The 142,648-nt window shown below is 40.6% G+C and overlaps 6 protein-coding genes, 2 long non-coding RNA genes, 1 other non-coding gene and 1 pseudogene across 27 annotated transcripts; 3 read left to right on the forward strand and 7 right to left on the reverse strand.

Annotated features, from left to right (window-relative positions):
- Nucleotides 1-9,041: 9,041 nt before the first annotated feature.
- Nucleotides 9,042-43,377, reverse strand: PGBD1 (piggyBac transposable element derived 1). 4 transcript variants are annotated; one of them, XM_063633259.1, is made up of 8 exons: nucleotides 43,274-43,377; nucleotides 37,701-37,848; nucleotides 29,135-29,568; nucleotides 27,668-27,824; nucleotides 25,904-25,992; nucleotides 15,772-15,901; nucleotides 14,744-14,840; nucleotides 9,042-12,010 (listed from the first exon to the last, which is right to left on the reverse strand). In XM_063633259.1, exons 2-8 carry the CDS (start codon nucleotides 37,789-37,791, stop codon nucleotides 10,450-10,452), a joined length of 2,559 nt encoding a protein of 852 aa, XP_063489329.1. In that variant the 5' UTR covers nucleotides 37,792-37,848; nucleotides 43,274-43,377; the 3' UTR covers nucleotides 9,042-10,449. The 4 variants fall into 4 exon arrangements, with proteins under 4 accessions (XP_063489329.1, XP_055119928.1, XP_055119925.1 ...); XM_055263953.2 differs by lacking the exons at nucleotides 37,701-37,848; nucleotides 43,274-43,377 and adding an exon at nucleotides 31,681-32,139 and having other exon boundaries at nucleotides 29,135-30,029; XM_055263950.2 differs by lacking the exons at nucleotides 37,701-37,848; nucleotides 43,274-43,377 and adding an exon at nucleotides 31,681-32,097 and having other exon boundaries at nucleotides 29,135-29,588.
- ZSCAN26 (zinc finger and SCAN domain containing 26) lies at nucleotides 38,127-49,098 on the reverse strand. Of its 6 annotated transcripts, none has more exons than XM_055263974.2 (4): nucleotides 48,821-49,098; nucleotides 43,725-44,207; nucleotides 43,274-43,391; nucleotides 38,127-39,943 (listed from the first exon to the last, which is right to left on the reverse strand). In XM_055263974.2, exons 2-4 carry the CDS (start codon nucleotides 44,139-44,141, stop codon nucleotides 39,042-39,044), a joined length of 1,437 nt encoding a protein of 478 aa, XP_055119949.1. In that variant the 5' UTR covers nucleotides 44,142-44,207; nucleotides 48,821-49,098; the 3' UTR covers nucleotides 38,127-39,041. The 6 variants fall into 6 exon arrangements, with proteins under 6 accessions (XP_055119949.1, XP_055119945.1, XP_055119946.1 ...); XM_055263970.2 differs by having other exon boundaries at nucleotides 43,722-44,207; XM_055263971.2 differs by having other exon boundaries at nucleotides 43,722-44,207; nucleotides 48,547-48,840.
- A 6,260-nt stretch (nucleotides 49,099-55,358) lies between these two features.
- On the reverse strand, nucleotides 55,359-56,955 carry NKAPL (NFKB activating protein like). The gene has a single exon (XM_055263984.2). It carries the CDS (start codon nucleotides 56,953-56,955, stop codon nucleotides 55,738-55,740), a length of 1,218 nt encoding a protein of 405 aa, XP_055119959.2. The 3' UTR covers nucleotides 55,359-55,737.
- ZKSCAN4 (zinc finger with KRAB and SCAN domains 4) lies at nucleotides 55,984-86,484 on the forward strand. 8 transcript variants are annotated; one of them, XM_063633274.1, is made up of 6 exons: nucleotides 55,984-56,086; nucleotides 57,574-57,697; nucleotides 81,279-81,426; nucleotides 82,959-83,041; nucleotides 84,021-84,144; nucleotides 85,129-86,484. In XM_063633274.1, the coding sequence occupies exons 3-6, from the start codon at nucleotides 81,321-81,323 to the stop codon at nucleotides 85,989-85,991; spliced, it is 1,176 nt and encodes a 391-aa protein (XP_063489344.1). In that variant the 5' UTR covers nucleotides 55,984-56,086; nucleotides 57,574-57,697; nucleotides 81,279-81,320; the 3' UTR covers nucleotides 85,992-86,484. The 8 variants fall into 8 exon arrangements, with proteins under 8 accessions (XP_063489344.1, XP_063489346.1, XP_063489343.1 ...); XM_063633273.1 differs by lacking the exon at nucleotides 55,984-56,086 and adding an exon at nucleotides 57,042-57,148; XM_063633276.1 differs by lacking the exons at nucleotides 55,984-56,086; nucleotides 57,574-57,697 and adding an exon at nucleotides 57,010-57,148.
- On the reverse strand, nucleotides 65,141-79,053 carry LOC134735797 (uncharacterized). The gene is made up of 3 exons (XR_010119302.1): nucleotides 78,918-79,053; nucleotides 77,138-77,387; nucleotides 65,141-65,238 (listed from the first exon to the last, which is right to left on the reverse strand). It is a non-coding gene; the product is annotated as an uncharacterized lncRNA (long non-coding RNA).
- An 11,141-nt stretch (nucleotides 86,485-97,625) lies between the features above and the next one.
- Nucleotides 97,626-105,942, reverse strand: ZSCAN9 (zinc finger and SCAN domain containing 9). 4 transcript variants are annotated; one of them, XM_063633279.1, is made up of 6 exons: nucleotides 105,710-105,809; nucleotides 103,576-104,064; nucleotides 103,242-103,389; nucleotides 102,957-103,066; nucleotides 100,597-100,645; nucleotides 97,626-98,539 (listed from the first exon to the last, which is right to left on the reverse strand). In XM_063633279.1, exons 2-6 carry the CDS (start codon nucleotides 103,993-103,995, stop codon nucleotides 97,923-97,925), a joined length of 1,344 nt encoding a protein of 447 aa, XP_063489349.1. In that variant the 5' UTR covers nucleotides 103,996-104,064; nucleotides 105,710-105,809; the 3' UTR covers nucleotides 97,626-97,922. The 4 variants fall into 4 exon arrangements, with proteins under 4 accessions (XP_063489349.1, XP_063489348.1, XP_063489350.1 ...); XM_063633278.1 differs by lacking the exons at nucleotides 100,597-100,645; nucleotides 102,957-103,066 and having other exon boundaries at nucleotides 103,576-104,068; nucleotides 105,808-105,942; XM_063633280.1 differs by lacking the exons at nucleotides 100,597-100,645; nucleotides 102,957-103,066 and having other exon boundaries at nucleotides 105,710-105,869.
- Nucleotides 105,943-111,781: 5,839 nt separating this feature from the next.
- On the forward strand, nucleotides 111,782-113,059 carry LOC129473467 (protein Tob2-like; annotated as a pseudogene).
- A 2,942-nt stretch (nucleotides 113,060-116,001) lies between these two features.
- Nucleotides 116,002-125,880, reverse strand: LOC129473470 (large ribosomal subunit protein eL30-like). Its single transcript, XM_055263989.2, has 2 exons — nucleotides 125,637-125,880; nucleotides 116,002-116,564 (listed from the first exon to the last, which is right to left on the reverse strand). Exon 2 carries the CDS (start codon nucleotides 116,510-116,512, stop codon nucleotides 116,165-116,167), a length of 348 nt encoding a protein of 115 aa, XP_055119964.1. The 5' UTR covers nucleotides 116,513-116,564; nucleotides 125,637-125,880; the 3' UTR covers nucleotides 116,002-116,164.
- LOC134735798 (uncharacterized) lies at nucleotides 118,814-123,135 on the forward strand. Its single transcript, XR_010119303.1, has 2 exons — nucleotides 118,814-119,165; nucleotides 119,634-123,135. It is a non-coding gene; the product is annotated as an uncharacterized lncRNA (long non-coding RNA).
- Nucleotides 125,680-125,761, reverse strand: TRNAS-GCU (transfer RNA serine (anticodon GCU)). The gene has a single exon. It is a non-coding gene; the product is annotated as a tRNA-Ser (tRNA).
- Nucleotides 125,881-142,648: the final 16,768 nt, after the last annotated feature.

Genomic DNA, 142,648 nt, shown 5'->3' on the forward strand with positions numbered 1-142,648 from the left:
GTGCCTCAGATGCTGCTGGTTCATGGAGTGCACTTTGAGTATCAAGGTCCTGGACTACCCTGAGGATTAGTATGGTCCTTTTAATATGCTACAGGCACCAAGCACATAATAGCTTCCTTTCCATCCTTCCACTTGCAACCTCTACATCAGTAGGTAGTCCCTAAACCTGTGCTCCCCTCACTGACCCACTGCCTGTCCCACCCTAAGAGGACTGAGATGCCTGTGAAGTACAATGGGCAGGTGGGTTGAGGTGAGTTTGTAGAGCAAGGCAGTGTCCTTTGCTCTGGAATAGGAAAATAGAGCTAAATGTTTACCCAGGCAGTCTAAACAGGACCCATAAATGTTTACTTTAGGAAAAAGCTACTTCTACAGAGCTTCTGCTCCTCTTGCATGAGCTCACAGGGTGAAGGGAAAGGGGCTGTTTGTTGCATGTTTACCAGCACCTTGCAGACCTGCCAGTCCACACCCCCAGTCCTCTCTTGGGCTCTCTGAACTGCTTGGGCCACAGGAACAAAGTCCCAGCTGAGGTTTCCTTATCTATGGTACTATGGCATGCCACACTTACCTTCAACACTGAAGCCTCACGTGGTCCTTCTGTGACTCCAACCCCAGTGCTCAGACAGTCCCTTTCTCTCTCACCTATTCAGAAAAGCAAAGTAAAGCTGACAGAGGAAAAAGCCACAAAATAGAAGACAAAAGGGTGAAGGAGGAACATTAAGGGAATGAGGGACATCCCAAATGAGTAAGAGAGGAGGAGGGGAGAGATGGGGACGTAAAAAAGGGCCCGAATGGGCATGCCTGTAGTAAAGAGAAAATTGAAGGGAGAATTTGGGAATGTTTCGTTTTTTTGTTGTTGTGTTTTTTTTTTTTTTTCCTGATTCTGTTTCATTTATCTGGTCCAAAGTGTTGTAGTAGTTGATACCACTACTTCCTGCATTTGGCCTCATTGACAGTAACAAGAAGGATTTTCAGTGCCCCTGTTATTAGAGGAACACCAAGAGACCTAGAGAAGAAGGGAGGCTCAGACTATGGATGGGGGCACTCTGTCAGTCAGCAAACATCCACGGGGCACTTGTTAGGCCAGTGGGTACCATTGTAGGAACTTGGGATGCATCAGTAGAGCAGGCAAAGTTTCCTGCCCTCACAAAATTTACATTCTAGCAGGAGAGAAAAATAATAGACAATAATCATAATAACTATGTAGTATATTAGAAGGTGATGAAGTGCTTTTGAAACAGAAGAAAGTGGAGCAGCATAAGGAGGAGTAAGATTTCCTTATATAGGGCGGGGGGTTGGGGTCAGGGATGCTTCACTGAGGAGGAGACATTTGAGCTAAGATGCGGAGGCGAAGAGGGAGACAGCTTGATGCTATCTAGAAGAAGCATGTTCCAGGAAGAGGGATCAGCGAGTGCAAAGGCTAAGTTATGGAATAAAAATAGTTTTCCCACTGAGGTTGTCAAGTGATCCTCACAATCATCCTAGAAGAGGAAGGCACAGGTGTTTGCCATACGTGTTTATTGTGTAAACTGAGCACAGTGAAATAAAAGTGATTGCTCAACGTCACATGCCTGTGAGGTGGCAAAGGTCTGCATTCAAGACTGACTGATTCCCATCTAGTGTTCTTTCCTATTAGGTATTGAGTAATTATTTTGAATGAGTAGCTGCACCCTGAAAGCACTGGAGGGAGGGGATGTGGGAGATAACTTGTTGGTATACAAGAGGAAGAAACGAATAGAATTCTGGTAGGTCAGCTGCATTAATGCAGGTGAGGTACAAGAGGCTGGGGAGTGATTGGGAAAGTGCAGCATCATGGGAAGGAAGGGCTGGGAAAGTGAAGACACAGTTAAGTTTGCTGCTTCGTAGCATAGCATAGCTGTAGCTTGTTACCACCTAGCTGTGTGACTTGTGCACAAGTTACTTCACCTCTCTGTGCTTTTGTGGAAAGACATGAAGGTTAGGTGGGTGAGGAGAGAGCTCTCAGGAGGTAAAGCAATAGAGGTAAAGCCTGTAAATCCATCTGTGGGGCAAGTGGTGTATAGAGGTGGGGTGGGATCCATAGTGGTTAGGAACTGGAAAAGAAGAACTAAACAGAAGGTCCCAGGATATTTGAGGAGTAAGGAAAAAGAGTCTCCTACTTGCCTCTTTGCCCTAGATGGGCCCAAAGTGAGGAAGTTAACGATATGAAATATTCTCCAAGCCACCTAAGGAGGTGCAGAAGGTGGGTCAGTGGTGCAGGGCTTGCCCGGGTGTCAAGGTCCCCAAAGGCTTTGGAAGAGTCTCTGTTAAAAGATCGGCTCAGCTCAGGGTGAGTCCCAGGGTGAGTGGGGTGATGCAGGTTGGGGATGCGCACTGGGCTCCAGCCCAGGAGTGACTGGGGGTGCACAGTGCAAGGGGTGCCAAGAACTATGGTTGGATAAATGCCAGCATTTTAGGAATAAATATAATAATGATAATAGACACTTCTGAAACACCATATGCTTGGCACTGTTCTAGTTGCTTGACATGTATTAATTCATTTAATCCCCATACATGATCTAAATGTGTAGTCAACTCCATTTTAAAGAGGTGGAAACTGAGGCACAAGGAGGTTAAGTCACTCACCCAAGGTCACACAGCTTGTAGGCAGCAGAGGCACCCTGCTGTATACGTAATGTTTCTGTAATAAACTTTTAATACATTACAAAAAACTTTTCCTTATCATCTATGTGGTTACCAAGTGGTACAGTTCCTATGGAAAAGGCAGGATAAATACTTGTTTCCCTTTATTTACCTGTTTTCAAAATACATGGCTCCCTAGCATTCTCCAATGGTGACCATTTTCTTTTTTTTTTTTTTTTTAAGAATAATTACAAACTCATGGATATAAACATACTTGAAGTGTTTCAACTCATTGCTGTCATTATCTTTACTGGTGCTCAAATTTTCCCATCTTCAAGTGGGAAGGTCTTCAACTTGGCACCTGAGTACTTCTGACTCAAGACCCTTGCTTTATGATATGACAAGATGTTTCAGGTTCATGCCATACATTTCTTGCCTCTGATTTGGATTCAGCCATTTCTCCCAAGAATCCTGATTTCTTTTTGGGGCTATGGAATTTCAAGATGACAAATTGGATGCTAGCAAAGGCTCATTGCTTGGCTGGTTATTGTTTCCAAGCCTTTTCAATAGAAAGACCTAGGAGATATATATCTGTGTATGCCTGTTTTTCTTTCTAATTCAGAACTACAGGGTTTTTACTTCTCTTTACATTTGTATCTCCCCTTGTATTATTATCATCTATTGCTGTATAATGAATTAACTAAAAACTTAGTAGTATAAAACAATGCACATTATCCTTTCCATGGGTCAGGAATCCAGGTATGGCTCAGCAGGGTCCTATGCTTCAGAGTCTCTCAAGACTGAAATCAAGGTGTTAGTCAGAGTTGGCATCTCATTTGAAGGCTTAACTGGGGAGGGATCAGCTCTAAGTTCACACAACTGTTGTCAGAAATCAACAAACCCTTTGAGGGTTTTTGGACTGAGGGCCTCAGTTACATGCTGTCGGCAATAGGCAATCCTCAGTTCCTTGTCATACAGGCTTCTTTAACATGACAACTTGCTTCGTCAAAACCCCCAAGGGAGAGCATCTGCCAGCAAGACAGAAGTCACTGTTTTCTTTGTAACCTAATCACAGAAGTAACATCCTCTCAACATTGCTGTATTCTATTAATTAGAAGCAAGTTATTTAAAAGGAGTGTGTTGGAGGTGATAAAGGGGATGCTGGTGGCTGTGGCTGCCGTGGTTTTCTCCCGGTGCCCAGCAGAAATGGTGGCCATGCAAGGTGTGATGGGGCTGACCCAGTATCCCCAGGGACCCTCCTTTCTGTGCAATAAGGGCCCTGCGCTTGCCAAGGCCGAGGGGCAGGGGTGAACGTGGCCCCTGTGGCTCTGCGGCCTGATAGGAATTTAAACCATCTCTCAGATGTCTATGGTAGAACTAAAAAAGACAGACTGCCAAGGGTCATCTGAAATTGTGATTGGGTCACTAATAATAACAGGACAAAGTTAGAGATCACTACTCAAGCATAAGCCCCGGGTTCATTCTCTTCTCTTCTCCTTTTTTTTTCTTTTCCTTTCCTTTTCTTTTCTTTCTTTCCTTTCTTTCTCTCTCTTCTTTCTTTCTTCTTTCTCTTTTTTCTTTCTTTCTTTCTCCCTCCCCTCCCCTTCCCGGACATAACAAAAAAGGAAACTATAGACCCTGATGAATATAGATGCAAAAATCCTTAACAAAATGCTAAGTAAATCCAACAGCATATCAAAAAGATAATCCACCATGATCAAGTGGGTGTTTCATACCAGGGATGCAGGGATGATTTAACATATGCAAGTCAATAAATGTGATACACCACATAAATGGAATTAAAGCAAAAATCACATGATCATCTCAATAGACATAGAAAAAGCATTTGACAAAATCCAGCATCGCTTTATCATTAAAACTCTCAGCAAAATCAGCATAGAAGGGACATACCTTAATGTAATAAAAGCCATCTATGACTAACCCACAGCCAACATAATACTGAATGGGGAAAAGTTGAAAGCATTCCCCCTGAGAACTGGAACAAGACAATGATGTCCACTCTCACCACTTCTATTCAATATAGTACTGAAAGTCCTAGCCAGAGCAATTGGACAAGATAAAGAAATAAAGGGCATCCAAATTGATAAAGAGGAAGTCAAACTGTTGCTGTTTGCTGATAAAGCCTCCTCCAAAAAGCTCCTAGAACTGATAAATGAATTCACCAAAGTTTCAGGGTATAAAATTAATGTACACAAACCAGTAGCTCTGCTATACACCAACAGACACCAAGCTGAGAATCAAATCAAGAACTCAACTCCCTTTACAATAGCTGCAAAATAAAATAAAATACTTAGGAATATATCTAGCCAAGGTGAAAGACCCGTACAAGGAAAACTACAAAACAGTGAATAAAGAAATCATAGACAACACCAACAAATGGAAAGACATCCCATGCTCGTGGATGGGTAGAATCAATACTGTGAAAATGACCATACTGCCAAAAGCAATATACAAATTCAATGCAATTCTTATGCAAATACCACCACCATTCTTCAGAGAAATAGAAAAAAATCCTAAAATTCATATGAAACCAAAAAAGAGCTCACATAGCCAATGCAAGACTAAGCAAAAAGAACAAATCTGGAGGCATCACATTATCTGTCTTCAAACTATAAGGTCATAGTCACAGAAACAGCATGGTACTGGTATAAAAATAGGCACATAGAGAAATGGAACAAAATAGAGAACCCAGAAATAAAGCCAAATACTTACAGACAATTGATCTACAACAGAGCAAACAAAAACATAAAGTGGGGAAAGGACATCTTATTCAAAAAATGGTGCCGGGATAATTGGCAAGGCACATGTGGAAGAACAAAACTGTATCTTCATCTCTAACCTTATACAAAAATCATCTCAGACGGACCAAGGACTTAAACCTAAGACCTGAAACCATAAAAACTCTAGAAGATAATATTTAAAAAGCCCTTCTAGACATTGGCTTGGGCAAAGAGTTCATGACCAAGAACCCCAAAGCAAATGCAATAGAAACAAAGATAAATAGATGGGACCTAAACCAAAAAGCTTCTGCAAAGCAAAAGAAACAATTAGCAGAGTAAACAGATAATCCAAAGCATGAGAGAAAATCTTCACAATCTATACATCTGACAAAGGACTAATATCCAGAATCTGCAAGGAACTCAAACAAATCAGCAAGAAAAAAAACAATCCCATCAAAAAATGGGCTAAGGACATCAATAGGCAATTCTCAAAAGAAGATATACAAATGGCCAACAAACACATTAAAAAAAATGCTCAACATCACTCATTATCAGGGAAATGCAAATCAAAACCACAATGCAATAACTTACTCCTGCAAGAATGGCCATAATAACAAAATAATAGATGTTGGCATGGATGTGGTGAAAAAGGAACACTTTTACACTGCTGGTGGATGAATGTAAACTAGTACAACCACTATGGAAAACAGTGTGGAGATTCCTTAAAGAACTAAAAGTAGAATTACCATTTGATCCAGCAATCCCAATACTGGGTATGTACCCGGAAGAAAATAAATCATTATATGAAAAAGATACTTACACACGTATGTTTATAGCAGCATAATACACAATTGTAAAAATATGAAATCAGCCCAAATGCCCATCAATCAACAGTGGATAAAGAAATTGTGGTATATATACAACATAGAATACTACTCGGCCATTAAAAAGGAAGAAAATGATGGCATTTGCAGCAACCTGGATGGAATTGGAGACCACTATTCTAAGTGAAGTAACTCAGGAACGGAAAACCAAACAATGTGTGTTCTCACTAATAAGTGGGAGCTAAGCTATGAGGATGCAAGGGCATAGGAATGATACAATGGACTTTGGGGACTTGCGGGGAAAAGATGGGAGCAGGGGTGAGGGATAAAAGACTATACATTGGGTACAATGTTCACTGCTCGGGTTATGGGTGCACCAAAATCTCAGAAATCACCACTAAAGACCTTATTCATGTAACCAAACACTACCTTTTCCCCAAAAACCTATTGAAATACATAAAATAAAATTTTAAAAGAATGAACTTTATAGTATCAAATAAGGAAGAAGTTTCAGTCTGAGCCTGGGGGTTAAGTCAGAATATTTAGGCACGGGGCCGGGCGCGGTGGCTCACGCTTGTAATCCCAGCACTCTGGGAGGCCGAGGCGGGCGGATCACGAGGTCAGGAGATCGAGACCATGATTAAACCCCGTCTCTACTAAAAATACAAAAAATTAGCTGGGCGTGGTGGCGGCCGCCTGTAGTCCCAGCTACTCGGAGAGGCTGAGGCAGGAGAATGGCGTGAACCCGGGAGGCGGAGCTTGCAGTGAGCCGAGATTGCGCCACTGCACTCCAGCCTGGGCGACAGAGCGAGACTCCGTCTCAAAAAAAAAAAAAAAAAAAGAATGTTTAGGCACAAATGCAAGTCAGACTGATGTTAATTTGGTATCCAGTTATTAAAAAGCGGAAAATCCCTAATTAGATACCTCAATGTAAGGACTACAGGAGAACTTAATCATGTTTGTCCTGCCTTGAAGAATTGTCCTGCCTTAAAAAGTCACTGTCCTGTGACTTAGTTGGAAACAGTTCCTTGAAGACAGCCAGATTAGTAAAGAATGCTGGGGCCTCTCCTAAGGTATAAATTTACCTAATAATGTTTTAAAGTCACCATTTATCTTCATTATCTCTCACTCCAAATTATTGTATTGTTTCCAAGGTTACTCTCATATTCCATTGTTCTATAGTACACTTTAAAGATAAAGCTATGTATTTGGATCGCTAAATTTTCCCATCAAATTGCAGTGTATTCTAAGTATGCTGAGTAATATAGCAAATTTCAGGTCTTGTTTTGGTTGCAAGGAGGGTTGCAAAAGAGATTCCCTGTAAATTTGTTGTCTAATAAAGGATATGCCCTGAACAAAAACAACTACCATGTAAGGCAGCAGTATTTAAGGAGCACCATGAACACGGTGTGTGCAGAAGTACCATAGATGTTCAGTACAATGGTGTGGTAGACAGTCATTCTCTTGGTACAGATCTCCAGGAACATTTGTAATGTCTTTTCCTAACCCTTTCACAATGACAAAGGTGTTGATCTCTCCTACAGTGTGATCTTTTTTGGGTTTTTTAAAGAGAAGACCAAAAGGAATAAAAACTAGAAGCAGAAACCATAAAACAAATTGGCACTCAATATTGGCTGCAAGGATTACACCACTTACTAGCTATATGACTTTTAAAATTCTACTTATGTTTTTCTCATCCATAGAATGGGGATATTAATAACTTAATATTTGTAAAACTCTTAGAATAGTCATATGTAGCAAATGCTAAAAGTTTTTGTTCAATTTTTTTGTGGGTGTGAATTAGGAGTCATCCAAAGTTGTTCTCCTGTATCCAACTTCATCTAACCTAGGAGACCTGATATGGATCAGTGACTGTCACTTAGAATTATGTTCAGCTGGGAATAACAAATACCCTTACCCCACCCCCAGTAATAATGAATTCACCAAGATAGAAGTTTTTTGCCCTCACATGTAAATCTCAGCCATAGGCAATTTTCAAGACTCTTTTCCAGTCTTCAGGGAACCAGGTTCCTTCCAGCTTACTTCACTTCCTGGCAGGTGCTGGTGTGTACAGCGTGGGCCAGTTCTGCTCCAGTCTTAGGGTGTCACTCCCCATTTTCCTTGGGCTCCACATTTACTTCTCAACTGTAGAGTGGTATATTGAGTGCCATGGAGAGTGTGGGTTAGGCTCAGAGAGTTAATCTGCCCAAGGTTACATGGCTGAAATTCAAAGACTTTCTGGTGCCAAGACCCACATACAGTCCACTATTTATGCTTTTTCGTAACATACTGTTTCTATCTTCTGCATAGCTGATGCTCAGATTTGCTCTTCATAACTTTCACAGTCATTGTTTGGAGACAGGTTTGGGGAGGGGGAGGGTCAAGGAAGGGTCTGGTGAGCAGTCAAGCAACATCACAGAACTGTGGTCTGAATGATGGCAAAGAGGTGGAATGGTGTGAATGGATTCAAGAGATATTAGAGGTGAGTGGTAGAAGAGGGTCACAGGTAACATTTAGGTGTCTTGTTTGATAACCTGGGTGTTCAGTGATATTATTTACATAATTATGGAACCCTGGAGAAGAGAAAAGCAGATTTAGAATATGGGAGATATAAAGTGCAGCCTCTGATAACTGCCAAGTGGGGATGGCTAGAGGGCTCTAAACATCAGGGCAGACATGAAAGTGAAATACGAAGTTATTCTGTAACTATTTCCTGCCTATATTAGCAATTACTATCTGCACCACTCATCATTGAACTAAAACCTGCATTCTATTAATACCCTTTTGTGGGTAGATACTTAGACACCAGACACTTCATCATTTAAAAGTAGAAACCAACCCACCCTGGTGATGTATTTCACAAAGAATATCAGATCAATTACAGGAAATAATGAACTTATATTTTCTTTGAACATCTTGCATAGAATAGGTGAATCTGTGACTATATTACGTGCAGCTTACACTTTCACCAGTCATCCACATAATAAACATACCTGTTGAAAGAATTCAAACCTGACCACCTGCCTTCCAGCCAGGAAAGGGACTGTAAATATTAGGATATGAAAGAAAGGCAAGGAGCTGTTGTGGCTACAACCCACAGAAATGAGGTGGAGCCTGTCTTCCTACCCTCCAGACTAATCCACCAATACTAGACTTCAACACTAAGGAGTCACAGCCTGTATCATCCACTTTTCCAAGTGTTTCTCCTTCAGTTACCTATCACTGACGACCTTAAGCCTAGACATCTCCTCAGGTGATTTCAACATGGCCTTTATGTTGACTTTATGCCTATCTTTTCCTTCACTCTCCTGGTTACTTGTTATCCTGATTTGCTTCATGTTTCCTTGGTTTTCTTTACTCTTCTGACTTCTGCTGCCAACTCACACAATCACCATAGGATACATCTATCATTTCAATATTCAAAGGCACTGCTTCACCTCTGGTTTTTCTTTTATAGCACTCTCCTTCAATATCCACGCCTGACCCTTCTCACTTACATACAATCCGATCCAGTTTTACACCAATGCTAAGGTTTTTAGTCTCTTACCACCTATGTTTTGTTTAGATCATTCTTACTTCATAGGCTGTGTCACTAGTTTGAACTATGGAGTCAGCACCATTCTATGGTTACTATGACACTGCTTGCATCTTTAAAATGGCATGCTCCAGAGAATTTTTTTTAAGAGGTAGGATTTCCTTCTTTAAATGCACAAAATAGGCGGGCATGGTGGCTCATGCCTGTAATCCCAGCACTTTGGGAGGCCGAGGCAGGCAGATCACAAGGTCAAATCGAGACCATCCTGGCCAACATGGTGAAACCCTGTCTCTACTAAAAATACAAAAATTAGCTGGGCATGGCAACACGTGCCTGTAATCCCAGCTACTTGGGAGGCTGAGGCAGAAGAATCGCTTGAACTAGGGTGTCAGAGGTTGCAGTGAGCCAAGATCGTGCCACTGCACTCCAGCCTGGCCACAGAGCGAGACTGTGTCTCAAAAAATCAATAAATAAGTGCACAAAATAGTCTATTGAACAAATACATGATTTCCCATGTCTGACACAAAACGACATAGAGAAAGGTACTACAGTTCAACATTTTCACAGATAATTTTTAACATTATTTGTTACAATAGTCTTTGAAACTCTATATAAATGTCTGATTTTTTTAAAGTATTATTTAATAACTTCATTACATATATCAGATTTACTTTGGGAGGGTACAACAGCATGTACAATTATTATTTTTCTATGTCTTATTAATGTCTGCACTATGTCCATTTTATGTGCCCTAATCTGACAGATCAGCATTGTGTTCCAAGTAGAAATGTGCAACAAATCTCCGAAAATCCAAGGGGTCTAGAAAAGCACCTGGGTTACAGGCTCTGTGTAGTTGCCATGCATTGTTCATAGCCACATCAATCATGTAGCTCACCAAAATTGAGTACCATTTCTTGCTTCTTATCCTCACCCTATATTTCGAAATAATTTGATCCATTTTAGCTACACCTTCCTTGCATTCATCATACACTTTTACTATGGATGGTTGACTTATCTGAGGGATTCCTTCATTATCAGCATCACAACAGCTTACCTCATTGACTGGTTCTATGCCCACAGCATTGGAGCACAGACTGATAATGCCACCCCCATACCAACGACACAAAATTATCTCATTGTTTTCTTCTACTCGGAAATCGAAATACCCTCTCTTCATTTTTTTCATATGTTCTACATTCAGAAGGGGACATTTTTCGGTCCTGTTCTCACGAATTGTTCCTGTGGCTCTCACCCCCTTCTTCTTCAAGGCTGACAACAATTTGACACTTGTAAAGAAGCTATCAAAACACAGGTGATAGGGATACTGACCTCTCTCTAAAAGAACATTAGCGAAGTTCATCACTAGATTTCCACCTAACCCAAGATCAGGATCCTCATCTACCTTCGTAGTTGATTCTTCTTGATAGGGTTCAAACCAAACCAGATAACCCTGTGTGGTTGTACCACACCAAATTTTATAGCCAATTTTGATAGGCTTTCCATTCAGGAATTGGTCACTATCAAAGCATTCACACATTGATTTATCAAAGCAATAGTATTCTTCCAGGGGAGCATACAAGAGGAAATTTTTATTCATTTGTTTTATGAGAGGTCTCAACTTTGTAAACTTATCTTTTTGATCTAGGTGGCCATTATCTGCAAAATGCAGGTTTGAGAAGATCAATTCAAATCTGTCCCTTCTGATTGCATCTCTAACCAGGTTTTGATCGGTGTCAGAGATTTCCCAATACATTTCCCTTCTAGGATGCCTCATAAATCCACTCAAAAGTAAGACACCAAACACACACCTCATTTCCTGAACTGTGACTTCCAAGCTGACATTTTTCTGAGAAGCATAATTATTGGTTTCACTGACAATTAAGTTGAATGTTTCATCATCAAAAAATAATTCAAAAAGCTCTACTGGGTTCAACTTTTCACTCTTGAGATTCAAAAGTCCAGAATCCAGTGCTGACCAGCTTGGAAAGTTGGGTTTAATGTCTCTTTTGGCCCAAGTCTTTTCTGGGAAACATGATACTTTTAACTTCTTTTGAGCAGGCTGGATCTCAGGCTCATTATCTTTTTCCACATCTGAGTCACCAGAGAATGAGAGGCCTTGGAGCAGTTCACTCACTCGAGCTTTGTCTTTTTTTCTCCCTTTTCGGGTAATGTCTCCTGCAGCATATTCCAAGGATGAGATGTGCATCCGGGCCCACAAATCACCTGGGTGACGGTCCTTCAGAGTGTTCAAATGTGCAACTGTCCTTTCAGTAGGGATAGGAGTACTACAAGGAATCTGGGGTGCACACTCTCTAGGAAAGAAAAAAAGAACATGTTATAAAAATCCTCAATCATATTCTCTCACACATGATAAATCTGCTGAAGCTTAAATCTTTTGGGGCTTGGGGTAGGTGTGGGGGGATACTTACTTATTTCTCTTAAGTTTCCACGGGGAGGACTTTGGCTAGATTGAACATTTCTAACCTCTCTCCACCTCTCACTCACTCCTCAGGATGGAACTAACTGTTAAGCCTGGGAGAAAGAACTGAGTATCCTTGGTACACTCCTCCCTCTGTCCTCTTTAGGAGCAGGATGCAGACACCCCATGCTCCTTGGTGCCCAAGTTGCATTGAGAAGACCTGTACAGAGGGACATCTGCTACACTCCTCCTCTGCCAGTACAAGCCTATTTAGCTCTGCCTTTAAGCCGTTTTTATCCAGTCTAACTTCTGTCAGTAAGAAACTGAGGTTTCCAGAACCATCTATTTTACTCCTGTATCCCTGTCAATTGGTTCTGAATCTGAATAAGAAAAAAAGGTTATTATTTACCAGGTCTTCTGACATCTCTCACAGAATTTCTGAACATGGAAGGACTTAGTCCCTGCTAGTTCTACATTCATCTGATGGACATACTACTCTGGGGAAAAACAAATGAAACTCAACTCATTGCACTTGGACTTATTTTTATGGAGTTTACAAGGAAGTAAGCTAAAGTTACAAAGGTGAAAAGTTTTTTTTTTTTTTTTTTTTTTTTTTTTGAGACAGAGTCTAGCTCTGTCACCCAGGCTGGAGTGCAGTGGCATGATTTCAGCTCACTGCCACCTCCGCCTCCCAGGTTCAAGCAATTCTCCTGCCTCAGCCTCCCAAGTAGCTGGGACTACAGGCACGTGCCACCATGCCTAACTAATTTTTGTATTTTCAGTAGAGACAGGGTTTCACTGTGTTGGCCAGGCTGGTCTCGAACTCCTGACCTTGTGATCCACTCACCTCGGCCTCCCAAAGTGCTGGGATTACAAGCGTGAGCCACTTCACCCAGCTGAAAAGTATTATTTTACACAAAGTTTTTAATTTTTAGATATGTGCATTTAATTTATTAGTGTTCTGTTGGTAAACTAGTCAAGTTTTCAAAGACATTTAAGAAGCATGAAGAGTATATTTTAATATAATTTACACTACATACATTTCTTTACGTAAAGTGTTTATCATCCAGGGTGTCTTCAATGTCTGCATGTATTCAACACATCCATCTTAAAGTTCCCTGACATCCATAACTTCAGTGACATTCCTTGATCACACTGAGTCTTTCTACTGTTGACATCTAAACTCTAAGAACCACAGTGCGTTAAGCCCAATATTGTGAGGGAAGGAAATGGGAGTGAGAAATGGGAAAAAAGAGCTAAGAAAGTGGGGTGGAGGTGAGGGAGGGAGACTAGAAGGAGGGCAGGGGGCTAGATCTTTGATACCATGGTTAAGCTATTGCACCAAACCTGAAATAGCCTACCTTCATACTTTTTGTTATATGAATATCTTTATTCTTATAGGCACTATGAATTACCTGTTAGTTGCCTGATACTAAATGCACCTCACAGGCACAATAGCAGATTCCTATTCTCCAGTTGCATAACTCTGCTCTAAGTTACTGAACATCATTTCTCTTCCTTTAGTGGAGCCTGGCTCAGTCTTCACTAATCTTAATGCAAAATTTCACTTCACTTCTTAAGCTTTAAGACATTTCTACTTTAGCTGAGATTTAGCTCCCAGTTTCTCTAAGTTGAACAAATGTCAATAAGGAAAATTCACACCCCCTTCTCAGCTCTTTAGCCAAGTAGCACACCTTGCTTACTCTCTCTTTTCTCAAGTCTCTGAGGACCGAATGGCCTCACCAGAAGCCAACCCTCTGCTTGTGATTTCTTCCCTCTCTTTCTGCAATCCTGAGAAGCCTCGGAATGTTGGGCATCCCTGAGACTTCTCCACCTTGTTCCATTTCTTCAGAAGTTTCTTGCTTTGCATAGGAGTATCTGTTACAAGTTCATTCATTCCCACAACCAGCACGTATGAAGAACCCACCACTGTCATTCATTTCTACTCCACCAGCTAACTTTCCTTTTGACCTATACCTTGTTCAGGTCTCCTAATGGCAGTTGAAAATACAGGTTAATTTTCCCTTATCTGAAATGCTTGGGGTCAGAAGATTTTTGAATTTTGGATTTTTTTCAGATTTTGGAATATTTGCATTATACCAGTTGGGCATCCCTAACCAAAGATCCGAAATCCAAAATGCTCCAATGAGCATTTCCTTTGAGCATCACGCTGGTGCTCAAACAGCTCAGATTTTGGAACATTTCAGATTTGGAATGCTCAACCTGTACCCTGCTTGTCCTCTTCCGCTCTGACATTTCTTTCTTAAGTGTCATGGCAGCTTCATCTGTAGCCCTCACTCTTGTTAAATTATCTGCCTTCTGGCTTCTCCGCAGCTCCATAAAAATGTAAGGGAGCCCAGGGAAGGGTAATCAAGCAGGACAGACTGGATCAGGATAGGCTTCTTGGAGGAAACTGAGTATCAACTGAAGGTTTTGTATATTTATTGCATACTGAAATTTTGAATAGGTCACTTTCTTGGCATGGACCTCCTATGATCGCAGAAGTGAGTGGCAGTCGTCATATCTTATTCCAGAGAAGCAGGATTTTGACCAATTCATTTCTCTGATTCCATTCCAATTTCTTGTATCTGCAGGATTTGATTCACTGAGGACCATGGACACTCACCTGTTGGGCTTTCCTGAGGCTTCTCCACTTTGTTCCATTTCTTCAGAAGTTTCTTGCTTTGCATTAAACAATCTATCTTTAGTTACAATTTCTTCAGCTAAAATATAACATTAATGATTTAAATGTCATCTGTTACATGAATTTTGAAAAAAAAAAAAACTTCCAGGGTAGGGAATAGATGTTCCAAATCAAACAAAAAAAAATCATATTGGTGTTTCAAGGGTGCACAGTTTCAGCAATCCTACAAAATGTGGCATGGTATGGGAAAATGATAAGAAAGGTTAATTAAGGCACCAAAGCCCAGCTGGAGAGAGGGCCCAACAGGGCAGAGCACATTTCAGGAAAATTAGGCTGGGTGCTTTGGGAGGCCAAGGTGGGAGGACTGCTTCAGGCCAGGAGTTCAAGACCAGCCTGGGCAACATAGTGAGACTCCGTGTCTACAAAAAATTACCTGGGTGTAGCCCCAGCTTTTCAGAAGGCTGAGGTGGGAGGATCAATTGAGCCCAGGAGTTTGAGGCTGCAGTGAACTATCATCGTGCCACTATGCTCCAGCATGGGCAACAAAGTGAGACCCCATCTTTAAAAAAACTAAAAAAATAAAATAAACATGAACCGTAGTGTTCTTAGAGAGTGAAGATGACCTCCTCTGAGGCAAAGACAAGATCAGACAGAGGTGTTCATGGGGCTTCCAAGTATGAAGGGATATCTGAAAGACAAGTTATATGGAATCCTTGAGAGGGAAGAAAAAAGGGGAAAAGGATACAAAGGAGTCACTGAAGGAATCCGGGAACTGGAAGGCATGATCAGAGAAGATAACCACAAGAATCAGTAAGCTGATTAGCAACAGAAGAAAATGTGATTGGGAAGGATGCAAAGTGATAAGGGCTAGAAGTCTGGAGGCAGAGGCTAGAAGAAGGGAAAGGAAGGGTGTGGGTCTGTAGGAAATGTGGCCTCCCAAGGGCCAAGCCAGGGTGAGTGACGGGAAAATGAGAGTCCAGACAGGGGTCCAGTCAGAGGCCTGGCCTTACTCATCAGACTGAGGCTCGTAACTGTCTCCTGAGCTGTGTTCCCACAGAGGTTCCTCCGAGCCAGACTCAGATGTGACCACTTCTCTGCAGCAAGGGCCTGGGCTGTTTCTTCCTCAGTCTTCACCAGTGTCTAAAAAGACAAAAGAAGAAAATAGCCTCTTTGTTTTCACATGGTAAGGAATCCAGTTGTGAAGGGTGTTGAATACCACACTGTAGACCAGTAGTTGCAGCCCCTCAGGGCATTTTGTAAATTTGTGGGAACCTTTCTGATTATAACAATGAAGTCCACCACCACCTCAAGCCAATGCCATTCAGAGGGTGAGGCCAGAGATGCTAGGCATCTTGCAATATGTGGGACAGTCCTACACTACAAAGAATTCTTCCACATCCTGCAGGACTTTTGAGTGTCCTCCTGAACCAAACCTACAATCAATATAAATTAGCTACACTGAAACATAGGAATCCTGAAGAGTTTTTACAGTTTTTACTGGAAAAAAAGTCAGTAATTCAAGAAAGTTAGAGAAGGAAGCTTACGTCGATTAAAGACATTGTCACAAAAGTTGACTCACTTGGATTGTTCTACACACTATTTTACAGCATTTTCTATGTATTTGGTTGAACAGCACTTCAATATAATATTGTAGTTGTAACAAACTCAATTAAACTGACTACAAATACATAATGGAGTTTTGAGACTTAATAGACTTGGAATCTAATGTAAATGCAGAAAGCTCACTGAATTTCATGAACAAAGATTGTTTAAAAATATTTCGGCCGGGCGCGGTGGCTCACGCTTGTAATCCCAGCACTTTGGGAGGCCGAGGCGGGCGGATCACAAGGTCAGGAGATCGAGACCACGGTGAAACCCCATCTCTACTAAAAAAAAAAAAATACAAAAATTAGCCAGGCGTGGTGGCGGGCGCCTGTAGTCCCTGCTACTCGGAGAGGCTGAGGCAGGAGAATGGCGTGAACCCGGGAGGCGGAGCCTGCAGTGAGCCGAGATCGCGCCACTGCACTCCAGCCTGGGCAACAGAGCGAGACTCTGTCTCAAAAAAAAAAAAAAAAAAAAATATTTCAAAGCTAGTAATGATATGTAGCCTGGAAAAATCATACACCGAAATTATTTATTTTGGGAACTGTCTGATTTTCTATCTCTCTGACACTGTCCCAAAAGGCTACCACATGGTTTCATTAGCCTCTTGATTTTCTCTCATTTTCCAATCTACTTTCTCTTTCTTGTTGCCTGAAAAAGGATACAGTGCCAGTCTTTTAAAGAATGAATGTCTGTTTTGACAAGGAGGGGGTTTCAAGACAGAAGATGTTTTCTCTTTAACTCATCATCACCGTATCCCAAACTACAAACAGATAATTATTTTGATAATAAAAGGCAAAGCCCACCTCATTTAAACATAGGCCTACCTCAGAGATATTGCAGGTTCAGTTCCAGACCACCACTTATAAGGCAAATATCACAATAAAGCAAGTCACAGAAATTTCTTGGCTTTTGAGTGCATGTGAAAGTTATGTTTACACTATACTATGTAGTCTATTAATTGTACATAAGCATTATGTCTAAAAAAGTATATACCTTAATTTAAAAATATTTTGTTGCTAAAACATGCTAATCATCTGAGCCTTCAGAGAGTTGTAATCTTTTTGCTAGTAGAGGGGCTTCCTGCAATGTTGAAGGCTGCTGACTAATCAGTGTGGTGGTTGCTGAAGGTTTTGGTGGCTGTGGCAATTTCTTAAAACAAGACAAGAGTAACGTTGGCCACCTTGATTGACTCGTCCTTTCACAAAAGATTTGTGTAGCATGGGATGTTGTTTGATAGCATTTTACCCAGAGTAGAACTTCTTTCAAAATTGTACTCAATCATCTCAAACCGGCTGCTGCTTTATCAACTAAGTTTATGTAATATTCTAAATCCTTTGTTGTCATTTCAACAATCCTTCACCAGGAGTAGATTCAATCTCAAACTACTTTCTTTGCTCATCCATAAGAAGTAATTTATCTGTTTAAGTTTTATCATGAGATTGTAGCAATTCAGTCACATCTTCAGGTTCCAATTCTAATACTAGTCCTTTCCAACACATCTGCAGCTACATTATCCACTGAAGTCCTAAACCTCTCAAAGACAACCATGAGTGTTGGAACCAATTTCTTCCAAACTCCTGTTAATGCCGGTATTTTTACATCCTCCCTTGAATCACAAATGTTCTTAATGGCATCTAGAATGATGAATCCTTTCCAGAAGGATTTTAATTTACTTTGCCCAGATCCATCACTATCTACGGAATCACTTTCTATGGCAGCTGTAGTCTTACAAAATGTATTTCTCAAATAATAAGACTTGAAAGTCAAAAGTACTCCTTGATCCATGGGCTACAGAATGTGTATTGTATTGGCAGGCTTGAAAACATTAATTTCCTTGTACCTCTCCTTCAGAGCTCTTGTGTGACTAGGTGCTCTGTGAATAAGCAGTAATATTTTCAAAGAAATCTTTTTTTTTTTTTGAGTACTATGTCTCAACAGTAGGCTTAAAATATTCAGTAAACCATGCTGTAAACAGATGTGCTATCATCCAGGCTTTGTTGTTCCATTTCTAGAGCACGGGCAGAGTAGGTTTAGCATAATTCTTATGGACCCTAGGATTTTCAGAATGATAAATGAGCACTGGCTTCAACTTTAAAGTCACCAACTGCATAAGCCCCTAACAAGTCAGGCTGTCCTTTGAAGCTTTGAAGCCAGGCACTGACTTCTCCTCTCTAGCAATCAAAGTCCTAGATGGCATCTTATTCCAATATAAGGTTGTTTCATCTTCATTGAAAATCTGCTGTTTAGTGTAGCCACCTTCATTAGTGATTTTAGCTAGATCTGAATAACTTGCTGCAGCATCTACATCAGCACTTGTTGCTGATGCATTTTATGGAGATGGCTTCTTCCTTACACCTCACGAACCAACCTCTGCTAGCTTCCAATTATTCTTCTGTAGCTTCCTCACCTCTCTCAGCCTTCACAGAATTGAAGAGAGTAAGAGATGTGCTCTGGATTAGCCTTTGCCTTAAGGCAATGCTGTGGTTGGTGTAATCTTCTATCCAAACCACTAAAACTTTCTCCATATCAGCAAAAAGCTATTTGCTTTCTTATCATTCGTATGTTCACCAGAGTAGCACTTTTCATTTCCTTCAAGAACATTTCTTTTGCATTCACAACTTGCCTGTTTGGCACAAGAGGCCTCCTAGCTTTTGGCCTATCTCGGCTTTCAACATGCCTTCCTTACTAAGCTTAATCACTTCTAGCTTTTGATTTAACCTGAGAGGCATGTGACTCTTCCTTTCACTTGAACACATAGAGGTCACTGTAGTAGTATTATTATAAATGGCTTCATTTCAATATTATTGTGTCTCAGGACATAGCAAGGACCAAGGAAAGGAAAAGAGATGAGGGAACAGCTGATCAATGGAACAGTTAGGACACATACAATGTTTATCGATTAGGTTTGCCATCTTAAATGGGCATGGTTTGTGGCACACCAAAACAAATTCAATAGTAACATCAAAAATAACTGATCACAGATCACCATGACAGATACAATAATAAAGTTTGAAACATTTTAAGAATTACCAAAATGTGACACAGAGACACAAAGTTAGCACATGCTGCAGAAAAATGTTGCTGACAGACTTGTTCCACACAGGGTCGTCACAAACTTTCAGTACTGCAAAGCACAATAAAGTGAAACACAATAAAGTGTATCTGTAATACCATACCTCCTTATTTTCTCCCTTCATCAGTCCATCATTTGTTTTGTAACTTATATTGCTTTCCTACGGCTCAAAGTATCACAACCTCAATAGTGGAAAACAATAGAATTGTATTCTCTCATGGCTCTGGAGGCTAGAAATCCAAAATCAAGATATCAGTAGGGCCATGTTATCTTTGAAAGCTCTATGGGAGGCCCGGCGTGCTGGCTCATGCCTGTAATCCCAGCACTTTGGGAGGCCAAGGTGGGCGCATCACTAGGTCAGGAGATCCAGGCCATCCTGGCCAACATGGTGAAACCCCGTCTCTACTAGAAATATAAAAATTAGCTGGGCATGGTGGCACATGCCTGTAATCTCAGCTACTCGGGAGGCTGAGGCAGGAGAATCACTTGAACCAGGGAGTCGGAGATTGCAGTGAGCCAAGATCACACCACTGCACTCCAGCCTGGCAACAGAGCAAGACTCTGTCTCAAAAAGAAAGAAAAAGAAATAAAAGAAAAAAGAAAAGGAAAGGAAAGGAAAGGAGAGGAGAGGAGAGGAGAGGAGAGGAGAGGAGAGGAGAGGAGAGGAGAGGAGAGGAGAGAAAAGAAAAGAAAAGAAAAGAAAAGAAAAGAAAAGAAAAAAGCTCTATGGGATAATTTTCCTTGCCTCTCTCCAAGTTTTTAGTGTTTGTCAGCAATTCTTGGTGTTTCTTGGCTTGCAGATGTGTTATACAAATCTTTGCCTCAGTCATCACATGGCATTCTCCCTGTGTGTGTTTTTACTTGGGCATTTTTCTTTCTTTTTTTTAACCCCTTGGTCAATTTGCAAATATGGACTTCTTATAAGAATATGAGTCATTAGATTTAGGGCTCACCACATGAATTTTTTTTTTCTGATTTTTGTGAGGAATGTCATTGGTGTTTTGATAGTGATTACACTGAATCTGTAAATTGTTTTGGGAAGTACTGTCATTTTAATAATATAAATTCTTCTAATCCATCAGCACGGAATATCTTTCCATTGTTCTTGTGTCCTCTTCAATTTGTTCCATGAGAGTTTTAGTTTTCCTTATACAGGTCTTTCACTTTTTAGTATTTAAATTAAATGCTAATTATAAATTACAAATACTAGAAAATATAAAATACCTAGGGAATTTAAACACTAAATTTAACTTAATTTAGTGTTTAAATTTTCAGTATTTAAATTCCCTAAGTATTTTATTTTTTGTAGCTATTGTAAATGCGATTATTTTCTTGATTTCTATTTCAGATTGTTCACCATTGAAGTATATAAATGCTACTAATTTTTGAGTATTGATTTTTTATCCTGCAACTTTACTTAGTTTGTTTATCAGCACTAACAGTTTTTTTGGTGTAGTCTTCAGGTTTTTCTAGGTATAAGATTTTATCATCTGCGAACAGACTAACCTGACTTTTTGCTATCCAGTTTGGATGCCATTTATTTCTTTCTCTTGTGTAATTGCTCTGGCCAGGACTTTGGGTATTATATGGAACAACAGTGGTGACAGTGGGCATCCTTGTCTTGTTCCAGTCCTTAGAGAAAAGGCCTTCAGTTTGATGTTAGCTGTGGGTTTGTCACATATGGCCCTTATTTTGAGGTATGTTCCTTTTATATCAATTTTGACAAGGGTTTTTATCAAAAAGCAATGAATTTTATCAAATGCTTTTCAGCATCTATTGAAATAATCATATGGTTTTTGTTCCTGATTATATTGTGATATATCACATTTATTGATTTGCATATGTTGAACCATCCTTGCATCCCTGGAGTGAATCCCACTTGATTATGGTGAATGATCTTTTTAATGTGTTGTTGAATTTAGTTTGCTAGTGTTTCACTGAGAATTTTTGCACCTATGTTCATCACTGATATTGGTCTGTAGTTTTCTTTTTATGTTGTATCCTAGTCTGGTTTTGGTATCAGGGTAATGCTGGCCTCCTAGAATGAATTTGGAAGTAGTCCCTCCTCTTCAATTTTTTTTTTTTTTGAAGAGTTTGAATAGGATTAGTATCAGTTCTTTTTTTAAATGTTTGGTAGAATTCAGCAGAGAAGCCAGTAGGTCCTAGGCTTTTCTTTGATGGAAGACTTTTTATTACAGATTCTATCTTGTTACTTGTTATTGGTTTGCTGAGGTTTTCTATTTCTTCATGGTCCAATCTTGGTAGTTGGCATGCATCTAGGAATTTATCCATTTCTTCCAGGTTTTCAAATTTATTGTCATATAGTTGTTCATAATAGTCTCTAATGGTTTCTTTGTATTTCTGAAGTCTCACGTGTTATGTCTTTTTCATTTCTGATTTTATTCATTTGGGTCTTCTCCTTTTTTGTCTAGCTAAAGGCTTGATTTTGTTTACCTTTAAAAAAAATCCAACTTCTTCTTTCATTGTTCTTCTGGGGTTTTCTTGGTCTCAATTTCAGTTATTTCTGCTCTAATCTTTATTATTTGTTTCCTTCTACTAATTTTGGTTTGGTTTGTTCTTGCTTTTCTAGTTCCTTGAGGTATATCATTAGGTTGTTCATTTGATGTCTTTTTACCTTTTTGATATAGGTGTTTATTGCTATAAATTTCCTTCTTAGTACTGCTTTTGCAGTATCCCACAAATTTTGATATGTCACATTTTCTATTTTCATTAGTTTCAAGACATTTTAAAATTTCCTTCTTAATTTCTTCCCCGACAAATTAGTTGTTTAGAAGCATGCTATTTAATTTCCATGCATTTGTGTAGTTTCCAAGGTTTTTCTTGTTTTTGCTTTCTAGTTTTATTCCACTGTGATTAAAAAAGAACTTGATATGATTTATATTTTTTAAAAATTTGTTCAGATTTGATTGTGGCCTAAGATATGGTCTATTCTTATGTTCCATGTGCTGATGAAAAGAATGTGCATTCTGTAGCAGTTGGGTGACATGTTCAGTAAATATCAGTTAGGCTTATTAGATCTAGTATGTAGTTTAATTCTACTGTTTCTTTGTTGACTTTCTGTCTGGATGATGTGTCAGTTACTGAGAGTGGGGTATTAAAATCTCCTACTATTACTGTATTGCAGTCTAGCTCTCCTTTTAGATCTATTAATATTTTCCTTATATACTTGGGAGCTCTGGTGTTGCACACGTAGGTATTTATAATTGTTATATACAGCCGGGCATGGTGTCTCACTCCTGTAATCCCAGCACTTTGGGAGGTCAAGGTGGGCAGACTGCTTGAGGACAGAAGTTCAAGGCCAGCCTGGGCAACATGGCAAAAACCCAGGTCTACAAAAAATTATCCAGGGATGGTGGCACACACCTGTGGTCCCAGCTACCTGGGAGGCTGAGGTGGGAGGATCACTTGAACTTGGGAGGCAGAGGTTGCAGTGAGCTGAGATGATACCACTGCACTTCAGCCAGGGTGAAAGAGCGAGACCCTATCTCAAACAACAACAACAACAACAAAAAACCTCTGTGGCTAAGTGATTTTCTCTTACAGTATGCCTTCATTTGTTGCTATTTTTAGTGAGTTTATTATAGGTTTTTGCATTGTGGTTATCATGAGGCTTACAAAGACCTTTAGATATAATAAGTTATTTTAAAGAGATGACAACTTATCTTAGATCCCAAAAACAAGAGTAGAAACAAAGGCAGAAACATACAGAAAAAAATTATAGGCTTTAATTCCATTTCTCTAGATTTTGACTTTTCGTTGTCTAAATTTATATCTTTATATTACCTATCTCTTAACAGGTTGCTAGCTATTATTGTTTGTTTTGTTTTGTTTTAAAGATATGGTCTCACTCTGTCTCTACTCTCCAGGTAAAGCGTCAGGGTCTTACCATATTGGCCAGGCTGGTCTCAAACTCCCTTGTCTCAAGTGATCCTCCCACTTCAGCCTCCCAAAGAACTGGGTTTACAGGCATGAGCCACTGTGTCCAGTCCTATTATTGTTTTTGATAGGTATGTCTTGGGACTTCACAGTTGTGAGTATATTATATGTCACTATTACAGTAATAAAGTATTCTGGGTTTGTCCATGTACTTAGTTTTATCAGTGACTTTTATGCCTTCAAAAGTTTTCTTTATGCACATTAGTCTTCTTTCCTTTTAGATTGAATAATTCTTTAGCATTTCTTGTAAGATGTGTCTGGTGGTGGTGTACTCTCTCAGCTTTTTTTGTCTGGGAAAGACTTTCTCCTTCATATGTAAAAGATAATTCTGATGGATACAATATTCTTGAATGTCAATTTTTTTCTTGGAGTACTTTGAAAATGTCATTCCACTTTCTCCTGGCTTGTATGATTGCCATTGAGAAGTCTATTGCCAGACGAGTTGGAGCTCCTTATTTGTTTCTTTTCTCTTGCTGCTTTTAAGATCCTCCTCTTGTTCCTTGACAGTTGAGTTTGATTATTATATGCCTTGGAGTAGTCTTATTTGGGATGATTCTGTTCAGTGTTCTCAGATCTTCCTGTACCTGGACATTTATATCTTTCACAAGTTTTGTGAAGATTTTTGTAATTATTTCTCTATTTATTAAATTTGTTTTTAATTTATTTTATTTTAATTTTTTTGAGATGGAGTCTTGCTCTTGTTGCCCAGGCTGGAGTGTAATGGCATGATCTCGGCTCACTGCAACCTCCATCTCCCAGGTTCAACTGATTCTCCTGCCTCAGCCTCCCGAGCAACTGGGATTGCAGGCACCTGCCGCCACACCTGGCTACTTTTTTTTTTGTATTTTTAGTAGAGATGGGGTTTTGCCATGTAGGCCAGGCTGGTCTCGAACTCCTGACCTCGTGATCCACCTGCCTCAGCCTCCCAAAGTGTTAGGATTACAGGCGTGAGCCACCGCACCTGGACTATTCTTTTTTTTAATAGATACAGGGTCTTGCTGTGTTGCTCAGGCTGGTCTCGAACTCCTGGCCTCAGGCAATCCTCCTGCCATGGCCTCCCAAAGTTCTGGGATTACAGGTGAGAGCCACTGCACCCGGCCTATTGTTATTTCTTTGAATAAGCTTTCTATTCTTGCTCTTGCTCAGCTCCAAAAGCAGGCTGTTTAAAGGATGGCTGCCTCTAATGTGTGGTCTCCTTGCACATACTTGATTCTCCATCATTCCACTTTCTGCCATGAGCTAAAGCAGCATGAGATTCTCACCAGGTAGGCTGATGATCTTGGACTTCCCAGGTTGCAGAACTTTGAGCTAAATAAACCTCTTTTTAAAATAAATGACCCAGTCTCAGGAATTCTGTTATTAGCAACACAAAATGGACTAAGACAGAGCCTGTTTCCAAATCAGGTCACATTCACAGGTACTTGGGGTTAGGATTTTCATATATCTTTTGGAGGGACATAATTCAATTTACAATATCTAAGCCTTACTTCCATTAAGGACTCTACTTTCTCTGTCTAGTCTTGTATTATCTGACTCAATACTAGTTTCATTCCACTGTCCACCTATACCATTGCCCTTTGATTTTCTTGGGCTTCTGATCTTCTTATTCCTCCTTAATTTGAACTTACTAACTATATTTCAGTGCAAACATCTGACTATGTTGTAATTTCCTTAGTTATAATCACATCAAGCACTTGCATTTTGAAACACTACTTTTAAAACAAATAACTTTTTGTTTCTACATTATACCATTATATTACATTTAAGGGAATTATGTTGATTTTCAGAATGTGCACGAGTAGGTTTTATTTTCTAGACACTTCTTTTCAGGAAGTATTTGTTAATAACAGGAGGCACTGGGTCTGACAGAATTAAAAATCAATTAGAAGCCATAGAAGAGGACTGAGCAAGTGTCTTGAGGAAACTGATGTGGCAGCAGTATGCAAGAGGACTTAAATGAGAGACTTACTTTTTTTTTTTTGTAAATAAATGACTAGGAAAATGAATGAACCACTGATAAGAAAAAAAACCAGAGTCCATTTTGTGAAGAAGATGTTAAGTATTACCTTGGATATATAGAATTTCCATTATTATCACCAAGCATTAATTGCATATGTGCTGAATATAAAGTAATGTGAGAAAGGGCCCTTATTCTAAGGCTGGGGAGATAAACCAGAGACTTCAAAAGAGAAAATATCAGTTACTCAACATCAAATGAGTGGAGCACTTTCTGAAACCAGGAGCCTCATTCCACCCCTCACTCCCATGCCTTGAGATTTGGATGTGCCTCCTAAACAATGAAATGAGGCAATGGCATGTAATCAATACAAGCTCCTTGAATGATGCAACACACTTTGTGATATTCTGTGACAAGGTGAAGGCAGAGGGACTATGCCACCTGAATGGCTCTCAGGATGATAAGTGTGAGCCAAGAGAAGGGCAAGGAACATGGAATGAGGGAGAAAGACCACTACTGACATTCCTAGAAGTTTGGGCATCCTACTTACCTGGGACGTGACTGGGTTAAACACAGACACTGCAGCCTTGTCTCCGGGGTTTTTTTCCTGGAGATGAGCTGATCCGTGGGGAACAGGCCCTGTAGAGAGAGAAGGCAAGAGTCCTAAACGAGACATGATGGCCTTTAGCGTACCCTTTTTGGAGACCTAGCCTTTTCCCCTAAATGTTATGTTTGTTAAACATTCAAGAACTAAGACGTAGATTTTACTGTGTGAGAAAGAGCATCATAACTGCTTTCATTCTGTCAGAAATTCTAAAATTCTACAACTTTAGGGTCTCTCACCCAAAAAATGGAGTGGGATTTATGAACTCATAAGGTGCTTTACAGGCATGCACTTTTACATAAAGAAAAAATAAAAATCACAGATAAAAATAAAGGGGAGGAAGAAGCTGGTGATAAAGGAAGGATGAAGGAGAGAACACAGAGGCAAAAGAAAGGATGTGGAGAGTAGAGAGATGAGACTGATGGGAAACAGGAAAGCAGAAGAAAGGAAGACGGAGAGAGAGACAGGAAAATAAAGATATTTTAAAAAATAGAGAAGAGATGTTAGCCATGAACTAGAAAAACTGTTAGGAGGTACTGATCCCAAAGAACCACCAATAATCAAAATGGCGATGATGACTGCACAATGCCAGCCACTGTGCTGTTACTTTAAAAGATTATTTCCAATCCTCAAAATAATCAAGAAGGTCCAAATTATTGCCTCCAAAATCCTAGGCACATTCAGAAGAATCACAGCTGAGTGAAGAGTACACACAGAGATCAAACAGACAATTGTTGACTAATTGAATAACCTATTAAATGACTTGCCTAGGTCACACAGTTGGCAGTTGGCAGATGGCAGAGTAAAAAATTATCAAATGAAGAGCACCTGTGGTAATGCTAACCCAAAAATATAAAACAGAACATCACTTTTCTTTGCTCTGTTTTTCTTTGCTTCCATAATGGATCACTATGGAATCTTTTTATTGCTGTTGTTGCATTTCTAGAAGGAATAAAGTTTGCTGGAAAAAAACAGCCTTGCCCTGACACACTTTTACTATCATACGTACTTGTCCACAACACATACATACTAAATAAACCAGCTTAAAAAGCATACTGTAAAATAAAGCAGGTCTTTAAAAGTTTGTTCAGATACAGGGTTAGACAAAAAAATAAAACTTGATGTTGGTCAAAGGGTACAAACTTGCAGTTATAAGATGAGTAAGCTCGGCCGGGCACGGTGGCTCACGCTTGTAATCCCAGCACTTTGGGAGGCCGAGGCGGGCGAATCACGAGGTCAGGAGATCGAGACCACGGTGAAACCCCGTCTCTACTAAAAATATAAAAAATTAGCTGGGCGTGGTGGCGGGCGCCTATAGTCCCAGCTACTCTGGAGAGGCTGAGGCAGGAGAATGGCGTGAACCCGGGAGGTGGAGCTTGCAGTGAGCCGAGATTGCGCCACTGAACTCCAGCCTGGGCGACAGAGCGAGACTCTGTCTCAAAAAAAAAAAAAAAAAAAAAAGATGAATAAGCTCTGAAGACCTATGTACAGAATGCTGAGTATAGTTAGTAATAATGTATTGTATATTTGAAATTTCATGAGAGTAGATTTTAGGAATTCTTACCACAGACACATAAAAGGTAACTATGAGATATGTAAGTTAGCTTGTGGTAATCATTTCACAATGTATACAAACTTGAGGACAAGAAGGCTGTGCAAGTGTCAGTGGCCAGCTCCCAGTGTCCTCACTAAACTCACTCTAGCACTCACCACTCACTTCTTGGGGGTTCTCTTGAGGAAGCTGTGGAGGTTCACACTTCAGGGTGGTTACCCCAAGCAGGAGCTGCAGGCTCTGACACTCCAAAGAGACTCCTTGATATTCTGTCACCATTGGGTGCATGTCCTGTCCCTGAATATAGACAGAGGCCTGGAAACAAAAGATTTATTTTGAAAGGGCATGCATATATGGCATGCTAAGAGCCAGGCACTGTTCTATATTTTGGGGATACAGCAGCAAACAAGGCAGAAAAGACAGGCAAAGGATCCCAGCCCAGAAAAACAAAAACAACAAACAAGTGGATGTTTAAACTAGCTGTTTAAAATTTAATGAGGAACAGGATATGTACAGCACCTCAAAATGTCTCCCACAGATTACTTAGTAATTACAAAGGGGAAAATGGTAACTTTCTAGTAAAGAAATTTGACAGGTACCACCATAACCTCATCAGTAATGGGACAAATCATCACTATGCACCTCCTGAAGTAATGCACTAAGAACACACATTACCTCTGTGGTATTCTAGCCAAAATGTGCAGCCTGAATCATGAGAAAATATAGGACAAACTCAAATTGAGGGATTCTCCAAAAAAACTAGCAGTACTCTTCAAAAATAACAATGTCATGACAAAGACAGCAGCTACTCCAGATTCACAGACTAGAGATACGGCAATTAAGTGCAATATGTGATGCTGGCTTGTATCCTGAATCAGACGAAAATTATCATAAAGAACATTATTAGGATAACATGGCAAAATATGAATAAGGACTAAGGTTAGATGATAGTATCATAATTTTAATTTCCCTAAACTTGATTTTTGTATTCTGGTTATACAAAAGAATATCCTCACTCTTCAGAAATACACACCGAATGGCTGGGTGCAGTGGCTCATGCCTGTAATCCCAACACTTTGGGAGGCCAAGGCAGCATGATCACTTGAGGCCAGCAGTTCAAGATCAGCCTGGGCAATACAGTGAGACACCACCCCCTCTACAAAAAATTAAAAATAAATTAGCCAGGCATGGTGGCATGCACCTGTAGTCCCATCAACTCAGGAGCCAGAGGTGGGAGGATTGCTTGAGCCTTCCACCATTGCAGTTCAAGGCTGCAATGATGCTATGATCGTACCACTGCACTCCAGCCTGGGCAACAGTGAGGTAAAGGGATATAATGTTTGCAACTAACTCTCAAATAGTTTGAGGGAAAAAAAATACTGTATATGTGTATGTATGTGTGTGTATGGGGGGAATGCACTTCCTTGCACGAGTGTGTACACAACAATGGGACTTCATGAAACAAATGTTAACAACTGGCAAATTTGGATGAAGAGTTTACAGGAATTCTCTATTCTTCTAATACTTCTATAAATTAGAAGTTATTTCAAAATAAAAAGTTAAAAATAAGCCGACACATGTCCCCCTTTTCTTCTCCCACATCACCACATACATTCTCTTCCCACCTGTTGTCCTGTGTCTCCACTTCCTGTCTCTAGATTCTCCAGCACTGTCACTGCCTCCTCTCCACTCTCCAGAGGATATGTCTTCACACAGGGCTGGAGCTCCTTGGGCAGGATGGTCAGGAACTGCTCCAGCACCAGTAGTTCCATTATCTGTTCCTTGGTGTGCATCTCTGGTCTCAGCCATTGATGACAAAGTTCTCGGAGTTGGGCTAGAGCTTCCCGGGGTCCGTGAGCCTCCTGGTAGCAGAAGTGCCGAAAGCGCAGGCGGCAAATCTCCTGAGTGTGGGAGCTGCCCTCCTGTGAGTTGCACACCTGCTCCCAGGTGGGATCTTCCTCCTTCACTTTCACAAGGCCATCTTCATTTTCAGGAGCAGGGCCTGGCAAAGCTTCATACATGTTGAGCTTAGAGGCTAAAGCTTCACTTAGCTTGGGGTCTATATTCAGAAATAGAGATCTGAGGCATAAGAATTGATCAGCAACATGCAAATTATAAGAGCTTCCAAACTGTATGTAACCTACTTACATTTTTGTCCCCACTGTAGGTAATGCTCAAAAGCTGAGCCTGCTTGCTTCTATTATCAGTGAAGTGAATCAGAAGTATATTTTGAACTAGTACTAAAGGGCCTGAGTCCAGAGGTAATGGATGTATGACATGAGGGAAGAAGGGTTAGCAATAAGAAAGCTTGAGTAGCTTGCACTTCAGCTGGGGAGAAGGGATAATTTTACCCATTAAGGAGGCAGATGGCTGCCTTCATGGACAAATAATACAGTCTCAAAGGTCATCTATATCTGTGTAACTCTCATTGAATATTCCATTTTAAATGTAGGTGATTTTGCCACTGTTCTTGAAGGGCGACAGGCTGGTCAGAGACGACACCGGTGGCAGCCAAGAGATCTTTATTGGAGAGGTAGAGGTCAGGTCGCACGGGGGAGAGAGAGAAGAGAAGAGAAGAGAGAGAGAGAGCTGCTGGTGTGCTGGGTTTTATATCCCTTGGGCCTACGTGGGGCGGGCCCAAGGGAAGGGGGGAGATGCTTCTTTCTGATTGGCCCTCCTTTGGCAGGTTCAGACAGTGCCCGGTCAAGGAGGGGAGAAGAACCCGGAACCGGCCCCATCTTAAGGTACGGCGCCATTTTAAGGTACCCCATGTTACCTAACAGTTCTCATCAAGGGGTGGAGTCTATTTTTCCTTCCCTTGAATCTGTTCTGGCCTATGACTTGCTTTGACCAATGGAATACAGAAGAAATGACATTGTAAGAGAGAGTGCTGCTGTAGCTCTTGGCTCACTGCCATAAGACTGCCATGCTGTGAGGAAGCCCAAGCTAGCTATACAGAGGTCATGTGGATGAGAACCAAAATGCCCAAGCTAAAGCCCAGCCAGGCCTAGTGCTCAAATAATTCACCAGCTGAATGCAGCGCTATTAGTAACTACAGGTGAGACTAGTAGAACTGCCTAGTCAACCCGCATAATCCTGAGGAACAATAAGCTGAGCTTGTTTTCAGCCACTAAGTTTAGTTTTATTTTTGATGCAGCAATACATAACTGAAACAGTAGACATGCATCAAGTTCTTTTATTCCCTCTTCTCGTTTTTTCCTTTGTGATCTCCTTAGTCACACTTTCAATATATCTCTGTTCCAAGAAGACTCAAATCTTTGGCTCCAGCTTGCTTTTTGCACTCCAAACCCACATCTTGAAACGCCAGCAGCTGTGGGCCTCTCCTGCACTATAATTTCAACAGATCTCAAACTGAGATCAGAGTCCCTCAAAGCTGCATTCACTCTGTATTTCTCCATTTCTACTAGCATCACCATCATCTTCCATGCATTCAGTCTTTTAAACAGCCTCTATATACAATCAGTGAGTCATGTCAATTCTTAAAAACGCCTCTTGCAGCCATTCTTTCCTTCTTATTATTTTACTGTCATTTTCATTCACTGTTACAACAATGTTCTGTTATGGCATTCCTGCCCAACTCCCCGCTTCTATGGTCACTGGATTAATATTCCCTGAAGCACAATTGTGACGATATTCAACACACACATAAACACACACAAAAGTTTTCATTAAACTCGTTGAAGTAAATTCAAATTCCCCAGGATCTAATCTTTACTGGGTTTTGCTGACTTGTCACTCAATAAACATTTGTGGAGCATCTCATTATTTTCCAGGCATAACGCTAACTCTGGAATAAAAGCCTTGGTTCCTGCTTTCAAGAAAGCCATGGTCTTCCCAAATTCCTTATGTCACTGCCATGCTAAGTACTCAATTTTTTTCCACCCACTCTATACAGTCAGGACTGCCCTTCTAAGGGTAAATTCCCAAGGCCCAGAGCAAATGTGCTATTGTAAAACCTTCCCTGGCCACCCCTAACCCTAACATATAGACAGGAAAAGTAAGCCACACAGGTAGAGATGGGGTGTTCCCATGGAAAACTGCACCTAACTCTCATCTCCATCTCGTATTACAGATCCCCCACCCCATCCCCTCCCGGGTTCTTGAGGACAGGAGTTTATCTCTGCATAGACTCTACATGCCCGGCACGTACCTGGTATTCAACAAATACTGACGGGCTTCTTCACGAATGCACGTAAAGCACCTGAGATGCCAGCAGCCAGCACCCTCAGGCGCTCCCCTGAATGTATTTCTCTAAGATTACACCCAGCATCTAGCACCGCGCCAGGCACTGAATACCTGCGTGTCTAATTGTTGGTTAACGGACCAAAAGTTCAGGAACGCGCACAACAAAGACGTAGCTGACCTCGTGAAAAGCTCCCGAGGGAGCGCAGACGCCCGGTGCTCCCCTGTCGGGAGCGCCGGTTTCCCCAGAGCCCGGGCCGCTGGGCTGGCGGGGTTGGCGGGCGTTGCCGGCGCCTCCCGCAGCTGGGCCGCCACAAAAGCTACCCCCCGCCCCGGCCGCGCCCGCAGCCGAGTGGCGGAGTCTGGCGGGTTCCCTGCCTCTCTAGGAACACGGCCGCTCGTCTCTCTGGTTAACCGGGAGGACCCCCGCTGCCACCTCCGGCCCCGCCCAGGTCGCTCTCCCACGCCGGACCCCAGGCCCATTCGGACGGTGCAAGCACGACCCAAATTTATGTACATCATTTCGATTAAAAACCAACAGAATGTCTGCCTTCGGGGTCATCACTGGCTGGTAGGAGAGACAGATCAATAAAAAGACCATTATAGTAAGCTGTACAAATTATTTTAAGTATACATAATATATGTACAATAAAAAAGTCAAGTTGCAAAAGGACCATAAAACGAACAGTGTCCCCTCTTTAGAGCTAACTATTGTATTTTGTTCATGTTTATCTAGGACACTACCTGCCACACAGTAGCACTTAATGAACATTTTGTTTAGTGAATAAGTATTTACACATTTTAAAACACTTATGGTATCATAATGTAATTTTGCACCTTAGCTCTTTTCGGTTAAGACAGCTTGGAGATCTTCACAGATCAGCTTATTCTTTAACAGCTAAGTAATATTGTATGGGTGTTCCATAATTTACTTAACTATCCTATTGATGCATACTTAGGTTATATTTTTTCTTTAAAAGCAATGCTAGAGGGAACACCATTTAATACCTTTACGTTCTTTTAAGAATATATTTCTAGAATAAATGCCACATACTAGAACTGATCAGCCAAAGGACATGTGCATTTAAAATGTTGAAATGCAAGTTCCCTATTTTATTTTTAAGGGCACTTCTGTTTAAGAGTAAAAGGAGACTTTAGTAGAAAAATTAGTAAAGGATATGAACATTACTATACACAAAACAAGGTAAGTGACAAATTAACATGTGAAAAGATGTTCAATAGTAAAAATATAAAACACTCTTTTAAAAACAGACCCATTATTTATTCATTTACCTACTGAGTTTTGGCAATTATGAATAAAGCTGTTATAAAACACCTGTGTGCAAATTTCTGTGTAGACACTGGTTTTCAGCTCCTTTGGGTAAACACTAAGGAGGGCGATTGCTGGATCATATGGTAAGACTATGTTTAATTTTGTACGAAACTACCAAACTGTCATCCAAAGTGGCTGTATCATTTTGCATTCCCACCAGCAATGAATGAGAGCTCCTGTTGCTCCACATCCATACCAGAATTTGATGTGTCAGTGTTCTGGATTTTGGTCATTCTAATAGATGTGTAGTGGCATCTCACGGTTGTTTTAATTTGCAATTTCCCTGATGGGATATGGTGTGGAGCATCTTTTCATATGCTTATTTTCCATCTGTATATCTTCTCTAATGAGGTGTCTGTCAATGTCTTTGGCTCATGTTTGAATTGGGTTCTTTCCTTATTTCTGAGTTTTAAGAGTTCTTTCTGTATTTTGGATAACAGTCCTTTAACAGATATTTCTTTTGCTGTGGTATATGCAGACAATGGAATATTATACAGTGCTAAAAATAAGCTGGCCAGGCACGGTGGCTCAAGCCTGTAATCCCAGCACTTTGGGAGGCTAAGGGGGGTGGATGGCTTTGAGCTCAGGAGCTGGAGACTAGCCTGGGCAACACAGCAAAACCCCATCTCTAATAAAAATACAAAAAATTAGCCGGGCGTGGTGGTGTGCGCCTGTGGTCCCAGCTACTCAGAAGGCTGAGGCTGGAGAATTGCTTAAACCCAGGAGGCAAAGGTTGTAGTGAGCCAAGATCGTACCATAGCACTCCAGCCTGGGCAACAGTGAGACCTTATGTCAAAAAAAAAAAAAAAAAAGAAAAAAGAAATGAGCTATCAAGCCATGAAAAGACATGGAGAAAATTTAAATGCATATTACAAAGTGAAAGAATCCAATCTGAAAGCTTGGATGATTTCAACTGGTGTTACTGTATGATTTCAACTACAAGTTGAGTGTCCCTTATCTGAAATGCTTGGGGCCAGAAGTGCTTCCAATTTCAGATTTTGGAATATATACATAATGAAATATCTTAGGGATGAGGCCCAAGTCTAAACATGAAATTTGTTTCATATATACCTTACTCACATAGAGCTAATTTTATACAGTTTAAATAATTTTGTGCGTGAAACAAAGTCTCTTTTTTTGAGATTGAGTCTTGCTCTGTTGCCCAGACTGGAGTGCAGTGGCACAATGTTGGCTCACTGCAACCTCCGCCTCCTGGGTTCAAGCGATTCTTGTGCCTCAGCCTCCCAAGTAGCTGGGACTACAGGTGCATGCCACCACACCCGGCTAATTTTTATATTTTAGCAAAGACGGGGTTTCGCCATGTTGGCCAGGCTGGTCTCAAATGCCTGACCTCAGGTGATCCACCTGCCTTGGCCTCCCAAAGTGCTGGGATTACAGGCTTGAGCCACTGTGCCCAGCCGAAACAAAGTCTTGACTGCATTTTGTCTATGACCTGTCACATGAGGTCAGGTGTGAAATTTTTCACTTGTGGCATCATGTTGGTGCTGAAGTTTCACATTTTAATGCATTTTGGATTTTGGATTTTCAGATTAGGTGTACTCAACCTGTATACATGACATCCTGGAAAAGGCAAAACTATAAAGACTGTAGAAAGGTCAGTGGTTGCTAGGGGCTGGAAAAAGGGAGGGATGAATAATAGGTAAGGCACAGTGGATTTTTAGGGCAGTTAAACTGTAATGGTGGACAAGATATTATGTATTTGTCCAGACCCATAAAATGAACAATACCAAGAGTGAACACTAATGTAAACCATGGTCTTTGGGTGATAATATGTCAATGTAGGTTCATCAATTGTAACAAATGTCACCCTGGGAGGGGATGTCGATAATAGAGGAGGCTATACATGAATGGGAGCAGTGGGTATATGAGAAATCTTTGTATCTTCCTCTCAATTTTGCTGAGAACTTAAAACTGCTCTAAAAAATGGCCTATTAAAAAAAAGCAATCCATTTTGTACACATCAGACTGTCAAATTTTCAAAAGAAGAATTCCCAGAGTTTATGTGGGTATAGAAAATTGGGCATTATCACAGGCTGCTAACAGGGTGTACAAATTAGTGTAACTTTTCTGGAGGGCATTCTGGAAAATGCATCAAAAGCCTTAGAAAATATGCCTACCTTCTGCCTCATTGATTCTCATTATGGGAACTGAACAAAGAAAAAAATTTTGTAAGTATGCAAAGTTGTATATACAAGGATGTTCACTGAAAAATTGTTTATGGTGATCAAACTGTAAATGACGTAAATGATTAACACTGGGGACATATACCATAGAATATTGCACAGCTTATATGGAAAATTATCTTCTATGAAGACTTTTAATAAATCTGCAGGGATTTGTTTGAAACCTTTATTAGAAGGAAACAGTATTCTATGGACTCCCAAGACCAGGGTATATATGGATTGCAGAGGCTGAGGGCTGAAGTTGCCCCACTTGATTCTCTCGGAGCCCTCATGGGATTCCCACTTCAGGAGTCCGCTTCATTTTTTGTTTCTCGGTTTCTATTTGGTTTTCATCTGGCCACAAAAATTGTTCCAGTGTGCGCTTGTGTCCTCTCTCTCTTTTTCTATGTATATTTTAGACAGAGTCCTGTTCTGTTGCCCAGGCTAGACTGCAGTGGTGCAATCATGGTTCACTGCAGCCTTGATCTCCTGCACTTGAATAAGCCCCCCATCTCTGTCTCCCAAGTAGCTGGGACCACAGGTGTGCACCACCAACCTAGCTAATTTTTTAATTTTTTGTAGAGATGGGGTTTCGTCATGTTGCCCAGGCTGGTCTCGAACTCCTGGGTTCGAGTGATCCTCCCATCTTGGCCTCCCAATGTGTTGGGATTACAGGAATGAGCTACTGCACCTGGCCTCCAACTCTGTATTACTTTTGGGTTCAAATACCTAATAAACACCAATCAAAATCTGTGACCCAATGTCAAATTTTTATGGGCATCTAAAGCCTGGCTTGAGGGTCCCTTCTTGATCCAATCATCAGTGGTGGGGGACAGGTCACATGGCAGGCTGCACACTCAGAATTATGGCAGGAGTGGATTAGAACAGGATGTGAGGATAGGTAAACTGACTATCCTGTCTGGTACAGATAAAAATTGTTCATGACATAAAGTCCAGTGAGAAAAGTCAATTGTTTATGTGTGAAAAAGACCAGTTATCTACAAATCTACATTAAGAGGTTATATTTGTACCATGAACAAGATGATTTGTTTTCTTTACATTTTTCAAGTTTTTTAAAACAATGGATATGAACTTCTATCAGACATAATTTAATAAGAATTTATGAAGATATTAATACAGACTATTAGGGTTATTTTTCCCCTTTCCTATTTTCCCATACTACTTTTAATAGCAAACTACTTAGTAACTTTATCAGTTTTTTAAACAAGTGAGTGAGTGGGAAATGGAGAAACAGTGACTTCCCACTTCACTGTATATTTGGATATTACAAGATACTACTCAAACAGAAATGCCTGATCAGTAGAAAATATTGCTGCAATACATCCCTCCTGGGTTCCTGTCCTCTGAATAGGGATTTTTAATTTACCTTTCAGGGTGTCTTCCACTGCAAGCAAAACCTTGAGATTTGTTATGACATTTGCCCTTTGTTAAATGTTTCTATAACTTTTAAGAATTACGTAGTAAGAAGACATTATTAATTAAATATACCTCTAGTTGACATTTATGCCCAGGTGGATAAGGGTCTGACCAAAGGGAAATAACGAGAACACCATTTCCTTTGGATCTATAAGGAAGAAGTAAGTTGTTTAAGGTGTCAATATATTTAGAATGTTTACACCTGTTCTATAAAATCATCATGGAGAAAGCCAATATACGTCTTCCAGACAATTGTGAGGGAAAGTACTTCACACTTTGAATCTTTTCATTTTCATAATAATAATATATTCTATGTACTTTCTTAAACTGAACAGAATCAAATAGATTTAAACTATGAGATGGTGCTAAATGTTTAGATACCGATCTTAACATAGTCCTCAAAATACTTGGGGGAAAATTCCGGACATCAACTTAATTTTACTCATAAAGGCAGAATAAAATATACATAGCTTTCTGGCTTCCTAAGCAACACAATGCAACTGATTTTACATGAAATCTTTTAGTGTCTCAAAAAGTTATAGCTGAAGGCTGGGCGCTGTGGCTCACGCGTGTAATCCCAGCACTTTGGGAGGCTGAGGTGGGTGGATCACCTGAGGTCAGGGGTTCAAGAACAGCCTGACCAACATGGTGAAGCCCCGTCTCTACTAAAAATACAAAATTAGCTGGGCGTGGTGGCACATGCCTGTAATCTCAGCTACGTGGGAGGCTGAGGCAGGGGAATTGCTTCAACCCAGGAGGGGAAGGTTGCAGTGAGCTGAGATCGCATTATTGCACTCCAGCCTGGACAACAAGAATGAAACTCCGCATGAAAAAAAAAAAAAAAAAGCTACAGCTGCTTCTATGACAGATTTGTTTTCCCTCCAAGAAATTGTATTGATTGTTGCTTTTGATCAGCTTAACTCTCCCCTTTATCCTTAGTAATGGAAGCCTAATTTTCAGCTGGGCACTCTGCAACCCAGAATAAGACACATTTTCCAGCCTTCTTTGCCTAGGTTTTGCCTATGACATACTTACTAAGTGATTTTTGGAGAGGCTGCTCAAAAGGAGGTGACTGAACTGGGATGAGCCTCTTTTTGTTCCTCTGCCTTTTGTCCACATTTTGCATGTGATAACTGGAGCTTCAGCAGCCATCAAGGATGGACTAATTATCTCCAGCCCTTTTCTATTAGAGAGAAAAATAAACTTGTATGAAGTCATTCATGCTTTTTTTTTTTTTAATTATATGCAGCTGAATCTAGTCCCAATCACTACATGAGGGTTCACTGATCTTTTCACATTGGAAGACCGAGAAGTCTTCTCCTGACAGGAATACCCTCTGCAGCTACTAACAATAAGTAAGTGGTATTTGTCACTCTGGTGATATGTTTTGGAGTGGACGCCCCTAATTTTAATATTCTTCATCTGTGACATTCTGGTATTCACAATATAAAGATCATGATCTCCTCTCCAAGCTGACTTTATTAACTTCCGAAGTATTCCAGAACAAGCAACATTTCAAAATTGCATCATCAATATTAAAGGGAAAAAGTCCAATTTCTTTCATCAGGCATTTACTGAATAGTGTCTATGCAGCAGCCACTATACTGGCACTGGAGTTATCAAGTCAGACGGTTGCTATACAGATTAATTCAGCAAGGTTCATTCAAATTACTCATGAAATCTCTTTCAAAGTCTAAGTAAAACATTGATTTATAACTTGAATCTTGACATAATGTGGTGGGGAATGGGGATGGGAAATGGTAAAATTACATGAAGCTAACCCTGAAGGCAAGTTCTAAAGTTCACCAGCGAAAATTATCTTTGCTTTTGAAAATGCTTCCACTGGGGAAGGAAGGGGTAAAGCCAGTGGGAGGAATGAGGTGAAGCCACTGGGGGAAAATGTTCACCATTAACCTGTACTTTAAGACACCTTTGAGAGTAGTATACTTCCAAACATCATCAGTTTTATTTCATAGGAGTAAGTTGCTATAGCATACGCAAAAATATCAATCTTCCCTTGTTCTGCTTAAGTCTGCAAATCTGTGGGCACTTGATTCACTGCTGACTTCAAAACCCTTAGTCATGAAGCTCTCTATTGCTTAGAGTATATAATCATGCAGTTATGTTAAATGCTCTGAGATGTCCTGCAGTGAAGAATGCTGTTTAACTTTGATCCTAGCGTATCATCTAGAGTGAAATTATTGTGGTCCAAAGCTGACTTCAAGGAAAGCAAAGGAGAGGGAATAGAGGCAGGGAGCCTCCAACTCAGCCCCCAAGAATTTTCTGATGCCACAGTGGGCTATGGTGACTTTTCTTAAAGTGCTGTTTGCTAGTCAGTGTGCCCTCTCTGATGTTCTACAAGGAGAGAACACCTCATCAAGCCAGTTTGTCTTTGTGGTGATACCTCTGATGTTGAAAAAGACCTGACCTTTGCCTGAAGGCTTCTCCACATTCACTACACTGATAGGGTTTTTCTTCATTGTGGATTCTTACATGCTGAGCAAGGTGTGAGTTTAGTCGGAAGGCTTTCTGGCATATGTTACACTTGAAAGGTTTTTCTCCAGTATGAATTCTGTGGTGTCGAATAAGGTCTGAGGTCAAACTGAAAGCTTTTCCACACTCGTTACATTGATGGCTTTTGGAGTGACTATGGATTCTCTGATGGTGGGTGAGGAGTAAGGCCTGACTAAAGGTTTTTCCACACTCCTTGCACTCACAGGGCTCCTCCTGACTGTGAATTCTCTGGTGTCGATTAAGGTGAGAGCTGCGCCTAAAATTTTTTCCACAATGGATACATAGATAAGGTTTCTCTCCAGTATGAATTCTGAGATGCTCCAAAAGGCCTGCATTCTGGCTAAAGACTTTGCCACACTCATTGCACTGATAAGGCTTCTCACCAAGATGAATTTTCTGATGTCTGACGAGGTGTGAACTCCTCTGAAAGGCTTTCCCACACTCATGACACTGATGACCTTTCTTTCTAGAGAGGACTTTCTTATGTCCTGTAAGACTGGAACTCTGACACACATCAGACTCGCAGAGTTTCTTTCCCGTGTGTGTACTCGCATGTTCAATCAGGTCCAAGTGCTGGATGAATCCCTGCCCACGTTCTGAGCATTTATACTCAGTCTTCTCTTTGGGCTTGGCCTGCTGCCTTTCCAAGTTAGAGCCCTCATTATGAGCCTCCATGGGTTCAGATATTTTCCCAGATGACTCTACTCTTCCACAAGAGTCTGTTACTACAACAAGCTTCCCATTCTCAATCCTTGTCTCCTCACCTGCAATATTAAATATATACCACCAATTACTTGTCTTTTGATGCTTGGGGAAAGGAATCTGCAACTAAAAAAAAAAAAATTTAATGAAGCCATGTGTGCAAAGTAAAAACACTGTGGATGCTTGTGATTGTATAAAATAGTTACAGAATGGTACACAAGACATTGTTAACTGTGACTGCCTTTGGGGAAAGATGGGGAATTCTGGTGGGAGGTGACTTATTTTAAAGTTTAAATTTTATCATGGGATACCACACACAGAGAACCTAGCAAGCAAGCAAACAAACTGTCTTAAAGGGCATGGCTGTACAGTCTTGAAGATAACTTGTCACATGGAAAATAAAAAAAGCTAGGTTAATTGAGGCCCCCAGGGCCCATAAGAAAGGGACAGCATTTTAACTGAAAATGAAGAAATGTAGATGTGGTGCCAATTTTATCACTAACTGTGTAATCTTAAAAAAGTGAGGTAAATTATCTGGGCTCTGTGTCCTCATCAATAAAGAAAGAATAATGTACTATAAGACTTTGACAATAACATGAAGTTCACAAAAATGCCTTCGCCTTTCCTAATCTCCTTGGACAGCAGTAACTGCTCTCCTGTGTGGTTCAACAGAGCTTTTATCTCAACGCTGTGATAATTTATTCATGTCTATCTCTCTCCCTGCACCCCTGATGCACAATGCCCCAAGAGACTGTAAGCACATGCAGAGCAGACTTTGTTTTCTCTAGCACAGAGCCTGGTACATAACAGACATCAAACAAATGTTTACTAAATAAATGGCCTGTGTCCTAAGGGTGAAATTAAATGAAAATAGAGAAAACTTAAGCTCAGATACACAAGCAGACGGGTGAGAAGAATGTGAAGTTTTTTTTTGTTTGTTTCGTTTTATATTTTTATTTACCAGTTTTTCTTGTAGCTAAGGATAACTCTTTAAAGGCTAGGAGCATGACTGGGGATGCAAAGTCAGAATGAGAGAGTAAAAGGAAAGCTGGATGGAGAAAATAGAAGAGACTCTAAGCAGCACTAATAACAAACAAAAGAGGGTTAATCAGTGTGAGCAAGTTAATTCAGCAGATAATTAAAAAGGAGAGAGTGGATGACAGCTGAAAGGAAAAGTAAAAGTGAAGGGATTAGTAAGGAGACATCAGAGAAAGGAAGGTCACAGGTGGGGAGTGAAGAAATTAAATAATATAATAATGTACTGTGTACAAAGACCCTCTACAACAGAATGAAGTATTCAATCCTACACAGGGGCAGGGGGCAGGAGTGAGAGATTAAGGGAAAGGAATAAGACTCTTCCAGTAATGACATAATCACATATACAACTTTAAAAAAGCAAGAGAGGATGAAACCAAAAAACAACCTGAACTTTGAATACAAAATAACATTTTTAACAGATCCAGAGGGTAAGGGACATTTTCAAGAGTCTACTGACATTACATTCACTTTTTTTGAGACATGGTCTTGCTCTGTTGCCAAGGCTGGAGTACAGTGGTGCAATGGCATAGCTCACTGCAGCCTTGATCTCCTGGGCTCAAGCAATCCTCTTGCCTCAGCCTCCCAAGTGGCTAGAACTACAGCTGCATGCCACCACGCCTAGCTATTTATTTATTTTTTGTAGAGGACAGGGTTTCACTATGTTGCCCAGGCTGGTCTCAAACATCTGGCTTCAAGCAATCCTCCCACTTTGGCTTCCCAAAGTAGTGGGATTACGGCAGCCACATTTACTTTTTGTATTTAAACTATACACCCATCACTGATTACATGGTAATCATTTCTGCAAGGCTAATTCATTTCTGCAAGGCTATTGAGAAAAGGTAGGCCCCTTTCTTTCAGCTACTTTATTCAGGATGCTCCCAGAAGAAAGGTAACTTTGAAGCTGACTTGGAAATTGAACAGAAGAATAGCTAGCATGTAAAGCATGATTTTAGATATAAAACCAGCCATTCATCAAACAGACATTTATTGAGGGTCTACACTAGGCCAGACTGTAGCTGACTCAGAAAACAAAACAAAATCCCTTCCCTTTTAGTCTGGCAAGAGAAAAAGAGAAGCAGACTAGAAACTACAATATAATGTAATTAGTTCTATGACAGAAAAAAAAAAAAGAAGAAATGAAAAAATGTAAGGAGCAAAAATTAGGAAGGAGAATTTCAGTGACAAAGAAAATAAAGGAGGCTGGGCGAGGTGGCTTGCACCTATAATGTCAGCACTGTGAGAGGCCCAAATGGGAGAAATGCTTAAGACCTGGAGTTCGAGACCAGCCAGGGCAACATAGGGAGACCCTGTCTCTACAAATAATAATAATAAAAAGCCAGGTGTGGTGGCACACACACCTGTAGTCCCAGCTACTCGGGAGGCTGGGCTGGAAGGATCACTTGAGCCTGGAAGGTCAAGGCTGTAGTGAGCTATGACTGCACCATTGTACTCCAGCCTGAAGACAGAGCAAGAACCTGTCTCAATAGAAAAACAACAACAAAAAAGAAAATATAGAACCAAAAAAAAAAAAAAAATCCAGGTGACATTTAGAAATGAAAGATAGTGGCCATTTACAATAATTTGAAGGAAATTTTAAAAAATGAGTAACAAAGCATGTGGCTTTCTTTGCCTTGATTAAGAAACTATCACTACTTGTTTTTTTTTTTTTTTGTCCTGGGTTCAAGCAATTCTCTGCCTCAGCCTCCCGAGTAGCTGGGATTACAGGCACCCGCCACCACACCTGGCTAATTTTTGTATTTTTAGTAGAGACAGTGTTTCACCATCTTGGCCAGTCTGGTCTTGAACTCCTGACCTCATAATCTACCCGCCTTGGCCTCCCAAAGTGCTGGGTTTACAGGCATGAGCCACCATGCCTGGCCACTACTTGCTTTTTTAAGAGATGTTGCCCAGACTGAAGTGCAGTGGCACGATCATTGCTCACTGCAGCCTTGAACTGGGCTCAAGCGATCCTTCTCCCTTAGCTTCCCAAGTAGCTGGCCTAGCACTGCTTTTTTTATTCACCCCTACAGTAAGAGGAAGAAGAGCAAGGTGAAGGTCCAGGTTCCCTTTGTACCCTTTCCTTGCTATTTTGTTCAACTAAAATATTTGGGGTGATAGACATCTCTTATCTCTTGATAGTGGTCCTGATTAGACCATAATTATTTCGCATTTGTGAAAACTCATTGACCTGTACATCTAAAAAGAGTGAATTTTACTACATGTAAATTATGCTTCAGTAAACCTGACTCAAAACAAAAGCAAAAAACAAAATACAAGGGTGCTAAGCACAACCTCAGAGTTCAGAGGCACAGTCCATCACATCTCACACACAGAAGATGCAATCCAATTCTTACCCTTCTCTTTCTCAGGCTTTGTAACTTCACACTCAGGCCGAACCTGCTGTTCCTGTACTCCTCTCAGAGGGGCCATCTCCTCCACAAGCATTTTTTGTTTCTTTGCCTGGTCTGGGTCCTAGGGACAATTAGGTATATGGAGGCATAATTAGATATATGTGGGTTTAGGAAACTGCTGTTCAGTAAAACACCTAGATGTTAAAAAAGAGAACAAAGAGAAACCCCAGAGGGGCAAAGAAAAGAAGATGGGGAATCTGGTGCACATTCAGTTTTCTCCCAGCAAGGGCCAGGTAAGGTTGAGGTAAGACCTATAGAAATTAACAGCTAGACTGGAAAAAAACTGAATCAAAGCTTAGTAATTCTCCTTCCGCTGATGAGCCCATGTCCACCTGTCTGGCCAGAGATCTCAATTCCTGCATTCCTGAAAAAGAGCACATCTGACCCTTACCACCTGTTGTCCTGTTTCTCCAAGATCCAGCTGCAAATCCTCCAGAACAACAACCACGTCCTCCCCGCTCTCTGGGTGATGCTCCTGTACCCAGGCCTGGAGCTCCTTAGGCAGGATGATCAGAAACTGCTCCAGCACCACCAGCTCCAGGATCTGCTCCTTGGTATGGGTCTTGGGCTGTAGCCACTGTTGACAGAACTCCCGCAGCCGACTTACTGCTTCTCGAGGTCCTGTGGTCTCTTCATAACGCAACTGCCTGAATTGTTTGCACAATGACTCCTGTCCAAGGCCTTTACTGTTTCCTTGCAGCTTGAATCCCTGTTCCCAAGTAGAGTAGTGATCCTCCCTCACTACCCGAAGCCCCTCCTTCTTCAGATTCAGGGAAGCCAGGGAATGGGCACTCACCAATGCTGTCGCCATCCCCAGCTTCAGACTGCTCTCCTTATTTTGGAGAACTTTCTTTGGACTGTATCTTCAGAGACACTCCTAAAAATATAGTAACAAGAATGACAGAAACAGTAATAGTACTGCTAACAAGAACAATAACATTTTCTTGGGTTTATAAGTTTCCTATTATCCATTTTTTCTCTCTGAAACAACCATTTCTAAACATACACACAGAAGGAAAAAACTATCTTACAGAATACCATCTAATGTAGAAGGAATAATAGATTTGAAAAATCACCATTTTGTAGCCCTCAAAATAACTGAGGCTAGGCATTGTGGCTCACACTTGTCATCTCAGCACTTTGGGAGGCTGAGGTGGGAAGACTGCTTAAGCCCAGGAGTTTGAGTCCAGCCTGGGCAACATAGTGACACTGGGCATGGTGGCACATGCCTGTAATCCCAGCTACTCGGGAGGCTGAGGAGGGAGAACTGCTTGAGCCCAGGAGTCTGAGTTCAGCCTGGGCAACCATAGCAAGACCTATATTTAAAAAGGAAGAAAAGAGAAAAAGAATGAAAGAAAGAAAGAAAAAGAAAAGAAAAAAGACAAGTGAAAGACAAGGAAATAAAGTTTTTTCAGACAAAGAAAAAGACAGCATAAAGCTGCTGGATGTTCAGTGTAGTAGTTATGGCTGGGAAAATGTTATATGGAGCCGGAATCCTGGGAAACATCTACACGTAAGAAACAGAAGTGAGATGGAACTGGAAAATTAGGAGGAGAAAAAAGACAATAGTATCCAGAAGGTCAAGGAGGTCTATTTCTGTAAATGTGGAATGGTGGAAAGACCCTGGGCCTTAGACAGGCCTGGGTTCCAATCCAGCCCTGTCACTTACATGTTGTGACCTGGGGCAAGTTACTTATCCTTTTGGACTCAGTTTACTCATTTGTAAAGTGAAGATAATACCTAATTCACAGAAGTTTTGAGGTAAATGAGATAATTCTAAAGAACAGAAGGAATTCACTGATTTATAAGGGAAATGATATGAACACAGTGTTCAAGAGTGTGAAATGCTATAAGATGGTGAATTAATCTAAGACCTGGCATAGACACTTGATTCAAAAACAAAGATGTCATTAGTGACCTCTGTGAAGGTAATTTTGGTAGTAAGAATAGCTAACCTGCCACAGGAAATGAGAAAATGGAGAGTGAGCATAAATGACAAATTTCAAAAAAGTAATACATTGAATGGAACAAGAAAGATAGGGCAGAAACTAGAAAGGGCTAATGTAGAGTATAAGTATGTTTGCGACTTCAATTACTTTCCTTATGCTGATGATTTCCTTATTCTTCAGGTCAGATATATCAAGTGTCAGACTTGAATTTCCTTCTGGCTATTTGGGACCAGGATACCCTACAGAAGCCTCTCAAATCCAACATGTCAAAAATGAACTCAGACAATTCCCTATCATCCTTTGGGGCAGGCCCTTGGTACGTGGTGATTTAGCATTCTTGATTTTGACTATGCTTAAGTATCCCTGTAGATCAGTGAAATACCATCTGTCAGCTGCTGACACATGCCTTTGAATCAATGTGCATGCGGTAAGTGGGAGAACGGGAGAAGGCTCACTTAATCAGTGGCTTAGCCTCCAAACAGTTTGCAGTTATATATTGCTGAATGTGTACATAGTTAACACTTCCCAGCTAATAATTATTTTTCTTGGTCAAAATGAACTTAAACTTTAAAAAGCCAATTCCTAGTATTCTTAATATAAGTAAAAAGGTCCAAGAAAGTGATGATTATCAGTGAAACCCCGTGTCTACTAAAAATACAAAAAATTAGCCAGGCGTGGTGGCACATGCCTATAGTCCTAGCTACTCGGGAGGCTACGGCAGGAGAATCACTTGAACCCGGGAGGTGGAGGTTGCAGTGAGTTGAGATCACACCACTGCACTCCAGCCTGGGCGACAGAGTGAGACTCTGTCTCAAAAAAAAGCGATGATTATTAGCCTGAAAATAAAAGATTGGTATTGTAATGGTTAATTTTATGTGTCAACTTAACTGGGCCACAGGGTGCTCAGATATTTGGTCGAACATTATTCTGGATGTTTCTGTGAGGGTGTTTTTGGAATGAGATTAACATTTAAATTGGTAGACTGTATACTAAAACAGATTGCCCTCCATAATGTTGGTGGGCCTCATCCAAGCAGTTAAAAGTCTGACTAGAACAAAAAGGCTGACTCATCCCTGAGTAAGAGAATTCTTCCTGTCTAAAATGCTTCAAACTGAATCATCAGCTTTTTTCTTGGCATCAGACTTGGAAATAAAACAGCTCTTACTGAATCTCAAGCCTATGGCCTTCAGACAGGAACTACACCATCAGCTCTCCTGGTTCTCAGGCCTTTGGGCTTGAGCTGGAACTAAACCATTTGCTCTCCTGGGTCTTCAGCTTGAAAACTCACTCTGAAGATACTGAGACTTGCCAGCCTCCATAATGACCTATGCTAATTCCCTATAGTAAATCTCTTTCTAGATCTCTACCTATCTTTACCGATATAGATACCCTAGTTATACAAATAATGACACAAATACAGGCATATGTATATATATACATAATTCGTATTATTGTTTATGTATATATACCTGTATTCATATTATTATATCTATAGAGATATCTATACTGATATCAGTATATAAATATATCTATGCCACATACATATATATATATACTGGTATCTGTATCAGTATTGGTATATAAACAAACGTGGTATGATGTTGATACGTATATATAGGGTATGATGTGTTTTTTTTTTTCTTTTTTTTCTTTGAAATGGAGTCTGCCTCTGTTGCCCAGGCTGGAGTACAGCGGCTCAATCTTGGCTCACTGCAACCTCTGCCTCCCGGGTTCAAGTGATTCTCCTCCCTCAGCCTCCCGAGTAGCTGGAATTACAAATGCCTGCCATGACACCCAGCTAATTTTTGTATTTTTAGCAGAGACAGTGTTTCACCATGTTGACAAAGCTGGTCTTGAATTCCTGACCTCAAGTGATCCACCGTCCTCAGCCTCCCAAAGTGCTGGGATTACAGGCATGAGCCACCGTGCCTAGCTGGGTATGATGATGAATTAGTGGTGAGTTCATTTCTATAATGTGATTAAATATATCAAACACAATATATAATAAATAATTTGATAAACTGTTTTGGGAGGAGCTCCATCTACCCAGCTATTTGAGCCAGAACACTGACCATTCCTTCATCCTTTCATATCTCATGTATCTGATCAATCAAGTTCTATTGATTCTATTGCTTAAATATCTCTCAAATCAACCCACTTCTCATCCCCTTTGCCATCGTCTTCTACTCAGACTACTGTGACAGACTGTCACCAATCTATTTTCCACACGCAAACAGTGATCATTCTAAGGAGGATATGAAATATTATTATGTCCCTGCTATGCCTGTTACATATAATGGCTGATTATTACCCTTAGGATCAAGTTCAAAACATTTAATATGGTTTAAATTGTTTTTTGATCTAATGAAGTACTTTATTTCCTCAAATTTGCAATACTCCTTCTTGCTCCTTGGCCCTTCCACAGCTTATTCCTTCTGCTTGGACCACCCTCCAACCCTCCAATTTTCTTCTTGTTAATGCCCACTCACACTTCATGTCTCAGCATAATAAAACAATGAGCCAGGACAACTATACTACATGTTTCACATATATTAATTATTTAACCCTCACACAACCCTATAAAGAAGACACTATTCCTAATTTCATCGTGCAGAGAAGGAAATTGAGACGGGGAGAGTTGAAGAACTTACACAAGGTACCAAAGCTAAACCTCAGATCTTTCCTCCAGTATCTCTTGCACCCACAGGCCCAAAACCTTGGATTTATATTTGCCTTCTTACTGTCACACCCTACATCTGACCCAGTAGCAAATATTATTGTCTCTATTTTCAAAGCAGATCATAATCTGACCACTGGGTCAATATCTTGAGCCACCTGAATTACTTATCTCCCACCTGAATTACCTGGAATTTTAAAAAATTACTCTTAACTTTTAAGTTTTCTTGATTCCATTCTTGCCCACTTACAATCTATTATCATCATGAGTCTCCAAGTAAAGATGCTTTAAAACGTAAGTCAGATCATGTTTTCTTCTGCTCAAAATCCTCCAAAAACACACACCAGAAAAAGACAAAATTCCTTACACGATACAGTTCTCATTTACTCTACACTCTTCCTCTCCATACCCCAATCTCTCTGACATCATTCCCTACAAAGGTCGCCTTTGTTCACTGCTCCAACCACTCCAGTCTTCCCGTTATTCCTCAAATATGCCAAGCAAGCTCCTGCTTTAAGACCTTTGCACTTGCTATTGCCTCTACCTAGAAACTTCCTGCCCGCAAAAGCCACTTAGGTCTTTCCACCTACCTCCTTCAGATTTCTGCTCAAATATTACCTTCTCGGTGACGCCTACTGTTAATGTCTACTTAAAATTGCGCTGAATGGATGAAAAATATGCAGCAGAAGGTTGTACTCCGTTAACTAGATCCACAGCTTCATCACTCTCATAGGTCCCAGGGCCGACACCTCCGCTACAGACCCCGCCCCCTCGGTAGAGGGAAGGTTCTAGGCACCCGCCGGGAAGTAGCAGCTCCCTAGGCCCCTAGGCCGCAGTTCCGCCCCAGCCCGGGGCCCAGCTCACCTGGCCAACGGGCCTTAGAGGAACCAAACGCTCTGAAACACCGTCTTAGCTCATCGCCGAGTGTCAGCTCTAGCTCTTCGGAGCGCTTTCTTCTCCGCTCTAGGAACGCTGGAGGACCGTGGCTCGATGGTGCCGCCGCTTAGGCATGCAGAAGGAGACTAACATGGGTACCGCCTGCTGAGGATGGCTGGGAGGGTCATTTCGTTGTGAGCTGAGATTGTTGGTTTTTTTTGTTTTGTTTTTGTTTTTGTTTTCTCATTTTAAAGCGGATGTTTATTTTATTCATGTAAAAACAGGCCAGCTCCTTTGAGTGTTATTACAAATAGCCAACATTTTCACTTTGCTCACATAAATAAAACACACATACTTCGCCATTTTTTCCCAATTTAAAAATTCATCAAACACAATGGCAAAAATAATTGTCAAAGTATTTCGAAAATTAAACTAAACAATGGACATATGTTTGGATTGAAAGGTTTAAGGTAATAAGAAATTAGGGCTATTACTGTGAGAAAAAATAAGTCAACAACACTTTGCAATCAATGTAAGTTCCAGGGGGAATAAAAGCAACAGATATCACTTTATCAAAATAAATTCTACAACAGAGAACAGAAATAGTCTCTCTCTTGCCCACAGTATCACAAACTGGGTTTTTATAGTTTTTGAACAAGATAAACTCTTTGAATGCTTATACATTGCTGGTGGGAATGTAGATTAGTTCTGCCACTGTGGAAAGCAATTTGGAAATTTCCTAAAGAACTTAAAACAGAGCTCTCATTCGACCGAGCAATTCCATTATTGGGTATATACCCAGAGGAATGTACTGTTCTACCATAAAGACCCATGCATGTGTATGTTCATCACGGCACTTTTCACAATAGCAGAGACATGGAATCAACCTAGATGCCCATCAATGGTGGACTGGAAAAAGAAAATGTGGTACATACACCATGGAATATCATGCAGCCAAATGAATGAGATCATGTCCTTTGCAGCAACATGGATGCAGCTGGAGGCCATTTATCCTAAGCCAATTAACACAGGAACAGAAAACCAAATACTGCATGTTCTTACTTATAAGTGGGTGCTAAACATTGAGTAGACATGAACACAAACGGGAACAACAGACACAAGGACTTCTTGAGGGTGGAGGGTGAGAGGAAGGTGAAGATTGAAAAGTTACCTATAAGGTACTATGCTACAACCTTGGTGACAAAATCATTTGTACACCAAACCCCAGCAGTATGCACTTTATTCATGTAACATACCTGCACATGTACCCACTGAACCTAAAACAAAAGTTGGAAGAAAGAAAAAAACCCCTTCAAAAAATCTGAACAAACTTTTCTGTTTAACTGATCAGTTGACAGAAGCTTTGAAATATCATTAAATATACAAAACATTGTACTGACATGTAATTTATTCAGTGTTTCAAGCATTGAAATTACCATAACAGAAAAGAAAAAACAACCAGTTTCATTATCACAAGCAGTTATCTTTTCTTCTTAGGTGTCTGAATGTATCTTTGAAAGCATATTTTTAAAGTAAAAATTAAATATGTTTACTTTAAAACTTTTCATTAGGCCAACAAATCACAAATCTAGTCAATATAAATGTGTTACTAATTAGAAGTCAATATTCTTTCTTGAAGGGAAAACTCATATATCTTATTTTTTAATATCTAGAAAAGGACTTTTTCAAAAATTACATAAGGGATAAACATAAAGAAAATTTAATTTAAATAGAAAGTAAATACTATATCCTATTTACTCCCCCTCTAAAATTCCCTACCATGACTAGTTTCTTAAATCTGTCACTTTTATTATCAAGGCTGAGATTATTGGCATGGCATTGGATATCCCATGAAAATCAAAACCTTTAAAGTAGCTAGACAAAGAAGAGTTTTTTTAAATTTTCAAGGTGTGCATTTTTCATTTAAACAGTCTGTATCTTTTGGGAGGGGTAGGGGTAGATAAGGTGAGAATAACTCAAAACACTTATCACTAGGAGAGACAAAATACTAAAATACAAATCAATTTTCAAACTTGAGGTTTTCATTTTCCAGGATTATCCTTATTTTTGTAAACTATAGTGATCGCGTTTCTGCCAGGTTCATTCATAGGATATTCGAGATAAGAACTTTCTTTTCCATATTATCAGTAGAGATGCTATTGCATTACGAGTCATGCCACCATGCTGCAGCATAAGATTTGCAGTTCTTATCTTCTGGTAATGATGCTTCCTGCTCTTCTCTCTGCTTCTACGTATACAGCAAGGTCTCATTCATTACTCTGAGTTTTTAAATAAATTATTTGTCCAGTGATTGTTTTAAACAATCAAAGCCTACAAATGAATCTAACAAATTTATAGCTTAATATTAGGAAATCTATAACTTTAAGTCACCCATATGAGTAGGCTGATACAGAAAAATCATATAATCTCCACAAATGCTACAATGTCATTTCATAAAACTCAACATGTATTTCTGACTAAAAGCAGAAACTCCTAATAAAAAATAGATGGATGATTCTTTTATAAGGCAAAAATAAATACATCTCAAATATACCAAAAAACCTCCCTTATATTTGATGGTGAAATCTTAGACATATCGCCCATAAATTCAGATTAAAATCTAGCTGAATTGGTTAGGCTAAGAATAAAATGAGCAATTTTGCTAAATCTATAATTTCTTACTCCCTAAATTGCTGGTGGCTAGGTTAAGAAACACCTTCCCTTGTGCTACAGAACTTTAAAACAAACATGAAATACACATTAGACCCCTTATGCCAGTGGGAGATTTTTATATTTTGTGAAACACTACTTTTGATAATTCCACAAAGTCATATAATAATGGTCTGTGAGAACATTAATGCTATTTCATAAAATGTATCAATTGAAAATTAGCACAGCCTCACTAGTTTGCTTTCTTAGGCTGTTTCTCAGCACTGAATAAAACTCAGTGTAACTCTACTGGCTAAGACAAGTTATTTGATCTGTTCAACTTCCTGCTTGAGCAGAGTGAAATAATAAAGTGATTCTGATGGTTTCTTGAAATGTAAACATAATACAAAATTTTCGTTATACTGTTTTTCTTCTATTTCACAATCCATAGCTACATACTCTGGGCAAAACTACTTCAAAGGAAAAGTTGTAACCCTTTTTATTAGCTCCCCTGAGACAACAGTGATCTGCAGTCAAATTCCAACTCTTGAAATCTCTTTTAAGGCAGATTTATTGGCCAAGTCCCTCTCTAATAGCAACATTAAATGGCAAGTTAAGCATAACCACAGCAAAAAAGCTATCATGAGTATTCCACTGTAGGCATTAGATATACTATTTGTTGCATGGTGTGTATTTTATCTTTCTGGGAAAGAAGCTCACCGATCTTACCTTGGCTTACTTAGAAGTCAGTTTCTCAGCTGCATCTCCTAAGTGAGAAAGATAAAGATATTTGTTTGGCTACTCTTAGAAAATCTTTTTAGGCTTTAAAGGGCATTATAGTCAAGTGTCTCCCAGAAAAACAAGTCAAAGGTAAATAACATGGAGATATATTTGCAAGATATTTGATAAAGATCTAATTTATTAAAGAGTTTTTATGATCAGTTAAGAAAAAAACACCAACAACGCTATAGAAGAATGGACAAAGGTTATCAGGGGAGCAGTTCACATACACACAAAAGAATTTCAAAAGACTCGTAAATACATCTATGAAGGCCGGGCGCGGTGGCTCACGCTTGTAATCCCAGCACTTTGGGAGGCCGAGGCGGGCGGATCACGAGGTCAGGAGATCGAGACCACGGTGAAACCCCGTCTCTACTAAAAATACAAAACAAAAATTAGCCGGGCGTGGTGACGGGCGCCTGTAGTCCCAGCTACTCGGAGAGGCTGAGGCAGGAGAATGGCGTGAACCCGGGAGGCGGAGCTTGCAGTGAGCCGAGATTGCGCCACTGCACTCCAGCCTGGGCGACAGAGCGAGACTCCGTCTCAAAAAAAAAAAAAAAAAATACATCTATGAAAAGATGTTCTATCTTACTCTTAATAATAAATAAAAATAAAATGCCATTTTCACCTTAGATTGGGAAATATCAAAAGGTTTGAAAATACAATATTGGTGGTGATGTTGGTGAGTGTGTAAACATAGAAGGTGGTGTTGCAATATCTATTAAATTAAAAGCACACAGAGCTTAAATCTGGCACTCTTAGACTTTCCTTGACCACTATATCAAAAAAGATCCCCCCAATTCTGTCTCTAGCCCGTTACTTTCTTCACATCATACTGTAATTTGTAATTTTTGTCTGTTGGCTTTTGTAAGTCTGTCTCCCCCAGTAAAATGTAAAATTCTGTGATGGCAAGGAGCAAGTCTAACTTGTTTCTTGGTTTATCCCCAGTACCAGCCATAGTGCCTAATACATAGGAAGCACCTGATATTTTCCCTTTGTTTCAATAATTCTATTTTGAAGTTAGCATTTCTAGATGACCAAAAGGATTGTTTTTGGCCTAATATTCATCTATTTTTAGATGAATATGCTACAGATATACTGTCACATATCCACAGAGGCTTTCAATATAGTGCTCTGTGATAGCAAAATACAGAAAAACATCTTAACCATCCAACAAAATATGGTGCTTTCATATAATGGAATACTACAAGGTTATCTAAAAGAAAGAAAGATTCATATGTATTGATATAAAACATCTCCAGGATGTGTTAATCGAAAAGAGCAAGGTGTCAATCCATGTGTATAATGTGGTATAGTTTGTTCTAAAAATGGAAACTCGCACATGTAACAGCATGTCTATCACCAATATGCCACAACCCCCTTTGGCGAAAATCTCAAGCTGGTGTGGTCCAGTATCAGCCATGTCACATCCTGTGGAAGGGTAAATGTGCCCTGCCACTTCACACTGCCCTGCCAGATTCTAGAACCCCATTTCCTCACCTTCAGTTCTCTGGGGGCTAATCAGTATTTTGAACTTTGAAAAGGGGGTTATCCAAATGAGATAGTTTGGCTAGTGTTGAACTAAAGTCTCAGGGGCCAGGCACATGTCACTGAATGACAACAAAGGCCTTTTAATAGACCATGAATGGAGCTCACTCTGAAGTATTCCCAAGACTGGTGCTAGCCAGTCTCTAGATGCTAATTCTCCTGTCCTTGTGGTCCCTCCTGATCTGGTCTCCTCCTCATGAGTTCTGCCAACTACCTTATTCTTCTTCTAGTTCTGTCTCTCTTGTTAGTTCCAACTGCATCATTTTGTAAGTCTCCCACCATTTCTCAGACCTTGATCAAAGTGAATCATTCCACGGGGGTTCAGGCTGTGAGAAACAGCCTGCCTTTTATCATATTCTGCTGGGAAAAAGTGCAAGGAACATCATATTCTGTGGGAACAAGAGCCAAACTGCCTCATCATGGGAACGCCTTACCAACACATAGCAGTACATAGCAGCAAGCCATACTGCCCAGACCCCTCCCACCTAGGCCTATAAGTACCCCAGCCTGTAACTGGTGGTGGGCACTGGCATTAGGCTGGTTCCCCACCTCTGTAGGTGTTATGCTGGACATAAAGCCGGCATTTCCTGTTGAACTGCCCTCTGTGTGTATGTCTTTCTTTAACCCTTGTCTTCCCTTCACAACCTAACGTGTGTGTGTGTGTGTGAGAGAGAGAGAGAAACTAGGTCTGGCTATGTTATTCAGGCTGCTCTTGAACTCCTAGCCGTAAGCAATTCTCCCACCTCAGCCTCCGAAAGTGCTGGGATTACAGGCAAGCCATCATGCCTGGGCCTTCTTCTTTATACCTTATCATTTTTTCTTTCTCTTGCTAGTCTAGGTGGCCCTAATCTACTCAAGCACTCTGATCTTCATCTTTTATATCTCTTTTTATGAATAAACCTTATATCCTCTTAAATCAGAATTCGACTTCTAATAGTCAAGGCCAAGCTTTTCTTCAAGAAAATGTTCACTTTTAGCACATGTACTTTCATTATATGTTTTTTAAAAAATCATTCGAAACTGTAGTAGGCATTTATTGGTTGTCTATCCCCCTTGCCCAAAATTACCCTGATTTTCATTCAAGAATCCATTCCTCTAGAACTGGTTTATGACTCCACAGATAAGCCATTCTATTTCCTAAGCAACAACACTTGTTTTGAGTGGGTATGTGACCCAAGCTTATCCCATTATGGTGAATCTCTGGATTCTTGGTTGGATTAGCAACTAAGAAATGTTCTCTCTTCAGAGGTGGACCAGAAAAAAGACAACCAAACTTAGGAGCTTTGGCAGCCCTTTTGTTATGTAAGGGAAACCAGCCCAAGGAAAATGACCCTTAGAAAAAAAAAAGTGGAGAAGAAAGCCAAAGTCCAATTAAAACCATGCAGAAAATCCATCCTTCTTCTAGACTTTTCATTTGTAAGAGCCACTAAATCTTTTCTATTTTCTAAGTCAGTCTGTTAACTGAAAGTAGAAGTATACACTTCATTGAATCCTTTGTTCTTTCTGGGCTTCTTTTGGTCCCCCGGGGCAAATGAATGGCAAAACAGAGTAACAAGAGAAAAAACCTTTAATAGCTTTTAATCTTTACGCTGCAACATATACCCTTGTATATGCACAGAATGTATATTCTGTATATAAGACACCAAACATATATATTTTTTGGGGGAAAGGTGTCAGGGGCTAAAGGGAAAGATTCACTTTTTACTAACTCTCCTCCTATAATGGTTGAATATTTTTAAAACCATGTGCACATACTACTTTTTAAAGTTAAAATAACAAAAAATAAGCTGCTAAAGATATCTCAAAAGAAGCTTTTTCCTGAGGGACTTACTAACATGGTAAGTACAGTAGCACTGTAAAGCCTTTTAACACTTTTGGTCATATAAAATTTTTGTTGTTAAAAGTCCTGCTGTAGAACAAATAAGTCCTTACTTGTCATCTTTCCCTTTTGTCTTTTTGTACACCATCTCTCGGAAACTGGCTAAAATCTTATTTTCTCTCTTTCGTCTCTCTTCTTGGTTAAAGGATGCAAGAGCTCTCTTCTCATCAGCACTGTAGATCTGGTTCTCCTTACGCAGTCGTACAGCCTCCATTCTGCGATGCCTGCTACCACTCATGACATAACCTGAGCATTCAAAAGAAGCGATCTCCTCACTTGTCAACCCAATTTCACCTCTGCGTGGGATTCGCTTTCCAGCTTTTACATACTCAGCCATAGCTGCACCTTCACCTGGGAGCAAAGCATGGCCATAGTTCAAAGGTTTCTCATCTTGAGAGGTATGTATTATAGGTGCTTCTGGCCCTATTAAATCCATAGTATCTGCCACATTTGGCTGCTCCATCCAGGTATCTTCTGACAACTCCTCTTCTGAGTCTTTACAGCTTGAGTCACTGGATTCTTTTTTGGTCTTCTTATTCTTCTTTTTCTTGGTTTTCTTTGTTTTGTGTTTCTTTTTCTTCTCTTTCTTCTTGGCTTTAACTCTCTTTTTATCATCATCAGAGTTAGAATTTGTGTCAGACTCTGAGTTACTGTCACTATCAGAATACTTCTTATGCTTTCTTTTAGACGACTTATTCTTTCTTTTTTTCTTGTTTCTTGAACGACTGGTCTTCTTTTTCCTATGTTCTTCCGAGTTGGAATCTGAACTGCTGCTTTTCTGATGCGTTACCTCTTCTTCATCCTCAACTGGGCTATCTTCGTCAGAATCTGGCTCAGGGAACTTTGGACACGGCCCCCACACTTCAGGCGCTCCCAACTCCCCAATCCTCTCTCTCTCCTTCAGCCTCCTCTGCCGATAGCTCTCTTCCTTCTCGTAGTCTTCCGCCGACTGCCGTTCTTCTGCACAGTAGTGGTGATGGCAGCGATATCCACTATACGAGGTCGACCAAGAGGACGCGAAGGCGTAGTTGCGGAATCCTGGGGGCCGCCCTCGCGACCCAGAGCGACTAAAGGGGTAAAGAGCGCCCACGTCCGACTCACTCCAAGGAGGCCTGAGGCCCTCACGGCCGCGGGAGTGAGAGCGGGAACGGCCATCCCAAGAGGAACATCTGCTCTGCGGGGATGGTGGGCTCCCCGAGGAGCTGCGTCCTGTTCTCCGAGAGCCCATGATGTCCTCGGAATAGGTGGACCGGGATACCGGGGGCATGAGCCGCGCCTCAAGGCTGGACGGTTACTACAGACCCAGAAGCTGGCTGGTGATTCGCGGCCACGCAGGCGCACTAGAATCGGCCTCCCACGCACGGCTTCCGCTTCCTGTCAGTTACCAAACGGAAAACGAATCCGCGCGTGTGCTATGCGGCGCGCGCCTTGGCTGCGTGAAGGCTTCTTGGGGGAAGTAGGTAGGATTGGGGCGCGCCTGTTTTTAGGACTTACATTCCCCAACTTGAGCCGCGTGGGAACATAAAAGGACGAATTTGCGTTAATGATCCCCTCTACTGTTGGAACACCCACTTCTCTTTTTCGATTTCGCCTTTTACCATTTTGCTTCTCACCCTTTGTTCTTCCCTTTCATTTCCACCTCCTTAACTTTACCCCTCTGTGGAAGATCCCTACTACCAACGCTCCTCCTTTTTTCCTTCCTAAAAAAGGAATTTGTCCACCCTCTTCGTGGAGGAAATATGTTTAATCAATCACTTCCCAACTCCCCTTGTTACCATTGGAAGCAAGAACCAAAACTTCTTTTGGAATCAGTTTGAGCTCACCCTCTAAGCTAGGTGAAGGCCAGAGTCGTACTTTTTTTTGTTTTGTTTTGTTTTGTTGACAGGATCTCACTCTGTCGCCCAAGTTGGGGTGCAGTGGCACGATCATGGCTCAGGGCCGACTTGACTTCCTAGATTCAAGAGATCCTCCCGAGGAGCTGGGACTGCAGGTGCCCACCACCACGCCAGGTTGATTTTTTTAAATAATTATTTGTAGAGACGGTTGTCACTTTGTTTCTGAGTCTGGTCTCAAACTCCTGGGTTCAAGCGATCCTCCCACCTCAGCCTTCCAAAGTGCTGGAATTACAGGTGTGAGCCACCATGCCCGGCCCAGAGTCATGATTTTAATTATTAAATTCACAGACTTTTCCACCCTAGAAACACACAGAAGCATCCCACTCGATCTTGTAGACAGATGTCTTTCTATCTAGGGAGACTTCTTCAGAAACTTCGTAGTTTGGAAACCACTTTCTCGATACACATTAGATCTCACTCTCAGAAATGATAAACATTTTATGCAAGATCATTTAACTCTCATCTTAAAATGTAAATAGGCATTAACATCATCTTGGTTCTCTCTAATTAAGTTGATCTGCTCAGTTGTTTGACAGCCAGGTCAAAACTTAAGAATGATGCCTTCCTGATGCTAGAACTCTAAACAACAAAATGGGGGAAATTAAATTGAATAAGACCAAATCATATCATTTGCTCTAAGTAGAATTTTAGCACTTTGATTGAAGGGGATAAGAATTAGTTTCATACATAAATTATGTGAATTTAGGAACTGGTAAACAGCAGGGAGTATTATATGTGAATGGTCACATGTATAGTGAAAATATCATATGGATAGAGTGAGTACTATAGAGTTTGTGTAAGTAAAGAAAATTTTCTTTTGGAGTTATAAACTACTTGATAGGCCAATGAAATTGATATGTCTTACTTGGATAATTGTAAATTTAAGCCATTTAGTATCTGATGTAGACTTGAATTACCAAGCTGGTTGATGAAATACTTCTTTCAGGTAGCGACACAGGAAAATGAAATTTAGAATATGTTTTTGATCTTTAGAAAAGTTATGACCTAGACTAGGGGCTGGCAATCCTTTTCTGCAAAAGGCCAATAGTAAATATTTTAGGCTTTGTGGGCCAAGAGGCAAAATTGAGGATATTATTACATACTTTTTTAAGACAAAATGTACATTTATTTTAAATGATAAAGCATAATCAATAATTTGTTCAATTATTCCAAGGAATAGATAACTGTTTTTTTTTAATTTTTATTTTAAGTTCTGGGATACATGTGTAGAGTATGCAGGTTTGTTACATAGGTATACACATGCCATGGTGGTTTGCTACACCTATCAACCCATCATCTAGGTTTTAAGCCCCACATACATTAGCTATTTGTCCTGCTGCTCTCCCTCCCCTCCTCCACCCCCCACAGGCCCTTGTGTGTGTTGCTCCCCTCCCTGTGTCCATGTGTTCTCATTGTTAAACTCCCACTTATGAGAACATGCAGTGTTTGGTTTTCTCTTCCTGTGTTAGTTTGCTGAGGATAATGGCTTCTAGCTTCATCCATGTCCCTGCAAAAACATTATCTCATTCCTTTCTTATGGCTGTATAGTATTCCATGGTGTATATTACATACTTATAACAAAAGAAAAAGCACATTTTCATTGATGCAATATAATTATATTATTATTCAAACTATAATAATTGAGTATAATTTTGCAATGCATATTTTCTAATGTGAAGAATGAAATTGTTTTTTGGATGAATAACCTTTTGCTTAATTAGGGTTCTGCCCTTGTAGGTCAAAAGTAGCCATAGACAATATATAAGTGAATGAATATGGCTGTGTTCCAACAAAACTTTATTTATAGCCGCTGAAGTGAATTTCATATGATTTTCATGTTACTAAATTTTATTATTCTTTTGATTTTTCCCCAAGCCATTAAAAAATATAAAAATAATTCCTCACTCAGACCATTAAAAAACAGGCCATGGGGCAATTTTGGTCTGTAGGCTGCAGTTTGCTAACCCCTGATTTAGCAGAAAAAGCAGTGGTGCAAAAATTATGCTTATAGGGATAAAAATAAATGCCTACCATACCTTTTTAATGGGAGGATGGGCTTTTATTTTCTAAATTTTATTTATAGATGAGCAAATGTTCATTTGCATAGAGCATAGAAATATATTTGAAGAACTTTAAGAAAATAGGGACAGTTTTTGAAATAACAATACATTTTAATCATCAAGGAAAGTACCAGATGTTGAATGCTCAGCTAAAATGGAATTGTTCTCACAGGTAACCTTTTACTATCTTTCTTAAAATTTCTCAAAATTGTTTTTCATAAATCTTTCTTCTAGTTTTTATTTTATTTTATTATTTTTTGAGACAGGGTCTTACTCTGTTGCCCATGCTAGAGTGGAGTGGTACTCTCATGGCTCACTGTGTACCCTTGACCTCCTGGGCTTAAGTGATCCTTCCATTTCAGCCTCCCGAGTAGCTGGGACCACAGTTGTGTGCCACCATGCCCAACTGATCTTTGATTTTTTGTAGAGCTAGACCCTGTCTCTAGACAGATATTGCCCAGGCTGATCTTGAACTCCTGGGCTCAAGTGACCCTCTGACCTCAGCCTCAGAAAGTGCTAGCATTACAGGCATAAGCCACCATGCCCAGCTCCCAATTTTTCTTTTAAAAACTTTCAAACCTACAGAAAAGTTCAGACACCCATATATCATTTACCTAGATTCACTAGTTGTTATGATTTGGTTTCTTACTCAATTGAAAGAAAATTGCAGACATTATGATGCTTCCCCTCTATTTCAGTCATGAATGCATAAAAAGAACATTTTCCTTCATAATCACAATGTCATCCTTACCCTCAAAACATACAGGATATGTTCAAAATTCTTCAATTGTTCCAAAAATGTCCTTGAGGTGGGATTGGGTATTTTGTGTGTGTTTTTAAATCTAGAATCCAAGGATCATGCATAGCATTTATCATAACATTTTAGTCTCTTTAATCTAGAACAGTTTCTCTGCCTGGTCTGAATGTTTGTGTCCCTTCATAATTCATATATTGAAATCTAATCACCAATATGATGGTATTAGGATGTGGGGCTTTTGGGAGGTGATTAGGTCATAAGAGTGGGTCCCTCATGTGTGGGATTAGCACCCTTATGAAAGAGGCCACAGAGAGCTGACTTGCCCCTTCCACCATGTAAGGACACAGGTAGAATATGCCATCTATGAACCAGAGGGCGGGCCCTCACTGGACACCAAATCTATCTGCACCTTGATCTTGGACTTCTCAGCCTTCAGACCTGCAAGAAATAAATTTCTGTTGTTTATAAGCCACCCGGTTTATGGTATTTTGACATAGTAGTCCAAAGGGACTAAGACAGTCCCCTCAACTTTTTTTTTTAATTTCTTGACATAGTTTTGAAGAGTCCAGGGTGATTTTTTTTTTTTTAATATCTCACAATTTGAATTTATCTGATTCTTTCTTCAAGATGGAATTCAAGATAATCCTGTTTGGCTCATCACATAGGTGATATTATATATTTCTTATTGCATTACACCAGGAGGCACTTAACATTAGTTTGTCCCAATCTATACTTACACTTATTATTAAGAAATTCCTGGCTGGGCGTGGTGGCTCACGCCTGTAACTCTAGCACTTTGGGAGGTCGAGGCAGGCGGATCACTTGAGGTCAAGAGTTCGAGACCAGCCTGGCCAATATGGTGAAACCTTGTCTCTACTAAAAGTACAACAATTAGCTGGGTGTGGTGGTGCATGCCAATAGCCCCAGCTACTTGGGAGGCTGAGGCAGGAGAATTGATTGAACCTGGGAGATGGAGGTTGCGGAGAGCCAAGATCATGCCAGTGCACTCCGGCCTGGGTGACAGAGCGAGACGCGAGACTCCATCTCAAAAAAAAAAAAAAAGAAAGAAAGAAATTTCTAATAAGCAAATTTATAGAGTTCTGGAGACAAACTGGAATTCAATTCCTTTCCAAATTACTTCAGACTGCCTTTACACATATATTTAGTGACCTTTACACACAAAAACAACAATAAAGGCAATATTTTGCTTTATGTCAATATGAGACATTCACTAATGAGAACCATTTTGAAGCACCTAAAACAAAAACAAAAATTAAAAACAAAAACTGACATGGGATAGTGTTTATAGCATAAGGTTAGGTTAAAAAAAAATACTATATCAGCCATAAAAATGAATGAAATTATGTCTTTTGCAGCTACATGGATGGAGCTGGAGGCCATTATCCTAAGTGAAATAACTAAGAAACAAAAGTCAAATACCACATATTCTCACTTATAAGTGGGAGCTAAACCATGGGTACATATGGATGTACAGAGGCAAATAATAGACATTGGAGACTCCAAAAGGTGGGAGGATGGAAGAGGGGTGAAGGTTGAAAAATTACCTACTGGGGCCAGGCACAGTGGCTCACACCTATAATCCCAGCACTTTGGGAGGCTGAGGCAGATTGCTTGAGCCCAGGATTTCAAGACCAGCCTGGGCAACGTGGAAAGACCCTATCACTGCAAAAATAAAAATAAAAAATTAGCCAGGTGTGGTGGCATGCAACTGTAGTCTCGGCTACTTGAGAGGCTGAGGTGGGAGGATTGCTTGAGCCCAGGAGGTCAAGGCTGCAATGAACCATGATCGTGACACTGCATTCCAGCCTGGGCAACAGAGGGGATTCTGCCTCAAGAAAAAAAAAAATTACCTATTGGGTACAATGTTCACTATTAAGGTGATGGGTACACTAAAAGCCCAGACTTCACTATGCAATATATCCATGTAACAAAAGTGCACTTGTACCCACTAAATCTATAAACAATTTTTAAAACTGCATCAATATTCTGTCTGTTCAGTGATTAAAACTGGGCAAAAATTGTGTATTTTGACAAAGACTAAGAAAGAACTTGGAGTAATATATGCCTCCTTTAAAAGACTTTTAAGTCATTGGCATTTCCATATTTATTTTTATACTTTTTCTAAAAAGTCCTTGCTAATGACCTGATCATTACTGAAATGGTGTCCCAGTGAACATGAATCATTCAGATAAACTTATTGAGAAAGTTTCAATACAAGGAGTAGCCAACCAGTTTAAAATTTGTGTCTTTTTTTTTTTTTTTTTTTTTTTTTGAGATGGAAGCTTGCTCTGTCACTCAGGCTGGAGTGCAGTGGCACAATCTCGGCTCACTGCAACCTCCACCTCCCAGGTTCAAGCGATTTTCCTGCCTCAGCCTCCTGAGTAGCTGGGATTACAGTCACCCACCACCACACCCAGCTAATCTTTTGTATTTTTAGTTGAGATGGGGTTTCACCATGCTGGCCAGGCTGGTCTCGAAATCCTGACCTCAGTTTATCCACCCACCTCGGACTCCCAAAGTGCTGGGATTACAGGCGTGAGCCACCATGCCTGCCTAAAATTTGTGTCTTAGGGGCAGTTCAAAGTGGTTATAGCAGCTCCATGACATCATGAATATTCCATGTTTCTTCTCTTTCTGCTTCAATATTGTTCAATAACTTTCTGCCTCCAGCAAATGGCTTTCATCTTCATGGTTGCCTCCTCATGAAAAGATGGCCATTCTACCAAGGGACTCATCTCTAAATTCTAGGAGGAAAGAAGGGCCAAAGGTATGGGCTGGTTGAGTCATTTTTTTCTTTTTTCTTTTTTTGGTCATAAAATATACAATTTTCCTAAAAACTCCATTCAGTGGTTTTGCTTTCATCTCGTTGTCTAGAACTGGGTCAAAAGGCTTCCTCTATCTTCAAGTGTTTGGAGAGGTAAATATTTTTAAATGGGCACATTGTTATCCAGAAAAAAAAAAAAAGAATCTCTTAACATGACAGAATAGGGGACCGGACATTTGATAGTCAACCACAGTGTCCTGTGGGACACTGAAATTGACAGCTTTGAAGCACTGTGTGTAGTCACTTTCCAGAAGTTACCTCAGTTCATCTTCACAACTCTGAGATGCTGGATGGAACTTTATCATAATTCTACAATCCACGAGAATACACTTTTCATCATCTTTCACCTAACCTACATCCAAATCTCAACATTCTTGCTTTAGATAAAATATCTTGATTTAGATAAAATCACCCTGTTTTGGAGTGGAAAAACCAGGATGGATTCTCCAGGATGTCCCTGGCTCCTGGATAGACAAACAACAGAAAATTGATTCTTTCCTTTAAGTTCCTTTCCTGCCATGGGCAGTCAAAGAAGCCAGACTTCGGAAACCTGCTCTGTCTAGCTGTGCCTGTAGCTCGAAGTTCCCCAAGCACCAGGAGACATCAGACTGCAGAATAGGATCCCAACTACAGGAAAGGAAATGGGCTGCTGGTGGGCAGGAGGCGGGGATTCCTCAGGCCAACTGTCCACCGAACCCCGAGGCAGAGGTGCCCCTTCCAGGGTCCCTCCTGGCATCCTGGCTCCCTAGAGCCCCGGGCCTCAGCTTCTGCTGAGAGGCAAGTCCTCACAGCCTCGTTGACCCTTCGCAAACCACAAAAGATTTACAATCATGGCTCATCCATCTTCCGCAGTGATGAGCCACCTAAGCCATTTTCCAGGTTTCTCTAGGAATGTTGCATAACTCTGCACAACACTGTCCAACAGAAATACAACGTCAATTACAATTGCAACTGCACAAATAATTTTACATCTTTTGTCACCACATTTAAAAAGGTAAAAATAGATAAAATTAACTTATTACAGTATATTTTATTCAATAGACCCCAAATGTCATCATTTCAACATATAATCAGTATAAAACATTATTAACATATTATGTATTTAACAACAACAAAAAAAACCCACTAAGTCTACAAAATCCAGTGTGTATTTTGCACTTACAGCTCATTCAGTTTAGATGAACCACATTTTAACTGCTCTATAGTCATGTGTGCCTAATGGCTATTGTATTGGGCAGCAAAGCTCTAGAACAGAGGTATCCAATCTTTTGGCTTTCCTGGGCCACATTGGAAGAAGAAGAATTGTCTTGGGCCACACATAAAATACACTAACACTAAAGATAGCTGATAAGAAAAAAAAAAAAAGTAAGGTTAGGGTTAGGGTTAGGGTTAGAGGATTAGGGTTACGGTTAGGTGAAAAAAAATTTTAAATATAAAAAGAAAATAAAAAGAAAAAAACACACACAAAATCTCATAATGTTTTAAGAAAGTTTATGAATTTGTATTGCACTGCATTCAACGCCGTCCTGGGCTGCCTGCGTTGGACAAGCTTGCTCTAGAAGTTGCCTTTATCACCTCCCCACCATACTACCAGCTGCCTGCTGTTCTCCATCTGTTCACCTGTGTGCATCCAAGCAAATGTGTGTTCTTTGTGGAGACACACTTCTAGACACTGGAGATATAGTGGTGAACAAACTAAAAATCTCTGCCATTATAACCAAAACAATTGAAATAAAATGCAAGATAGTAGTAAATATTGGAAAAATTTTTGAAAGGGAAAAGAAATATGAAGTGCATATGTGTGGGGGGCAGGCAGGTAATGGTAAAAACTTTAGGTGGCATGGACAGGGAAGATCTTACCGAGAAAGTGTCCTTTGAATCAAAATCTACAGGAAATGAGGGAGCTAGCCTTGCTGATATACAGGAAGGGCATTCCAGTGGAGGGAACACAAATGCAAAGGCTTTGATCTAGGAGGATGTTCATCAGTAAGACCTGTTTCAAACAAAATATCAAAATATTAAATAAAGACAGGATTAGTAACAGTGCTTTGCCTAGCTATATTGAGACCTAAAGCAAAAGGAAAAATCCAGTAATAATGATCCCAACTTTATAATTTTGATATTTTGCTTATCATGGATTCCTTGCATTAATTTTGATTTATTAAAATATTATTTTTCTTAACTAATAAGTTGTTTGGCACTTTGTTAAATTTTCCACCCAAGGCAAGCCTCACTTGCCTTACCTTAGTTCTGGGCCTGCATATTGCCTAGAGTGGAATGACCTAGGGAAGAGAACAGTAAGTAGATGAAGCCAACGTAATTGTTCCACCTAAAAGAAACACCATGATAAATAAATGGTCCCTTGTATGCCATCCCTTGCAGTTCACTCCACTCTCAGTCTCCTAATTGCACTGGATGTAGCAGACTCAGGGGCAAAATACATGTCTATGTATGTTGAGAAACAAGTCATTTAAGACAGTCCAAATCCTCACCCAGCTCACATGTTTATTTTGGGCCTTTTTGTCAACCCAGAATTTCATAGAGGTGTGTAAAGCTATTAGAGATGCCTGAGTATGGAGGAGCACTGGAAAGAGAGGGAAGAACAGTCTCGATGTTGAACTCCTGAACCAAGAGAAGCAGCGGGGTGAGCAACAAGTGAGAATAGCTGTAAGAAAGGTGTGGGAGAGGAAGCTTGTGCTCACAGATGAGAACCCATTATCAATCAAATATTCCTTGTCAGGCATGACATTAGAATTAGCAAAATTGAGGAAAAGTGCATAAAGAAAGTAAAGCTGATGAGACTTGACACTAATTTTAATTTCATGAATAGGTCACTTTTTTAAAACAGTAGATATTAATAGGATGAATTTCAAGGCTTCCACCAGAATCTTAGCGTTACCAGTAGTACAGTACTTTAGAAAAACACCAAACCAGCCGGGTGCAGTGGCTCACGCCTGTAATCCCAACACTTTGGGAAGCCAAGGTGGGCAGATCAACTGAGGTCTGGAGTTTGAGACCAGCCTGGCCAACATGGTGAAACTCCGTCTCTACTAAAAATACAAAACTCAGCTGGGCGTGTTGGCAGGCACCTGTAATCCCAGCTACTTGGGAGGCTGAGGCAGGAAAATCGCTTGAACCCGGGAGGTGGAGGTTGCAATGAGCCGAGATCACACCACTGCACTCCAGCCTGGGTGACACAGTGAGACTCTGTTTCAAAATGAAAAGAAAAACACCAAACCTATTCAGGAAGGACATGAACTCTACCACATAAAATTCTTTCCATTTTAAATAACCTAATTCATGATTTGGATAATAAGTAAAAACAACTAACATTTATTCAGCATTCTGATTTACATTTTAAAGTGTTTTTACAATGGTTATCTCATTGGATATGCCCAAGGTCACCTAAATCTATATTGGATGGAGGAGACAAACACATTATCACTCTAAACTCCATGTTCTTTTACCACCACCCACATTCAAAAGTCATATTCAAGTTCTCTGTACTTTCTAGTGTTATTTTCTGTATTTTAAATCTTGCCTTTTTCTCTGACAAATTTCTAGGCATCACAAGGTCAAGGACTACGTTTTTCATTTATTCTGTAGATTCTACAACTCTACTTTGTATCTGGTATGAAATAAAAATACACAGATGAGCAGATTATGTAATAATTAGTCAGGAACTCTTTCACTATAGAAACAATATTATTTAAACACAAAGTTTTCAAGAGAGAAAGTGGTAATGCAAGTTAAGAATCAGGTGTCAAGGGATATGTATAAACTCTTAGCAATGCCACTTAGCAGCTGTTGTAAGGATCAAAGAGATAAATATAAAAGGTCTTAATGAATGAACTCTAATGTTAACTAAACACAGGGCTGGGGCTAGAGTGAGGCAAAAAAGGCACTGAGGGCACAAAGAGTAGGGATGAACCCACTCTCTTAAATTTTGTGACTTAAATGCCTCTCTTGCCTTATCTTACTTCCAGCACTGTTTAAGGATAAGTGATAGACAAAAGATCATCCCATTTTTTCCCCATTTAACATATAAAGGAAATTCCATGAGGCATCTGTAGTCCCACAAAGGACATACAGAACTAGAAAAAAAATGCTGTGGATTGTTGGAACAATATATAGCTTGTATTGTAACAGTTTGGTAAGATCTCTATGATTTGTACTAAGTGAGTCAAAAATACCTGAAGAATTAGACATCTTTAAAGTTTCTGTGGAATTGGGAGAATTGTTTCCCTCTATGTTGTTCTGAAGACTTATACATACTGATCCCTGGAAGGATCAGACACCCTCTAACATTTATAGCCAACATCCCAACTGTTACTTGGACAATTAATTTGATCATAATATTAGGATGTGTCAGAATTAAGTTTTTATATCTTTAAGCACAAAAGAAATGTACCTCTTGTGGGACTTTTAGAGACCTCAGTGTTTAATCAAAGATCTTGTGTAATACTCAATATAATGATGAATTTCATGAACACAAGTGGCAGAAAATAGGAATGATAAAAGGATGAGAAGCTGTGGGAAAAGGGAGAAGCTCTTAACACCCATAATCAATTATATAGGGTTTAAACACCAACAATGAATAGTTTGCTTCCTAGCAAATTTAATTATGTGAATTCTAGAAATGTTTCTAGAAAGTTTAATTATGGGCTTTCTAGGAAGTTTAAAATTGGCTTTCTAGAAACTTTGATTCAAGGCTGGGTGCAGTGGCTCACACCTGTAATTCAGCATTTTGGGAGGCCAAGGTGGGAGGATCGTTTGAGCCCAGGAGTTAGAGACCATCCTGGACAACATAGTGAGATCCCCTCTCTACAAAAAATTTAAAAATTAGGTGGGCGTGGTGGGATGTGCCTGTAGTCTCAGTTACTTGGGAGGCTGAGGTAGGAGGATCGCTTGAGCTCAGGAGATCAAGGCTGCCATGAGCCATGATCACACCACTACACGGTAGCCTGAGAAGCGGAGTGAGACCCTATCTCAAAAAAATAAAATAAAATAAAATGTAAAAAGAAACTTTTATTCCCAGGAAACTGCCTCAGAGGTATGGAATTTAACTCTCCTCTTCAGTAGTAGGTTGTATTGCATGCATTTTGGAGCCTCTGGTATTAGCTCATCTTCTGTTCATTTTTAGTGCTTTGACACCTGAGTTTTTGTAGAAGATATGTAGATGTCTAGAAGACATCTAGACATCTTTTGTCTAAAAGACAGAGTTCCCTGTTGAGAACACTCTCATGTTGAACGATGCTTGACCTCTTCATGAAGGCCTTTCCCCATTCTTTACACTGTGGAGTCTCTGATACAGAACAAAACTGACAACCCCACTGTAAGCATTCCCACACTAATCACATTTTTATGGTCTAACTCCAGAGTGTATTTTCTGGTGATAACAGAATACCAATCATGAAGAGAAAGCTTCTATGTCCACTTGACATTTAAGAAGTTTCTCTCCCAGGTGAATTCTGTAGTGGTAAATGAGGCTTGTATTTTGGACAAAGCTTTTCCCAAATTAATTACATTTGTGTCATATTCTTTTTAATGTGAAAGTCACCTGCTGATGTTCTACTCTGATCCATTTTTTTTCCACACTCAGAATCCTGGTACATGCTCCCATTGAGTGTTCCACGTACCTTCCCATATAATCCTGTTTTCTGTAATTTCCTTAATTGGAGCTGCTGTCCTTTTCTCAGTCTTCACCTTACCATTGGAAACAATAATCCAATGGAAAGAAGGGATTTATTATAGGAGAGAAAAATCTTCCTAATAAAATATGAGAGTATGAGGTTTGTGTTTATCTGAAAAGTATATGAAGGAGGCATAATATGAGGAGAACATGAGAAAGGTGAAATCTGTGGTGCCAAAAGAGGAAACACTGGCAAAAAGGCAGTAAGCATATATGTAGGATAAGGAAAAGAGGGAAAAGAATAGAGTGAGAGTCAGTTCAAAAAAGAACTGGCTGGGGTGTTATGAGAATGTGAGAATGTGGAATGTGGAATGCGAATGAAGTGGATTTGTATTGAGGTGATCATTCATTGATCAACTCAAATTTCTGATTAATACATTCAACAAATGTTTACCTGGTGTGTACCATGTGCAGTATTGGAGCCATCGGTATTAGAACAATAAACAAAACAGAAAAAAATCCTGCATTCACACTCACATACCTTCTATGGGATGTAGGCCAATTAACAACTAAAAAATAAAGTACATAGGTGGTAATAAGTGCTATGGAAAAGAGGACAGGGACTTCCATCAGGCAACAGGGGGTGAAAATTTTAAATAGAGTGATGAGGAAGGCCTCACTGATAACCTGAAGGAGGTGAGAGAGCTAGTCATGTGGTTATCGGGGGCACAGAATCCCAGGCAGAGGAAACAGCAACTGCCAAAGCTCTGAGGCGAGAATATGTCTAGCATTCAAGGAACAGCTCACTGGCTGTAGCTGGAGCAAAGTGAATGAGGGAGAGCAGTGGAAAATCTGATCAGAGAGGAGGCAAGTAGCCAGATTATATAGTTCGAAAACTGTAAGAACTTTGGTTTTTATTCTGAGTAAGTGGGAAACCATTCGATATTTTTGGATAGAGGAAAGGTAAGATCTGACTTGGGGTTTAAAATGATCACTGTAGTTGTTGTGTTGAGAATAAAACATATGACAGACAAAGGTGCAAGCAAGAAAACTCAGAAAGGGGGCTACTGCAGTAATCCCGGGAACATATAATGGTAATGAAAAACAGTGGTAGCAGTGGAGATGGTGAGAAGTGATTTAGTTTGTGGATATATTGGGAAAGTAGTTCTAATGGGATTTCCTGATTAATTGGATGAGACATGAGAGACGAGTAAAAGATAAGAGTGAAAAAAGCAGATGAGCAGTTTATAAACAAGGCAACTACTACTCAAGGGGCAAAAGCTGTGCAGAAGTTAAAATATGTCTATAGTGAGTACTGGCCTGTTATCCCTGTATATGTTTATGCCTTAAGGGAATTATAATTATCAAAAAAATAGTTAGGCATGCAGGCTCTATCATCATAAGACTGAAAGGGAATGAATGAGTCTAAGGAAAATTCATAAATAGTGCTCCCAATTGTGAAATATATGTGTATGCATAATCAGAGTAATGGATACAAGAACAAGCAAGACTAGAGGGGCTTCAACAAGAACTGGTAGGTGCAATCTTAGACTTTGGGGGTCTGAGGTTTGATTTTACTCTACCAACAAGGCAATAGCGTAGCCTGTCATTAGAATCTGGCATAAGAATCTGGCCTAAGTCAGAAACAAAATAATTTTATATGATTACAAGGAAGCCCTATGACTTTTACCCTTTGCCTTCAGAATTTCATTGCCTTTTTCTACTGCATTAATAACCCACCCCAAACAGTCCTACTATTTCAAAGTTATAATTGTTATTTTTTTTTCCCAATTAGGATAGGCTAGGCCCAGTGGCTCATGCCTGTATTCCAGCACTTTGGGAGACTAAAGCAGGAGTATCACTTGAGGCCAGAAGTTTGAGACCAGCCTTGGGAACATAGCTAGACTCCATCTCTATAAAAAACAAGACCAAAAAAACCTTATTAGGAGAGACAGTCTCCCTTGGGCCTTTTGTGCTTCTGTGCATCTTGCTGTAGGTGCCAAGGATATAAGGCTCTGATCATTTTTTTACCAGTCCATTTCCCATAGATAGCAAGCCTGCCATTTGTTACTCATAGATATCAAGCAGCTATCATATTTGCATCAGTTGCCACTGCCACCAAGTCTCAAGAAGGTGACATGATGGGCCCAGATGGATGCTATGCACACAGTGGGTTTGTGTTGCATCCAGAGAAGCCTGAGCTTAGAGAATCTGCAGCTTTTACAGCAAGGGGTTAAGTAAGCCTGATAATTGTACAAGGCAAGACATTATCTTTCAAGGTCACCAGCTGCATAAACAATCTGAGGAATAGACTGGTTTAAAAAAAATGGCTAGGGTCTTGTATCCTGATTTTCTTTTTTTTTTAAACCATCATTCTCATAACTTTCTATTAAATTTTATGTATGCATTCTGCTTATGGTTTATTCTATTGTCAATCTCCACTGGAATATTAACACAATGAGGGCAGAGACCTTTGTCCTTTTTGCCACTGTGGTATCCTGAACACCTAAAATAGTGTCTAACCCAGAACAGTAACTCAACATCCTTGTTCTGTACAAGGTTAAATAATTTAAAGCTTATTGAGCCCTAATGTGTAATGTGTGTATCATTTTCAACTTTACCATATATTTTGAAATTGCTTTTTAAGATAAATGTATGAATTTATACACCCATCAGCTGTGTAAGTTTTTTTCCACACATTTACTAGCAAATATTATTGAAACACTTTTACATTTTGCTAAGGTATAGGTATGAACTGGCTTAAAATTTGCCTTTTCTAATTACAAGGCTAAGTAAGGATCTTTGCTTATGTTTATTGGCCATTTAAGATTCCTCCTCTCTGAATTGCCTATGCATATTCCTTGTTAATTTTCTGTTTGATTGTTGGCTTTTCTCTTGTTCATACATAGAAGTTCATTATGTATTCTGGCTATTGATCTTTGTTGATTATATGAGTTGCAAATATCTTCTTTCAGTCTTTTGTGTTTTCCACATGTTTCTGGTGTCTTTTGATATAGCTTTAAATTTTAATGAGGTCAAATTTACTAATTTTTTTCCTTCATAGTATGTGCTATGTATTTTAGAAGAATTCCTGCTTTACTTAAGATCATAAAGAAATACTCCTAATTTTCTTCTGAAAGTGTCAAAGTTTTTCTATTTAAATTTTTTTTTTGAGAAAAGGTCTCACTCTGTCATCCAGGCTGGAGTGTACTGGTGCGATCATAGTTTTCCCAACTGTCTCAAATACGTCTTTTTGCAATTGTTTTGTTCTTATCAGGGTCCAAATAAGGTTTACCATTACCATTACATTTGGTTGATAAGTCTATTCAGTCTCTTTTAATCTATAGTTCCCCTTTCTCCTCCGAATGTTTATTAATGCCATTTATTTGTTGAAGAATCTAGGTCTTCCTGAGGTAGGACGCTGGACTTGACTTCAGAAGTGGGGCTGACACCAGGCCAGATTGAGAACTAACCAAAACAGGGAAGAGGGAAAAGCACCTCTCTGTGAGACATGCTCAGCAATGTGCCATGTCAGTTTACCACTGCCATGCTACCCCTTTCCATGGCAACAACCTGACGACCAGGAAGTTACTACCCTTTCTCTATAAATGTCTGCATAATCTGCCCCTTAATTTGAATATAATTAAAAGTGGGTATAAATATGGCTGCAGAACTGCTTCTGAGCGACTACTCTGGACATGCTGCCTATGGGTTAGCCCCACTCTGCAAAGGAGCAGTACCTCTAGTGCTGCTGTACATTACTGCTTCAATAAAAGTTGCTAACACCACTAGCTCACCCTTGAATTCTTTCCTGAATGAAGCTGAGAACTCTTGATTCATACATTTTATGAAACAAGCAAAAATTTAAAAAAAAAGAAATAAAAAAAGACCCTCCTGGTCTAAGCCCCAATTTGGGGGCTCACCTGTCCTGCATCATCTGTCAACCCAGATGGGATGAAGACAGCAGAGACAGTGGAGAAGGAGGCAATCGGCGTTAAGGCAAGACAGTAGTAAGGCAGCGAGACAGAAGAGATGATCAGTGATCAGCAGAGAAGTGGTGATTGGCAAGAGATGATGAGAGATGGTAGTCAGCAAGATAGCAAGAGACCAGTGAGAGATGGCGATTGGTGAGAAAGTGAATGGAGAGATGGCAAAGCAGTCTGTGATTAAGGCTGCAAGAGCTCTAACAATAAAGATCTGCCAACACTACAGAGCTATAACAGTAACCAGAGGCTCTGTTCAGAGCCATCATTTTCCCTGACAGGTGGAGCCAAGTGGATGTGTAAGCGGTCATAACGCTGCTGCCTCATATGGGACCCACTGCTCCAGCCAGCAGGCCAGTGGGTTACCAGTCCCATCCTGGTCCCCCATGTGACAGCTAAGCCCACCTAAGCTGAGGAAATCTGGAGAGACTTTCACCTGGGTCCCATGTGAAAGATCAGTCAGAGCCTTTTGACTCTTGAGGATAAGTGAATGTTCCCTGTGTTCTCCCCTCCGACCCGCCAGTATCGGGTAAGATAGGAAGTAAAAGCCTTTGGATAGGTGGTCAGTTAAAAGTCCCCTGTTTGAGTGCCTTGAAGCACATCCTTGCCACATCTTCCCCCAGTTACTTCTCCTCTGACTTCATTTTATTGCTCCACCAGTCATTTTCAGTCCTAAAATATATGTTTTGTTTTCAGTCTTTATTTTTTCTTTTGAGACCGAGCCTTGCTGTCACCCAGGCTGGAGTGTAGTGGCATGATCTTGGCTCACTGCAACCTACGCCTCCCAGGTTCAAGTGATTCTTCTGCCTCAGCCTCCTGAGTAGCTGGTACTACAGACGTGCACCACCAGGCCCAGAAAATTTTTGTATTTTTAGTAGAGATGGGGTTTCACTATGTTGGCCATGCTGGTCTCAAACTCCTGACCTCAGGTGATCCACCCATCTTGGCCTCCCAAAGTGCTGGGATTACAGGTGTGAGCCACCATGTCCAGACTCCATGGGGTTTTCAGTATTTGGTGAGGAGACCCTCGCTGGCTGAAACTCAGGCACTCCGGGTTTTGGTATTTTCGGCTGCCCCGGCAGATGTTCTGGGGTTTTCAGCATTGACATTCCCTCTAGGATTGTGGATTACAGTCCCTACCTCTAGGGAAATATTGGTCTCACCTTTGTCTGCCCTAAAGTTAGAAGTTACTTCCCTAATAGCCAGTTGCAGTCCCCTTCCTTCATGCTGACTTATAACTGCCTTGCTCAAGCCCTCTTGGCTGAAGAAGCTGGGAGTACCCAATCCCCTGGCATGACAGCCAGCCACCTACAGCAGTAAACAAGTGGCCACCCAAACATTTTTTTTCAGTGTCTCTGCTAGTAGGTAGGTTCTCCAGCAAGTCAGGGCCTCCGAGGTTTCCCCTTGGGCAACCCCTTTTCCTTTCTCCCTTCCACTGTCACCATTTGTTTAGCCTCTCTCTGCATAACCCTTGCTGTCTGCAAAATTTAGGCTCAACATTCTATTGCCCATTCATAGCTCAGCTTATAATGCACTTTTGTAACACTTTGCTCCCTCCATTCATGCCTTCTCTGTAGAACAAAGTGAGAAATTAAAAGGGAAAAGTAACTAGGCATTTGCTAAACTTAGGCTAACTAGGCCAGGTACAGTGGCTCGTGCCTGTAATCCCAGCACTTTGGTAGGCTGACGTGGGTGGATTGCTTGAGCCCAGGAGTTTGAGACCAGCCTGGGCAACATGGTGAAACCCTATTTCTACTAAAAACACAAAAATTAACCAGGCATGGTGGTGGGTGCCTGTAATCCCAGCTACTTGGGAGGCTTAGGCATGAGAACCACTTGAACCTGGGAGGTGGAGGTTGCAGTGAGCCGAGATCGCGCCATTGCACTCCAGCCTGGGTAACAGAGTGAGACTCGTTCTTAAAAAGTAATATAAAATAAACTTAGGGTAACTGAAACCCCTGTAGATATCTTCATTAAACACGGGGACAATGGCGAGCATCCCAAGAGACTCGCCACTAGGGTGCCTTTTAGACAACTGGAGTAAATTTAAACTAGAGAAATTATTTTAAAAAGAAACTCATTTACTATTGCAATAATGTTTGCGTTCAATACAGATTGGCCAACCAACAGATCTGGCCTAGGCATGGTTCTTTACATCATAGTGATATTTAACAATTAGTTTTGCTCTGTAAAAAGGAAAATAGAGATCTCTTAGGCACAGGCTTCTATGGCTCTGTAGTGGCTCACGTTACTTCCAGACACCAGAAAGCCACACCTAAGGGATCCTCTCCAAGCAGCTTCCCCTAGAAGGCCTATGCCCTCTCTGAAGTCTCCTTAATCCTATTCTGAGAGTAGTCCCATTAGTTTTCTAATGAAGGATTCTAACTCAAGGTCATCAGGCACCCCTTCCCCTTATCCAGCTAGCCCCAGCCTTTACCCCCCAGGGCCCAAAATAGTAAGCCCAACCAGGACCACCAGGAGTAGGGCCCCATATAAGCCCCTAAAGTCAAACCTGTGTCCATTGCAGGAGGTAGCTGATGGAAATGGAGGAACACTTAGAGTACATGGGGCATTGTCTGTCTCTAATTTGGCTTTATACAAGGAAAAATTTGGCCAGTTTTCAGAGAATCAAAAAAAAGGTTTATACATTTTACCATATTCTTTAATTTAACTTGTCATGACTTGCAAGTATTGTCATTTGCTTGCTGTGCCATGAAAAAAAAAAGGTAAGGAAAAATTGTGTGGTTAAGCCAATCATTTATGACAAGGTTATGGAAATAACTCAAGGAAAATGAGAAAATCCCACTCTATTTCAGGGTCATTTTGGTGAAACACTCAGGAAATATACTAATGCAGACTCAGACTCCCAAAAAGGACAAGCTCTCCTAGGTATGCATTTTATTACTCAATCTGCCTCTTATACTAGGAGGAAGCTACAAAAAGCAGCAATAGGACCTCAAACCCCTATGAGCCATTTAAATATGGTCTTTAAAGTTTACAACAATAGGGACAGGGCAAAAGAGATTTAACAGTAGCCAAAAAGTGCAATTATTAGCAAATGCTTTAAGTCCCCTGACCCCTGAGGGTTACCCATCCTGAAATAGTATCACAAGATGGATGTCTGGAATGCCCAGAGAAGAGCCCCTGACTTGCCAGCCCCAATGTATAGGTTATTTACTAGCCAAACAAGATGGAGCCTGTGCAGTTATTAATAAAACCTGCTGCACATGTAGTAACAACTCTGAACAAGTTGAATTTAACATTCGCAAGATCTATAAGCAAGCTAACCAGTTACATATCTATAGTCAGGGCACTGACCCCAACTATATCTGGTCAATTATCAGAAGTGCCATCCAAAGTCTCACCTAGTTTTTATCTCTCCTAGGACCTTTAATAGCCATCTTGTTATTACTAATCTTTGGCCCTTGCTTGTTTAACCTCTTTATAAAATCTGTGTCTTCTAAATTACAACAGTTCCAGATAAAGAAAATGCTGTCACAGGGCTTCCAACCCATCCCATCTACTGACCCAGAAAATAAAAGCATACTGCCTTTAGATATGGTATCCAGAGATTTTTACTCTTCCAGTGCTAGGCAGGGCCTATGCCCATAAACTAAGCAGGAAGCAGTTACAGAAGATGGACCACTGCCCTTCTGCAGCCCGCTTAAAATTAAGAAGGCATATCTAATCTCTGAGGGAGGAATGAGGTAGGAGGCAGAATTCAACTCCAGAAGTGGGGCTCCAACACCTGACCAAATTGAGGACTAGCTAAAAGAGGGAAGAGGCAATATCACCTCTCCACCAGACATACCCACCAGTGTGCAATGTCAGTTTACCATTGCCATGGCAACACAGGGAAGTTGCCACCCCATTCCATGGCCATGACCAGGTGACTCAGAAGTTAACACCCCTTTTCTAGAAATTTCTGCATAATCTGGTGCTTAATTTGCATATAATTAAATGTAGGTATAAATGTGACTGCAGAACTGCTTCTGAGCTGCTAGTCTGAGCACACTGCCTAGGGGGTAGCCCTGCTCTGTAAGGAGCAGTACCTCTGCTGCTGCTGTACACTGACACTTCAATAAAAGTTGCTGCCTAATACCACTGGCTTGCCCTTGAACTCTTCCCTGGGCAAAGCAAAACATCCCTTTTGAGCTAAGCCCTAATTTTGGGGCTCACTTGTCCTGCATCATTCTGTTCTATAGAATGTCCCACATGCTGGATTTGGCTGATTGATTTTTTAAAGTGTCATTTAATTCCTTAACTCTCAAACTCACCTGCATGTTGGAATCACCTAGGAAAGTTGGCCAGGCGTGGTGGCTCACACCTGTAATCCCAGCACTTTGGGAGGCTGAGGTGGGCGGATCACTTGAGGCCAGGAGTTCGAGACCAGCATGGTGACGCATGTCTGTAATCCCAGCTACTTGGGTGGCTGAGGAACTAGAATCACTTGAACCCAGGAAGTGGAGGTTGCAGTGAGCCAAGATTGTGCCACTCCACTCCAGCTCTGGGTGACACAGCAAGACTCTGTCGCAAAACAAACAAAAACAACAAAAAAATGTTATTCATGCCTGAGTCCCATCCTGTGACGTTCTGATTTAATTGATCTTGGTTGCAGCCTAGGTATCAGGATGTTTTAAAAGCTCCCCAGTGATTCTGTGGGACACAGAGTGTGAAAACTGCTAACTTAACTTATTTCTGTAAATATTAGGATCTAGAAAAGTACTTAGATTCAAGTTCACTTATAAGGATACTTCATGGGCAGTGCCCTCTACCTTCTGTGGTAGCTCATCAAGAGAAATATATTTTGTAGTATTTTTCATTTGCAACAGTCTTTGGGATTTCTCATTTTCTTAAGTTATGTTATTTCCTAATTCTTGGAATGTAGAGGCATAGGCAGAGAAAGAAAAACTCAGGAAAGTACTGACATGATATTTTTTCCCCTAATAAACTACTGAACTTGCATTTTGTAGCTTCTCCATTCCACTGGGCAGAAAGGGGCTTACTGAAGTGTCCAGTCAAATAACTTACAGTCAATTATGGCCTAAAATCGAGTCCCATCTAGTTCAAAGAATTCTCAGGGCTTTCTTCTATTATAGGATAGGCCTAGTTTATCACATGCCAGGCACTATTCTAAGCATTTTACACGAGTGCTCGCAACATTATCTAATCCCTAGTAGTGCCTACAACATCCCTATCTTCTATTACTTTCCCTATTTACAGATTGGAAAAGTCGGGCACAGGGAGGGTAAGCCAGGATTACACAGGTAACCTGGCTACCTGCATATCTAGCCGCTGTGCTTGATTGTGAATGGGGGCTGGGAAGAAACAGGAAAGAAGAAAACAGAAGAGAATGGGGTCCCTGAAGCCAGAGACTAGAGAGTTTCTGGAGGTGGAGAGCAGCATAAGCCTGATTGCCAGAGAAGCAGCCATGGAATGTGCAAAGTGGTGAGTGGGGGAGTGGGGCAGTGTGTTGAGGATTAGTGGGAGGTGAGGGCTACAGTCAGGGTAGGGAGGAGTAGTTTGGCCTTAAGGAGGAGGAAAAAAAGTGACAGATTAAGGGGGTGAGTGGGGAAGGACCAAGGGCAGCCACTGCTCGCTCCAGGCAAGTGCCTGGTGATGTGTTCTGCTGCTTTGAGGTTTCTGAGAGAGACTAAAGGTCCTCCTGCCCGGGTTCTTAGGGCTCTGGGGAACCCCTGCTTTCCAGCTCAATTTTATTGTCAATTTTATGCCAGCTGCTTAAGCAAGCTTTACATAGGAAAGAAATATGAGCCACAGCGGCATCCTTACAGGATTTAAAGGCTCAGTCCTATTTCTTATGATCCAAGGTCTGTCATCCTTTCCTTCTCTTTTCCTTAACTGCCTTCCCTTGCGTGGAGGTAAGGACAGGGTAGCTAATGGGTTAATTCGGAGACAACCACTGAGAGAAGCTTCCTAGAGAGCCCAGGAAGTGGCCTTAGTTGCCATCGAGGCTTCCTGTGCCCCAGCCTCAGCTTCCCTCCTATGTCTGGAGAGTGATCACTTTCACGCCCAAAGACATCCTTTGGTGATACTTACTGTGGGATTCAGAGTGGGATGCCGAGGACGACCCTGCAAAGGCACGGACTATAAGAGAGATCTGTGCAGCTGCGCCTCAGGGTGTGTCCTGGGCCCCTGGGCATGAGAGGAGGGGGACCACTTGCAGTTTTACTGGAAAATTTACCACCTTTCCAGAATCCTCTGAAGATATACAGGTCGCAACTAGAGTGAGACCTGAGTACTGCCTTGGGTCAGAATGGCTAGAGAACCGAGAAAAAACGCAGCCCTGGACGCCCAGTGTGCAGAAGACCAGACGGGGCTCCTGACCGTGAAGGTGGAGGAGGAGGAAGCCTCCGCCTTGACGGCGGAGGTGAGCGCACCCTGCAGCCCTGCTCGGGGCCCCGAACGCTCCCGCCAGCGCTTCCGAGGCTTCCGTTACCCGGAGGCTGCGGGCCCCCGCGAGGCGCTGAGCCGGCTCCGAGAACTCTGCGGACAATGGCTGCAGCCTGAGATGCACAGCAAGGAGCAGATCCTGGAGCTGCTGGTGCTGGAGCAGTTCCTGACCATCCTGCCGGGGAATCTGCAGAGCTGGGTGCGGGAGCAGCATCCAGAGAGCGGGGAGGAGGTGGTGGTGCTATTGGAGTATTTGGAGAGGCAGCTGGATGAGCCGGCGCCGCAGGTAGAAAGAACAGGTTTAGTATCTGAGCGCTGTGGTCTGTTTCCTCCTGAAATCCCAGATCGGAGTGAGGGGCATTCCTTTAAGATCCAGGAGCTCCTCATCTCTTTTTGTACTGTGAACCTCCTTGGCAGTAAGCTGAAGTCCTTGACTCCTTCTCAAAATTATATTTTTAAATATATAAAGAAACTATAAAGGATTACAAAAGAACACAACTATATTGACATACAGTTAGCAAAGAATTAAATTTGTATTAAAGTCATATATGTGGATTTTTATTACTGCACTAAATAATAAGACTTAGGTACAGGGCTTATAATTGGCAATTTCAAAATGGTGATAAGCATCTATTTGCCTGGTTGTAATGTGGTGTGAAAACATGTGCAGGTTTTGTTGGTGACAAAGTCCTGGGTACTGCTTATGCTACCTTGATTTGTTGCTTCCATTCATAACTGAAGGAAATGTTAACTCTCTCTTAAAGACCAGTAAAAATAAGATTAGTTTTTGACCTGTCTAAGTTCCTGGACCACTTGGGAGAAAGTCCATAGACCACTGGTTATGAACCTCTGGTAGAAAGTGGGCAGATTTTTACCTCCATGTTCTTCCCTGTTTTATGAGGGACTGTTTCCTCTTTGCATCGTCCTGTGTCCCTGTGCACACACCTTCAGAGGACCTGTGTGGCCAAATCTTCTAACTGGTGAGCTGGATACCAAGGTTCTTGACTTAGGTCTATTGCACGCAAGCCCTGTAGCAGTGGGAAGTCATTGCAAATCTCTTAGCTTCATTCTTCATAAAATATGTGGGAAATTCTGAGCTGCATGTGAGACAGTAACTTGAAAACTGTAATTTAATTATAAATGTCTGGAAGGAAACCTACTTTTAATGAGGACATAACTATGTGCCAGGCCCTGTGTTAGGTGGTTTCACATACTGTGATCTTATTTACTGGTCTCCAAAACCTCATAAAGTAGAAATTATTATCCTCATCTTTCAGATTAGAAAATATATTAGTATTCTTCGAGAATTTAGCACCAGTGTCCAAAGGGTTTTCGTAAACACACAGATGTATATAATGAGGGAGCCTAGAGTAATGGTAAGAACACGGGATCTGGAGTCATTCTGACTGGGCTCCCATCCTAGTATTGCCACTTATTAGCTGGGTGACATGGGCAAGCTGCTTAAACGCTGTCCACCCTTGGATGGGTGCGGTGGCTCACGCCTGTAATCCCAGCACTTTGGGAGGCTGAGGCGGGCAGATCACCTGAGGTCAGGAGTTCGAGACCAGCCTGACCAACATGGAGAAACCCGGTCTCTACTAAAAGTACAAAAAATTAACCAGGCGTGGTGGCATATGCCTGTAATCCCAGCTACTAGGGAGGCTGAGGCAGGAGAATCGCTTGAACCCCAGAGGCGGAAGTTGTGGTGAGTTGAGATCATGCCATTGCATTCCAGCCTGGGCAACAAGAGTGAAATTCCATCCCCCCCCAAAAAAAAACAACAACAACAACAACAAAAATGCTGTCCACTCAGGAGAGAGGATCAGGGCCACATCTCCATTTTCAGCAACTTATCATAAAAATCCAAAATAATAGCTCATAGGGTTGTTATCTATATTAATTGTGTTAATATCATAAGGCTTGTAGGAACAGTGCCTAGAAAATAGAAATCACTTGCACATGGAAAACAGAAAAGTTGTGTAGATAACTAAAAATCGTGACTTCTAGGTTCCCGTTGGTGACCAGGGACAAGAACTGCTCTGTTGCAAGATGGCACTATTGACACAAACTCAAGGGTCTCAAAGTAGCCAGTGCCAGCCAATGAAGGCTCTGTTCAAGCATGAATCTCTGGGATCCCAGCCCTTACAAGACAGAGGTGAGTATTCTCTTCTGGGTTGTATGAATTCTATAGACTTCATCCAATTTCATTTAAGGATCACCTAAAAGATCCATTTACAGTTACTTTGTATACTCATCACAGAGAGACTGTATTTTAAGACTGAGACTAAAAGAGAAATTTCAAACAATGGTGAAAAACTTTCCTAACCAAACTAGGACACAGTAAATCTGATTTTATCAAAATTGATGTCTAGAAAGAATCGGTTTTTTAAACAACATGGTAATCTCCATTCATTAAAGATATATTTAGGGAGCCCTCATCTATGGTAGCCAGTGTTGTAGGCACTGGGGAGAGAGCCACCAATAAGACAGAATTCTTGCTTTGATGGAGCTTACATTCTAGCAGGGAGGATAGCAAATAAATTAATAATATAATTTTAGATATTGGTAAGTGCTATGAAGAAAATAAGGCAGAATTTGTAAAGCCAGCCAGAACATTCCAGAGATAGTAGGACTGCTGCAAATAAAAGAGTGTAAATCTAAACCCTGTAAAGTCTGTAACTAGAAGACTGAAAATCACTTAATAGGAAGCAGCTGTGTGTTCCATGCTGTTCCTCATCTGCTGTGAACATCTGGGCTGATTCCTAAGACATACAACACTTGGACATGCCATCCAACATGCAATCTTTATTTCTCAGCAGAGTTTCTGGCCTAAACCAACTTATTTTCTGCCCCTTGCAAATTGACTTATTATAGGGAAACCTAAGGTTTCTTCTACTTCTGAGTCTGAGCAAGTTCTTTTTAAGCAGTCTTCCAGTCTTCCATTGCCTCCTTTCTGGACCCAGCCTTATTTGACTTCCTAGTTTTAATTTTTCTTTTGTCTTTTTTTTGAGATGGGGGTCTCACTCTGTTACCCAGGCTGGAGTGCAGTGGTGAGACCTTGGCTCACTGCAACCTGTCTCCCAGGCTCAAGCAATCCTCCCACCTCAGCCTCCTGAGTAGCTAGGACCACAGGCCCATGCCACTACACCCGCTAATTTTTTTGTAATTTTGGTTCAGACGGGTTTCTCCAGATTGCCCAGGATGGTCTCAAATTCCGGAACTCAGGCAACCCACCTGTCTCAACCTCCCAAAGTGCTGCGATTACAGGGATGAGCCACTGTGCCTGGCCTCCTAGTTTTTCATACCTGAAGTGGAAAGCATCCTAATATCTACTAAAGACATTTTAACCAAAACAAAACAAAAACAAAAAACCCTCTTTACTCCCCATCTCCTAGCAAAATTGAAAACCCAAAGGTCTTCAAATGGAAAGCTTTGTTTGTTATGTTGCTTTCATTTCACCAGTCCTACCAAGGATTCTGCACGTGGTTTTTGTATATCTGCAGAGCGCACCAGACTTCTTTCGGCCCTAGGGCTGGAGCTGGTGGGAATCAGGCAATTTTGAAAGGAACACATTCTGTATAAACTTACTGGCAAGAACTTACTGCCCCAGTTTTTGAACTTGGATTTTGCAAGGTGGGGAGGCTGAATACTAGGGTAGTTCTCATCCAGAGCTTCTTTCTTTCTTAGTTCTCCAGGTTCCTGGGCTTGCCCAGGGAGGGTGCTGCAGAGAAGATGCAATGGTAGCTTCCAGGCTCACTCCAGGGTCCCAGGTGAGCTGGAGCTCCTCTCCCTCCCCAGCGCCCCATACCTTTCACTACTGTTGGGCTCCGCATTAAGTTCCTCCCTCCCCGGTCCTACCCCACCCCTATCCTAGATCTACATGAATTTGAGTTTCCTCATCTATTCCAAAGTTGCATATAATGTCCACCTTCATTTTGGTGCCCACCTAAGAGGACTTTCCTGTTGCACAACAACCTTGGAATTTTCCTTGTACTTCTCAGATCTTTCCTACTATATTTCTTCGGTCAGCCTCTTCCTCAATGTGATTTTTCTCCTTCAACAAGGGCAGTTCCGCAAAAGCAAACTGAAGGTTTTGTTGGGATGGTCATTCTGTTTCGCTTTTTAAGATATAATAAGCTGTGCTGTTGGTGAGGCATATAAAGGCCTGGCCCTTGTCCTCAAATAACTTACACTTGAAAGGTCAGATAAGGCCTTGAAGTTATTTATATCTTGAAGTTATTTATATTACAATATGAACAATCTTTTCTCAGCCTAGATTTCAATTTACTACTCAGCCTTTCCTGTCCTGCTTGAAGATCTCAGTGTTTGAGGCTGTGTAGTATCCTTTTTTCCCCTAATTTTTCTCACTTCAGTCCTAGATTTCATTGTGTTTTTGAAGCTATTAATGTAAATGAACCCCTACTCTCACTTTGCCAAAGCATACTGCAAATCTTGAAAATTTTGGACACAGTTCCATTCCTTTTGCTGCATTGACCCTTGTCTTCCAACCCTTTTTACTTTCTGGACTGTTTAGATATTTATATGAAAGTACTTATCCTAAAATATGTGTAATATTTCTTTCATTTGGCAGGTATTTTTTATAAAGATGTTATTAGAGATAAAGCTAAATTGGTGTAGGTGTGCCACACTTGCTCTTTTTTAAAGAGCCTCTTTAAAGGGGATGTTCATTCTTTGCTTTGGGGGTAATTTTGGGCAAGAGGAGCTAGTTAGGATTACCTGTTGTTTTAGGGGTTGCTGAAAATGGAAGATGTGGCCCTGACCCTCACTCCTGGGTGGACACAGCTGGATTCATCTCAGGTGAACCTCTACAGAGATGAAAAGCAGGAGAACCATAGCAGCCTGGTCTCCCTTGGTAAGACTGAGACACTAATTTGTCTTAAGATTTCTTGGCATTCTTTGCATATTAGAACCTATTGGGCTGTTAGAAGCTGTTGAGGCCCCATTATGTTTGGATTCAGAATCACCATTCCTGAAAGCCTGTTACTGACTACTAGCTCCTTACTCCTTCTGACCTTGCTTTCTCCTCTGCCATGCCAGTGTTCTAGTTAGGATAAGTGGGGTGAAATTGACACAACTCCTTGTACAGGTCTGGCTCATAGGAGATGCTCAGTAAATGTTGATGTCCTCTTGTTGCTATCCCTGACTGAAGAGGAAAGCTGGGGGGCCTCTTCAGGAAATGGGCCATGGATTCAGAATGTGAGAGCTAGAAGCAACCTTAGATATCAACTACAGACCCTGACCTTAGGGGTGAGGGTGCAGAGGCATAGATTACCTCACTTGTTTGAAATCTCATAGCTTATTTGCGGCACAGTGGGGGCTCTAACTCAGAACTCCTAGCGTCAATGCCAGTTCTGTTTGAGAACTTTGCCTCTGCCTGGGGCACAGTTAGAGACGACGGCCCATGTCATTGATCCATCACCAATTTCTAGTCTTTGCTTTTGCCATTTCTTGCAGATGCTTCAGAAATCCTTCCACTTGCCCTGTTACTATCACCCTCTGCTCAGCCCTTTCAAAATCTAATCCTAGGTGCATGGCCCTGCCTTACTATTCTTAGAGCTTAGAACTACCACATATGTCCCCTGCATAGTCCTGGGTCCTCACCATTTTCCCTCCACTCCCAGTTTGTACCCTTCCAATGGCCCCATTCTCATTCTCAGGTCTCCTTCCTCCCCAGCACCCCTGTTCTCCCGTTTTATTCCCATTCTTATTCTAGCACTTAAATCCTCATCCTGGGCATATATAGACTTCTGTAATTCTTGCCTCCCTGGTACTCATCACAGAGCTTTCCTCCCATGGCAGGGCATAACCCACAGTTGCCGGCCATTTGTTGTTTCAGGTGATGGAATACAGACTAAGAGCAGGGACTTGCCTCCAGTCAAGAAGCTTCCAGAAAAGGAGCATGGGAAGATATCATGCCACCTGAGGGAAGACATTGCCCAGATTCCTACATGTGCAGAAGCTGGTGAACAGGAGGGCAGGTTACAAAGAAAGCAGAAAAATGCCGTAGGGAGTAGGCGACATTATTGCCATGAATGTGGAAAGAGTTTTGCTCAAAGTTCAGGCCTGACTAAACACAGGAGAATCCACACTGGTGAGAAACCCTATGAATGTGAAGACTGTGGGAAGACCTTCATTGGGAGCTCTGCCCTTGTCATTCATCAGAGAGTCCACACTGGTGAGAAGCCATATGAGTGTGAAGAATGTGGTAAGGTCTTCAGTCACAGCTCAAACCTTATCAAACACCAGAGAACCCACACTGGGGAGAAGCCCTATGAATGTGATGACTGTGGGAAGACCTTCAGCCAGAGCTGCAGCCTACTTGAACATCACAAAATTCATACTGGGGAGAAGCCATACCAGTGCAGTATGTGTGGCAAAGCCTTTAGGCGGAATTCACATCTCCTGAGACATCAGAGGATTCACGGTGATAAAAATGTTCAGAATCTTGAGCATGGGGAGTCCTGGGAAAGTCAGGGTAGGACGGAAAGCCAGTGGGAAAATACTGAGGCTCCCGTGTCTTATAAATGTAATGAGTGTGAGAGAAGTTTCACACTGAATAGAAGTCTTATTGAACATCAAAAAATCCACACTGGTGAGAAACCCTATCAGTGTGACACATGTGGAAAAGGTTTCACTCGAACTTCATACCTTGTTCAACATCAGAGAAGCCATGTAGGGAAAAAAATTCTTTCACAGTGACCCATGGTATTCATGCCAACATTGGTGCTCATTTGTCACTGAACTGAAGCCACCCTGGAGCCCTTAATGGTTACAGAAATTGTGGACCAGGGCTTTATTTACCACTATACATCATTGGGTATTGGAAAATGTAGTCTGGCTGAGATGATGAGTTATCTTCTACATTCTAGAAAGTGATTGGAAGAAGTCATTTGATAGGAGGCCGTGGGAGAGTGGTCTGGAAGTTGTAGGACCTAAAATAGTTTGTTCTCACCCAGTGGATTTAAATGGCCTTCTGGACTTGTTAATTGCCCTCAGCCAGCACTTTAGGACATCTGGTTGGATGGCTCTGGTCTGGGGGGCTGCTGCTCTGACCATTCATTTTGCCTCTAATGAATCTTTCACAAATTGGTCAGATCCATGAGGTCTTTTGCTCTTCTTTGTGCCTTGTACGATAGGTGCTAATAAACATTTATTAAATGTACCAGTAAAGTGGCCTTTGTAGCTCCAAAAATTTGATGTTGTCTATATTTCTGAGAAATTTCTAACATGCCATTTGGGTTTATGTATTATTCTCTGAAGTTCTAGATTCTGGGTCAATCTAGTGTATTTGTTGCCACGTACATACTGTTTTCAGAATTGGGGTGGGGGGATCCATATTTCTCTACCATGATAGTACAGATGAGAAGAATGCCTTAAACAGCTTCTTTATCATTAAGACATTGTGAGATTGCTCCATCCGTAGAACTCCACTGTTTAGTCAATGTTGTTAGTTTACATTAATTTTGCTACTCTTCAGGGGGAATCTTTCACATTCAGGTAAATAAAAATCAACTTATCGAGTTAGATCAAAATGATTATTATGAATTTTGAACACATTATGTAACACTTGCCATCTTGTTTCTTACCTTTTAGTTATCTTGGGCCTAACCAAGTGCTAAGACGTCATCTGTGTCCCTCTTCCCCAGTTTATAGCTGACGTGCATCAAGGCTTATGCCAGCTAAGCTTAAACTTTCTCCAGGTCCGAAGATTCATACCAAATATTTATAATTATTATTCATGGTTTCAAAACTGCCCTGTCAGTTGGGGACAGGAAGATCAGGTTACAGGCAGCCTATGAGGATAGAAACTCACATCTGAGTGGTAGGAGAAAATGTATCTTCAGGCTGGGTGCCATGGCTTACACCTGTAATCCCAGCACTTTGGGAGGCTGAGGCGGGCAGATCACATGAAGTCAGAAGTTTGAGACCAGCCTGGCCAACATGGTGAAACCCCATCTCTACAAAACATACAAAAATTAGCCAGGCACGGTGACACATGCCTGTAATCCCTGCTACTTGGGAGGCCGAGGTAGGAGAATTGCTTGAACCTGGGAGGTGGAGGTTGCAGTGAGCCGAGATGGTGCCACTGCACTCCAGCCTGGGTTTCAGAGTAAGACTCTGTCTCAAAAAAAAAAAAAAAAAAAGAAAAAAAGAAAATGTGTCTGTTCAGAAGCACATTGGGAATCCTAGGTATCTGATGAAAAAGATTGTACAATATCCAGAGTGTTGATATGTGATGTCAAGTCTCAATGCTGTGAGTTATTCACAGGAAATAAGAATTTTTTGATATCTTCTGCTTTCACCCAAATCACCTGCGATGCTTAAAGACTGATTTCTTCCGAAGTGCTCAAGTGCCTATTACTATCTTCCAGCATTGCCAGACTGTCATGAATGGATCCTGCTTCTGATGAAATCCCTGACCATGTTTTATTCAGTCAGCAGCATGGTGTTCTTGTCTATCCTCAAATACCCTTTCTTGATTTCTGCTCTGAAATACTACAGGCTGACCAGAGACTTATAAAACCATAGAGCTCTCTCTTTATTAATTCCCTACAATCTTTTATTGCCTTCATTATCTCTTTCTTTTCAGTCTAATTTAAAACTTCTTTAGCATTCCAAAGTTCTGTAGACTTTCTCCACTCAATATTTTCTAGCCTTTTAAAATTTCTTTAAAATCAGCTTTATTTATGTTATTTCCACAAAGCTAGCCATTTCCTTTTCTCCTTTTTCACTTCTCCTAAATATTTGCTAAATAGCTCTGATTTTACACACTCAAACTCATTACAGACAACTCTATTCACTTTTCTGTGATATTTGTTTCTGATGTTACATGAAGAGATATATGTGAAAGCCTTTTACAAACCAGAAAGCATTATACGAATATAACTTGCTGAGATTAACTAAGGACCACTGTGCCTCCTTTCACTCCTGCGCCTCCAAGCCTAAAAGTCTTCTCTGTAGAGGAGGGAAATATTATAGAAAAGTACTTTTCAGTGTCTGCTATGCTAGAAAAGGGAAGAAATAAAGCCTCTATTTGTGTGTGTGTGTGTATACACACTTAGGCTTAGGCCTTTAGTACAATCAGGTTGGTAAGACTTGCACACAAATAAGGCAGTGTAATGATAAATGCCTTATGAGTGGTAAACCGAGGCTTGTAGAAATTCGGAGAAGGAAAAGGATACTTCCAGCTGTGCAAGCTATTATTATATGGACAGGGTGACATGTTAGAAAGCTGAGTGGACTCACAACAACTTTGTCCAATTGAGTAAATAAAGCAAGTTTTAAGAGATAGGGACATTGTAGGGGCCTTCAGTGCCAGAGCAAAAAGTTTAAATTTTATTCAGTAAGCACTGGGGAGCCATGATATTTTATAATCAAAATATTATCTAGGAAACTTTATCTGGTGCATTATATAATATCAAATAAGAAAATTATTTTGCTTACAGTCTTTTAGATACTCCACTTTTGTATAAAACAGAGGTATGTGTTTATAAACAGCTGAATTATAGAATGAGTTTATCTGTAGCCTATTGAAAAGGATAGCCAAAAAAGTAATTTTCCAATGAAATTAGATCCAGTAAAATAAACTACTTAGTTAAGATATAAGCAGTATATAAAGCACAATAAAATGCCACTTTTCATATTTTCTTAAATTGTTTTTAGGAATTTTAGTGGTGACTAGTCTGCCATTCTATTTCATTTCTGTAACTGAAGCAGTGCGGAAATCTTCTATTTTCTTTTTTCTCCCTTTGCTTGAATAGTAACTGGTTATAGCACTTTTTCTACTTTGATAGAATGAATGGTTATAATGAAAAAAGCTTTTGATGAATGGCACTCTTGGATTTGTTCTTAATTTTGGCAAAGATGTATATAAGTCTGCAAAAGACTTTCTCTGCCTCTTCCTTTAGTGAGAAAAAAAAAAGTAGGAGTGACAACTTACCTCATAGGATTCTGAGGATCTGCTTATACAAATAAGAAGTGCTATGTAAAAACTCTGAAAATGTTGCTAATTGGTAGAGAAATGGACATTAACACTATGTTAATGGAAACCTCCATATAAAGGGATTATAATTGTTTAATAATAAAGACTATATTTTAAAAGTGTCCTGTAACTATTTGACAGTATTGGTCTTCTTATCTTCTAACAATTTCCCAAATCTATCTGGTACCATTTCCTCAATTATTCATGATAAGAACTTTAATCACTAAGTAAATTCAGTTTATCTACTTTTCTCTAAACACCTGTTTTAGTCCAGTCTTTGTTTTTCCTCATGATAGTCAAAATTGGGTCTGATAGATTCAAATGAGGAAGCTTTATTTTTCAGTCAGCTTTGTATAAGTAGTGTCTATTTTGTACATTTCAAAGGGAGTTGCTATGACAGAAATTTTTTGGGATGACTACTTTCCAGGACTACTTTCTTGTGAACTTTTTTGTTATGTATCATGTTCCCTTATTATAGAAATATCCTTTCATTGTTGTATTTACTCAGATTTCTTACTTGGTTTCTGGCATTTGCGGTCCCCTTCTATTTACAATGTCAACCTATGACCCTGGAATTTGAATGCAGCAAGATTTCCTGGACTCCTTTCCCAACTGATGGTTGAACATTGGGGTATATTCCTGCCTGCTTTGTGTATTTTTTTGAATTGGAATATTACCCAAAATCCTCTGCACACTTTTTCAAATTCCTGTTTTTACTGCCATTTCTAAGGTTGGTACTTCAAGGTTTTCAGGGATCTAGGAAAGCAATCCTAATGTAACGTATTTGTATACAAGTAATAAACCATATGATTATTCCTTTCCTCTGAGTGAATTCTTAAATAGATAATGGATTGCATAATTTCCAAACTGTCAGAAAATAACTACCATTTCAGGTATTAACTAAAGCATTAAAACCTTTAACAATTTTCTCCCTTTTTTCTTTCCCACCAGTTCTGCCCATAAGCATTGGGAGCTTGGGAAATGGAGTTTGTAGCCTTACAGACCCACTTACAGCACAGGATATATAAGGCCTGCTGAGTGGCCGAGAGATATGAGGGATACAAGAGATATATGAGATATATGACTGGCTTTTCATTGTAACCTCAGCACCTAAAAGAGTTCCTCTTAGATCAGTGAATGTGGAAATTGGCTGACTCAACTTTTTCTTTTGTATTATTTAAGTAAATCAAGATTCCTTGCCAGCCAAAGTATTTGCATATCTGCTTCCAGAAATACTACGCTTTCCCTATTTCTAAATAAGTTATGTATTCCTAACCATTCATTCAACAACCCCCAATTGCTTATGTCATGTCTATGCTCAGGCACTAAGGCAATAAAGATGAACAAGTGTTGTCTTTGCCCGGGAAAAGCTTGAGAGCTACTCTCTATTTTTACCTGCTAGGTTTTGATTTGTAGCTTACTTTTAAGGTAGATTCAGAAGCTGATCATTTCTCACCACCCCCACTGCTACCATCCTGATCTGAGCCATTCTTGCTCTCCCATGATTATTACTATGGAAGCCCACAAATGAGTCCCCTTACAGTTTCTTCTCAATATATCAGTCAGAGTAACCCTTTTTAAATTCCTGCATAATCTAAGTTGGATCACACACATCATTCTTCCACTCAAAACCCTGCAATGGTTTCCATTTTCACCAAAATTAACAGCCTAAGCCCTTACAGAAGTAGGCAAGGCTCTTCACAGTCTGGCTTCACATTACCTCTCTGACCTCAACGTTTTTTTGTGTGTTTTGTTTTTTGTTTCTGTTTTTGAGGCAGGGGTCTCACTCTTGCGATTTACCTATATAACAAACCTGTGCATGTACCCCTGAACCTAAAATAAAAGTCTAAAAAGAAATACTTAAAGTGTTAAAGAATACAACTGTCAATCTTCTGAGCAGACTGAATTAATGAGGGCTCTCTAACTTACTGCAGACACATGGAAACTGCCATTCAGGGGTGATGGTTAAATGAAAACATGTTAACACAAAGCCTGAGAGAATCTGCAGTTGCTAAACAAACCACTGAAGCATGTGCTTCAGTGAGAAGAAAAATGAATCTTCAAGAAAGCCCCAGTGAGTAAAACCAATTTGTTAAAATGTATACATGGAAATCTAGTTAATCATTCATGACAAAAATCCAATAATAACAACAATGATAATAACAATGATCACTTTGGGGGAAAGAAAGCTTAAAAACAAGTAGAAATAAAATATTAATCAATAATGTTATATAATATTGGAGGGGGTTGATAGGAGGCATTCCAAGTTTTGTATAATATGGAGAAGGGTGAGGAAAGAGATTAGTTTCATAATCTCACAAGCCAGGTGGGCATATGGACATTTTATGCCCATGTGTAAATGTATAGTTTTCAGACATGTAAATAGGGGGAAAAGAAGAAAATATAACCAACACAAGACAAGAACTAACAAAAAATCAAAGAAAGATGATGAAAAATAGAATGACAAAATCAGGTGGTGGAAATAAATCAGTAATCATAACAAATATCTATGGATGAAATGGATTCATAGTTATAAGATTTGGACATAAAAATATTGTAAAAGGATATTAAAATCAATTAAAAAACATACTGCTTAGGAATGCATATATATGCAATAAAATTATATATAAAAAAGGAAAGCAAGAAATGATAAAATTGGGATTCAGGATGATGTTCCCTCAACTGGAAGAAGTCAGGTGGCTGAAATAAGGAGTACTAAATGATTAGATGTATATGTGGTTTTCAAGGTCTTTTGTTTTGAATGGCAGGTTAAGGAGTGCTAATTTAATTATTAAAAATAACTACTTAAATTAAGAAAGCAATCATCAAAAGCACGCCATTCGTGGGCTGACATCGTTTGGATCTGTGTCCCCATGAAATTTCATGTCAAATTGTAATCCTCAATATCGGAAGTAAGCCCTAGTTGAGAGGTGATTGGATCACGAGGGTGTGTTTCTCATGAATGGTTTAGCACTATCCCCCTTGGTATTGTCCTTGCAATAGTGAGTTCTCGTGAGACTGGGCTGTTTAAAAGCGTGTGGCATCTTCCCCCTCTCTTTCTTGCATCTGCTCTGGCTATGTGACATGCCCAGTCCCTTTTCACCTTTTGCCACGATTGTAAGCTTCCTGAGGCCTCCCCAGAAGCTAAGCAGAGCCAGCATCATGCTTCCTGTACAGGATACAGAAACATAAGCCAATTAAACCTCTTTTCTTTATAAATTACCTAGTCTCAGGTATTTCTTTAGAGCAATGAGAGAATAGACTAATACATGGACCAATGATATTAGCATGTTATGAATCACATAAAGGAATATAAATAATACAATTCTGTGCACTTGATATCCAAACGAAATCATTTTTTAAAATGCAAAGGGATGAGAAAGAGATACTAAGCTAATAATCTCTGAAAGATTTTGGCCTAGTTACATTAATATCAGACCACACAAGCATTGTTAGCAATAAAAAACATCATGATTAAAGGAATAATTCCTCAAGAAGACATGCAATTCCTGAACTTCTATATACCTCAACTCATAACTTTAGAATATGCAAAGCAAAACTGACACAATACAAGGAGAAACTGACAAGTCTTTTCCCCACAGCAAAGTATTAACAAACCTCTCCCAATAATCAATAGATCAGGCCAGGTGGAGTGGCTCACACCTGTAATCTCAGCACTTTGGGAGGCCAAGGCGGGTGGATCACTTGAGGCGCAGAGTTCAAGACCAACCTGGCCAACATGACGAAACCCCAATTCTACTAAAAATACAAAAATTAGCCGGGCATGGTGGCATAAGCCTGTAATCCCAGCGACTCAGGAGGCTGAGGTTGCAGTGAGCTGAGATTGTGCCACTGCATTCCAGCCTGGGTGACAGGGTGAGATTCTGCCTAAAAAAAAAAAAAAAAAATCAGAGGGCAAACAAAAACTTAGGCTATAGAAAAATTTGAATACAGTTAACAAACTCAAAAAACTGATATTTTAACAACAGAAAATCTGTTAATTCACTACATTAAGATCAAAGGAGGAAACGGTATACCATCATTTTAACATAAGCAGAAACATTATTTGATAAAATTCAATACTCATTTGTGACAAAGACTTTTAGTAAATGAGGACTAAATGGGAATGTTCTTAATATTGTGGAGGATAATTATCAGAAACTCACAACAAATATGATATGAATCATTAGATGAGTCCATTCAAAATCAGGAATAAGATGACTATTAGTATGATTTCTACCTAACATTGTCCTGGAGAGATTGGCCACTGCATCAAGACAAGAAAGGGAAATAAGAAAGGCAAGAAATAAAACCCTCCTTATTCACAATAATATTATTTTAAAAATTCAATGTTAGTTCTCAAACAGAGCTAAAGAAACAATTGAGGGAGATGTTTTGAGAGCAGAACAGAGCTAGTGAGTGGGGTGGGAAGAACAGGGAAGGAAAGAAGTTAGGATCAAAGAACATTTAGATGGATTAGTTGAGACTATTGCAGAACAAATGGAATTTACGTAATGATTAAATGATAAGTTAGGGTATAGACATATATGAAAAAGAGAATTTCATTCAATACAGAAACCTTTACTTTTTAATATTAATTTACTTTTAAAACTCATGTGAGTACAGTCTGTAATACACTTTAAAAAAAAAAGAGGCAAAAGAAAGTCTCACAAAAACTCCAACTTAAAACTCTCTCACTAGTATGTCAGATACTCCTTTTGCCTTGGCACATTATATGCAAATTTGGTAATATCTCTTTCTATTTGTTTGATGCAGCATTTTATAGATTACATTGTCCTTTCATATAGTCATGTGCCACATAATGTTTCAGTCACCTAGTGACATTGTAGCTATCTTAACAGCTTAGTGTAATGCATTATTCATGTGTTTGTAGTGATGGTGTCAACAAATATTTTAAAAATAAATTTGGTGTAGTCAAAGTGTACAATGTTTATAAAGTCTACAGCAGTGTAAGGTCTTCACATTTACTCTTCACTCACTCACTGACACCCTGAGCAACTTCCAGTCCTACAAACTGCATTCATGGTGTCCTATACAGGTATACTGTTTTTTTATCTTTCACACTGCATTTTTACTAGATTTTTCTATGTTTAGATACACAAATACAGCATCGTGCTACAAATGTCTGCTGTATTCAACACAGTAGCATGCTGTACACGTTTGCAGCCTAGGGGCAACAGACTATACTATCTACCCTCGGTTGTGTAGTAGGGTATACCATCTATGTTGTGTAAGTATATTCTATGATGCTTGCACAGTGACAAAATCATACAACAGCACATTTCTCAGGATGTATCCCTGTCATTTATAGGACTGTAATTGCTATCTGCTGTTTTTCAAAAACAATCCTGCAAATAGGAGGATAGGTGAAGAAACTGGGGCCTGAGAGGTTAAGTGTGGTGATGGATGCCAGTGGTATCCTGCCCGGGTCCCCTTTTCCAAGTCAGTACACCCATTCTTCAGTTGCCAGGAAGGTCAGTGCACCCATTCCCTGATTATCATGAGCACTGGCTGCTAATGGCTCACAGTCATCACCTTCTCTGAAGAATTGTCCTTGGATAAAGGGAGATAATCTATTCTCTCCAGGAAGTCCTCAATCCACAAGGCACTGATTGAGGTACAAAAGGCTGGCCCCTTGCCTCAAGGGTAAGTTTTGTTCCAAAGATCCTTCTTCCAAAGTAGACTAAACTAGACTTAAGCTCAGACCATATCTTGCTCAGCCCATTTCCTCTTCCATATCTTGCTTCCCTCTCTGCCTTGCAGCTTTTTTCCTGCAGCTTATTTTGCCTCAATAAATTCCCTAGACTTGAATCCATGACTAGGCTCCACTTCTAGGAAACCCAACCCAAGTGACTTATCCAAGGTCCAAACTCTAGAATTGATTAGGCATGGACTCCATCTCAGGGGTCCTGACTCCTGGTTCACTCGTTTTTTAACTATACCATGTGGGATTGAGACGTAACAAAAAAAGAGAAGAGGCTACTTTAATATTTAAACTTTTGAATTTTAACTCACTCAGGACGATTAATGTCATCAGTAATAGGTAATTCCCATACCATTTGTTTGGTATAGGAAGGTATTATATGTAACATTTCTGTCAGATGATCCTGGAGTTTATCCTTTAAACCTACTATGACACGAAAATTCTTCTTAGTCTTCCCTACAATGTGTAGAACTTTTTCCTGATGCAAAAGGAGAAACGGGTGTCTTAGTTTAAGCTGATATTTTGTGGAGATTTTAGGTGATGCTACATATTATGTAATTTATTTTCCCTCTGATGGGAAAGTGTTGCTAAGGGTTTTGCCTTAAAATCCAACTTCCTTGGCCACTCATTCAGTGGAGAAACAAGAAAAAAGAAACATTTTACAATCTGCTCTCTCTCTGAAGTCTGCTACCTGAGAGATTCCTCTGCACAATAAAACTTGATCTCCACAATCCTTTACCTTAGCCTAAACATTCCTTTCCATTAATCCCAGGTCTTCAGATAAACTCAACCAATTGTCAAGCAGAAAATGTTTAAATTTACCTATAGCTTGGAAGCCCACGCTTTGATTTGTCCCGCCTTTCTGAACCAAACCAATCTATTTCTTAAATGTATTTGATGGATGTTTCATGCCTCCCTAAAATATATAAAACCAAGCTGTACACTGACCACCTTGGGCACATGTTCTCAGGACCCCCTTGAGGGCTGTGTCACAGGCCATGGTCACTTGTATTTGGCTCAGAATAAATCTCTTCAAATATTTTACAGCGTTTGACTTTTTTCGTCAACAAGTTCATGGGGTTCACTATGCTATTCCACTTCTGTTTGAATCTTATATAAAAGAGTTAAATTACACAATCCCCAATTCAAGATTTGGCTGCTCTGCAACACATTTAGGAGTTACTGAAAACAGTGCAAAACTCAACTGTGTGTGGACTCATCCTGAGCAAATTGCAGCACTTCTCCTTTTCCACCTCTCAGGAAACCTCTGAACATTTAAATCAAATACATGAAAGGGAAGAGATGGGGTTGCAGCCTTAGTAATCATAAAAGGGAGTAAGGGAGGGCAGGCAAAGAGCCTTGGGAAACCTCAAGCCTCAAGTCTTTAGCCCTACGAAGGGGAGATTCCTCCTCTCCATGAGTAAACTTCACTGAGAAAGAGCTTCCTCTGGGGCAGAACACTTAAGGCTATGTAAGTATTCTCCAGTTTTTAAAAAAATTTTCTTCCTTTTAAAAATTTTTGATGGAGGCAGCGTAATTGATTTTTTTTTTTTGAGACAAGGTTTCTGGGTTTGTTTTGTTTTGAGACGGGGTCTCTCTCTGTGGCCAGGCTGGAGTGTAGTGGCATGATCACTGCATCTCAAACTCCTGAGTTTAAGTGATCCTCTCACCTCAACCTCCTATCTGGGGACTACAGGCACACACCATTGCACGCAGCTAATTTTTAATTTTTTTTTTGTAGAAACAGGGTCTCACTATGTTGCACAGACTGGTCTTGAACTCCTGGCCTCAAGCAGTACTGTGGCCTTGGCCTCCAAAAGCTCTGGGATTACAGGCTTGTACCACCACACCTGGCGTACAATTGATTTTCTTAAAGATCTACACAGGGAAGAAATTTTTTTCTCTAGACCTAAGCCAAGCAAACAGAAGAGAAAGACTGAGGACATTTTGGACAGTAGCTAGCATCTTACCTGGATTAATCCAGTTCTCTGATGTGGCCTGGTACTCAGGATACAGATGACTTTCTAACACCAAAGATGTGATAGAAAAACTCTAAGGGAGTTCCAGGTGACTAAAATGTAGGAATCTGATATCAGTTTAAAGCCTGACATCATAAAGAAATTGAGATTTGGAGTTAAAAGCCAAGGTTTAACTAAAAGGTGTGATGTTATAAGTTAACATTAGGGGAACCTAGGTGAAGGGAATATGAGAACTCCATCTCTGCAACATTTCTGTAAGTCTAAAATTATTCCAAAATTAAAGCATTACTAAAAATAAAAGTTCAGGATTTCAGCCTTGGCTCTGATGCTTGGATTTTCTGAGCCTTAGAGTCCTCATCTGTAAAATGGGATAATGATAACTAGCTCATTTCCTTGTGTGGCTGTTGTGAGGACCAACTATGGTTAAGTAAGTCGACACACACTGTAGACATTGAAACACACAGCCAATGCTGGTCACTTTCCAAGGGAGAGTCACGTAGGTGTCAGAGAGCAGCAGTAAGGTAGAAAAGGTGTTTATAATGTAGACCCTGGTCACAGGGAACACCAAAGACCCAATTGTTATAAACCATCAGTAGAACTCTGTTATCCTTTGTAGTTAAACACAGATACCAAATCTTTCAGGCATGTTGGCTGTGGCAGTGTCATTTATTATATTATTAGAAGGGTTTAGCAGCCATCTCAAAAAAATAAATAAATAATAAATAAGAGGGACACAGCTAGTAAGAATAAGAAAGAGGTAAAACAAACAAAAGAGAAAACAGTAGCTTCAAACACCCAACTTTCCTTTAAGGAAGTCCCTGGGCCATAAGTCAGTATTTGTTTCAAACACACTTCATGGAGAAATGAAGAGACAGGCATTTTCTAGTCTCAACCTACCCCACACGACTTGGCTAGTGATCTGGAAAACTTGTTCATAGCAAGCCCTAGACCAGCTCAGCCACTGTGTGGATCTTCTGATGGCGAATGAGGTTGCAGTGTCGATTAAAGCTTTTCCCACATTCAATGCACTGGTGAGGTCGCTCCCCTGTGTGGCTTCTCTGATGTTCAATGAGAAATGAACGCCGACTGTAGCTCTTACTGCACTGGCTGCACTGATACGGCTTTTCTCCTTTGTGGATTCTCTGATGCTGGATAAGACCCGCACTCTGACTGAAGGCCTTCCCACACTCCTTACAGTGGTACCGTTTCTGTATATTGTGGATTCCTCGGTGATTAAAAAGACCAGAACTTCGACTGAAGGCTTTCCCACATTCATTACATTCATAAGGTCTTTCTCCAGTATGAATTCTTTGATGTCGAATGAGACCTGAGCTCTGAGTAAAGCTCTTCCCACATTCATCACATTTGTGTTGCCCCTCTCCTAAGAGGTTTCCCCACTGCCTCTCTATCCTATCCTTATGTTCACCAACTTCTCCATGTGGGGGATCCTGCTGTGATACCTCCCAGGTCTGCTCATTAAACATTTTCCCATGTGGTTCCACTATCTTAGGACAGTCTTTCCTTAGCACCAACTCTCTGTCCTCAGTCTTGGTTAGTTCATCTGAAACAAAGAAAAAGGCTAGGTAAATGTCACTTGTTCCCTGAGCCTATGGGAAGGTGACTATGTCTATAAAAATATATCATAGAAAAGGAAGTGGGCTAGAAACAGAAGGGTTAGTGTGCTAACACCTTCCCCTAGGTAAGGAGGAAAGTTTGCCCTCTTTGGCAAAATGCAGGTCAGTCCATCCCCATGTAAACTTGGCCTGGGGAGTTGTTTTTTGAGCCAGAGTGTCACTCTGTAGCCCAGGCTGGAGTGCAATGGTGTGATCTCAGCTCACTGCAGCCTCCATTTCCCAGGTTCAAGCAATTCTCCTGCCTCAGTCTCCTAAGTAGTTGAAACCACAGGCACGCACCCCCACGCCCAACTAATTTTGTATTTTTAGTACAGACGGGGTTTTGCCATGTTGGCCATCCTGGTCTTGAACTCCTGACCTCAGCTGATCCACCCACCTCGGCCTCCCAAAATGCTGCGATTACAGGCATGAGCCACTGTACCCAGCTGGCAGTATTTTTTTTATACTTCTTCATGGGGAAGGATGGGTAAAGATTAGGGTGGCTTCTCTGGAGTATTCCCTTACACCTCTCTCCCCTTTCTGAGATAACCTCAAAGTGACCCTTTCCAAAGAAAGTTACTTCATGTATTCATTCATTCATTTTCAGAACAAGTATTAAACTTCTACTATTTAGGTGCTTCAGGCAGTACAGTAGTCCCCACTTATCTGTGGTTTTGCCTTTACAAAGTTTCAGCTACCCACAGTCAATCACAGTTCAAATATACTAAATGGAAGATACCAGAAGCAAACAATTTTTTTTTTTTTTTTGAGACGGAGTCTTGCTCTGTCGCCCCTTGGCTCACTGCAACCTCCGCTTCCCGGGTTCAAGCGATTCTCCTGCCTCAGCCTCTCGAGTAGCTGGGACTACAAGCACACATCACCATGCCTGGCTAATTTTTTTTTTTTTTTGGTATTTTTAGTAGAGATGAGATTTCGTCATGCTGGCCAGGCTGGTCTCAAACTCCTGGCCTCACGATCCATCCGCCTTGGCCTCCCAAAGTGCTGGGATTACAGGTGTGAGCCACCCCAACCGGCACAAACAATTCTCAAGTTTTAAATTTGGCACCATTCTGAGTAGTATGATGAAATCACATGCCATCTGGCTCTGTCTCACCCAGGACATGAGTCTTCCTTTTGTCCAGCATATCCATACTGTACATGCTGCCTGCCTGTTGCACACCTAGTAGCCATCTTGGTTATCAGATTGACTGTTGCAGAGTCTCAGTGCTTGTATTTACATACCCCTTATTTTACTTAATAATGGCCCCAAAGTGCAAAAGTAGTGAGGCTGGCATATTATTATAATTGTTCCATTTTATTATTAGTTATTGTTGTTAATCTCTTACTATGCCTAATTTATAAATTAAACTTTTTCTTAGGTATGTATAGGAAAAAAATAGTATATACAGGGTTCAGTATTATCCTTGGTTTCAGGCATCTACTGGGGGTCTTGGAATGTATCCCCCTTGAATAGTGAGGACTACTATACTTTATGACTTTCAAATCCACAATTATCCAAGGTGCATTCCCATCATAAGACCTTTGTTCTAGTGCTTCTCTCTTCCTGGAAACTTCTCACCTCAAATGAAAGCAAGGCCCACTCTCTCGCTTCCTTCAAGTCTTTGTTCAACTCACCTTCTCAATAAGGTCTATCTTAATTCTTCTATTTAATATCACAATCTGTTTGCCTTATCCGTAGCACTCTTAATCTCCCTTATCCTGTTCTATTTTTGCCTTATTCCATAGGCTTATCACCTTTTAACACATTGTATCATTTCTTTACTTTTATATTTATTATTATCTCCCTCTTGCTACAATATATCTCTATGAGAGGAGAATCCTTCTGTTTTATTCCTGAGAATCATGCCTGGCACATAGTCTGATTTCACTTTGCAACCCAGAAAAAGGCCGAGGACAACAGACCCAGGCCTCCTCTTTTGACCAAAATATTTGCCTCTTTCTCCCACATCTAACTGTCCTGTCTCTCACACACAAGAATAGGTACCTCTTAGGACTCCTCTGTTGTTAGGCCGTGTTTCTCCTCCTCCTTTTAGCTGGGGGATTACAACAGATTTGGAAAATAAAAATGTGTCTGTAGAGAACAGATGGACCCCAAGTGGGATCTGTACTGCCCTCCTGCTCAAACTTCTGAAATCCATAAGGGAGCTGGGTAGAATATAAAAATTCAGACATTTCCCACCTTTTAATGATTACCATTTATACAACTTTCATGACTTATGAAGCACTTTCAGATATATTATCAAACTGACTCACCACAAAACTCGATGTTATTATCCCATCTCTTTAAAGAACTATAGAAAAATATGGGCCAGGCGTGGTGGCTCATGCCTGTAATCCCAGCAATTTGGGAAGCTGAGGCGGGCGAATCGCGAGGTCAGGAGATCGAGACTATCCTGGCTAACACGGTGAAACCCCGTCTCTACTAAAAATACAAAAAATTAGCCGGGCGTGGTGGCGGGTGCCTGTAGTCCCAGCTACTTGGGAGGCTGAGACAGGAGAATGGCATGAACCCGGGAGGCAGAGCTTGCAGTGAGCCGAGATCGTGCCACTGCACTCCAGCCTGGGTGACAGAGTGAGACTCCGTCTCGAAAAAAAAAAAAAAGAAAAATATGGGAAGATACAGATATATGGGTAGACAGACTATATAGAGAAACGTCTGGAAAATATGCAGCAAAGTGACAAGAGTAGTTACCTCTAGGGAGTAGGATTCGGAAAACTTCCATTTTTTACTATATAAACTTTTGTATTATTTGGATTTTTAAATAATCAGCATAACTTAAAAAGAAACTCAAGCTTACCTATTAAATATTGCTTGGCTAAGAATTTAAAAAGCTGGAACTTGAATTTGGTCCTTGTAATTTCAAACACTATGTTGTTTTATAATATTTGCTTTACCTAAATTTGTAACACATACCTGCGCTGATATCCTACAAGGAGAACTCTCCAGTCTCCAGATGCCCTCTGGATATTCTCCTACAGCCATAGTAGATGCTTAATAAACACTTGTTGAATGATAGATGGATAGATGAGTGGATAGGTGGAAAATATAGATGTGCTTCTTGGAAAAGGGGATTCTCAGCAGGGTTCTAGATGCAGTTTGGAAGGTAGAAGAAAGGAAGTGGCTAGAAAATAAAAGGTCCAAGTTCATAGAGAGAGAAAGAAGAAAGAAATAAAGAAATTGACTGGAAAGATGCTCATAAAGAGGGAAAATGATATCAGAGGCAATTTTAATCTGATAAAGTCACAGGAGCTATAAGAAGGTCTGCACAGAATTTACTCAACACATACACTTTAATTTAAATCAAGAGATGTGTTCCATGTAGTAGAAATCCATAATTGCTAGGGTAAATGAAATAAACAGAAGCTAGAGACAAAGAGGCAAGGGAAGTTGCGGCTTTGATGCATATCGGGGTAATATGAAACTGAAAACAGCAGAACCTTGCTACAGATTGACTGTCAGAAGATTAACAAAAAGTCAGTAAGAGGGTATGATTTTTTGTGTGGGAAATCAGACAAGCTAGAGCCAATTCCTGCAGGGAGGGCTAGAATGGGAAAGCAGCTGACTCAGTCCCAAGTGCTCAGTACCACAAGGGTGGCCACTGCCACCTCTCAGAAGATTACAGAGAAGGAAATGGCAAAATTTGATTTCACTGGATTCTCCCATACAGTTCTGCCACTTACTAAGCATATCTCATATCTTTCTACTGCAAGTATGAACCCAATTCAGCAAGGGTGGCACTGGTGATTTGTGACAATAGTGACCATGTATAAAGCATAATGCATGCCAAGTGCTTTTCATAAATTGTATTTGATACTCACAATGACTTTCTGAGGTATATACTGGTTATGGACTAAATTGTATTCCCTCACATATGCTGAGGTCCTAACCCCTCAATATGATTACATTTGGAGACAGGGCCTTGAGGAAGGTATTAAAAGTTAAATGAGGTTATAAGGTAGGGCCCTATCGGGTAGGAATGGTATCTGTCCTTATAAGAAGAAGATGAGAGAGCTTGCTCTCTCTGTGTGTGCACACAGAAGAAAGGCCATGTGAGGATACAGCAAGAAGATGGCCATCTATAAGCCAGGAAGAGGCCTCACCAGAAACCAAACCTGATGGCATCTTGATATTGGACTACTAGCCTTTGAAAATGTGAGAAAATAAATTTCTGTTAAAGACAACCAGTCTGTGGTATTCTCTTAAGGCAGTGGAAGTAGACTAAACCAAAGCTATTATCAACCCCACTTTGTAGATGAGGGATCTGAGGTCAAGTGGTTAAGTAATCTGCCCAATACAAGCAGCTTCCATGAGGCGATACCAGGATCTGAATCTGTCTGTCAAACCTTGAAGTCCATTCTCTGAAGCTGTGCTCCACAGTGATCCCTGAAAGCCTTCCTCATGTACCATGCATCAGAAGTCCAGAGAGCTTCCAGGATGGTACTCAGGGAGAAGTCTGCACACAGGGAGAAGGGTCAAAGATAAGCACACTAGGCCCTCAGAAGCACTGACCATTACTGCTATCTGGTAAGGAGTCTTTGGATCTCCTGTTTTCCCAGCTCTGAGTTTACTGTTTGTTTTTGCTTGACCAGGTGAGATTCATTCAACATCAAATAAATGCTGTCCCTCACCTGTCTCTTCAATAGAATGGCACTTCTGAGCAGAGTCACATGTGAACTGTGGCTCCTTAGGCTGGGACTGAAGGCTCAGTGGTGTCTGCTCTGCTAGAGGCACCATCTCTTTACAGAGGATTTCTTGTCTGTGTCTGTGGGCCACCATCTGGGGACAAAAAGACAAGATTTGACTTTTGAAGAAATTAACTGTCTGAAATAAACACTTCCAAGAAAGAAGGAAACAGGAAGGAGAGTATTTTATCACCAGTGTCAAGGAGACACAAAGCAGAGGATACAAGGATTCTTCGCATGCCAAAATACACATTTTTCTCTAGCAAATCTCCCTTCCTACCTCACGTTGTGGTTCATCGAGCTCTCTCTCCAGATCCTCCAGCAAAATCACAGCCTCTTCTCCACTCTCCGGACAGTGTTCCCTCACCCAGCCCTGGAGCTCCTTGGGCAGAATGGATAGAAACTGCTCCAGCACCAGCAGATCCAAAATCTGCTCCTTTGTGCTCACATGCGGCCTCAACCACTGGTAGCAAAGTTCCTGGAGTCGGGTAAGAGCCTCCCTTGGTCCAGGGGTCTCTTGGTAGCACAGCTGTCGAAAGTGCCTTCGGAAGATTTCCCTCGCCAGTGGATTATTGCGTTTCAGTCTAGATTCCTGCCTTTGAAGGTGACTTTTTGCTTCCACTTTCATTGTCAGAAGTTCTTCCCATGCCTCGGGAACTTGAACACCCAGGGATAAAACCTCCTTTGAGTTTGTATTCATCTTGACCTTGAACAGCTTAAAAGGTACCCTCCAGCTGGAGCTATGCTTCAAGACAAACCCTGGAGGCGCCTGCCTAAGCAGTAAAAATAAATTATTTATGTAGAAAAATTATAATAGCTGATGACAGAAACTGATAATACAAGCAATTATCATAGGCCCTAAAGCTCTTCTCTGAAAAGTGATTTGGTGACCAAAGGATGGAAATAATGGAAATATATATATTCATCATGTGCAAAGAGCATAAGCTTTTAAGTTACCCAGATATGGGTTTTCTTTCTTTCTTTTTTTTTTTAAATGGGGAATTTCACTCTGTTTCCCAGGCTGGAGTGCAGTGGCATAATCACAGCTCACTGCAACCTCAAACTTCTGGGTTTAAGTGATCCTCCCACCTTGGCTTCCCAAAGTGCTGGGATTACAGGTGTCAGCCACCACACCTGACCCAGACCTAGGTTTTATTCTGATCCTAATATTTACTAATTGTGTGACCTTGTGCCAAGCTTTTAAATCTTCTTTCAATCTTGGTTTCTTTATGTGAAAAAGAAATAGCAATAATACTTTACAGAGTTCATGGAGGAAAACAGCCCATGAATTAGGGACTGCACCGATCACTCAGAAAGTCTGAATAAAAAGTTTGAACTCACTGTATAAACATCAACTTAGAGAAAGAATAAATGGAAATATTGTTACTGTCGACTAAATGAATGAACAAACATTTACTTTCCTATTTACTTCAGTTTTCTTAATCTTCAAAACAACCATTTAAGGTTGGTATTATTTTCACTAAATTTACAGAAAGAAAGACTTAGGTGGATTCCAAGTCCTGGAGCTTTCCACGCCGCCCTGCTGCTACTGAGGAGTAACAGTCAACACTGCACAAGTCTACAATATGCTTTCAGATACAAGACTATATTTCATCCTCACAATTACCCACTGAGGTTTTATTATAATAATTATTTCACTAGATAAGAAATGGAAGCCAGGGAAAGTTAAGTAGATTGCCCAAGGTTTTGAGGACAATCCTAAGAAGCCAAAGAAGCCCAAGGGAGAAGTTTTCTCCACAGACCTAGGAAGCGCCTGAAACCCAGGGGGGTGTTCCCAAAATGTGTATCTCCAGAATGTCAGGAAGCACAGCGCAGCAGCTGAATTCCAGCTTGACAGGCCCTATGGCAGACATCTGGGGAATCTGAATTGGGAGGTGGAGAGAAGTACAGGGAGCCCCAGAATATGCCCTTTAACGGGCTCCTCAGTGATTTGTATGTATTATAAGGTTTGAGAATCAAAGAACTAAGGAAAAGGGAATCGGGAACTGCTACATTCTGCGCTTGAAAACCAGTCCATTCAACGACCCTTAATTTGCTTTTAGAATCTATTGGTGAGAGGGTATACAGGTTCTCCATCGTGAAGGCTGCCAAAGTCTTAATTGTCCTTAACTTCCTCTCCCGGGTGTTTCTTTCCCTGAGTCCTAAGCCTGTTGCCGTTATTCACCGAGGTTACCCTTCAGCCTCGCAGTCCTCCTGCAACCCTTTCTTGTACAATGTCCCCACAGCTGGGGATGACCACTCTGGTCTAGGGGACACCCGAAGCCGCCTGGCACTGACCGCCGCCCCCTCCTCCGGCTCCCACTTCCCAGCGGCTGAGGTTCACTTTCCACACCCCTTCCCCAGCCCCATCCTCCCTGACCCGCCTCCATTCCCGGTCCCCACAGCCAACTCACGAGACCCGGAACGCGCAAGGAGGGAGAGGGGATTACTAGCCCGGCGTTGCTAGAAGCGCGGCACGAACAATGGCCGGGCGGGGAAGAAAGATGCCGACCTCTCCTCGAAGGCGGACGGAGCAGAGGCACTTCCGGGCCGGTCTAGGATTCCATGTCTCGATGTCCGGCGTTCACCTTGCTTCGGACTCAACCCCCAATTTCCTGGCGTCCAGTTCTTTTTCAGCAGTGAATCACATAACTAGAATGTCATACGTGTGTGGGCCGCACACAGGTTTTAAACGGAAAACGTTGATGAAGCATAGACCGTTAACTATTGAAAATGCTGATTTTTAAAAAGCATTTTTTTAATTAATACATTCTTTAAGGTTAAAAAAAACCCTCACAATACCAAAATTAATAAAGTAAAATGTCAAACCCCACCTACGCCTCCTTAGTCCCACTCCCTGAGGCAGCCACTGTCACCGTTAGCCTGGAATTTGTATATCATTGTGATCCTCTCTCACACACACAATGGCATTATTTTATATTTAGCCTTTTCTCCCCCGCTTATTTTAACGTTTTCATTTCATGTATCCTAAACAGCTTTACTCATCACGTAAGTCTAACTTATTCTATGGGTGGATAACAGTCCATAAAGCTATTTATTTGTCCAGGCCCCTACGTATTCTTTATTTAGGCATCTGCCTGCCTGCTTGCCTTCTTTCCTCCCTCCCTTCCTCTTTTCCTACCTTCCTCCCTCCCTTCCTGCCTTTCTTCCATCCTCCTTTCCTTTTCTTTCTTTCTTGTTTTTGTTTGTTTTTTGTTTTTTTGCTGTAAAAGTTTTCTGGAGTTTTAGTAATAATAATACAAAATCAAACCAAAACCAATTAAATAAATTTGTCACCCAGGCTGGAGTGCAGTGGCATCATCATAGCTCACTGCAGACTGCAGCTCCTGGCTCAAGCAATCCTGCCTCAGCCTCCTGAGTAGCTGGGACTACAGTCCCACACCACCATGCCCAGCGTTTTTTTTTTTTTTTTTTTGGTAGAGACCAGGGTCTCGCTTTGTTGGCCAGGCTGGTCTCTAACTCCTGACCTCAAACGATCCTCCCACCTCGGCCTGGCAAAGTGCTGGCACAGGCATGAGCCACCATGCCCCAGCATTAAATAAATTTTATTGGTACAAAAGAGCGTAATTGCAGGTACTGTTAGTCATTCATCAGTTTTACTGTGCCAACCAGAATGATAGTGTCGCGTAGATTAAACTATATTCTGTTTAACAGAATCTTATCATTTATTTTATTAAAGTAGTAGGAAAGTATCTTGTGTGTTAATGTAGGCTCCATGATCTGTTTTAACTCCAAAATGGTAGTAGCTCGGAACATTTCTTTATTATTTTCCTCAACCTAGCCTTCTGAGGACATTAAATAAACCTGAGCTTTATGCTTTACTTCTATTTCTTTCAACTATCCAATAAGTATATAATCAACAAGAGCACTAACATGCAGAAAATTTGCTCAAAAATCGTCATCACTTTTTCCACCATACCACGTTCACTTGCAAATCCCTCATTACAAACTTTCCTAACAAACTATGAAATGAGAGTAAATACTCAATTTCTCTTAGACTTGAATAGACTGTTTAAATATGTTATTCTTTTCCATTTTGGATGACCATCTGTGACAAGTAAATGCAATTTAATATCTGTATGAAACTTCTTAAACGTCTCACTGGCAGTTGGTTAGGGTCTCTCACTGGTTTATATGTGCTTGCTAAGTGGGTCAACTATAGGGCTCAGGCAGGCTCCAGCCCAGAGTCAAGTGGGCAACACATTGGACTTCACAATGGTTAGTCCTGAGAGAGACTGGCTTTCATTTGTCTGTTTCCGGGAAGATTCCACTATAGCAGTATTTTGATGAGTGTCCTGGGACAGAAGGGATTATTTTTAACGTATGACTGGGAATCTGTACTGAATACTGAAAATACCACACCAACTCAAAGACAAGAAATACTGACTGCAAAATCAACCAAAAAGGTTAAGGATTACCTGAATCTAGAAGCAGGCATATTGGGATACTAACTCGGCTGTGGGTTATTCCATAATCTAAAAAATTAAGATGAAATAAAGGAGAAAGAGAGAAAGAAAGAAGACAGAAAGAAAAAAAGAAAGAAAGACAAAGCAAGCAAGAAGGAAAGAAAGAAGAAAGAAAAACAAAGAAAGAAAGAGAAAGAAAGGGAGAAAGAAAGGAAAAGAGGGAGAGAGGGAAAAAGGAAGGAAGGAAGGACTTGGAGGATTGGTGACAAAGAGATTATTGATGGAACTAGCTCATATGTGGATAGATCCCTTAGAATGGATACCAAATGTACAAATATTTGTGTCCTGTATGAATCTTCATTAACCTACTGTGTCAGAGGGTTTCAGTAAGCAAGTGAACAAGATGATGGTGAAACAGAACATGGACTCCTCCTCTTCACAGCCTACTGGGATCCCTCCTTAAGCATGAAAATAAAGGAAAAATTGTGAGTCCCTTCAAGGGAAATTCCAGGCACCCTGCAACCAGCAACTAGGGAAATAAATTAATAACCTGCTAAGCAAGAAGATAATAATAGCATAAACAATAGTCACCCAAGTGAGTCAGAGTCATGAGATGTTTGTTTCCTTATAGAAACTGAAGATAACATTTGATATATGGCCTTGAGTTGAGTTGTTTTTCAGAAACCAGTACCCCCACCAGATGGAAAAGGTTGATAACTGTCAAATAGACCTTGACAGACAGGAACCAGAAGATGGATAAGGAAGTCCTAGAAATTTTCCAGCCTTTGACTCACGTTGGAGAATCTCCTCATCCATGCCTTAAAAACTCTTGCTTGTAAGCCATCTTACAAAGAGTTCAGATCTTAAGTGTTAGTGGCCCAATAACCTTGCTTGGTGCTCTACAATAAATGCCTTACTTTCTCTCACTGCAAATCCTAGTGTCAATGTTTAGCTTTGCTGCACTGGAGAAGCAGACCCAAGTTTTGTTGCTTAACAATCTGCTCTATGGGTATCAGCAACTCTTTTTTCAGCTATCTCAGCATTTGCTCAAGAAACTTTTGAACATAGTGACCATGGCTGCCATGATGAAGGCTGTACATAGGCTCAAAAAACAAGACAAAACCTTTTCTGTTGAAATCCAATTGCAAGAGCCAAAACCAATCCTAATCCCTAGAAATGATATAATATCACAGTGGAAACAGCCAGCCACCTGATGGTAAATTGATTGCATTCAACTGTTTCCATGATGGAGAGGACAAAACTTTTCTTCAAAGCAATAGACACTTTGGGATTTGGATTGGCTTTTCATCCCTACCATGCTCTGTCAGTACTGACTTGTTGAAAGCCCCACTTACACCAGCCTCAACTTAGGTGGGCATTAAAATAAAATGATTTGGTCTTTTCCTTTTTTTTTTTTTTTTTTTGAGACAGTTCAACTTGTTCTTGTGAATCCTTTCCTGTCCCTTAATGATGTCTTGAGCAGCTCCCATAGCTTTCTGGCAATTTTAAGTATTAAAGGTCTTATTCAGCTTATTTTTAATTTTAAATTTTATTGTTTATTGAATAAGTTACATAGCCAAGGATTCAAAATATAAGAGGTACAAAAGGGCATACATTGAAAAATCTCTGTGACATTTTAAATTTTGTTATGTGTGATAATGATATTGTAGTTCTGTAGGAAAGTGTTCTTACTTTTTAGAGATGGGTACTGAAATATTCAAAGATAGTATGCCATGATGTCTATAATTTAATTTAAAATACTTCAGCAGAGAGAAAGGCGGGGAGTTAAATATGACAAAATGTGAACAATTATAAAATCTAAATGATAAGTATATAGATGTTCATTACATGTTATGTAACATAAACTAGAAATAAAATCCAATCCCCACCCCAACGCTGGCCAACTAAACAGACCCCTTGTGGCAAAAGTGATACCAGAAAAAACCTAAAAACTGAGTTCCCAGCCCTGACAGACTGAGAGGTCAGACACGACTCATTATACCCTGCTCCCTTGTGTGGTTTAGACACAACTGACCAGCATTAAAGTTAAAGTAGAGATCATAAGACTGATAGAATAGACTCTTTGTGGCAATAAGATATCAAATTATAAGCAGGACCTAAGTCCATGCCAGGGAAGGGTTAAGTCATGCTTCCTTTCACTTAAAGAAGAAACTATGTTCTAACTGCCACAAGGTTTCCCTTTTTCTCTAGCAGCTAAACGAGCACTGCCCCTGAGATAAGAAATATTCAAACAATTTGCAGCTCCACTAGATGCTGACAAACTGTACCCCTGTTCCACCAACTGTAACTATAGCTTTGACTGAACATGAGACTGATTTTAGTAACTTTCTCCTCGTAAAACCAACCATGGACTCATTCTAGCCCTTTTACAGAGATTGTGCACTTCTGTGCTCTCATGTCCTAAAGTGACCGTTTGACGTATAGACCCTAGTTGTAATACATGCAAATGGTAAGTCTCTACTTCAAAGTGAACATGTAACATGCATGTTTGTTCAATGTGCATGTGTCAGGACCCCTTCCTGAATATTCATAGCTCCTTCAGTAACCTGTTGAATATGTATGTTTGGTCAACTCATTCAGCATAAAGCTTCTACCTCAACCCCTCCTCCTTCAAAGTGCCTGTCTCTGGATGTGGCCGGAGGAAGGCTTCCCAGCCTGTAGTTTGGCCACCTTGCAGGCTGTAACCCTTAAGAAGAAATAAAGTCTTTTCTCTCTTTTTCTAAATTTGTATCTTGTGATATTTTCTTTAAGTTAAAAATACATAAATCTTTGGGAGCAGATACATTTCCAAATTCAGGTTTTTGTTTTTTTTTATTTTAGAAAGATAATGTGCATACACTGTATATTATGTAACTTCCAGCAGAGTTTCAGAGCATATCAAACACCTCAATATTTCTGCTTTGAGATTTATGATTAGTCACTTTAAATGAGTTAAAGGCTATGAAGAAGTTCAGTTTTCCCCTCAGATAGATTGTAGTGCCAAATTTATGGAGGAAAGATTTGGAGTTTTTAGAATTTTATGGATTTTAGAACTGTGATTAAGGGATCCTGGATATGTACTAGTCTATTTTCTGTGTTTTTTGCATATTTAAACATTTTCAAAATAAAAATTTGTTAAATAAAAATATACAACTTATTCCTACCACTAGTCACCTAATTTCATCCACTAGAAACAGCCAAAGGTATTGATATCTTTTTTTTTCTTCTAGACAGGATCTCTGTCTGTCACCAAGGCTGGAGTACTGACACCAAGGCTGGAGTGCAGTGGCATGATCTCAGCTCACTGCAACCTCTGCCTCTCAGACTCAACAGATTCTCCCACCTCAGCCCCCCAAGTAACTGGGGACCACAGGTATGCGCCACCATGCCTGAAGAATTTTTGTATTTTTAGTAGAGACGGGGTTTTGCCATGTTGCCCAGGCTGGTCTCGAACTCCCGAACTCAAGTGATCTGCCTGCCTCCTCATCCCAAAGTGCTAGGATTCCAGATGTCAGCCACCATGCCCGGCCTTCATTTCTTATATAGCCTTTCAGAGATATTTTAGATATGTAGAAGCAAATATTTATATATAATTTTGCCCTGGAATTTTACAGAAATAGAAATTTTTCCTATAGCCATACATATAGAGCTGCATCTCTATTTTGACAGCTGCATACTATTTCATTATGCGCCATTTATTGATAAGCAATTAAGCTACTAATATTTCCTATCACTTTCCATTTATAAACACTGCTGGGCTTCAGACACGTATTATCTTACATATGTGTGAGTCTGTCTCTAGGATAAATTCCTAGAAGTAGAATTCCCGCGTCAAAGAATATGCACATTTAAAAAATATATAGACTTCGGGCCGGGGCGCGGGAAGGTGCGGGTCGTCGGCGGAGAGAAGACAGCAGCTCCAGCGACGCAGGGCCAGAAGCGCAGGACCGCCCCGCGGCCGCATCCCGGAACTTCTTCCGCCCCCCCGCCCCCGCCACGGGCCACCCGCCAGTCCGTTCTCCCAGCCCGGTAGCCGCCCGACAGCCCTTCGTCCCCAGCCGCCCAACCTCCTAAGAACTGAAAGAATTATTTTTGGGAGTCATGACCACAGCTGCCTGCTTCCCCCAACCCTCGACGACGAAAAGGACTTCGGCCCCCGGCCCGGCGGCTCCGGGGAAGGAAGAGAGAGCGACCTCCGCCCAGCGCTCAGGGCCACTCTAAAGGGAGAAGCTGCCCCGAGGCCGGCAGAGCGCCCAGCCGCGGCGGCGACTGGAAGCCTTCTGGAGCCCAGGGCGGTGCACGTCCCCTATGCTGACTCTCTGCCTAGGAAAGGACCATGCAGCTGGAGATCAAAGTAGCCCTGAACTTCATCATCTTCTACTTGTACAACAAGCTGCTCTGGCGCCTCTGAAAAAGAAATAAGAAGCCCACTGGTACCCTGACAAACCACTGAAGGGCTCTGGCTTCCACTATGTCCACATTGAGGAGATGGTGGACCCCGTTGGGGAGCTGGCCGCCAAGCTAAGTGGCCTGACAGTGGAAGATGTGCGGGCCAATGTGCCTGAGGAGCTGAGCATATGGATTGACCCCTTCGGGGTGTCCTACCAGATTGGCGAGAAGGGAGCAGTGAAAGTGCTGTACCTGGATGACAGTGAGGGCTGCGGGGCCGGGAGCTGGACATGAAGATCAAGAGCAGTTTCAGCCCTGACGACCAGATACTCTTTCTCCTCGGAAGCCAGGACATCTCCTTGTCCAACTCCCCGTCGCTATGCTTTGCCCATCACCCAGCCCCACCTTCATCCTCTGCCTCGCCCAGCCCATCACCTTCACCATGGACTCCTTTGCGGCCACCAAATTAGGTTCCACTAAGATGAAGAAGAGGGGTGGGGCAGCAAGTGGTAGGGGTGCAGCCAGTGGTGAAGCAGGTGGCCAGCAGCCACCACAGCAGCCTCCATGGCCTGCTTCAACACCAACAGCTTGTTAAAACACAAGAGTCTTTCTCTGTCTGTGCATTCGTTGAACTTCATCCCGGCCAACCGGCCCCTCAATCCCAGCTCTGACCCCAAGGCCACAAACAGTCTCAAGTACAACAGTGGTGGCTCGCCCAGTTTCTTCTTTGATGGGGCCAATGGCCAGGGCACTGGCACCCCAGCCCCCTTTGGAGGCAGTGGGGCTGTCACCTGCAATGCCAGCAGCTTCTACATGGTCTGGGTATTTGGAGGTGGCACCTCCTGCCTCTTCCTGGAGAAGCCACCCTTCATGGAAGGCCTCAGCTACAACCTGAACACCATGCAATATCCTAGTCAACCATTCCAGTCCGTGGTGCTGGCCAGCTGACCGTCTACCTGCCCTGGGGCCAGGAGCACCCAAGACCACAGAAAAGAGAAAGAAAAGGAAAGGCCAAAAAGAAAAAAAAAAAAAAGAGGAAAAGAAATATATACAAAAAGATTTTCGATTTTCTCACTCTCACTTCTAGAAAAAAAGATCTAGTGCAGGCACGGAATGGGAGGGGCTTCCAAAGCACCAAAATGTGTTTAACCCTCCTACCACTTACAATTTGCCCATCGGCCTGTAATTTGGTTGGTTTGGGTTTTATATTTCTTTTTTCTTTCTTTCTTTCTTTTTTTTTAACATGTAGTTCTTTATATAACATCTTTAATTGGTGGCTTCCTTTGCTAAGAATGGGCCAGAAATGAATTTCTCCTCCCTGTTCCTCCCTTCCTCCTCACACTCCTGGTTTAGGATTGGTGTGTCCAAGCTCACAGGGAAGAAAGAGCTGCAGCGGAGCCTGACCCTCCCTGGAACAGGGAGAGGCTGACCTGTGTCACTGCCTCTGTCACCCAGCTATTCTCACACTGAAAGCCATCCAACCTTGGCAGGCCTTCTCAGGGCCTGTGACCGAAATAGGCCTGACTCCAGCCCCCACTCCCTTTCAGGCTGGGCCACAAGGAGCTGCCAGCTGGCCACTTGACACCCCCCCACACACACCCTAGAGCTGATGTCTGTGACTACAGGAAGGTTAGCACTTTATCTAGTTGAATTCCTGTCATCTCTGTCCTGAGGCCCCGCCTCACCATTCCCTCGAGGCCCAGACCATCATCAAGGCCCTGGCCACCTAGCCACTGATGCATGTGGCCTTTTCTTTCTCTCATGCAGCCTCTTCTCCCCTGGGGCAGAGGTTGTGGGGAGGGAGGTGGTGTGTGTGTGTGTGTGTGTGTGTGTGTGTGTATGTGTGTCTGGTTTGCTGTCCAGTTTTAAAGGATTCCAAGCCATGTGAAACTTCCTCACTAGATGTGATTCTGGGTTGCAGCAAGTGCTTATTAATGAGTGAGGCTGGGGAATGGGCTGGGGGTATTAGCAGCCCTTTTGCAGTGTGTGTGGTGGGGTCACACCACTATGGCTAAGCCTAAGACACTCCCAGAGAGAAGCACTGCAGAAGGAACTGGTTTCCAGACTGCAGAGGGATCTGCATTTTTGTTTTTGACCACCCCCACCAAAAAAATAGGTTAGCTCTGAAGGGCAAAGGGAATACCCAAGCCTCTGATGCCTATGAGAAGTCCCTGGACTTTGACCCTCCTGTTGTGTGATGTTAGCCCCGTGGGGAGCTGCTCACCTGAGCACCTTTGGGGGTGAGAAGGGAGGCAGGGAGGCAGGGTGGGATATTGGAGTCAGTGTCTGTAGTGGGTAGCCCCGAGCCTGAAATAGATACTTTTTGGTCTTTTGGTTGTAGATATTATTTGAGTACATTTGTGCCCCTGCCTGATTGAGAGCTTCTCAGTACTTCTTGCCATCCCCCTCACTGCCCCGACCCAACCCCACTGGACCTTAATACAGTGAGGGGTAGTATCCTGGACAGGGACTCTGCACTCCCAGCTGACGTGTTTGGATCATAGCAGAGTGTTTGCTCCTCTGCCTTTGCCAGAAGAGGGTTTGTTTCTCCAACCCTAGAAGGCCAGGCAGACGTGGACAGGAGCCAGGGAAACAGGGTAATGAACTTTTTTTCTTTGGCAAGTGGGGCACTTGGCATCAGGGACCCATCACTAGAAAGCACCAAAGCCCCTGCCGCCACACCCACTCCATCCTCCCCAGGGACCTCAAGTGGGCAACTGCCGTGGCTGTGGGTCCAGCCCAGGCAGGCACTGCCAGCCTCCTCTCCCTGCAGTAGGCACTAGTTCTACTTCCCCCCAGCAGGCAATGCCCTGGTTTCTCAGCCCAGCACTATCTGCTCCCCCAGACTTGGGCCACCCTCTCCCTCATCCACGGCTCCCACATAGGTGACCGGCCCAGCAGATAGCTTCTCTCTGGGAAAGGTTAGATGCTGCCTTACATCCCCTTCTAGCCCTCCTATCATCCACACACACGGGCATCCACCCACATCTAGGTCGTCTTGTTTCTCACCACATGTAGGGAGAGAGGGGTGACCAATCTCTTCGTGTCTTTTGAAATATGAGGAAAAATGTGTGTTCAGGAGCATGACTTCAGTGCTGGGCTCTAGGGCCCAGTTCAGTCTGTCTTGTCTCAAATCTAGGCATTTTTGCTTCAATTTTATTTTTTTAAGAAAACAAAAACAGAAACCTGCACTAATTTACCTGGTTTCATAGGAAAACTTTTGAAAATTTTTTTTACATTTTTTGATGTCCATTTGTATTGAATAATTTGCTATACTTGTAAGATGTAAGAGATATATATAATAGATGTATATTTCTAACATAATAAGCATAATTTTTTTCTTTTCAAGATTTTTCCTTAAAAAGATGAGAGAAACATTTTTTTTTTTTTTCAGGAAAACAAACTTTAAAAAAGAGAATAAAGTCTTTACTCCCCTTTCCCCATCCTGTCTCTATCTATCCCTCTTTTCCAGGAACAAATCAGAAGGTGGGTTATCTTGTGAAGAATGTAAACTGTTAGTCTGGAATGATGTCTTTTCCTCAATGCAGTGAGCTATAGATCCTCTAGTTTTCTCTCTAGGGATGGGAAGGGGGCATTGAGGCAAGCCTGGAGAGGAGCCAGGGGAGAAGGGTCATGAGCTTTTTTCTTTAGTGAAGGAAGAATACAATCAAGGGGTTTGTATTCAGAATGTTGTGCAATATTTTGGAATGGGACATTGGTATGTTTAGAGATTTTTAGTTTAAAAACAAAACAAAAAGATTTATGAAATCTGTAGAGTTTCTACTGTTCCATATTTTTTTAAGTTTGTATGGAAAGCATGATATATTATATAATTTTTAAAAATGTATACATACTGCTAGATTGCCCCCAAAGTAGTTATAAAAATTTACAGCTCTCTAACAATACCTGACAGTTATTTCCCCTCCCACCTTCATCAAAGTTTTTGATCTTTGACAGTCTGATGGGTAAAAAATGGTATATTATTGTGGCATTAATGAACATTTTTTTAAAAACTAGCTCTGGTGAGTTTCTTAAAGGAAATTTTTGCATGGTTTACTTTTCACTAGTCTGTGCTGGCATGCTTCTAATGATACCAGAACCACCTGGATCAATGATAGCAGGTGTTCGTACTCTGTAGTATTTTCCGCATCCTGTGGCCAGTTCAATATTATTCCTGCTGTAGTGATGGACACCAGTTTTGGCCAAAATTATGTTGTACTCTATTTCTGATTTCTTCAAAGGTGGGCAGTTGTTAGCGAGAATGACTAATTTCGCTTTGCCTTGTCTGATCATCTTCAGAGTCCGCTTGTACCCCAGCACATCCTTTCCACTTTTCATAACAAGTTGGAGCCTACAGTTGCTGGATTCCAGCGATTTTTTTGTTTCCTTTGTGGCCACCATCTTCCTACCTTAGGTGGCAGATGGCCTCCATCCAATAGCAGCCACCAAGATGCTGCAAGGGAGTGAGAAAGGAACATTTCTTTAAATATGAATGAGGTTGAATGAATTAGTATTCATGTATATTTCCTTTCTGTAAATTTTCTGTTTATGTCTTTTCCATTTTTTCTCTTTGTGACAGTGTTTCTTTTTGTTTTTGAGACACAGTCTCCCTCTGTTGCCCAAAGCTGGAGTGCAGCGGTATGATCTGGGCTCACTACAACCTCCACCTCCTAGGTTCAAGCGATTCTCATGCCTCAGCCTCCTGAGTAGCTGGGACTATAGGTGTGCCCAAAACACCCGGCTAATTTTTGTATTTTTTGATAGAGACAGGGTTTCACCATGTTGGCCAGGCTGGTCTTGAACTCCTGAACTCAAGTGATCCCCCCACCTCAGCCTCCCAAAGTGCTGGGATTAAGGTGTGAGCCACTGTGGCTGGCCTGTGATAGTATTTCTTTTGTTGACTTGTATGATTATTATGTATTAGGGAAATCAGTCCTTTGTGATAAACACAGACTTTTTCTATTTAACTTTGCTCGTGGTTTTTGTTATACAAAGATTTTAAATTTTTAAGTAGTTTAATTTAATAATCTTTTATGTTTTATAGGTTTTGTGTGATACTTAGAAAGACCTGGCTCATGCCAAAACCATAAAAGAAAATTCTCTCTTTTATTTATTTTTTTTAGTGCTTCTATGGGATTTTTTTCTATTGAAATGTTGACCCCCCTGGTTGTGAGATGTGAGGTGTGGATTATGCTGTATTTTTTTCAGATGTCTATCTAGATATTCCAGTACCCTTTATAGCATAATTCATCTTTTCTCTACTGCCTTGAAATGTCAACTTTATCAAATGCTTAAATATTTGTGCCTGCTTCTGGATTTTCTATCCTATTTGTACTACAAGGTTTTATTCACTATACCTTAAAATATGCCTAAATACCCAAAAGGTGTATGTCTGCCTCATTATTCTTTTCTGAATTTTCTTGGCTACTAATGTTGTTTATTTTCCACATAAACTTTAGGAGCAATATATACAGGTTGAAAACAAAACTCTATTTTAATTTGTATTGGCATTATATTAAATATGTAGACTAACTTGTAGAGAAGATTAACAAAGTGTTCTTTATATTCGTCTTGTAATTTCCTTCTAAATTTATTTCTCAATGTTTTATCTCTTTTGTTGCTATTGTAAATGGGATTTTTCTTCCACTGTGCGTATGGGTAGGAAGGCAAGTGATTTCTCTTATTTGTATAAATATATTTAATTTCATAAATAAATCCTAGTGTACCTTCATATATCTAATGTAATGACACTTTTATCTCCTTCTTTTGAATATATTTATTTAAATAATTCTAACCCAAAACACTACAAAATACTTGTGATGAAAGTGGACATCTTTCTAACTTGTTGCTAACTTCAAAGGCAATGCATATAATGTATTCTCTGAAAAGCAGGATGATGACTGTTGATGTAAGTTAGATATATTTTCTAATGTGAAGTAAGGAGCCATCCTCTTTTATTAAAAGTTTCAAAAATTATTACTAAAAAAATGGATCTTAGTGCAACCAAATGCCATTTCCACATTTACCTAAACCCTTTTTCTCCTCACATATGCTAATATGGTGAATTATGTTTAAAGATTTTTCTATTTTAAATAATACTTATGCTTATCTCCATTTTGTCATTGTGAATTATTTATTCCTTTAGTGTGCTGCTGGATTATGTTTGCTCCCATTTTATTTAGGATTCTGCGTAAGAAAGAATAAAAAATGGGGTTTTCCTGCTGGTAATTATCTTGAGTTTTGAGATTATTCTTAGAATTGTTTCTGAAAAAAAATCGAATATTCCCTTTGCTTTTTACGTTCTGGAATCGTTTTAAATGCATTGAAATTATCTGTTCTATAATGGTTTATGAAAATTTATCTGTGAAACTGTTATGTCTGATGTTTTTTCTGGGGGAAGTCTGTTGACAACTTTTATCTGTTCTGTTGTAATTGGTATGTTTGATTTTCCATTTCTTCTAAAGGTTGTCTGGTATATTTTCTAGAAATACATTGCAACCAGGTTTTTCAATCATATTGCAGAGCACTGAAAAAAAAATCTTTTACTTTCTTCTGCATTTGCGATTACAAGCATTGCTACTACCATTGACTCTCTGGAGTTAGGGCAGTTACAGGAACTAGCCACTGAGAGAATGGCAGAGCTCAGAATAGAAACTGAAGCGGAGGGGGAACTCAACTCCCATCTAACACACGGTGTTTGGCAGTGCGCGCTTTGTCAGCTAGGGTATTTAAAGTTCGCGGGAAGTGGAGGTGCAAAAGGAAGAAAAAACCAACAGGTTGGGGGCGGTGCCTCGCTGTAAACCCAGCGTTTTGGGAGGCCGAGCGGGAGGATCACTTGAGCACAAGAGTTGGAGACTAGCCTGGCCAACTTGGCAAGACTCCGTCTCTACAAAACGAACAAACAAAAATCAAGGAATTGGATCTGGACCAAAAAGGAAATTCCTCGAAAGAAAAAGGTCCGACCCGCGGGATTCTGCCAAGAGTGGGGAAGCACAGGACCCACTGCGCGGCCAGCCCGGATCGCACCTCCTGCGCTCACTGCGCTCTCCAACGAGTAAGAGGTTCTTGAGGAATATTTATTAAGTAGATCTTCCTCACTCTGTTGTTTTCCTGCTTTGGTCTCCGATTCTTAAATTTTGGTCTTTCTGATTCAGACATTTTAAACCTAGAAGGACCTGGGAACGCATCCAGTAAAGATTGCAGGTCGGCGCACCCACTGCTCTTTGCTCTGAGATTCCATCCCCCAATCCCACCTTAGTATCCTACCTTGAGGTTCCTGGATGGTCACCGGAGAATCTCCGAACCCATGAATTTCAAGAGTCTTTCCTCAGATCGTTAAAGGGCTACCCAAATTGTCCCGCTGGACCAAGATCAGACCTCCCAATTCCTTTGCCCAGACACTACTAACACCGCACCCCCATCCCCGCCCCGTGCTTTTTAGCACTCCCACATCCCATCTCTGCCAGGCAAAGGACGACAAATCTTTTGCAGGTAGAAATTCTACCTTTCACTTCTTTCACAGTCTTCACGCTACCGTCACCACTGAGATCAACGCAGTAGTTGGTCAGCGCCGAATGCAACATTGATTCTGGAGTCCTATGTAAGTGACTACTAATTGTATTATACAGATTATTTATTTATTTATTTAATGCTGGGTCTCTCACAGTCTCCCAGGCTGGAGTGCAGTGGTGTAATCCTAGTTCAGGGCAGCCTCCAGCTCCTGCGTGCGAGCGATCTTTGTGCCTAGGCCTCTCAAAGTGCTGGGATTACAGGGGTGAGCCACCGCGTCCCACCCCAATTTTTTAATGATATAAAGTTATATGCTCCTCTGCCTGCCAACCCCTTCAGACGTTGCAAAAGCAAATTTGGTAATAATCAAAAAGTCCTTGCACCCCACATTCAATTCCTAAAAATAAAAACAATAATAATCTGCAAGAGTTTGGCTTTGGCGTGTATTCCTCAAAGCTACTTAAAAATGAATATATAATTGTATGTATACTTCTAGACTTATATTTACAAAAACAGAAACTGCTACACAATATTGTTCTGCAGCACACTTTTTATGTCAGTTACTACCTGTCTATTTTATTCTTTTTGATGGTTATATGGTAGTACAATTAAGTTAATGCACCATAATTGGTTTAACCAACCTTATATCAACCCTCTATTTCAAAGGCTGCTACCTTGAACATTCTTTTATGCTCTTGTGCATACCTTGTTGAATTTATGCAAATATTTCTGTAGAATAAAGCTTTAGAAGTGGAATAGCCAAGTGATGATCTCTACCTTTGAAAAAGTCAGTTTTTTGAAGTTTAATTTCCATACAGTTAAATTTACCTTTTTATATGTACTTTGATGAATTTTGGCAAACACGTATAGTCATGTAAAGACCTCTACAATAACAAGATATACATTTCCAGCATCCCCCCAATATTCTTCCTCACTTCTCTTTAGTCAACCTTTCCCTCCACTCCTAGCCTGACAATTACTGATGTGATTTTTTACTTTATCTTTTGTCTTATCTGGAATAGAATCATACAGTATAAGCATTTAAGTCTGGTTTCTAATCTCTTTCACTTGGCACACTGCTTTGAGACTCATTTATGTTGCGTGTATCTGGTTTGTTTTTTATGTTGCTGAGTAATATTCCATTGCATGAATGTACCACAATTTGCTTATCTACTCACTAGGTGATAGACATTTGGATTGTTTCCAGTTTTGGCAATTATAAATAAAGCTGCTATAAACATTTGTGTACAGGTGGACATATTTTCAATCTTTTTGAGTAAATATCTAGGAGGAAGATTTTAGGTCATGAAGTAAGAATATACTTAACTTCTTTAAAAAAACCTGTCAAACTGTTTTTCCAAGTGGCCATACCATTTTTGCATTCTCACTGGCAAAGTATGAGAGTTTCAATTTTTCCATATCCTCATCAACACTTAGTATTATCAGGTTTTTAAATTTTTTTTAAAATTTTGCCATTGTAATAGGCATGCAGTGGTTTTAATTTGAATTTGCCTAATGACCAATGATATTGAAGTTTTTTCATGTGCTTGTTTGTTATCTGTATATCATTTTTGTTGAAGTGTAATTCAAATCTTTTCCCTATTTTTATTGTGGAGGGTGGAATTGTTTTCCTATTGTTGTGCAAAATCTACATATGCTTTCTCTGAGTCTCAGAGTTGTCCATTTTTACTAACAGTCCCTTTCAAAGAACAGAAGTTTTTAATTTTGACAGTCAAATTATCAATTTTTTTATGATTTATGCTTTTTGTATCGTATTTAAAAATTCTTGTCTAACAAAGTCATAAAGATTTTCTCTAAAGTGTTCTTTTAGAAATCTTAAAGTTGTAGGTTTAGTTTTAGGTTTTATTTTGGTCTGTGGGCCATTGTGAGTTAATTTTTGTATACAGTGTGAGGTAAGGATGGAGATTCATGCTTTTGTTTTGTTTTGTTTTTGCACATGGCTCTTATCCAATTGGTACACCACCATTAGTTGAAAAGACTTTCCTTTCCCCTGTAAGGATTAACTGAATCACCTTGGCAACTTTGATGAAAATCAGTTGATATCATGAGCCTATTTTTGAACTCTAATATCTACTTTTAAATTGTGATAAATGATAGGCAAATTTGCCATCCCCACCAGAAAAGTGTGACATCAACCTTACAGCTGACTCCCAGTTCATTTGGTCCCTTGCCTCTTCCTTACCAGAAACAGAAGTAGGGCCGTGTGCTCCAGTTTCTCTTCCCTCAGCCCAAACCCAGCTCTTCTTAAAGTCTCATGAGCTGATGCCGCTGCACAGCTTGGTAGCAGACAGCATAGCAACTTCTACATTCGCCAGAAACTCTTTATGAGGCAGCCAATTCATTTCACTACACTAGGTATTGCGGAGGCAACTGCTGTTGGGTTGGGTAAGGATTTATTACTGCGCTTGGAATCTGGGGATGTGAGTTCAAGACTCAACCAGACCTGGAGGTCTAGTTTTGTGTTTACCTCTCCAGTAACTGCTCATTTCTCTCCTTTTCTGAGTAAAACTCCTTTACAGCTTAATGATATATTTAATTCCAAGGAGTGAGAATGTTGTGTTTCAAAAAGAAAGAGTTCTCACATTGTAATTTAATGCCTCTTCTCTGTGAATCAAGTTGGGCTGAGCCCTGGAGACCTCAGAACAGGTCTTAGGTTTATCAGCTCCTCGGCAGCCAGGTGGAAAAGCCCAATGGGAAGCTTTCTCGGGATGAGACACCCACTGGCCTCATCTTCAGAAGATAGGAGCGCTCCTCACCTCTCTCTTTGCCCCCGTAGCCCGCTCACGGACGCCCGGCCTCACCAGCTAGTGTTGCTTGATTTGTATGCAAAATGTTGTTCTTCCTTTATCTGAAATTCAAATTTAATTGGGTATTCTGTATCTTATCTGGCAATCCTACCGCCAACCCGACCTCAGGCCGGAGGAGGAGAAATTGCGTTCCGGGTAACTTCCCACCCCATTGAGCCGGAGAACAGTTTCCTAAGTTTTGGGAAGAGTGAAAACCTGTCACCACGAAAAGAAAGGAAATCTCCTCCAATTGAAAACAAACAAACAAAAAACCAAAAGCTGTTACCAGGGGCTCGGAGGACAGGTAAAGCCAGATGCAAAGTTAACAGGAAACACTGTTTTCCAAGATCATGCAGCAGCCGTAAAATGTCGCAATGGTCCCCTCTTTGAGCAATTGCTCCCTTTTTACGAGTGTGCCGACCCGCTTTGCCACACCCATCCATGTACTACTGGGGATACCGAAGATCACTCTTTCCTTGTGACAACACCCAATCCCTAGCTAATCCCCACTACTCCTAACCCCACCTCAGAAACACCAAGCAATCCAGAACTGATCCTGCTTCTCTTAGAGACTCCTCAGAATCCTCGAATGGGAACCCAAACCTTACAAAGGACAGTTCTCCCCAGCCTCTTGTTGAACTGCATTTCTCCGTTACTCTGGAATATCCTGTCACTTCGTCTATGTATTAAATCTGATTTTGGTTTGTTCCTCGTGGTCTTTGGCTAGTGTCTTTAACACCACATTACTGCTCTGTGGACCCCCGACAGTGCAGGAGTTAGAGGGATTAATCCTGGCAGGATAGACACTTAGTTGATGTTGGAATGATGAGAGGAAGTTGGATCCTGAGAGAGAGAAGATTTTACCAGATCAGACAGAATCTAGATTAACCACGTTTCAGAAGGGGAGGGGGAGACAAAACAAAACTAGAGCAGCAGTGTCAAACTTTAGCATAAACCAGGATCACCTGGAGAGCCTTTTAAAGCACAAATTGCTGGACCCCAGACCTACCGTTTTTTCCCAGGTGATAATAATGTTATTGTTCCAGAGACCACACTTTTAAGAACCACTGAATTAGAGCAATCTCGTCGGCATAGTAATGCTTTTTTTTTTCTTTTTTGAGACAGAGTCTCGCTCTGTCGCCCAGCCTGAAGTGCAGTAGTGTGATCTCGGCTCACTGCAACTTCGCTCTCCCGGGTTCAAGAGATTCTCCTGCCTCAGCCTCCCGAGTAGCTGGGATTACAGGCATGTGCCACTGCACCCAGCTAATTTTTGTATTTTTAGTAAAGACAGGGTTTAGCCATGTTAGCCAGGCTGGTCTCGAACTCCTGACCTCAGGTGATCCGTCCGCCTCGGCCTCTCAAAGTGTTGGGATTACAGGCATGAGCCATCGCATCAGGCCAAAAGCTAATAAAGCTTTGAAGCCAGTGATCCAATTTCAGACCTCTGACTTAGACACTTTAAAATTCTCATTCCCATTTAAAACAATCAAATGAGTCGTGCTCTCAAATCACACAAAGCCCAACACCATTAATCCCTAAAAATCCATTAAATATTGAATATTTATGAAGCCCAGTGTATAAACTGCCAGTAGTTACCCAGAAAATCTGTAATAAACCAAGGTCACTGAGTTTATGAGAATCCAGGATTCTCAATCACTCCCTCCTCACTGTGAGTACTTGAGCTTCCATTTAGATGATCTGGGACAACGCTAGTTGAAACAATAATCTCTCTTGTAAGGGCTGCATAAGCAGGTGTGGTCTGATCTCCTTTTCACTTTGTTGGGAGGGTAAATCAACACAATTTCTATGGAAGAAATTTGACAGTATCTTACAAATGAATATTACCTAGGACACAGTATATCTACTCCTAGACATTTATATTGTAAATATAGACACTCACATAAAATGCTATATTCAAAATTATATATATGTATATATATTCAGACACAGGTATGTTTACCTCTTTTTACAAGTAGCACCTATACATATTGCCTTGCATCATGCTTTTTTTCACTTAAGAGTATATCTTGGGGAGATTAGTAGTCTTATATATGCAAGTCTTATAAATAATAGTCTTATATATGTTTCTGGAAGGATACATGAAAGCTAATAAGAGTGACCTACTGGTGGCAGTAGGTAATTAGTGACAAAACTTTGCTATACAACTTTTCATACTTTTTGAATCATGTGAATGTAGTACTTATTTTAAAAATGAAAATAATTGAATAAACTGAATAAAATTGTGTATTCCTTTTTTTCTCTCAAAAGATCAGCCAAGATGGAAGTTACAAATAGAAACTACATAATACTGACATTCTTCTTTCCTTTCGCAGGAGGAAATGCTTTAGTCCTAACTAGAAATGTTCTATGGAATGTATTTGTAAGTTTTGTTATATCTCTAAGAGACACTCTCACTCTCCTTCCTTTTTCAAAGACGGAATCCTTAGACAATAGTGACTGCTTTAAAAGTTAGCATTAAGATAATAAAGGAAAATTGCAGTAGAGATATACAATTAGGCTGAAAATGCCTTAAGTAACCCATGTGGTTCAATACACATAATGTGTATGTAACGCTTTATGAATTTCTTTTTTTGAGACGGAGTCTCGATGTCGCCCAGGCTGGAGTGCAATGGCGCGATCTCGGCTCACTGCAGGCTCCGCCCCCCGGGGTTCACGCAGTTCTCCTGCCTCAGCCTCTCACTGCAGGCTCCGCCCCCCCGGGATTCACGCCGTTCTCCTGCCTCAGCCTCCCGAGTAGCTGGGACTACAGGCGCCCGCTACCTTGCCCGGCTAATTTTTTGTATTTTTAGTAGAGACGGGGTTTCACTGTGTTAGCCAGGATGGTCTCGATTTCCTGACCTCGTGATCCGCCCGCCTCGGCCTCCCAGAGTGCTGGGATTACAAGCGTGAGCCACCGCGCCCGGCCCGCTTTATGATTTTATAAGTACCTTTACATTTTTTAGGCAATGATTTTCTATAGCCCTCAATTAAATCTTCAATTGTTTCCTCAATGGGGAATCCCGCTAAGCAAAACTTGTGAAGGAATGAAAATTTGCATGAGAATGAAGCATGAATCAAATAAATCAACTAACAAATTACATTCACAGCCAAGACAAGTGTTACTAAAGCAGCAGAGAACAGGAAAGATCAGAGGGAATTATTGAAATGGCTGGTGAATACGGAATAAATTTGCCAAATAAAATGCTTACCATATCATTTGTGATTCCTGGAACAAAAGGTTTGACATGCAACCGACGAGGATGGGATTCGAACCCACGCGTGCAGAGCACAATGGATTAGCAGTCCATCGCCTTAACCACTCGGCCACCTCGTCACACAAAGTACTGACAAATTGAATTTCTCCCTCTGTGTAGTACTCCCAGTGAGTCTTGTAGCAACACGATCTAATCGTTTTTTCCTGGTTTAATCCCCATAACCACAGTCTGAGTCAGGTGTCTTAATTAAGGCACATTTCACAACCACCATAAAAATGACGACTGTCACTTAGAGTAGTGAAGTGACTTGGCAAATATCTAATAATAGGTTGAACCATGCCGGCAATTCACTGGTAGACAAAAATCACCTGCTTTTTTGTTGACCCGGCTCCAGCTGGCCGCCCTGTATGCCCCTCGAGACACACGCTGGGACCTTCGCCGGGTCCTTCTGCCGCTTTATTCTGCATTCAAGGAGTTGATTTGCTTCCCGATCTAAACTTTGTCCTTAGATTCCTGTTTTCTGTGACGTACCAGAAACCTGACTGTAATTCCTTTTCATGTGCTTCTGTAATATGCCCGAGGGCCAGGAGATGCCCTCCTTTCTCTTTTGTTACTTTCAAAAGGAAACAAAAAAGGAGTTGGTATTGATCAGTCTATGATAAATCAGCAACAGGTGAGAACATGTTTTTTTACAAAAATTAGAGGCGCGCAGGCGCCCCGATGGCACTCCTCTTGCTTTGTTCAGGACCGTGAAAGAAAGACTTTTTGTGTTTAGCACAAGATTGGCTCAGTCCAGTTGCTACCGACACTGGGGGGCCTGTGGGGTGGGTAACCCCCTCGTGCGGGAGTCAGGATGCCTGGTCCTAACTGTGGCTCTTAACTAAGCCACCTCACTAAATCCAACCCAACTTGAGAAACAGAACAGTAACCCCTAACGTCCCTTCCAGCTCTGACAACCTCAATTATAAAATGATCATCAAGAAAAGAAGCCTGAGGCTGGGTGCGGTGGCTCACGCTTGTAATTCCAGCACTTTGGGAGGCCAAGACGGGTGGATCGTTTGAGCTCAGAATTTCGAGACCAGTCTGGGCAACATGGAGAAACACTATCTCTACAAAAATTGCAAAAATCAGCCGGAAGTGGTGGCCCGCACCTGTGGTCCCAGTTACTCAGGGGGTTAAGGCGGAGGATCGCTGGAGCCCTGGGGGCGTCAAGGCTACAGTGAGCCCTGATTGCCGCCATTACACTCCAGCCTGGGCCACAGAATGAGACCCTGTCAAAAAAAAAAAAAACTGGAAGGAAGGAAGGAAAGAAGAAAGGAAGGAAGGAAGGAAGACTCTTACACTCATTAGAGTTTGTGTGCTTTTTGATATTTGGTGCAGATTTTTGGAGGGGAAAGTTTTCTTTTCTACCAGAATAATGTTGGTGCTTTTTTTCCTCCCTGTGAAGTGTCCTATCTCTGTTCTCAGCTTTGTTGGGAGAGGCTCTTTTTTTTCTCACACCTGTGTTAAACATTAAAACCACCCAATGTCCACCAAAGTGGAATACTTAGTTAAATAAATTATGATTAAGCAAAACATGAAAGTAGTATGTGATTATTAATAATAATGCTGTTCTACACATAGTAGTTTATAAATATTTTCCCACTTTTTTTTTTTTTAATGGAGTCTCGCTCTGTCGCCCAGGCTGCATGCAGTGGGGTGATCTCTGCTCACTGCAACCTCCACCTCCCGAGTTCAAGCGATTCTTCTGCCTCAGCCTCCCCAGTAGCTGGGATTACAGGCACATGCCACCATGCCCGGCTGATTTTTGTATTTTTAGTAGAGATGGGGTTTTGCCATGTTGGCCAGGCTGGTCTCCAACTCCTGGCCTCAAGTGATCCTCCCGCCTCGGCCTCCCAAAGTGCTGGGATTACAGGCATGAGCCACTGTGCCCAGCCTATTTTCCTACTTCTAAGTTTTTTTTTAAAAAGGCAAGTTGTAGAACAGTATGTATAGTACAGTTGTTTGTTTTAGATGATAGAGAGTTTAGCTATTTAATATTGGTGACGGCCATTTAGCTTCAGGCTCAGTTTTATGAAGGTTCTAAACATGGGCTTTTCATGTTATCTTTAAAGGAGTATTATGTATGTGTATGTATATCTGTGCATGTATTATACATACAACTACTGTGTATTTTTTAAGAGTTAAATTAAAGGTCTTCAATATTTCCAATATTTTCAAATCTTATTTGGCATTTCTTTATTTTTTTTATACACTGAAAATGAAGACGGCATGAACCTTTTGGACTTCTGGAAGGCTCTGATTGATATAAACATAAAAAATATCCAGAAGGATGTATACTACTTGTTAATAGCTGGTATCTCTAAGAGTGAGACTATGAAGTTTTTTAACTTTCTATATTCAACATTTTTTCAAGATTTTACTTTTTTCATGATGAGTACGCTACTTAGTAATTAATGTTTTTAAAGTAAAGATAAATTTAAATTATTTAAGGCATAAGAGTGAACAGAGTCAAATGCAGCTGAGAAATAAAGTCTAATGTTAAGAAATGACCATTAGATTTACCAATGAAACGATTTTATGTAGGACGAGATGGAGTTTTTTCCTAACATCTTGCAGTTCAAGCTGGCAGACACTACCTATAACGGGTCTGATTCCACGGACTGCTTCAGGACAGTGGAAACCCTTCTTTTAATCGTGTTCTCTAGCATAGTGATTCTAATTGCTGTTTTTTCACCAGGTCCTGCCTGGGCTTTCTTGCTACCAGCTCCCAGCCCTATTTGATTTTTTTGAAAGATCATTCTAGCTGCTCTGGAGAGACTAGGTGGCCAGAAATAGCTGTGAGCAGACCAGTTGGGAAGCCAGGGCAGCAGCTGTCATGAGAGGTGGTGGTGGCTCAGACTAAGAGAGTGGCAATAGGAATGGAGAGAGGTGGATGGGTCCAAGATATATGTTGGAGATAAAATGGTGGACACACACTGTGAGTGATGAGTAGGGTGAACAATTCATCCTAGTTTGCTGGGAACTTTTCTGTTTCAGCATAGAAAGTTCCATGTCTCTGGGAGACCCACCCCAGTCCCAGGCAAACCTAAACATTTGGTGACAAGGAAGGACCAAAGATGAGTTTCCTGCTTCTTGCTTGAGTGGTGGGGCAAGTGGAAGTAGTGTTTATTAAAATTGGGAAGATTGAGGAAGTGGTAGGTATTGTGGAAATGACAATTTAGCTTTTACATGTTAAGACTCATCATAAACCAACCTATGCAGGCCGTCTGCAGTAGAATGTTTTTTCCTTCGTCTTTGAGTCAGGAGAAGAATTTGTTATTTCAAAGGACTATAGGAAATATGAGATTTATATCCATCATGGGGAACTCTCCTTATTCAAGATTTTAACTACAAATGATTAATATTCTGGAATTTCTATTTCTTGGAGTAAATCTAATTTACAGGAAATCATTTGGTGATTCCTTGGCTTATTTCCCATTTTAATTAACTCTATTCTTTATTTTGTCCATTTTTCTAAATACTGCAAGGGTAAGTTGTATGTATTTAGTTTAGTCAAAAGAATAAAAAACTTAAAAACCAAATATCTCCAATCTTGCAAAAGTTTTGACAGCTAATTTATTCGTATCCACACCAACTGGATTAAAAATAATTTATTAGTAGATGTCTTCTTAGCAAAGGTGAGAGGTGAGCCTTGACTGCTAAAGATCCTAGGTGCAAACCTCTGAAAAGAGAGTATGTTTTCACCAAAGTAATATTCTGGGTTAATTATAAAGAGCACTATGTGAAATCCAGGGAAAGGAAATTTTTAGGACACAAGTGCAAGGCATTCAATTAGAGCAGACAGATGAGGGAAATACCACACTCTGTCAAAGACATTATATTTAGGTGACTCTGTTCTTGAACAATATTGTTAATTATGTTCAAATTAAATAGGGATAAGATCAATATTTAACATTGGCCCTTAGAAGGAAAATTATCTTGCTGCCCATATAAGCAATAAGCAAAATTCTGCCCTAGCAACTTTCTGCTATGAAGTAATTCACCGAATCCTTTAAGTCCTTTCTAAGAAAATTAACATACTGGTCAAAATATGAAAAAACAAAGAAATCTGAGAAAGCCATTTTAAAAATTAGACATTCCCAGCAAATAAGCAGTAAGATAGAGTGTTTTAATATATGTTTAAAAATGCTATTTCTCAAAATAAAAACAAAAGAAAAAAGCTCTCACACTTGCATAGTGAAGTTTTTATGAATAATATGCTTGCTTTAAAATGCAGAAAGAAAAAGTTTGAAATATATATTAAAAATATTGACAAAATATTGTTAATTTTGAGGCTGGGTGATGGATATATGAGGCTACATCATATCATTTTTTTCCTTTTTTAAAATATTTTACATTTCCATAGTAAAAAGTTATAATATGTTTAACACCTTTTTTTCGTTGTATGAGTATCCCAAATGTTGTAGTCTCTGGGAAGGAATTAATAAAATGGTCAGGGAGAGTGTCAGTAGATAAGCAAATACACTATGCTGACAAAAGCAAAGGCTGAGTGAGGCTTAATACCCTATTTGTCGGAAATTCCTAAAAAAAAACTTTAAAAACCTAAAAAAAAAAAAACTAAAAAAAAAAGTAGGTGAGACTACAGAATTGAAGGAACATCACTGTTCATGGGATTCAAACCTGTGCGGAAGGTGCTCACTGGTCTGAAGGCTCTCGGTAGTTGCGACCCCATGCTCTAAGCTGGGGCTTTATCTGCCGCGAAGCGCAGGAGGTGGAGGCGCACAACTTGGTGGCGACGCCACGAAACCTAACATGCTCCACGAGGTCTTGCAGGGGTAGCGGCCGGGGTTTGGGGAGGGACGTCTCTGTAGGTTTACTTTATTCCCGGCTTCTGTCTTCCAAGATCCCTCACATCTTAACAACAATAATAATGGCAAACACCTAAATAGCGCGGACCCCGGCTAAGCGCTCTCGCAAGCGCTTTCCATGCATTAATTCATAGAATCCCAGAATCACCCTTAGAAGGTGCGACCCAGGATTACTAGGCAAAGAGTGGCCGAGCACAGGCTTTCCCCGGGTCTGTTTCCACGGCCCATGCTCTTAACCATCACGCCGTATTTCAGACGCGAGAATCTTAAATTATTTTTCCCCAAAGCGCAACGGAGACGCAATCGAGTTTGAGTGGTTTGTTTGAGTCTGGGGGGTGGGGGTTGGGTGTGAAACCCGTGATGTCAAAAAATCAAAAGCGGAACAAAGCCTTTTGAAGACCAGAAGCCACTTTCAGGACCCAGTTTCCCAAATATCAACCCAAAAGCTGTAAAACGAAGTTTGCTCAGTGAGCAGTTAAGGAGCTCCCTCGATATCTCCTGTGGCTTTCGAATGACGCTACTCCGAGCCGCGGCTCGCTCCGAGGGGGAAGTTGGGTTTATAATCAGTTCTACGCGCTGCCCCGCGGCCCTTCCCCTGGCCACAACCTCTGCATCCACCCAAATCAGCTGCCCCTGTTTGCAGCCACGAGGGAGTCGGGAACCAAGTCCTGACCACCGTCTCCTAGAGAGTTACATGTCCCTGCACGCACGGAGAATAAAGCCAGGAAGGATAAGTGGTAAATTATAGGGAATTTGGGCGGTGGTGACATCGTTAACGCCATTCTCGCCCTGCTGGGACGCGCACTTTGCGTTTCTGAAATTATCAGTCTATATGGTGTGATATCCCAGGAAAGCTGCCCGAGTCCTCCCATTTGTTGAGTACCCTTCGATTCATTCTGTGGGTAAATCAACTGTTAGTAGAGGAAATTGAAATTTTTTAAATATTCAAAGCCGTGAATGCGGGGGCGGGACGTTAGGGTAGGTGGTGACCAGGAGGAATTTCCAACATTTTCCCGTCTTAAGATCTGGAGCCCAGCAGGGCCATAATTTTCCACTCACTTGTAATTGGTGCCAAGTAGCTTTTGGACATTCCAAGACCACAGATATTCCTCTCAAATTGTCCTCCCACCCTGTTAAAATCTGTTGGGGAGCGTAGGCTTACTTGCTGTCTCACCAGAAACTCGGAGAAGGTGGATGCAAGAAGGACTTTGTGGAAATTGATCCAGTACTGCAGCACTGCCTGAGTGCTGGGATTAAGAGCCCTTATCCAGTCAGTCAAATGAGGCCGGTTCTGTAGCTGAAGGAATTGCTTTCCCAGATTCTAATAAATCAGTGCTCACTTGTTATTTTGCCCGAGTTTTTTTATTTTTAAGATTGTGGTTACCTTAAAAAAATTACAAACATTCCTAAAATTATTCCTTTAACATCACTTTTAGGAGAATACAAAACTGTCATATACCCAGAATTAAATAATAAATATTTTTTTTTTCCGTTTTCCGGGAGTGTCTGTTTGCCCTTGGTGAGGATCTTTGATATGGCTTATAAGATTTTACTGCTATGGGTCAGGCTGTACCTTATCAAAAGTGTATATTGTTTGATAATCCAGTGCTGAAGCCTGGAAGCCAGCATTTCCACGGAGGTAAGAATGCCTTATAAGAAATTACATTAAACTTTGACCCTTGCCTACTTGTCTTATTTAGTGTTTGGAGACAATTCTCAGAGAAAATGTCTGCTTCTCAATAAATTGTGGCAAGAAACAAGTCAAACATTCTTCTTACCCTCTCAGTTGATCTTTCAGCGATGAATCTTTAGACATTTTCCACTATTTTTATTTCCCCCAATTTCATTCAAAATGCTCTCTTTATTTGGGATTTTCATTCAGGTCTTTCGGATTGTGGATGGCAGCTGTTCTCCTAGGTAGACACTACCTTACTTTTTCCTTATCTCTAGAGTTTTGGCGAGACTTTTGCTTGGGTGTAGATGTTCTTAACTGTTAATTTCTCCTAACTGGCTTGAAATGAGCAGATGATTAAATAAGAAGGTAGCTGGTCCTCAAAGAAAAGTTACATCATTGTCCAACTTGTTTTAGAGATTAAGAATTCATTCAATTAATGTTACCCACTCTTCAAATTGTTCCACTGGTATAATTTGATTTTTTAAAATAGTGATAGCATAGCTTGTCCAACAAAGGGCTGGCAGATTCTTGACACTTTCCACATTTTTGTTTTGCAACACTCTTTACCAGTTGCCTAACAAGGTAACTATTTCATAGTGGATTCTCTCTGAAAGAGAAAGAACAGGCTGTGCTAACTGGGAGTCTTCCTCACCTCTTTTCTTTTCCTAAAAATTAATTTTCTCTAAAAATAATTTCTGTTCAATTTTAGCCATACCCAAGACTGTTCTTTTGGAGACGGCCAAAATAAAAATTGAGCTTTAAACAACTGAAGCTCAAAGAATTGAGCATTAAACAACTGGGCGTCCAATCTTTTCTTGCCTCTGTTTTCTATCCTGTCCTTTCCACATCAACTTGAGACTGCATCAGTATAGTATAATGTTAGCCAAGGAAATTTTCTGATATTTCTCTTTCCAGTTAAGGATCATCTGGAAAGACTAGGGCTGTGTGTGTGTGTGTGTGTGGGTGTGCACGCGCATGTGTGTGTGTATGTTGAAAGAGAAAGCAGATAGCATGCTTCCCACATCGGTGATCTTGGATTTATTTCTCTCACTCATGCCCTATTGTAGAGTGATGATAGTCAACATTTTTAAAAATTAATAAACTTTCTTTTTAAAGAGCACTTTCAGGTTCACAGCAAAATTAAGCTGACAATACAGAGATTTCCCCCATATCCCCTGTTCCCATACTAGCACAACTTCCCCCATTATCAGTATCTCCCACCAGAGTGGTATACTTGTTACAATCAATGAGCCTTTATCGACACATAATTATCACTCAAGGTGCACAGTTTACATTAGCATTCACTCTTGGTGTTGCACATTTTGACAAGTGTATAATGACATGCATCCCCCATTATAGCATCATAAAGAATAGTTTCACTGTCCTAAAAATCCTCTAAGTTCTGCCTGTTTATCCCTTCCTCCCCTCTAAACCCTGGAAACCACTGATCTTTTTACTATCTCCACAGTTTTGCCTTTTTCAGGATGTCATCTAGTTGGAATCATAGGTATGTAGCCTTTTCAGATTTGCCTCTTTCATTCAGCAATGTGGATGTAAGTCTCCTCCATGTTTTTCATAGCTTGATAGTTTTTCTTTTTTTTTTTTTAGAACTGAATAATATTCCATTGTCTGGATGTATTACAGTTTATTTATCCACTCATCTATTGAAGGACAGTTTTGTAAGCTGAGCTGGTTACAAATTTTGGCAATTACAAATAAAGCCGCTATTAACATTCATGTGCGTGTTTTTGTATGGGCATAAGTTTGGGGTAAGTACTAAGGAATGTGATTGCTGGATCATATGGTAAGAGTATATTTAATTTTGCAAGACACTGCCAAACTGTATTTTGTACTCCTTTCAGGAATGAATGAGAGTTCCTGTTGCTTCACATCCTTGCCAGCATTTTGTGTTAGCAGTATTCTGGATTTTGGTCATTTTAATAGATGTGTAGTGGCATCTCATTGTTGTTTTAACTTGTTGTGGTTTTAAATGAGCACTTTATATGATTTATTTTCTCTCCTTTCTTAGTATATAAATTATGCTTCTGCATTTACTTTTTTTTTTTTTTTTTTTTTTTTTTGAGGCAGAGTCTTGCTCTGTCACCTTACCAGGCTGGAGGGCAGTGGCGCAATCTTGGCTCACTGCAACCTCCGCCTCCCCAGTTCAAGCGATTTTCCTGCCTCAGCCTCCCAGGTAGCTGGGACTACAGGAGCATGCCACCACACTCAGCTAATTTTTGTATTTTTAGTAGAGACGGGGTTTTACCATGTTGGCCAGGATGATCTCGATCTCTTGACGTCGTGATCTGCCCTGGAGCTTGCAATATGCATTTACAACTAATCCAAATACACTTTCAAATAACACTATACTGTTTCTTGTGTAGTGTATGTACCGTTTAATAACAAAATATTCCTAGTTCCTGGAACCCTCCTGTCCTTTGTATCATTACTGTCATTGGTTTCCCTTATACAAAAGGATACATAATTGAATACATTATTGCTATTATTATTTGAACAAACTATTATCTATTAGATCAATTAAGAATTAAAAAAGTATTTCACTTTCATGTATTCATGTTTTGATGTTCATCCTTTCTATAAGTAGATCCAAATTTCGGACCTATATTATTTTTCTTCTCTCTGAATAACTTCTTTTAGCATTTCTTACCAGGCAAGTCTACTGGTAACAAATTCCCTCAGTTTTTCTTTGTCTCAGAAAATCTTTATTTCTCCTTCACTTTTGAAGGATAATTTTGAAGGGTACAGAATTCTAGGTGAACAGTATTTTCTCTCAACAGTTTAAATATTTTATTTCACTATCTTCTTGCTTACATGGTTTTTAAGGAGAATTGGATATAATTGTTATCTTTGATTCTCTATAGATAAGGTATTTTTTTCCTCTTTTGGATTCTTTTAAGATTTTTAAAAAATCTTTGATTTTATGAAGTTTGAATATGGTGATATAATAAGAAATATATATATGTGTTCTGTGCCCCTGGTTCCTGAGCTAATATTTGGTCTTTGACCTGGGTTCCTGACACAGAGCTCCTAAGACCTTTGTAATTTCCTGAATGACAGGAGTGTGTCTGATGCTAATCTTCTAAATCTCTTGGAAGAGATTTATAGGAACATAAATCTCTTGAGTTATAGGAACATCTTTTGTACTAATGAGAAGAATCTTGGTGAGCTCCTAGGTAACCTCGGGAGGAGGGCTGGTTGCCAGGGCAACCAACCATACTATTCCAGAGTTTGAACTTTCAGCCCCATCCCTTACCTCAGGGGAGGGAAGAGGGACTGAAGTTTGAGTTGATCACCAGTAGCCAGTGATGTATGTAACCAATCATGCTTACGTAATGAAGCCTCCATAAAATCTCAAAAGGACAGGGTTCCTGGAGCCTCCTGGTTGCTGCGCATGTGGAGGTTCTTGAAGGGTGATGCTCCTGAAGAGGGTTTGGAAGATACATGTTTCTTCCCACATACCTTTCCCTATGTACTTCTTCCATCCGGCTATTCATCTGTATCCTTCATAATAGCCTTTATGATATATAATATATAATATAATATAATGGGTAAGCATAAGTAAAGTGTTTTCCTGAGTTATATGAGTCATCCTAGCAAACCAAACCCAAGCAGTGAGTAGAGGGAACCCTAATTTATAACTGGTTGGTCAGAAGTATGGGTGACAATCTACTACTGGTGTGTGGCATCTAAAGCTGGTTGCAGTCTTATGGGACTGGGCCTTTAACCTATGAGATCCAACTCTAACTCCAGGTAGATAGTGTCAGAATTGAACTGGATTAGAAGACACCCAGCTGACGTTTGCTACAGGATTGATTGCTTGCTTGCTTGGTGGGGAGAAATTCCCACACATTCAGTCATAGAAGTCTCCTGTGTTGATTGTTATGGTGTGAAAGCAGGAGGAAAAAAAGAGAAAATTTTGAGTTTTTTCCATTCAATTATTCTCATTCTTAGTGGATATACAGTAGTTCCTCATTGTGCTTATATATTTGTAGGGATTAGCATTGCAGGAATCAATTAAGCATCATTTCCTGTTAGGGCAATATTTCACAGGAAATAGGCCTGTGGTTTCATCTATTTAGAGACAGGTAGAACTAAGAAGCTAATTTTAAAATGTTTTAAAAATCAGACTGTTGATAATTTAACAAAATTTTAAATCAACTTGTCGGTTTCTTACGTATCAGTAAGGTATAAATGAGGCTAAATGCATTTGTTATGCTACCTTCTGATTTGTCTTCTTCAGTGTGATGTTATGTCATCATATGAGTTGAATTGTTATTTGCGTGAACTGGGTAGCTACAATCTTACCACAATAGCATAAGCATTAGAGACACATAAATGCTAGCAGGGCCAAAATTAGGTGTTGAAATAGCCATCCCTCCCATTCAGGTTGTAATTTGGCAAGCCTAAGCCAAAGATTGCAGGTTTCTGAGGAGTCATCTGTTATACCATGATTAGGCACTCCAGTTTTCTTTCTTTTTTTCTTTTCAGCAGATGGTTTATTACATACTCCTTAGCAGATTCTCACATCCATGACCACTGTGTTGCCCAGTTTTCTTATTTTTAATATAATGTCTTTTATGGATTGCAATATATTTTAAAATCCCAGATACATTGGCAACAATATAACATTCTTCCCAGAGTTTCTTTCTCTCTAAATAATGAGAGTAGTAAGTTTATTCTAACTCAACAGTCAAAATAACAGCTATTATTCAGGACAATGATGCTTCCAAGACTGTAGTAAAGCCTATAAAATGTAAAATAATCAAGTTAATGTACAGCTGTGCAGAATTTAAAAAATTAAAAATACCTCTGTCTTTCTTTTAGAAGCTGAATCTATTATGTCCCTGAACTCTCAAAGCTCTTTATCTATACCTACTATAGTATGTACAACATTCTTTGGATATTATAGTTATTTTTGCCCACGTCTCATTTTCTGTACACAGCTATAAAAATTTTGTAGGCAAGACCTGCAGTGACTGATTAATCTTTACATGCCCCAGCACATACCACATAGGCTTAGGTATGCAAGTAACAGAGGTGAATTCTGTTGGGATTAAAGGTTAGTGTAGGAGAAGCAGAGACAAATAACACTGAAAAACTAGGTACTGTCTAGTGCCTGCCATTAGTGAGGCAGAGTTTCCAAGTGCCAATTCCAATATTCATTATGTCTTTCCTAAACAACAAGAACATTTATTGGAAAACCCCACCACTACCATCACCATCACCACCAGATTCCTACCAATGACATGTATAAATAAAAATGTTATGTGACCTCACATCTGTTAGAATAGCATATATGTATATATGAGAGAGAGAGAGAATTGTACACACAACACTTGTTACTTTCATGTATATTATATATATGCTATTCTAACAGATATGATGTCTATATCCATCTATCTATGTATCTATGTATCTATGTATCTATGTATCTATCTATCTATCTATCTATCTATCTATCTATCTAGATATATACACATACACATGTATACCTATGTAAGAAAATAACAAGTGTTGGTGAGAATGTAGGGAAATTGGAATTCTTGTGCATTGTTGGTGGGAATGTAAAATGGTGCAGACACTATAGAAAACAGTATGGTGGTTCCTAAAAAACTTTAATATAGAATCACCATATCATCCGGCAGTTTCATTTCTGGGTATATACCCAAAAGAATTGAAAGAATGGTCTTAAAGAGATATTTGTACACCCATGCACATAGCGATGTTGTTCATAATAGCCAAAAGGTAAAAGCAACCCAGGTGTCCATTGATAGATGAATAATAAACAAAATGTGGTATATGCATACAATGGATAATTGTTCAGCCTTAAAAAGGAAAAGAATTCTGACATATGCTACAGGGATGAAACTTGATGGCATTACACTAAATGAAATAAAGCAGTAACAAAAAGGCAAATAGTGTATCATTCCACTTATATGAAGTACTTAGAATAGTCAAATTCATAGACACAGAAAGTAGAATGATGGTTGCCAGAGGCTGAGGGCAGGAGGAAAATAGGTAGTTGTTTTCTAATGGGAATAGGGTTTAGTTTCACAAGATAAAAAGAATTCTGGAGATTGGCTGCAGAACAATGTGAATATTCTTAATATTATTAAACTGTACACCTGAAAAACAGGATGATAAATTTGTGTTGCATTCACAGTAGTCCCCCTTTATCCACAGTTTTCCTCTCTATGGTTTCAGTTATCCATGGTCAACTTCTATTCAAAAATATTAAATGGAAAATTCCAGAAATAAACCATTCATGAGTTTTAAATTGCACAGTGTTCTCAGTAGTGTGATGAAATCTCTCACTGTCCTGCTTCGTCCCACCCAGGATGCAAATGATCCCTTTGTAAGGCATATCTGAGCTGTAGATGCTACCAGCCCATTAGTCACTTAGTAGCTGTTCTGCTTATCAGATTGACCGTCACGGTGCATGTGTTCAACTAATCCTTATTTTATTTAATGGCCCTAAAGTGCAAGAGTAGTGATGCTGGCAATTTGGATATGACAGATAGAAGCCATAAAGTGCCTTCTTTAAGTGAAGAGGTGGAAGTCCTTGACTTAATAAGAAAAAAGATCATATGCTGATGTTGTTAAGATCTACAGTGAGAATGAGTCTTCTATCTGTGAAATTGTCAAGAGGAAAAATAAATTCATGCATAGTATATATAGGGTTTGGTGCTATCCACGGTTTCAGGCATCCACTGGGGATCTTGGAATGCACCACCTGCAAATAAGTGGAGACTACTGTATTTTATTATAATTAAATATTAAAAAGTTATGTGAGAATTCCAATAAGTGGCTCTCCTATTTTCCCCCTTCCTAGAACAGATATGTGGACTGAGGTTCTAGAACTTCATTGGACTATGAGGTGATACTGAGAAAAAGAGCTACAAACCATGGTGTGGCAGAGATAAAGGGAGAATGGGTCCCTAATGCTCCTAGAGCGATTGACCCACCCCTGGACTGCTTTCCTCTCAGCGTCTGATACGGTTTGGATGTCTGTCGTCTCCAAATCTCATATTGAAAATTGATCCCAGTGTTGGAGGCAAAGCCTGGTGGGGGGTGTTTGGGTCATGGGGGTGGATCCTTCATGAATGGCCTGGTGCCCTCCTTATGATGAGTTCCTGCTCTGAGTTCATGTGAGATGTGGTTGTTTTAAAAGTATGGCACCTCCTCCGTAGCTCTCTTGCTTCCTGTCTTGCCATGTGACATGCTTCTCCTGCTTCACCTTCCACCATGAGTAAAAGCTCCCTGAGGCCTCACCAGAAGTTGAGCAGATGCCAGCACCATCTGCTTCCTGTAGAGCCAATGAACCAATTGGCTTCCTGCAGAACCGTGAGCCAATTAAACCTCTTTTCTTTATAAATTACCCGGTCTCAGATATTCCTTCATGGCACCACAGAACAGACTAATACAGCTTCTACCTATTCAATACCTTAAATCTTTCCCTCTCTGTCCTATAACCCAATTGTATTTTGACCGTCATATTTACTAGTGCCTAAAGTGCTTTTATTTGTTATTTATCTCTCCTTCTTACTTCATGTTCACTAGAATATAAGCTCCATGAAAGGAGGGACTGTCTGTTTTGTACGCCACTATTAGTTACACTGCCTAGAATTGCCTGACATATAATAAGCACTTAATACATGTTTATACAATAAGAGAAAGAATAACAATACAAATGGAAAATAAGGGACATATTTGAGCATTCTGTAGAGATAGAATAGTTCTGCTTGATTGTGGAGTGGAGAAACAAGATAGACGGAATCAAGGATGACTCCAAGGTTTGGAGCCTGGGTGACTAGGTCAGGTAGCACCAATACAGGAAGTCATCAGAACAAGATGATGAAATATGTAGCGAAGGGAAATGAAAATAAAACCTACATATAATAGGATACCAGGGGGTGAAATAAATGTAATATGGTGAAAATGTGGGGCATGGGTGTTTGGAAGAGCTGCTACACACCCACTAAGTTAGGTTTCCAGTGTGGGATGAAAAGAGAGACAACTGACCTAACACCAAACTCTTTTTATATGTCAATGATCATCAATCACTATTAAGGGGGAAAAAAAGTAGTACCAGTACTGGCTATGCCAAAAATAATTAGAAATAAAGATAATATGCACAACATAACATAAATTTCAAAAGACAAAAGAATTTTCTATGGCAGTTTCAGCATAGCTATTTTATTGCATGAACACTTTATTGTACTGAATAGGGTCAAATCACAAATAAAGTTCTGTAAATCCTTGTTTTTTTCAGAATTTATTACCCATGCAGACTCATGCTCCAATGTGGCACCTAGATGTTCCTTATGTAATAATAGATTAATAACACTGAGTCTCATAATTGATAAGCCTTTTCATAGTGACTCTCATGTTGACAAAAAAAAAAAAAAAGAAAAGAAAAAATCAGCCTTGCTTAAAGTTCTCACTGAACATTGCACCCCAGAGACTGCTAGGTGTCATAATTTTCAGGTTCAGACAGGGTCCTACAGAATCCTAGCAGCAGCAGTGTCTAAACTGCTGGCTGAAGGTCTCCCAGGCAAGAGATTCGTTCTCTGGAAGGTAAAAATCCTAATCCCTGAGGTTGTCTTCCTCAAACTACACCTTTAATATCACAAAACCCTCCAAGAGGAGCTGCTAGTCAGCAGGCTTCTTTGCATTCACAGCCATCTTGGACACCGTGAGTTGTGACCTCAGCAGTGTCTTGGTCGGGAGATATTAGAGGAGCACCCTGAGAAACAAGAAATCAATGATAAGTGGAAATTGAATTTTTTGCTAAAATTGACATAAGTTAAAAAGATTAATTACTTAGAGTACTTCATTAAAAATAAAGTGAGGATTCTGGAATGGTGAAGTAGATACACTTCTCCCTGTTCCTTCTACTAAGTACAACTAAAAGCTCTGGAGATTATATATAAAACAAACATAAGAAGTCTCTAAAAGGTGAAGAGAAGGCAGACTGGATAGGAACCTCAGGATTCAGGGAATGACCCAGTAATGAGTTCCCTAGGTTTTCTTTTGGCCGTATTTATCCTAAACTTGAAATTGAAGACAGTAGCAACCTGAAAATGACAACAGAAGCAGATTTAACAGTAACAAAAGCTTGCTGCTGTAGCCCAAGGATCAAGAAAGGGGCAGCTTAGCAAGACAAAAAACCCTTTTAGATAATAACTGCTCTACTCCAGCCAAACATGACAGAAAAAACTGTGGGCCCAAGCCCTACCCATAACAGCAAAGGCCCAGTGAGAAGTCTAGACTTCTACCCTCACCAGGCTCCAATGGTACCCCAATATCTCCACTAAGTTGGTGTCAATAAAGGCCATGTGGACAGCATGGACTCCTACCCTAATTTGGCAAAAACAAGGCACTCCTCCTCTTTTCCATTGGACTGGTGTCAGAGGAGGCCTACTGAAGGCCCAGGGCTTTTATTATTACCCACCAGTAATGAGGTCATACCCATGAACATAGCATCAGTATAAACCACATGGGGAATTGGAACTCCCCTCCACCCAAAAATAATGAAGAGCTCCCCACATTGGGTGTTAATGGAGCCTGAGTGGGGGTGTCAATGGAGGCTGGGTATCACAGAGGATGGACTTCTAGTTCCATCTGGTAGTAATGAGGCAGCACACCCCCATCTCCCCCTGCCAGAGTAGTATCAGACAAAGCCAGGTTAAACAAAAGATTCTGAATAAGATCCAGAGTTCAGAACATAATATAACAATTTCCAGGTTTCAGTCAAAAATTCTTCTTCATACCAAGGAGCAAGAAATTCTCAGACTTAATGAAGAACAAAAACAATAAATATTAAAACTGAGATGACAAATCTTAGAATTATCTAACAAAGATTTTAAAACTGCCATGACAAAAAGGCTTGAACAAACAATTACAAACATGCCTGAAACAAATAATTAAAAAAACAGACACAGCAAAGACATAGAAAATTTCAGCAAATAGGAGTTAAAAGAAGAACCAAATGGAAACTTTAGAAATGAAAAACACAGTAACTGAAATAAAAAGCTCAGTAGATGGGCAGAATGGCAGAATTGAGGGGGGGAAAGGAAAGAATCACTGAACTGAAAGAGAACAACAGAAATTAACCAATCTGAATACCAGAGAAAACAGACTAAGGAAATTGAAAACAGCCTCAGGAATCTGTGAACTATAACCAAAGAGCTAATGTTCAATTAGAGTACCAGAAGGAAAGGAGAGGGGGGCAAGGATGAAAAAGTAAAAAAATAATGACTGAAAATTTCCCAAATTTGTCAAAAGACATAAACCTACTAAATTCAAGAAGTTGAGAAAATGCTAAACATAACAAACCCAAAGAAATCCATACCAAGACAGGTAATAATTAACCTTCTGAAAACCAAAGACAAAGAAAAAACTCTTGAAAGTAGCCAAAGAAAAATGATACCTTAAAA

The sequence above is a fragment of the Symphalangus syndactylus genome, chromosome 23 (genome assembly GCF_028878055.3).
Source record: "Symphalangus syndactylus isolate Jambi chromosome 23, NHGRI_mSymSyn1-v2.1_pri, whole genome shotgun sequence".
Taxonomy (NCBI): Eukaryota; Metazoa; Chordata; class Mammalia; order Primates; family Hylobatidae; genus Symphalangus; species Symphalangus syndactylus.

Excerpts from the sequence above, each read along its gene's own strand:
- LOC129473470 (XM_055263989.2), bottom strand. The coding sequence starts at position 116,512 with ATGGTGGCCACAAAGGAAACAAAAAAATCGCTGGAATCCAGCAACTGT.
- ZSCAN26 (XM_055263970.2), bottom strand. The coding sequence starts at position 44,141 with ATGGCGACAGCATTGGTGAGTGCCCATTCCCTGGCTTCCCTGAATCTG. Across the intron at positions 43,392-43,721 it reads GAGAAACAGGACAACAGGTG|GACCCAGACCAGGCAAAGAA; the intron begins GTAAGGGTCAGA and ends AATTGTCCCTAG. Across the intron at positions 39,944-43,273 it reads AAAGCCTGAGAAAGAGAAGG|GTGAGGAGACAAGGATTGAG; the intron begins GTAAGAATTGGA and ends TTAATATTGCAG.
- ZKSCAN4 (XM_055263960.2), top strand. The coding sequence starts at position 79,135 with ATGGCTAGAGAACCGAGAAAAAACGCAGCCCTGGACGCCCAGTGTGCA. Across the intron at positions 79,558-81,278 it reads TGGATGAGCCGGCGCCGCAG|GTTCCCGTTGGTGACCAGGG; the intron begins GTAGAAAGAACA and ends CGTGACTTCTAG. Across the intron at positions 81,427-82,958 it reads CCAGCCCTTACAAGACAGAG|TTCTCCAGGTTCCTGGGCTT; the intron begins GTGAGTATTCTC and ends TTTCTTTCTTAG.
- ZSCAN9 (XM_063633279.1), bottom strand. The coding sequence starts at position 103,995 with ATGAATACAAACTCAAAGGAGGTTTTATCCCTGGGTGTTCAAGTTCCC. Across the intron at positions 103,390-103,575 it reads TCGATGAACCACAACGTGAG|ATGGTGGCCCACAGACACAG; the intron begins GTAGGAAGGGAG and ends TTTTGTCCCCAG. Across the intron at positions 100,646-102,956 it reads TTCAGAGAATGGACTTCAAG|CTAAAAGGAGGAGGAGAAAC; the intron begins GTTTGACAGACA and ends GTAATCCCCCAG.
- PGBD1 (XM_063633259.1), bottom strand. The coding sequence starts at position 37,791 with ATGCAAAATGTGGACAAAAGGCAGAGGAACAAAAAGAGGCTCATCCCA. Across the intron at positions 15,902-25,903 it reads TTAACCCAGTCACGTCCCAG|ACACTGGTGAAGACTGAGGA; the intron begins GTAAGTAGGATG and ends TTGTCTTTTTAG. Across the intron at positions 14,841-15,771 it reads TACGAGCCTCAGTCTGATGA|CTGAAGAAATTGTAACTAAA; the intron begins GTAAGGCCAGGC and ends GTTATATTTTAG.
- NKAPL (XM_055263984.2), bottom strand. The coding sequence starts at position 56,955 with ATGCCCCCGGTATCCCGGTCCACCTATTCCGAGGACATCATGGGCTCT.